At 43.3% G+C, this 144,179-nt stretch overlaps 1 protein-coding gene across 5 annotated transcripts; it reads right to left on the reverse strand.

Moving 5' to 3' along the window:
• Positions 1 to 1,172: 1,172 nt before the first annotated feature.
• Positions 1,173 to 83,622, reverse strand: Adtrp (androgen dependent TFPI regulating protein). 5 transcript variants are annotated; one of them, XM_047559612.1, is made up of 7 exons: positions 83,415 to 83,616; positions 61,419 to 61,664; positions 50,774 to 50,908; positions 48,649 to 48,750; positions 20,395 to 20,510; positions 10,234 to 10,385; positions 1,173 to 1,945 (listed from the first exon to the last, which is right to left on the reverse strand). In XM_047559612.1, the coding sequence occupies exons 2-7, from the start codon at positions 61,566 to 61,568 to the stop codon at positions 1,911 to 1,913; spliced, it is 690 nt and encodes a 229-aa protein (XP_047415568.1). In that variant the 5' UTR covers positions 61,569 to 61,664; positions 83,415 to 83,616; the 3' UTR covers positions 1,173 to 1,910. The 5 variants fall into 5 exon arrangements, with proteins under 5 accessions (XP_047415568.1, XP_047415567.1, XP_047415566.1 ...); XM_047559611.1 differs by having other exon boundaries at positions 61,419 to 61,679; XM_047559610.1 differs by having other exon boundaries at positions 83,382 to 83,616.
• Positions 83,623 to 144,179: the final 60,557 nt, after the last annotated feature.

The raw sequence follows: 144,179 nt of genomic DNA on the forward strand, positions 1-144,179 counted from the left end.
TATCGTGGTTTGGTTTCTATTAGTCTCCTTTTGTAATTACTAGGGACTTAACACAGCCCTGCACAGGCAGCACATACTGTGTATCTTTTAATGCGGATTTAATCAGTGTTCATTATAGGTGTTTCACGGCTCATATTTTCTTAAGCTACTGCTGCACCGCAGAAGCATTTGGGTGCTGGTTGTGTATGTACTCAGCAGAAAGTGGTTCTGAGATTTCTGCTGTTGGAACAGAAGTGATTGCACAGTGACCAGCCATGCTGCAACCAAGGTTTAATTTGGTCCTGGGACAGCAAAGCCACAAATAGAAATCTGCAGGCTCATCTTAGTCAAGAGCTTACTGTGAATGAGGAGTATGCGACCCAAGTCATCTCTGGGTGTGGAAAATTTGGGTGATCCCCTGCAGGCATCATGGTGGGGTATTTCCACTGTGGCAACTGCTTCTGGGGCCTGCTGAGACCAGGTGCTCAGAGCAGTTAAGAGGCAGCAGCAGGTGTGGGAAGAGGTGGTGTCCCCAGCTCTATCTGAAGAAGACCCGAGACTCCGTTTCTGTGAAAGTAGAAAAGAAGTGGGGGTTGGACAGGTGTCCTGGTGCCTGCCCTCATCTTTCCTGGGGATGTGCGCCTGCCCTGTTGGAATATTTTCCCTCTTCCCTACAGGGAACACTGTTTTCGGTGTCCATTTTTACCAATTTTCCCCTGTGTACTTTAGTCAGTCTTGTCATTTTTCTGCTCTGAACCCAGAATGTGCTGAAGACGGGCTCTTGAGGACCAAGGGACTGTGGACCTATCTTTCCAGCTCTGCACTGGCCATGTGTTGGTAGCTGGAAAGTACCATTTACTCCGCAGTCCACATCTGACCCCATGAGCCCAGAGACACACTAGAAGGCTCAATCATGGCTACCCACCAGTGGACATTGGCCATTTGTTTTCTTTTAAAAATATGTCTATAACTAAAGGCCTGGAATAAATCCACTTGGAAAATTAAATCAGGGTTCAGAAATTCTTGTTAATCACCCCAATCAGCTTTCTTAAACCACGTACTATCTCAACAAAGTACTTTGTGCCACAGGAATCTCAGAAAGCCTCATTACTGTATTACTCCCCAAGCATAAAGCACAACATTTATTTTACAAATTAATCAATATTTGAATGGAAAAGAGTTTGACAATGTCATTATGTTCACAATTTATTCTTGCCCCAAAAGTTTGTTTCCAAAAAGGACCAATTTCCCAATAGCTAATAACTTATTTTCTTATTGCCCCAACTAATTTGCTGTGTTACCAGGTAGACAGACAACTTTGGTAGCAACCTCCTCCCTACATTTCTAAATCAAGAAGAAAAAAAAAAAAAATACAGAGAGAGAAATCCATGAACATAACTACCTTACTAAAATACTTATTTTTTAGAGAAAAAGAGATTTTGGAAAATGGCCCAGAACTGGAAGTTAGGAGATCTGGGTGATAGAAGGCCTTATCTTCATTTAGATTCTTTGATGCAGGTAACTTCTCATCTGGATCCTCACCATCCTCCTTTGGAAAGTGAAGAGTTTGGATGATCCTAAGTTCCTCTCCCTTTCTCTAAGTATTCTTTAACATGAAGTTTATGTGTGATTCTTTGACCTTTGGCCATATTTTGACCCAGAAACCATCATCCTCTGTGAAGGTCAGGCAAAGTTAACAAATTCTGAGATGGGAAGCAGTTGTTCTGGGCATGTATAAACTTTCAAAGAACCAAGAATCCTCAAATTAATCTATCTTCATAACTTCTGATTAAATTTAAATATCAACCTCTGTCCCTTCTACATTCCTATGTTCTTCTATCACCTCCCCCACAGAAAGAATAATAATAATGCTGACGAGAAAAAATCTCTCATGTTTTCTTCCTCCTTGATTTTTGGAAAATGGTGTGTAATCACTTCCTCTTCATCCATGGCTGCATCATGTCACCTGTACAAACAAGAAGATAGAGATACTTCAGTCTTGGGGTTTCCCGAACAGATATTTTCATGTGGGTAGACACTTTTTCTCTAACAAGAAGTGTTCTGAAAAAATAGTCCCCAACTCCAAGGGCAGAAGTCATCTGCCGACCTCTGATGACAGAGCTACTGCTGGCAGGTAGCTCTGCATCTGAGGCACTGGTCACGGCTGCCTCTGGTGAGTGAGTGTAGGCCGCATTGCTGAGACTTCAGAGATGGAGAGGAGGAGACCATGTCCAACTAGAGAAGAAATGGAATAATGGGTGTTCACCTAATTGGGATTGTTTCTGCAGACTCTCACCAAGTCAAATTATATCAACCCAGCAGGAAAAGTAAAGACATATGGCTTCTTCTTTTTTTGTTTTTGTTTTTGTTTTTGTTTTTGTTTTTGTAAGCACAGGGTAGGGAGCTTCTTCTACTGAAATTATAGCATTCAATGTCTAGAATGACATCCATTCAGTCAAAAAGTTAGTACCTCCATATTGAATGATCATAAATCTTTGCATAAGCTTTGAAATTGATAAAAGGTTATTAGGTCACTATCTTTTCTGCCTGTTGCCAAATACTATCAATCCTACTTTGAAACGTTTCTCAACTCAGTGTCTTCCTTCATTCTAGAAATGAACCCCCCTGTAGTTTTGGTTTGGTATTACCATAGCAATCTCATCCTTCTAGTTCCAGGTCAAGTTCACCCTTCAGATTCTGCCACGTTCACTAATTCTGACCCTAACAGGAAACATTAAACATCTTCCACTTATTTTATTTTGCTGGAACCCCCTTCCTCAGAGGCTGTAATGATGGTGACATAAAGTCCTACTTGTGGCCTCTTACCCACTCTGATTTTTTAGGACCGCCATCTCCTGTCACTCAGTCTTATGACCACCCTTCTTTTCATCCCTCTCAACAAGGTTTTAAGGCCAGAACTCTCATTCATTGTTCTCTTCCTCAGCAACCCAGACTTCTCCAGTTACCCCAGCAAAATCTTAATATTGATTTAGTTTTGCAGGGTAAACGTTGTTCTCATTTATTTTTCTGCTTATTTTCATTTTGATGTGAAACCCCCACCCAATTAGATCATATCTGTGTTACATATACAACTATGATCGCAATACCTTCTCTCTTCTGCAGTGTGTACTTTGGGCCTTTAAGGAATTATTCATAAACTAAATAACAGGCCTATTCTCTCACATTCAGGAGCTTGGTCGACATGAACTTCTGAAATCTGTTCCCTCTGCAGTCATTTCAGGGTTCCGAGACCTTCTTGATCCACGCTGTTTAGTAACCCTAGCCCCTGTGGCTAACTGTAATCATAACCTTCCCACTTAAAGTCCAGGTGCCAAGGGCTGGAGATCCCTCCATTTAGGAAACACAGCCAGACATGAAGGCTTAGAAATAGAAAAGGATGAATAGAAATAGAAATAGAAATAGAAAGGATGGTGTGAAGTTCTGATGGACAAGGGAAGAAGGTGTCTCCCCCTGGGAGATCAGAGTCTCCTCCAACTAAAACGAAGCAGCAAGATGGAACACCAGGAAATTCCCGCATACCCACTGCTATGGACGGATGTGGTCTGAGTGCACCCCAGGGGCCTACTGTGATTAAAGATCTCATCCCCACTGTGGTGATGTTGGGAGGTGGTGGAATCTTCTGGAGATGGGTTCTTGTGGGAGACCTTGTTCACTGGGTCCTGCCCTCAGAAAGCAGTTCTCATGGGACTCAGAAGTAGTTGCTATAAAAGCCTTAGTTTGACCCACTCGGCACTCTCTCCTCTCCTGGTTTGGGTTGTAACCATGTGCATGCTCCTCTTCATACACCTATCATGATGTGCTACCATCTGCTTCCCTCACCAGAGGCCAAACCAATGGGGCCATCCAGCTTGGAATCTCCACAACTAGATTCTAAATAAAACTTCTCTCTTTATAAAGTTAGCTGCTTCAGGTATTTCATTACAGGAATGAAAACTGACTAATATAATCACTAATATGTTAGAAAGGCACCTTCCCAGTTTTCTGTGTTGAGCTCCAACGATAATTTTATTCTGTGGAGACTTATATGTATCAATACCTCAGAAATTGTGTTTTTATTTTTGCTTCATACAGGGGAGGTGTGAAGTGGGTTCTTAGTTTTTTGAATTCTCACAGAACTGAGCAGTTTCTAAGTTTCCAAGTCCTCTGAATTTATCCCTATGTTCCTATAGTACATGGGAACTGTTGACTTAGTAATAGATCATATATCTCAATCAAACAAAGTTCACAAAATGGATTTCAAACCCTGGGAAATAATATTATTTGTTATAACATTTCTTGATTGAACAGAATTTTTTTCCCAGTAGAAAGTCTGCTAGTTGGCAGCTAGGGAGTTAGATCCATCCCTGACTTTTTAGTTCTTTCTTTATCCTCCATCATATTGTGCCAAGGGCTAGAGAGATTTTAGGTCAAATATTTAATGTTCATTCACTGGTGTGACAAAAAAACCATTGTTTTAATCAATATTATTGTAGATATCATTATATAATTATATACTTTATAACTCTAATAGAACATAAGATAAATAAAAGCATAGTATTCTTAAAGATTTATAACTCTGAGTTTACAACTACAAAAGCTACTGCTAGACTTCGAGTTGAAAATCTGAAGAGCATTAGTGGAGTTTTGGTGGGCTGCCTTGGAGAAGCCTAACAAGATGATGCTTCAGAGGAAGGACATGGCATTAGAGGAACAGGACTTGTGCTTTGGTGAACTGAAATCACTGTGTAGAAGAACCAGGAAGAAGATGGAACTGTGTAGAAGAACCAGGAAGAAGATGGAACTGTGTAGAAGAACCAGGAAGAAGATGGAACTGTGTAGAAGAACCAGGAAGAAGATGGAACTGAGGGCTGGCTGGAGCTAAAAACCCTGGTAAGGGAGACTGAGTAACACAGAGTAGACTCCCTTTGAGCTTAGGGATATGAAGTTAAGAAGGCAAAAGGAATTATATTTTTGCTATTGACTACATATTGCTCCAGTGGGATCATACTTTAGAAGCACATGTGGAGTCATCTCATAATAAAATACTTTTTTGTTCTTCATCTTAAGGATAATATGCAAGAAAAATATAAATTTCTTCTTGTATAAAGTCAAGGAGGTAGACCAGATGGCTTCTAAGCAGCTTTCAACAAGAACAACAAAAAAAATTTTAAAACACCCAGTCTGTGGTAAATAATATTAAAGGTAAGTTTTTGTTATTTTATTGTTGCTTTGTTTTGTCTTAGGAAAGTCTTAAAATAATTCTTTTCAAGTACCATCACAAAGTCACTTGGCCAGACTGTAATTTTCAGTGTATTAGTTTATGATTGTCATTTAGGAGAAAAAGCATCATTGGTCTTGGAACCTGAACAGAGGACAGCTTGATCCCTGGCACATGGCCCTCAGGACAGTGGGAAGACAGGGCGTGGACTCTGGGTAAGCCAATGTCTCTCCAGCCGCCCCCGCATGAGAGGCACTGCCATTTTGCTCTGTAGGCACTTAGTCCTTTCCTCTGCCTGAGAGCTCATGGGTTGGTTTTCGCTTTCCGAAGGACTTGTGTCCTGGTGTCAGCATCCCTAAGGTCCTATCATCAAGAAAAATAAAAAGAAAATTAACCACTTAAGTGGCAAGAAGGACTTCGATGTCATGTCCTGATAGCCCCTTTCCTGGAGGAGAATCTGCTTGGGGCCCATTGAGATGGTCAGACGGGGTGGGCCAAACTCACAATGATCTCCCAAGACTGCTTCCCCTGTCTGTTATTATTGTTTGAAATCAATTCCATGCTCCAATAGTAGAAATGAAAACTTTCTCAGTGGGTGGGTTATCCTAATAATTCCTGCAGTGCAAATTGCATTTGCCTGGCACACAGGGCCAGACCCTTACAACTGTGGGCCCTGGGAAGACTTCTTCACACACTTGCCAAGTTTCCACTGAATTCCTGGTATCATTTCTTGTAACTGTCACTTTCGCTCTCTTCACATTTACCCACTGACATTATGAATGAGGGGGGAGGAGATGAGCAGATGTTTTGCAACTGTGACCCTGACATAATTATCTCCCTTGGGAGGCCTCCGGGGTCCTAGTTGTACAGAGATTTATCCTTGGACCAGCAATTGTATCTCTGGAACACACTTTCAGAGGGTAGATCCCCATCTGCACCCAAGGTCTACTGAATGAGGCCTTACATTTAAAAAAAAAAAAACAGATTTTCCAAGATCTTCATTTTAACCATATCCAGAGGCACATACTGGTTTGAGAAATACTGCTCTCTAACAGTGACTCTTGACTCTGACTACAAATTAAAATAACCGGGAAGCTTTAAATAACACCCCTGTTAAATCCCCATCTCCAGAGATGTGGCTGTAATTGGTCTGGAGTGGGCTTGAGAGTTAGTGTGTTTAAGACACCTTTAGTGATTTGAGGCCAAGGTTGAGAACTACCATTACGGAGATACCTGGCATATTTAACAGGTCATTTCTGATAGTTTACCTGGTATTCTTGACCACCTGATGCTGGTCTGGTGGCTCCCAGCCAGGTCACACTCTCAAAGTTTCAGAAAAGGAGATTCCAAAGAATTCTAGCCTCAATTGGCACAACCCTTTTCACTGTAAATTCTTGAATCCACACACCGTCTCTGTCCATTTGCATGTAGTTAGGTGACTATTACTTTAAATGACTTTTAGCTGGGAAACTGGTAATTGGTGCAGAAAGTGGAAGGGGAGGCTGGGAATATCCACACAGAGGAGAAAGGTGATTTTTGCTGGGGGAGATGAGATTGAGACTTTAACAGCAATGGTGACAAGCTCTTGCTAGTATGCAAGGCTCTTTATACTCAGACAGTCATCTAAGGACCCCCATGGTCTTAGAAGAAGAATGTAAGTATTATCTTCACTGTGAAAAGAGAAAACTGGAACCAGACACTTTGAGTGCTTTGACTAGACTCATGATGACACTGGACCCCCAGCAGCCTGGCCCCAGAGCTTTTCTCCTAGCCACTGCCTCCCACTGTCTCCCCAAAAGTCTCCTTTCACTTTCTACTCTCACCTAAGGAGCTCAGACTGCAGAAGGATGACAGAAGAGAATTTGGGTTTGGATTTGGATAGACTAGGTGACTATGTATATGTTGCCATAGATCCAGAACAGAAGATGTGGAGAGGGACTCACAGTAAAGGGAACCAGAGGATGGATTGTGTGGACCTAAGACAATCCAGACATCAGTAAGGACACCGGCACAGCAGGAATATACCAGGACCATCCCAGACAAAATGGGCTGTGTGGTCACCCTGCTGAAATGTCAGGCTGCCTTTGAAGAATTGAAGTGCACTCCCTTAGGCAGGTTTGTGGCGGGGTGAGGGACATACTTCAACTTTCTCTATTCCTTTTCCCTCGGTCTTCCCTTGGTCTATATTGCCTGCCCCGACCTGCATCTCTTTTTCAACAATTCTGCAAACAGAAGCCCATATCACCACCCTCCTATACGCCCTCGGCTCCTGCTACAATGCCCTCATCTACAACTAACCCTAACCCTTACCCTAACCCTAACCCGTACTCCTGGTGCAACGCCCTCATCTACAACTATTAGAAGCACTCCTTGTCTGTGTCTCCAGAACACATTTGCAAAGAGTCCCACTTCAGGTCCAGAGAGGACCCTGGGATATCCCACCAATGCTCTGACAGGTGCAGCCGGGAAGTTAGTAGAAGCGAGGATTAAGATATGGACAGGACACACTCCTAATCCTTAAGAAACCCAAGCTCCATATAAAACAAAACCCAAGGCAGTAGTTGAAAAATAAAACAAAACAAAAAATGGTAATAATGCAATGTAAGTTGATTGGGAGGCACAGGGGGAGGCGTGGAACATTTGGGAAGGAGGTCAGATCCAACCTGGGCAGAGCAGGCAAGGCTTCCTGGAAGAGGTGAGTTGAAGTGAATGAGGAGGTGTGAGCTAGGAAAGGACTGGGGGATAAGAGAAAGAAGCCCGTGGAGGTCAGAAGCAACATCAACATGGACGTGAGTAAGTGCACCAATGCTACTGGAGTCCAAATTGAGAAGAAGGTGAGAAAACACTGAGACAGGGACTGGGTCATTCTAAGGGCTTGGTCCTGCTACTGTAAGTGGGGGAGGCCTTAAAGTGTCGTGGGCAGAGGAGGACGTGGGGACTGATCTCTGTGTCACATGGATCAATAGAAAACTCTGCTTGGTTTTCAGCAATTTAAAAGCATTTGCTGCCATTGCAATTTTGAGGGGTTTAGTTTCTCTTTTGTTATTCAGTTGTTTGCAATTAATTCAGATCTGTTTGGTATTTAACACATTTATGATCCAATTCTGATGCTATATAGAACTTTTTCTCCATTCTTCTCTTCTTTTTAAATTTATTTATTTTTAAAACTTCGCAGGACTCGGGGTTGAACCCAGAGGCTCTCTATCACTGAGTTCCATCCCCAGTCCTTTTTATTTTGAAACAGAGTCTCACTAAGTTGCTAAGGCTGACCTTGAGCTTGTGATCCTCCTGCCTCAGCCTCCTGAGTCGCTGGGATTATAGGCATGCATCACTATGCCTGGCCACCCGTTATCTTCATAAGGATATGAACATATGGAAAGAGGAGAGAGAGACAAATAGTCCCTTACGATAGTCTCTGTCACTTATGTAAGCCTTTGCATTTGCACAATGTATGTGAGGGTCCCTACGTTGATGCTGGCTTATTTGCTCATTGGGGACCTAGTTGTAGCGGAAAATTGAAATATAGTACCAAAACAATGGCATATTAAGAAGAACTTTGTACTGAAAACAGTGATTTTAAGAAAAAAAAATAATAACGAAATTTTATTTTTAATTCAATGGATGTTTAAAATTCACGGTAGGGTAACAATTTAAAAATTAATCATTATTGAACTCAATATAATTGATTAAAAAGTTATTTTTCTCTAAGTAATCCCACTTTTTCCCCTGCACTTCTTAACATCTGCCAAATTTCAAATGGTTTTTTCTTTCTTTCAAATCTATAGATTTGTGGAAAGCATCTGAAAATCTTTACTCAGAACTTCAAGGAGCCCAAAACAGTCAGAATTAGTTATCAATGCATCTAAAATATCAACATATTTGATTTGGAATCTTGATTTGGGGGGCGTGATTTTTAGTATTTTATTTTTAAGAGTTTGTTTTCATATAGGATATTGGCTTGGAGATATTCTGAACCAAATTCTCCAAGAGCAGAAAACACATGACCAACCCAAAGTTGCTTGCTTATTTCTCCAGGGGCTCAGCCTGTCCTCAGAAATACACACTGTGGTATTGAGCCTTCTGAAACCACGGACATTTTGCGTACACCGGCTTACAGTTCACACTTACTAATGCAAAGGGCGGAAGATGTCATCTCTATTTGTAGAACAGAATGGCCTGTGAGCTAGTGGTATGGGTGGGGGCTGCAGGTAACTCTGCCTTCTTTATATACCAATGAGGGCAGAGTTCCTGCACATCTCCTTCGGTGGGCTGGGGGGGTGTCACATTTTGCAACCTGACTTTCTGCTACCTGTGGTTACTTTTCCAGCAAAAAGCATGTTCTGAGGTGCAATGCACAGGGGGAAAGCAGGGATGAGAATAAAATCTTTCCTTTTAAAATTATCTGAGGATTACTCTATGAAGAAACCACCTGGTTCTACCCACCTATGATTAGAAAGCGTGACTTGCTCACATGCCCCCGTTGCCCGGGACCCTATCTAAATGAGAATTCCAATGTCAAGTACAGCATGTGATTCTATTTGGTAAATGCTTTTTTAAGCTTGAGAAGCAGCCTAATAAAAGAGGGATAAAAACTCATCTGGGAATGCACTGCTGAGATTGGACAAGCTAAGAGGGTCACCTGAACTCACTTCCTTCAAAAAGGAAATCTTGACATGGCAACAGCTTTGGTCCACCTCGCTTGGGTAGTGGGGGACTCTGCTACCAATGTATTTTTTTTCATTCCTAGAAAAATAATATCTCGTTTTCTGGGTCCTGAGCTTTCTAAACAAAATTTAGCTTTCAAGTTAAATAAGGTGTTGTCTGGGGAGGAGGGGAGATAATTTGAAGGAGTTCTTGGAGAATGCCAGCTTGTCTAGGCTTTGCCTGCTTTGGTGGGACTTCTCCCAGTCCTTTGGATGAACATCCTCAAATACTACTGCCTTCTGCGTTGAACTAGTTTTTCCTTCCATTTCCAGAAAGAGTGGAGAAAGGGTAAGAAAGAAATATGTTCGTAGACAAAAGAGAAATACACTTACCCCATTTCCAGCGGTTGATCTTCTCTCCAAGGAGGTAGATGCTGACACTCAAGAAGTAGCTGGAGGAGAAGAAGGCTGCGAGACCCAGGGGGCTGAGTTTTCCAAGCATGGGGTACACCCACCTACCAGTCTCAGAGTAGATCCACAGGACCCTGCAGGAAACAAGTGACAACCATTAGGACAACAGACACAGACTAGCCATTTTCTCCCCAGCATCAGTGGAGAACTGGAGCCCAGGCAGATGAAAAGCAGCCAGGAGAAACATCTGTCCACAGATTCCCACAGCTCTTCAGAAGTGAGTCTTCTCTTGGTAAATTCACTTGATTTAATAAGACACCTTGTTTCATGGAGTGAGTGGGGTCTTTTCCTCCTAATCCATTAAAATCAAATCTTGGTGAAAGCATAAGGGAAACAAACTATTAGTCAAGGAGAGTTTGTGAATCTGTGAATAAATTATTCCTCTGCTGAGACTGACAGTTTGCTGAGACATGGGACCTCCTGAGATGGCGTCTGCTTGCTGGCTCTCACCAAAGAAGTGAAGAATTCTTTGTTTTTGTTTCTGTTTTGGTACCTAAGAGTAAGGAAGAACTTTCCATTATCTCTCCAAGTCCTTTTGGGGTAGGAAGAACAGAGATGGGGAGTCAGAGCCTTATTGCTCTGATACAGTATGCCTGGGGTTTAATTGTTGGTTCCAATTTTAGCTCAAGGATATAATTATGGATAGAGTGTTAAGTAGAAATGTATGGATTTACCGGAAGGCCCAGATCTTGCTCACATGAGGATCCACTGTAAGTCATTTCCATAAGCCAAGAGAAGGAAAAGAAATGCTAGGAGAGAAGACATGATATCTAAGTGAAGTCTAAAAATGTGGTTTGCTGGAAACGAACTGTACTGCAAGATGCCAAAGTCTGAAATAACTTAAAAATTAAATATGGGAAGATGTCGCATTAGTTACAGTTTGTAATTGGTTAAGAGTACAGAGTCTGGAACCAGGTTTCTGCCATCTATTAGCTATGTTACCTGCAGTAATTTATTCTACCTTTTTGGTGTAAAGTGGGGACCTGAACAGCACAGACCTTGTGAGACTGTTGTAAGAATTAGGGAGGTAACATGTCAACTGCATGCCCGTGTTCTGTGTAAGCTATCACAACTATTGGCAGCTGTGATCATTTGACAGGAGTCCCCAGCTTCTATCTCCACAGAGGGATGACCCCGTGGGAATCTTCTCAGCAACTTTTCTTCGAGTCTGCTGATCTCGTGTAACAATTGAGATAAGCCAGGTTCTGCTTCAGAATCAGCATTCAAATGTGGCTATCCCGGATTGTCAAAGGAGTTCAGAGAGGAAAATGAAGTTCTGAGCGCAATTAAACTTTCAGAAACTCAAGTGGGATCTCTGTCATTTCAAATTCTTTGTTTGTTCAATGTCTCATGAAAGAGACACAGGCAGACATTCAGGTCCAGGACTGGAGGGAGGCCAAGGAGGCAGTTGGGGTGTAAAACTCAATAACTCATCTTTGTGCATCAAAAAACACAATCAACAGTATGCAAAGGGTACCCATGGGGTGGGAAATAATATTTGTAAGTCATATGTCTAATAAGGGCCTATTATTCAGAATTTATAAATAAGTCATATAACTCAACAATAAAACTTAAACAGCCCAATTAAAAACAGATGGAGGACTTAATAGAATTCTGCAGAGGAGATATACAAATGGCTAACAAACCCATCCAGTGAGGCTCACCATGGCTAATAAGTGGGAAATTGCAAATCAAAACCACGACAAGATGTCACCTCACTTACCTGCATTAGGATAGTCACTATAAAAAACGCAATAGTGAGGATGTGGAGAAATTGGATCCCTCTTGCCTTGTTGGTAAGAATGTAAAATGGTGCATCTGGTATGGAATACTATATATGCATTCCTCAAAAAATTAAAATAGAATAATCATATGATCCTGCAATTTTCACCTCTAGGTATATACCCAAGGCAGGGATTCTAAGAAATATGTGTGTATTCGTTAGCAGCATTATTCACAGTGGCCAAGAGGTGGAAATGTCTCACACATTCATTGGTGGATGAATGGATAAATAAAATGTGGCCTACAGATCCACATTAAAACAAAAAAATTTCAAACACATACAACAACATGGGTGAACCTCGAAGACGTTACGCTAAGTGAAATAAGCCAAACACAAAGGACACCTGCTGTGTACTTTCATTAACGTGAAATGTAACAGTGTCAAGTGCTCAGAGTCAGAGGGTGAAATGTCGATGGCAAGGCTTTGGGGTTGTGGTACGCGGGATTCAGAGTTTAAGTTTGGGAAGAACAAAAAATACTGGATGGATGACGGTGACAGAAAGCCACTGACCTGCCCACTTCGAAGTGGCAAAAACGGTAATGTGTACTTTATTACAATTTTAGAAATTGAAGGAGGTGTTGGTCTTTGGACTCTGTAAGTGTAGGTTTGGTCCATGGTCCCTGGTCCTGGTCCTGTTTACATCGCTTTGTTTTCCCAAGCCTATTTTGATGCTCCTCCCACAGCGATGTTGACATGACTACAGAAAAAATAATTCTTGCCATTATCACAACCATAGGAATTCCAGAGGCTGGGCGCCCACGGATGCATGCAGAAGACTCTCCACAGTGCTCCACGCTTGCTGGCTGCTTCTCACAACAGGGCAGAGAACGTACCAGAGGCAGAAAATAAATATCCCCAAGTCGATCGGGCTTCAGTAAGGAGACGCGAGAACACTCCAAACAGATTGTATTCATTAGTTCATATGGTTTATTTTGTTTACCTGAAATCAAAGCTTTGGGATTCCCATGCACATTTACATAAGAGAGTCTACAAATAAGGACAACCCCCTGGAGGCCTGGAAAGTTTCTGTTTACTTCAATTTTTGTTTCCTTCAGCATAAGACTCACAGAGGTTCAAAGATGAGTGAAAGAATTGTGAGTTTTCATCGAGAAAGTGCTAGGTGTGTTGGCCGACGGTGGGAAAGTAATGGAAATAGAAATAGGGAGGAGGGAGAGGAGGCTGGCGAAGGGCCCTCAGCAGGGAGCACCAGGGAGGAGAGCCACGATGTCAGGGGGCGTCACTGGACATGAGAGGGGGGACAGAAAGAAAGGAGGGGAGCAGGGACGGGTGAGCAGGCAGGAACAGAGGGGTGGAGGCGGAAGGGAACCTCGCCCTCACAGGTCCTGTCTGTCAATGTCAGCTCTCTGCTCACTCTTGCCCCCATGTCTGATCCCATGAAACTCTATCCACAGGCTCCTCCAGTACATGTCTTTCATGACCTTGGTCCAGGGCCCTTCATCTAGCCTGTGACTCTGTCCTTTTCTCCCAGCTGGTCTTCTTGTGCCCTTCCCTTCACTTTCCACCCTTCAAGTCACCAGGAACCAGGCATTGTTCTAGAGGTGACCCTGTCCGTGACACCCCCAGCTTTCAGTAGCCCTCCATTGCATCCAGAAAATTCCAAGACTCTTCACCTGATACCTGGCTCCCCCTGCCACCATCCTGCCCAAAACCCTTCTGGGTTTTGAATGAAGCAGTTTCTGGGTCTTGACCCCCGGGATCAGCTCCACTGCAACATCTCCAGCGAGTCTGTCTCCCAGACACGCTTCTTCCTCTTTGCCAAGTTCAGTCTTACACTTCAAATCTCATCTTGAAAGTCACTTCTCTAGAAAGGTCTCCTGGAGAGCCTTACCCCAACCTCCATTCAGGGGAGTTCTTGTGCCATGTGTTCCCCTACCTTGGAACTTACCCTTGTTGCTGGTTTATTTTCCTTCCTAGTCTGAAAACTGCACGGACAGGGATGGTTTCTGCCATGCACATCAGTTTCCCAAGTACCCAGGACCAGCTGGATCTTTCTGCCTTTAAGTGATGGCTGTCCGGGTGGTTCTGGTAGGAATCATGGCTCTCTGTGAATGTTGTTCACCACAGTTATGGTAGTCAGCTCTCAGCTTCCTGAACCTCAAGACAACTGTAGCCTTTGAAACTTGGGAAATGTTCCCACCAGCCTTCCAAGTTTGGGTTTCACTTAATTAATACTTTGAAGAGGCCAATATGCTGCCCCTCCATTGTCATAGAACAATGTTTTATATCCTTCTAGAACTATCTGCCTTGGGAATCTTTGGGTGCCAGGCTGACTGGTCACAAATAATGTCATAGAGTTTCCTCATTCTAAATCTCATAGCATCAACATGGTGACAGTGGAATTCAGATCTTCTCTCTTATTAGTAAGGAAGTAGTGGCAGTCTGTGGTTAGAGATAAATAGATAAGGAAGTTCTGTGGGTTTTCGGCATATCATTCTTGAAGTCTTAACCTTCATATCACATCTTTCTCACCCAGCAGAATAAATCACATTAAAGGAGTGAAGATTCCATAATTTGTTCCCCTAAATTCATGCAAAAGTTTAATCTCCAAAGTCTTATGTTATCAAGTTTTCACCCTTGTGAGTGGAAACTTAATCTGACTGTGGTGTTTAGAGACAGGACCTTTGGGAAGTGGTTAGATTAGGCTAGGTCATTGGGGTGGAGCCCCCATGATTGAATTCTGGTGGCTTAATAAGGAGAGGAAGAGAACACAAAGACACAGAGGTATACATTTGCTCCTGCCATGAAGTAATGCAGCCAACAGGGGCCCTTGCCAAACCTGTGCATGCTGTTTAGATTTCAGCTTCCAAAACTATTAATTAAATAAACCTCTTTTCTTCACTAAATAGTTTACACCTGATATTTTATTATAGTAATGAAAAGCTGACTGATATAGAAGAGAAACTTCAAAGCAAGAATGGTAGACAGATAGTTCATCTGGATTTTGACAATATATGCAATGAGGACAGTTGTTGGAGTGGCAACCCTGGCATGGAGATGTAAAACCTTTGCCCAATCCCTCCCTGACATACCTCTCCCATTGAGAAGCTTCCTTCCCGCTTAGGGACAGTGGAGTTCTTGTCCAGTCCTGGTTTTCTACCACCTGATGATCTGATCATTCTCTGCCACCTTGGCCAGCCTCTGGGATTAAGCTACATAACACCTTGGCTGAGTTTGACTTGCACAGTATGATTTTACTTCACGTTGCTCCCATCTCGTCAGTCCAATCCACTTCAAGTGCAACTGTCAAGATTGACTATTTAAGGCATAATTCTCTGTCCAAGTCATTAATACTCTACTCTTGCCTCCACCCCACAAAAGCAAACAACAGCAACAATAAACTCTTCCTTTGTCTACGTAGATAGTCCCCGACTTGCAATGGTTCAACTTTACTTTTTTTTTTTTAGTACCAGGATAGAATCTAGGGACACTTAACCAATGAGCCACATCCGCACTCCTTTTTTTAAAAAAAATATGATTTTTTAGTTGTAGATGGACACAATGACTTTGTTATTTATTTATTGTCATGTGGTGCTGAGGCTTGAACCCAGTGCCTCACGTATGCTAAGCAAGTACTCTATACAACCCCAAAACCCCACCCCTTTTATTTATTTATTTTTTATTTAGAGATAGGGTCTTGCTAAGTTGATTAGGGTCTCACTACATTGCTGAGGTTGGCCTCAAACTTTTGATCCTCCTTCCTCAGCCTCCCCAGTCACTGGAATAGCAGGTATGCACCACTGCACCCAGCCCAACTTCACAATAATGGGAAAGCGGTAGGCACTCCATAGAAACAGTGCTTGGAATTTTGAATTTGACTCTTTTCCCAGGATTGGAGGTACAGTCTAATCCTCTCCCAATGTTGAGCAGTGAGCTCCAGCTCCCAGTCTGTCACATGACACCTGTACTCCAGAGTGACATTAAGGTAGATTCAATGAATTTTCCATTAAGGACAGTTTCAACTTACAAAAGACTTATTGGTACAAATGCCCAACATGGACTAAAGAGTGTGCACACATCTCCTCTGGTTTGTATCCACAGTCCCCAGGAGTGGGCAGTTCCAGGGCTGTTTCCTACTAGTCTCATTCACTCTCAGGTCCAGCTGAAGAGAAGTACTGACCCTTGCTTCCATGTGCTCTGTGCTCTCTTGACCTTGGAATTGAGCTCCTGTGGTTCACTTTCTCAGACTTATTGCAGCTCTGACCCTGCTAGTCCTTCCCACAGTGCTCAGCCAGATGTCCCCTCATCCTCCTCTGAGTTCCTGTGGCTCCTTGTATTTTTTAATGACATTTCATTACTTTCCAGTTTATGCTCTTATAACACGTATGCATAGCTCATTTCCACTTATTAAGTATAAACCCCATGCAGCCTGAGGCTTGGCTTATATGACTTTGCTGTTCCCAGCACGACCAGCACTGTGTTAGGGGAAATATTTGTTCAATCAAAGAAGAAATAAAAAACCAGCAGAAGGAACGTTTCTATTTTTCCTGCTCCTCACCACTGCCTCACAGAGAGCTAGGTGAGGTGTTTTGGGGTGAGAGAGCAGGAAGGAGTGAGTAGCTACCACACTTGGAGGTGACTAATGCTTTCCAAAGGAAGTGAAAGATTTGTAGTCATTACTACTTTGCAAAGCTTTATTTTCCCACTTCGGGGCCAGCCCTCCGATTTTGCAATCTGAAAAATAACAAAAAGCAAGCAGTCCATGGATGGCAGTCTCCACGGTCTCGGGGGCTATTTTTAGGTCATTGTAACATGGTTTCGGCAGTGAAATGCTTCTCCAGCTCAGTGACGGCAGTTTTTCTCTGACTCATGTTTGGTTCTCACGCTCTCTGGGCCAGAGCCCATGTCTTCACCTCGTTCCTGCCTTGCCATTTCCCCCACCTGGCCACCCAATTGGCACACCTAACTGCTGGCCCATCACACTTCCAGCGGCATCTCTGTGGGTATCCTCAGTGTGGGGGACCTGCTGGTGGCCACCTGAGGCCATGAGGCCCAGCATGATGTGAAAGGGTGGAGATGGCAGGCAAAAAAGAGTCAAAGGTCCCCTCGCCAGAGAATAGAGATCGGGAAGTTTCCACCAGTGGAACGGCATAAAATGCCCCTAAATAAACTGATTCGATTTGCTCTAGCAAAAACGAAGCTGGACGTACCAAGTGCTGATTTAGTACTTCTCAAGTGATAGCAAGGACCAAATCATGGCAGCTCCCTGCATGGGGCCACCCTGCAGGCCCCAGGGCTCCATCCCTTCCCATCACTGGCTCCTTTACTGTGACTATAGTGTCCTGTCCAAGCACAGAACCAGAGACAAAAGCATCAAGAATGATTTCTAGACTGCAGAGACTGGGGCGACTGTTCCGACTCCCACATATCCGGCACGTAGACGGTGTTTTGCACATGTTGGGAGTTGAACAGAAGCCTGGCCCTGTGAATACTCGGGTGCAGAACCGAGATTGGAAAGAGCAGACCATGGTTTAAGTTGGCTTAAGTCCCAGCTTCACTCCTCTCCCTACCTCTGCCAAATGACCTTGGCATGTTGTCTAGCCCATTGGAGCTCCTGTTTTTCAGTGTCAGGTGTATTAGTCAGTTTTACGTTGCTGTGACCAAAACACCTGACAAGAACAACTTAGAGGAGAGAAAGTTATTCTGGCTCACGGTTCCAGAGGTTGAGCCCATGATTGGCTGAGTCCATTGGTCTGGGCCCAGAGTGAGGCAGAAGATCATGGTGGCGTGTGGTAGTGGAGGAAGGGGGCTCCCCTCATGGTGACCAGGAAGCAGAGGGGAGAGAAGGGACCCCAGGGAAGACGCACCCTTCAGCCATGCCCCAGCCTGCGGTGATCACCTAGCCCATCCATTTGAACTGAGCTGGACCGTTTAAGGCACCACTCGCACATTCCAATCATTGTTCCTCTGAACATTTCTGCATTAACACAGGAGCTTTTAAGGGACACCTCGTATCCAAACCACGACACCGGGAATCTCTAAGTCACCTGCTGCCATTCACGCTCTCTGCTTTTATTTGTGGGCTGGTCAATAGCATCCTCAGTTACTAACATCAGCCCTCCTGGAATTCCACAAATGCCAACATCTTATCTACTTACTGCTCTTCAGCCCACTTTCCACTCTTCAGCCAGAATCCTCCAACTATGTTTCATATGTAAACCACAATATTTCACTTCTCTGCCTGATAGTTTAAAAGTCCAAATCCATTGATGTGATTCATGACCCAGAGGTTCCCTGTCCCCCAACTCAGCTACACCCCCTGCTCCCTGTGGCCCTACAGGGCTGCTCTTCCCTCTGCCTCAAGGTCTTTCCAGGATCTCTATGACCCATTCCTACTCTCTCTTGAGTCTCAGTTGGCACAAGTGTTCCCTTTAGAAAACACTTCCTGAACCTCCCTGTGTGCCAGGGCTGGTCGGGTCTCACCACTCCGACTTCCCACTCTCTGTTCACACTCCTCTTTCCAAGACAGCCCCTAAACACAGCAGACCACTTGTGCCTGGCCATATCCCAGGCACCTTCACACAACACCGACAAATAACTGCATGGACGTTGGAAGGGCTCACACATCCTCCCACTGCATCCTTGTCCCCAAACTCCCCATCCCCCGCACGGTAGGAACTTGTGCCCAGGTACTGACAAGCTAAGACTTGCTGGCCACTGTTTCTCATTGTTAAAGCCACTACAATAGGCTCCTTAGGCCTCCAAGAGGAAAAGAAAAACAAGTGTTGGATCCATGAGTCGATGATCAACTTTCAAGTGTTTAGGTAGAAAATGTTATTGTGCTAAAGGTGCTAACTTGAAACTCCCAAAATTACACTTGGTCAAAAAAAAAGTTGAAGTCCACAAAAAACAGAATGTCCAAACACGCTTTCCACTCGGATTCTCTTCGACACATACGCTAGAGAGAAATATCTTTATGTGCACATGCTCTTACCTCAGTCCAGGTCCCCTCTCTGTATAAGAATGTATTCCATTGCGTCAAGTCACATATGGCAACAGTAAGGCATACATCCCACCACGGTCCCATCTTTGCTATTGTGAGACATTGCTTACTGATCACACAAGGTTTTCTCTGCAGAATCTCTGAACACAATGCTGGTCTTCAGTGTAAGCCCTGTTCTCTAAAAGTGTCCTTTGTTAAATGCAAAGGCTCCAGAGGCTGAAAACAATGTAGAACACTGGAATCTTGAGGCAGATTTCTTTAGCAAGTGCTTTCATTAAGATAAAGAAACAAGAAAGACTTTGGGCACCCAGGAAGAGAGGGCCATGGAAAGTGGACAGATTCCATGAAAGGATAGGAGTGTTAGGGAGAACCAGCACCTGAGTTACGAGCACCAAGCTTATTTGCTGTAAAGCAAACTCTGCAGAAATCCATGAAGTAGGCGCTTCCTATGGAGCCCATGTTGTTTGGAATATACTCTCTCTCTTCCTCAGTCTCCTTCTCTCCCAGCTTCCATCCCTGACAGCACTGCACTGAATTAGCTCACCCCCTGGATAGGGATTGGGGGTTCTCCAGATGGCCATACGGGAACAGCTTATGGAGCCTGGAGAGGAACATTATCATCCTAATCGGTAGGTCTTGTGCTTGGTGTGGTCCTTCTCTAGGAGCAAAGCTTGCAGCTGGAGGGAAGGCTAGAGAGTGGAGAGAGCTTCCTGTCACTAGTAGAAGTCAGGTGCAGTCCCTGACTGCAGACCAGGGGCAGCGTTTTGAGTGTCAGTGTTGCCAGGGACCAAATGATGAGATCCAGGCCAGCTACTTGATTCTCCCCAGCCTCCGTGAGGCCGCTCTGTAAGACCCAGGCAATCTCCCAAGGCCCTCAAGGTGCTCCAGTGGCAGATGTGGATGCAAATAAGCCCATGATGACACAAGGCCATAGGAAGGGCCCAAACACACTCCACCTGTCAAACGTCTTTTTAGGTTGAATGTGTTTAGAGGGCTCAGATCATCAGTCTCTCAAATATTCTATTCCAAATGGAATCAAAGATCAACAATTTCTTGGGAGAGAAACATGTGTGACTTTGCAAAGACAAATTTCTTGTGAGGGGGTGAAAGGAAGTTGTGACTTGCCGCGCGCATGTGTGTGTGTGTGTGTTCACACCTGTATATGAGCATGCCAGAAATGTTGAAATCAAACAACAAGAGTTCTTCTTACCTGGAAGTTTAAACATGGTTAAACCCCCTTTCAACCAACCTAAAGGCTCTGACAGAATGGTACAACTTTGTGGAATATTCCAGAAGGTCCTGAGTAAGCTTAGGCTGACTTTCTCTGTGCAGTTCTTACCTGCTAGTGTAAGCAAGAGTCCCAGCAGCCAACAACATGATTCCTGTCTTCTTGGATGGATAGTGGTGTGGCCTGAGGATGACTTCAAGCAGCGTGAAGGGCAATATGAAGGTGTGCTGGAGGAGAAAACATGGCAGGTCATGAGGGTGCCCTGGCTGCCTCTGTACCCATGATTCTCCTGCCCCCTCCAATCTACCTGTTTGCACAGTGCAGGCTGGACTTTCCACTGCTGGTTTAGATCTCACTCCTTGGTTGCCCAAGGTCCTACAGTGTCTTCCCATGTGCTACCATATTGGTCTAAACTCCCACCTGGCTACCAAGGCTCTTCATAATGTGTCATAGACCTTAATGGTCCTTCTCACTGCCCACTGCCACCCTCTCCTAACACACACATATGCACACACACACATGCCTACTTACATACACACACATGTGTGTGCACACACATGCACATACCTACACATGAAAACAGAAGCATACACACACTCGCACATTCTTTCAAATACACAACAAACATGCTCTCTCTGTCTCTCTCTCTCTCTCTCTCTCTCTCTCTCTCACACACACATTCAACCTCCACCAGAACAAGGCCCTCATTCCCCTTTGTACTCAGCCTGCTGCTCCCAATTCCCACAGCAGTGCTCTCCAGAAGGACTGAGCTCAGTCATGTGGTGCTACATGCAGTGGGGACACAGAGGGGTAGGAATGTTCCTTGTCCCCAGAACTCGTGGATCTGCACTCCAAGTGCCAGACTGCGCGAAGCAGGACAGGATGGCAGCGGAACTGAGTGCCTCCTCTTGCTGTGTGGACCTTGTCTTCTCCCTGTTTTCTGATCCTCTGTGTTCCCCGCAGCCAGTGCAATCTCCCAGGATGCCACCTCTGACTGCTCCTCATTCTCGCTCCTCTCTCTTAGTTCTTCTGCCATCATATCCTGTGCTGAGCAGTCTGGCCCTTGGGGTGCAGATCCATAAACTCTGGGAGCAGGGAACACTTCGACCCCTGTGTCCCCATTGCACATAACACCACGTGACTGAGCTCAGTCCTGCAGAGGACAGGAGGTGCTGTGGGTGTGCATACGCCTTCCTGGGGAACCCTCCACGGCCCCCCTTCCCTGCATCACCCCTCCCTATGACCATCTGTTTTCTCACATCTTCCAAAGCCTTAAAACAAGACTTGTAAAAGTGACATAAGCCTGGGATCCACCTTAGGAATGGGGGTGCTCGTGGATGGGGAGACTGCTGGGGCGTGCCCCTTCTTGGCTTTGGAAGCCGATCTGGGGTCACTGGAGTCATCGCAATGCCCTTTCTTGATTGGAAATGTGCACGAAGCCCTTCTGGTTCACATTCTATACTTATTGCCAATTTCCAAATCATGTTAGAATTTTCTGTTTTTTAGAGTTGCAGTTATGATTTCGCCTTCATTCCTGTACCCCACTATCTGCAGCCTTGGCAGCTGCTTGCACCAAAGCCTCTGTTTTCCAGCTCCATTCCACTCCTGACCCTGAGCCCCCAGGTAGCTGGCAGTCTCTCAGCAGTTCTTAGAGCTTTGAATGTCACCGTGCTCCTACTCCACGTGTTTGGAACAACGGTCCTCAGCTCCAGGCACTCTTTACCATCAGTCCCATGAGTCTGGTGCTCAGGAGGCATTGCCAAGACATAACAGGTTCTTCCCAGTCCAGTCACGCTAGCTGGATCATCAAGAAGACCCTCTGACGACAAGAAATGTGACAAGTTTTGGTGGAAAAGGGGTGGGGTAAGATTCTAAGGGGTAGAGATTCTTAGGGGAGCCGTCCCTGGGTAGAGATTTACTGGAGTGCCCCAACCAAGGCCACAGGGTGACACGGAACAACTGGGTCCCACATTTTAGTAATGAATTCCAGTGGGACAGCATTGCCGACAAATCATGGCTGTGCTGCCTGAGGTTAGTCCCGAACACGCTGACGGTTGTACGTGCAGGTATGATGATGTCCAGGTTCACTCCCACCTTCTTTGGTTTGGTTTTAGGCTACTGCTTATCTGGGACCTCCTTCAACAAAGGAGCCCCTGAGAGGACACAGGCTTCCAAACCTAACCTTGGACTAGTTACTAGATACCTCAACCTTTAGCTTCATTATGCTGCTATGAGGACTGAGGCACATTCCTGCAAAGTGCTTAGTCCTCAGTCCTTGAGTCTCCATTGACACTTGCAGGTATTGTCACTATTATCAGTGTGACTGTCATCCTGCATCTCACTGGTTGACCCAGGCAGGGCTAGACCAATGGTCCAGGATAATGTCAGTACAGGTGCTTGGATGTCCTCTGGCCTCTGGTTTGCAAGAAGCTGACATGTGCACCACAATGTCCTCCTGGGCTGTCCTGGGAGCTCCCTCCCACAGTGGTTAAGGACACTTCAGGACTGATTTCCATGCTCCCTTTATCCAGACGCCACCTCAAAAGGCGAGAGCCAGCACTGTCTGCCCTGCACAGCCCTCTGTCTCTCTGCCTGCATTCACTCTGCTGCAGCCAGAAGGAAGCCACTTCTATTAAGAGCCATTAACAGGCCCATTATGCTGACCACTGATCTGACAGATTTTATTAACCTCACCCACAATCAGCAGCTCCCCGTTCTCGACATTAATGATCATCTGGAACAGGATTCCTGTGGAATAATGTAGTGTGTTTGTTTTAGGAGCAAATGAGTCTGTGGTGATTAATGCTTTTACAATAAACAACTTGGAAATGCATGGCTGGTCACCTCTTCAAGGAGTCTGTCCTTTGCATGTGACATTCAATTGGATTTCCAAATGAATTCTCCCTGATGCTTCTGGAAAATGTACTTCAGTGATGTCATTAAGTGGTAGGCCATAGGTGGTGGCTTCATACTAGCTGGAAGATCTTTAGAAGAACCACATTTTCTGGTGGGGGCAGGGTGGGCCTGGGAGACAGGGAAGACCACATTCTGTGAGCTTCCTAAATACCGAGCTGCTGGGCGGTGCCAAAAAGACTAAATGAACCTCCCAGAATTTCAAATGTACTGGAATTTCCACCACACATTGACATTGATTACATAACCCTTGTCAGATAGCATATAGATTCCAAAAGGGAAGGAAAAAAAATCAGTAAGAGAAAATCAAATATGCTTTCTGCTTCCAAAAAATCTAATAATTAGGCTGGGATTGACACAAATTAGAACGCTGCCAAAAATTACTGAAAACAGTGACTCACTCTGTATTTCAATTAACAGTTTCTCAGTTTCCCTTATAAACAGTGAAACTGACAAAAATTAATTATCTCAGAGGGGATAAAATATTTCCTTCCAAAGTAAACAAAGCACCAGGGGCTGAAACAATAGCACATATAAACAGAGGGATGCAGTGAAGTTATCTTTCCTGCCAATAGAGTCCTGCTTAGGGAGACTTTGCTGTAAGTACAAGTGCACTTGCAAATGCCTTGGTCAAAGGACAGTATTGTTCTTTCCCCATCCTTTATTCTGCCATTTTCCCTTCCCCTCCAAGCCTCTGTATAATTTCCTCTTCAATCTCAATATCGTGGAGACAGAACTAGAAGCATTGATTTGAGTATTAGTAAAATAATTGCTCTTGAGATTCTCTGGTGGCAAAATAGCCTTAGAGATCATTACTAAAATTCACCAGCCCATAAAACATTCTTAAAAGCTTGCATGAGTGGCAACTTGGAAAGTAATGATAGTAATTTAAGAACTTGTTTCTGCTCAGCCCCTACCAGAAGATAAGTAGCTTTTATAAACATTTCCCCACATCTGAGGCTAAACTTGGAGTGGATGCATTTGGCCTGATTCATGAGAAAAGAACAAAACTTTGTCACTGAGATCATCTGTGGAGCCACAGTCATGGAGGTTCCAAAGACTGGATCCATAAAGACGGTGGGTCACACTCCTAAGAGCACTTAAGTTCCTCCAGTGAAAGAAATTCCAGAAGCTGACACATTTTACAAATCACATGACAACATCAAAAATACGGTCTCTGCTTCCTTCCTGTTACATTTTGCCCACCAAGCTCGCTGTCATGTTGAGTTGACTGCAGTTACCTCTCAGGCCAGTCATCAAGGGTTTCCTTCAATGTCCTGCCATGATTCTGCCTCCTTCCTATGTGTCTCACTTAATACTGTCCATTTCCTTTGTGTCTCACATAATATTGTCCACTTCCTATGTTCCTCAATGTTCTTGTCCTTCCCTCTGTTCAGACATGTGGGTTCGAGAATTAGTTCCTGATGTTGGTTTTTCCCCCATGAGGTCCTTTCCTCCAAGTCTCTTAAGATAACACCTTTGGATTGTTCATGGTACAGATACTCTTAATGAAGTTTTAAACTACTGACTGTTAGGAAAAATTTAAAAATACAAAAATGCAGCACCAGATGTTAGGGGCAGTTGTGGCTCGCAGATAGCTCCCAGAAAAAACGCTCTGCAGACATGAGGTCTCAAACAAGGGACTTTATTTATGCGGTTCACTCAGGGAGAAAAGAAGGGGCGAAAGAGAAAGATGGCGCATGGCTTCTCCCAGATATTGGAATCTCAGGGCTGGGAGGAACCAATCGGAGGAGAATTCTTGCAGGCCAATAGCATGTTAGGACGTAATGGGAGAGGCAGCAAGATGGCGGCAGCGTAAGCCGGAAATTCCTATAATGTAAGAGGCGGGCATAGCGCAGATTGACAGGTGGTGGGAAGGCCGGAAATTCCAGAAACGGAAAAGGCAGGTGGAGCGCAGATTGACAAGTGGTTGGGAGGCAGGAAATTCCTGTAACTCGAAAGGTGAGCGGCTTTATACCTTACACTGACAAGATCTCATCTGGGCACACAGAAGAAATTTGGGGGCTTATAATATATTAGATGTATATTTGTCTTTAAAAACAGGAGCCCTCACAAAATCTCTGCAGGGACAAATATATCATCAAAACGTCAATTACAGTTTAAAACATAAAGAAAACAGACATGGAAATGGAGGCAATGCAAATCTTGATAGAATGTGGTTATACCCAGGCCTCTGCTGGGAGTGTCCGGTATACTTGAAAATTACATGCAGTAAACACTTGGAGTAATAGTTGCTTCTTAAATTCTGGCAAGGTCAGCCAGTCTTGCTTTTGCCACTAACATCTATTTGCAGCTAAAAGTCTCTCCCTCCCTCTGCCTCCCCCACTTCACTTTCTGCCTCTAACTCCCTACAGGACAATGACAAAAGTCTTGGACACACTTCCAGAAAAATTTTATATTCAAAAACAGAAACCATCTATATTCTCTATGTTCCTTATCTTGTTAAAGGCACAATTTCTATTCATATGAATCTCATATAGGGAAATTCTGAAATGTACACATGGGCCATAGAGCTTATATTTCTAGGGGCTTAAAAAAACAAAAAATCTTCCACCTTTACTACCTGCAGAAGTGTTTTTCAGTCTCAAGTTTTCAGATAACTGAATTTGCAAACAATTTCTTTTTTGCTTTCTAGGAACTCACTGGCTCAGCTCCACCACTGTAATTAAAGAGTCAGTGTTATAATGCCCGGGGTGGAGGGCAGAGGAGAGATAAACCACCCACAGAAAGAGCCACAGGCAGGTTTCTCTTTGATCTCCAGATCCACCCAGGTGGGCTGAGCCAGGTTGTCCAGGCTACAAACAGAAGCTAAAAACCAACAGTCTAATTTACACAGAGTCATAATGTTTACTACACTTTACTCTGAAATGCACCCAGAACAAGGTGAATGCATACGTAGACAGATGGACATGTTTACACCGAAGCAGAAAAAGTAAACTATTAATTGTGAAATCTAAGTGGTGCATAACACAGGTGCTCACTGCAGAATTCTTTCATCCTTGCTTTATGTTGTAAAATTTCATAATAAAAAAAAGTGAATAGTCTTTATTACCTGGAAAGGGATATGAACTGTCCACCGGGCCAAGGAGGAACATGTACTACTATTTATGAACTTGGACATGAATTGAACGGTTGGTTAAACTGTAATTCTACAAATCTTCTAAAGAGACTCTAGGTGATCTTTTATTTGCTACACTGTTGTTATTTGGGTTAATATATAGTTTTATCAACATCTGAAAGCATTGTTCTTTTTCAACTGGAAGGCTAGTTGGTTTTGAAAGAGTCTAGCCGGGTTTTAAAAAAAAAAAAAAGTGACTATTTGGATTTCATCCAGTTCAGGGTGAGAGTAAAGAAAGATTTGGGATCTGAGAGCCCTCCAAACAGGAATGTTTATCTGCCTCTTCCAGTCTCCTTCCTCTTTCTTCACCCCTCCAATGTATCCAAATCCCTTTATCTAATTGAGCTCTAGCAATAACACCCTGCACACCTATAATCTTTGACTTATACCTTCACCCCTCTTCATTTGCTTTCCCCCAAATGTTCCCCATAGCCTCATATTCTTTTATCTTCCGAAGTTTCAACTTCTGAGCTTTTTGTGAAGCAGTTGCACCTTTTGGTACATGACAATCAGGCCAGACTTCTAAAACAAGTTTCATGTTGCTACTCTCCTGCTCAAGAACCTTCCATGGATCCCCATTGCCTCCATCCACTAGTCATACTCCTTCCTAATCTGACTGCCTCCTGTCCACAGCATCTCCACACCCCTCCCTGACTCCTGCTCCAACTTGATCTCATCATTATCCCGTCTGTTTCCTTCCCACTTTTCCATTTTAACTTGGTTCTTTAAATTAGCCCTAAATTATGCCTTTGAGATGCCTTTCCAAAAAAATTCATACATTCACACAAGAAAATATAAAAGAAAATTATTAGGACTCAGGAGAACACTGAAACGCAATTCTACCAACCAGAAGATTTACAGGGCTGCTGTTATTGAGACTCAAGTTTAGCAATTTGTTTCCAGACAGTCAAAGTCAAAAGATGAAATGGATAAAGCTTAAAGCTCCTTTTTAAATTTCTTTTTTTTTTTATCTTAGAGAAAATAAAGTTTTTCCTGCAGTAAATAGGTCAAAAAGAAATTTATGCCATTGTCTTGCGCCTAGGGGACAATGAAGCAGCAGAGCGATTTTAACAGTGTCTCCATAACCAAAGTTGAGAGTTCTAGATTCTATCAACTAAAAGCATCCTAATAAAACCCAATCGAGAGAAGGGACCCCTGCGGGTAAGGAGATGAGGTTTTAAAATGGTGCGGCCCCCCTGATCGGGGCAGTGGATGAACTCCATAAGCAGGATCCTCCCCAGCTGTGTTTGGTTCCGGCTGTGAATTGGACGCCAGTCGAGATCCTGTTCTCTCTTTCAAGCCTGGGGTGCAGGTGTGGTCTTCTGGAGGCGACACAGAGATGCCAGTGCTTGGAGAGATTTGAAAAGCCAGGGGCAATGCTGGCACCCTTTGCTGCAAATAAGCCTCATCAAGGAACCTCCTCCCGGGACCGGGAGGCCTCTTCCCCTCCGGCCGTCTCCTGAGATGCCCCCTCTCCTGGCCCTGCCTCTGCTCCTTCGGTCTGCACTGGCCCTGTGCTTCGGGGCCTAAGGACACTCAGTTTGCTTTTGTGCACTGTCCACTGCGGGTGTTTTGTCCCCTTCTTCTCAACGAGATTACAAACTCTTCAAGGGAAAAGGCCTGTGTTTCAGGACTCCCCTCGGCTTCTGCTTCATACATGCTTTGATGTCCTTGCTGCAGAGTAGGACTGAGTCTCTGGTGTGACCCGCAGAGGGGTCTGGTTTCCTCTGCCTCCTGCTTCCTGCCTGCTTCCCCTCCCCCGCCCTCTCATTGCTCTGCCGCCCACCTGGAGATGCCACGCCCTCCTTCTCCTTCACCCTTGTGATCTGTCCCTCCCTCCCTCACCCTCTTCTCCCTGTGCAAGGCTCAGTGACCCCCAGCAGGTGACCTTCCGGCTTGGCTGTCCTGGCTGCTCATTTCCTTCAAGTCACACCAAGACATTTGCCTAATACTGACTAAAGTCTTCCAAAGGCAGAAGCACCCAAGGCCTGGGGCGGGCACCACTTTCTCTCCAGTGCCCAGCAGGTACTTAACCACAATGGTCACTTAATATTAGTGGCATTGATGTAGGAGTCCATGAAACAAAAGTAGGGCCAAAGGGGAAAGAAAGGTCCTTTGCAGAGCCCAGGCAGTCAGCTAGGACCAGATCCCGTGATCGGCCACGCGTCAGGTCGCGTCCAGGACGGCGGGGTCACAGAATCAATCTCAATTCCCGCTGGTCATTTTGCCCTTCCTTGAAGCTGAAGATGAAGCACACGCCTTACAGGGGATTCACAGGGAAGTTTCCGAGCGAATGTGACTCCTGGGAACTCCTGAGAACTCCTGGGAACAACTGAATAGAGGACTCAAAAAATGGTGTCACCACATAGAAGCAGGCAGCCCCGGGGGTACTGGCAAGGATATGCAACCGACAGAGCTGCCCTGCGTCCATCTTGGAACTCCTTGCCTGAGGCCTCCATTCCGAGGTTGGGCCAGTAGGGACAGCCCCTCCCCCACCTGTAACTTCCCCCTTTCACACAGCCTACCCTCCCTCCCTCCATGCATGCTGGCCAGCTCCTCATGGAGACAGACAGACAGATGGGCAGCTCTGAGGAAAGATGCTCCAACTTGGACGGAAAAGACTCTTCTTTCCTCCAAGAGGAAGTTTAGGGAGCACTGGGGTTTGCTCTGGCTTTGGTAGCGCCTGTATTAAGGTCCCATCCCTTCCTCTCCAAATATTTCATCACCATGTCAATGAAGAGCTCAGAAAGTGTAGGCAGCTGGTTTCCCTGGGAGATGACAGTGACTCAGGAAAGCACCCTGTGAACAGGAGCTCTGAGCTCCAGGGCAAAGTTCCAAACCCTCCACATAGCAGACCCAGGAGGGACTTGTTTCCCACCTTCTCCTTCCCACTTCCTCTCCCCGATCCATCCCCATGCTCTAAGGGGGCTCTCCTGCTGCTCTGAAAGAATGGTGGGTGTAGCCTGGTATGGTGACGCGCACTGGAAATCCCAGCTGCTCGGGAGGCTGAGGCAGGAGGATGGAGAGTTGGAAGACAGCCTCCGCAGTTTAGCAAGGCCCTAAGCAACTTAGTGAGACCCTGTCTAAATAAAATACAAAAAAGGGTTGGGGATGTGACTCAGTGGTTAAAATGCCCCTGAGTTCAATCTGGGAGGGAAGAAAGAAAGAAAGAAAAGGAAAGAAAAGAAAAGAAAAGAAAAGAAAGAAAGAAAGAAAGAAAGAAAGAAAGAAAGAAAGAAAGAAAGAAAGAAAGGAAGGAAGGAAGGAAGGAAGGAAGGAAGGAGAGAGAGAGGAAGGAAGGAGAAAGAAAGAAAGAAAGGGAGAATGCTCACTGGGGGTTACAATCAGTTGATTCAGGGTTAGTCTGTGTGTGTGTGTGTGTGTGTGTGTGTGTGTGTGTGACCTTCCCCTGTGTGGAAGGGGACATGTACACTCACTGTGGGGGTCTTGCCAATGGAGAAGGAAATGGCCGGAGTAAAATGAAAGAAAACAGGAACTTTTCCTAAGCAATGCTCTCATTCAACATGCATCCAGTATCTCAAAAGATGAGTTTTGATTCAGCAATATCTGCAGTTAAAGAGCATCTAAAGTATGGTTTTTGCAGTCAGAGAAACACTAATGAACTGAAACTTAATTTATTGTCACCCTGTGATGTCACCCTAGGACCAGGCTGGTCCTAAACAATTATGTGGTGGAGGATCTGGAACATGCTAGACAGCAGCAGGAGTAACCAAGGAAACAAGCCTTTGCTCAACTCCAAGAGCGTTTCCCCTTCCCAGGGCTCCCTGGGTCCAAAATCTCTGTCACTCAAAGTCATTTCTGCTATAGTCTCCCAAAGCCGGGTCTGATCAGTCTCATGGTATGTCACCAAATCATGTTTTGTTATTACAAAATAAACACTGATTTTTATCACTGATTAGATAACTGCATGTCATAGGGACTTTTTCAATTATGAGGCACTTTTTCTTTCCAAAAAATCCCAAAACAAAAGAACAGAAAAGCAAAAAATAAAAATAAAAAAATAAAGTGCTTTCGGTAGATATCAAAGAGAAGATACCCAGGAGAGTAGCAGATAAATGAATTTGGCACTCGGAAGAGAAATCTAGCTGGAGAGATAGGGACTTGGGAGTTGTCAGAGTGTAGTTATACCCTTTTTCTGGGAGGTTGGGGGTGTATATAAGAATCCAGGGGCCCTTAACCACAAGCCTTTTTATTTTTTATTTTGTGACATCGTCTTGCCAAGTTGCTTAGGACTCACTAAATTGCTGAGGCCGGTTACCTGGAACTTGCAATCCTCCTGCCTCAGCCTCCTGAGTTGCTGGGATTCCGTTCATAGATATACCATTTCTAAGTGGCAGAAGAGGAGATGACTCAGAGAGAGTGTAAGAGTGAGTGGAAGAATAAAGGATCTGGAAGGAGACACTGTGGAACATCAGCACTACGTCAGGGTTCCTGAACACCTGCACCATTGACACTTTAGAAAAGATCATTCCCTGTATTCCCCGTGCTGGAGGGCTGTGCTATGCATTGTAGGACATTTAGTGGCATCCTCGGCTTCTACCCACCAGATGCCAGTAGCAAGCCCCTGGCCCCTGGTTGTGCCCATCAGGACAGTCTGCAGACATTGGTGAATGTCTGTTGGAGAACACAACAGTCTTGGTTGGGTGCTCCTGATTTATAGGACAGGTGAAAGAAGAGCATTGTGGGAAGGAACTTGACAGAAGCAGTGAGAAACTGGGGAAGTAAGAGACAGAAAGAGGTTATTTCAGGAAAGATGTGGCCACCTGTGTCCCAAGTGGAAGATATAAGCATCAGACACCCTGGGCATAGAGACAAGAGGACTGTTGCAAGCTCACTCCTTGAACTCCCGGGTGGTTTGCCCTTCCTCCCAGGCGGGGTCCTGCCTTCTTTGGACCTTCCAGGTGAAACCTGCTGTCCCTAGAATTCTTAGACATGGAACCTGGAGCCTGAGACTGAGGGACGTTCGGCAGGGAGACATCTCCAGGATTGCCATCACGACCTGTTCCACAAATCACAAGGGTGCGCAGGAATCTCAGGTTTGTACTTGTAAAATCTGGGAACCTACCTACAGAACAGACTGGTGGTTCGTACAGCCCACCCGTTCGGAACCCTCCACGCACCTGAGAGCGCATGCCCGGGCCCTGACACAAACCTCCCACCACCAAGGACTTTGGTGCACTTCCTTTTCATGGTTTTCTTAGGAAAAACAAAACAAAATTTCTCCAAAGGTCACAAAATTCCTTCTCACCACAGAATTAAAAAAAAAGAAAGAAAGAAAGAAACGTGCTTTTTACGAGTTGGTACGTGTGTCTGGAGAGAGATGGCGAAAACACCCACGTTTTTCCTCCTGAGTGTGTGCCCCCGAGCGCTCTCCGGAATACCCCACTGAAGTCACCAGGCAGTTTTTGGTTTCCAAACTCAGAAGACAAAGAAAACAAGCAATGGGGTTTTCTATGTTCTTATTTTTGTTTTGTTTTGGTGTATGTGTTTTAGCTTCCAAATCTGAATTTTTCACTTGTAAAATCTGCTCCTAAAAAGGGAAGTGAAATGCTGTAACCTCCCATTTTTACCAGGCTCTTTTTTCAAAGGTCACCTCAAAAGAAAAGGGTCCTTGATCACTGCGGAACTATTAAGAGGTTAGGTTCCTTGGCCGCCACCCAAGAACCGACTGTGTCTTTACCTCTAAAGTTTCTCGTTCAAGGTTCAGAAGGGTCACTGGGATCCATCGAGGGCACCGAGAAACTGTGAGAATAAGAAGGGAAGCCTTTCCTCATTCTCTCAGGTAACCATCTTCATGCAGTACCTGGGACATCCAGGGGCTGGAGATGAAAAGGTGAGCAAATACGGTCCCTGCTCTTGCCACTGTCATGTGGATGGGACTAAGTGTATGGAAGGAATTTCAAGCTGAGTCCTGAAAAATAAGATCCACAGAAGAGCAAGTGGGAAGCATGCCAGGCAAGAAGAATGGCATATGCAAAGGTCCTGGTGTAGGGAAGAGCTATGAGGTTTGTAGGAACAGAGGAGAGCCAGGAACAGCTAGAACATAGAAGAGAGAACTTCAGTCTGAGTTTGTGGAGTTAAACCTGATAAACCAGGTTTATTAGCCCAGGTGGCTACTGGGAGTTTATGTTAAATGGAATAGGAAGATGAGAATTAGATAGTATCTTCCAAACTGCTTTGCCACTGTTTGGAGAAGGTGGAGAATGAAAGCAGAAGACCAGCCTGCGGGTGTTCCATGGTCCAAGTGCAAAGTGAATGTGGCCACCAGGGTGCTGGCAGGGGAGCTAGAAAGTGAACAAATTTGCTACCTATTTTGGAGGTGGAACGGACAAGATTACCCACTGGACTGGCTATGACGGTGGCAGACAGAGCCAGGAGATGAGGTCAATGCTGGTTTCTGTCTTGAGCAAGTGGGAGGTCATGGCTCCGTCTCCTGCGATGGAGAAGCCCAGGCGAGGCTGTCGTGAGAGCGTACCGACATGCCCAGTTCTGGACAGGTTAACTCAGAGTTGACTGTGACAGGCTTAGAGATGTGTCTGCAGCAGGTCAGGCAGACAGGTATGTAAGGAGCTCTAGGCTGGAGTCTGGGCTCACGGAGAGAATGGAGGCCACGGAGTGGGGCGCGTGGGCTTCTGGGGAACAGCACTGGCAAAGCAGGTGTGCAGGTGGCCCAGGAGAGCAGCATGGTGTAGACGGCAGGCAGAGGATGCAGGCAGAGAAGGAGGCGGGAGACACAGGAGCTCTGGATGCAGAGTTCCAGGGCGGGGAGAAGTCCCTGTGCCCAGTGCTGCAGGCCTGTCAGGGTGGCAAGGTCAGGAGCCAAAATTTGGTCAAGTGGGAAGGGTCGTGACCAGAATAAGAGGAATGGGCAGAATTAGAACAGATAACCTGTGCAGGCCTGGGTCGCCCTGGGTTCTGTTACGTTCTGAGAGGCGAATTTGTTTCTTCCCCGTGTGGCTGGAGTGGCTTTGTCTGTGCCGAAGGAAACGCCTAATTAGGCCTCCACCTCCCATCCCGTAAGAACATGGGCTGGGACAGGAACACGAGGTTCTGAGCTGAGGGTCACCTCTGCTTCCGCTGGCGGGAAGGCGTGCTGTGCTGTCCTTTATGATCTTCTGGATGCCAGAGAAGAGGATTCAGAAAAGTCATCAAGCAGCAGGCTGCCATCCTGCTTCTAGAGGGCCTCAGGGAACAAGATGGCCCCATCTAAAACGCAGGAATAGAAGGACCTGGTGTGGGGTTCCAGGCACCTCTACAGGCAGGTTCTTTGGTGCAGGCTTGGGGATGGAGGACTTGAGAATTTAGTTTCCGGTTAAATCTTTCACTGGAGAAATTCCAATTTAACAAATAGCACCCTCCCCTTGAGAAACCCAGGAGATCCTGGGTTTTGTGCACACCTTCCACGCTGATGGTAACAGCTAAGAAGTAAATCAAATAATCCCAGGGACATTAACTCCCAATCCTGAAACTTTAAAAATGCATCAGCATATAAAGAAATACAAATTTATAGTTAATTGTCACATTACCCAGCAGGGAAAGCAGGCACTTGGATCACCTCCAGTGATAATGTCATGAACAAGCGCTTTTCTTAATTGCCAGAAACCCTAAGGGCCTCTCCTTCAGGGAACAGTTGCCAGGATGAGGTGGAGGGAGCAACCCACCAAATTCATCCATCATCACAATCAGGAATACCAAAAGCAGCCTGGGAATGAACTTCAAGAACAGGGATCCTGTTCCTGATAAACAGATGAGCAAAATGGATTATTCAGTCATGACTTTCCCTCTTTCCTTTTGCCTATCCCTATAAAATGAGCACTTCAAAAACTTTGTATTCTCTCCCCAAAGGTATCCTGACCATCCATATTGTCCTTCCCCAATCCGACTGTGTTTTCGGCTGGAATAACTCCAGGAGGGTTGGTGGTCTGGTGCAGAGGTCTGCGCCTTCAGCACTTCTGGTCGTTTCCCAGGAGCCACTGCCCACATCCACTGGTTTGAATCTACCCACATCACTTCCAGTTGCCACTCCCTTCTCTACAGCAGGATAGTGAGGACCAGGGATTCAGCATCCATTCATCCTTTTTCCCCCTATTCAATTTTTTCTTCTACTGACACTGAAGTCATATACTCCACTTTTATTATGGCAAGAGTTATTTTAGAAATTAGAACACGCTTCTTTAACCTGGTGATAGATAATCAATATCCTTATCGCTAGCCTCTTCCCACCAGCAATCCAAAGGGGCCCTGGAATGTCTTCATCCCAAGTACCTCTATCCCAATTTACACTGTTTCCATCTAGTATTTTAGTTCCTTTTAGTTTTAGTTTTGGGGTTTTAATCACTACAAATTGGACGAAGTGCTTGCCAGCACATCTCCCTTTCGAAATCACTTTTCCTCCTGAAGTCGACCTTTAGAAATTCCCCTAGTGAGGGCCTGTCTTTATTGTACCCCTATTTCAGAAGATACTTCCAAGGAGTAAGTGACTGACAGCTTGAGGTTTTATTCTCAGCACCTTGAAGCAATTATTCCAACTCCTGGCTTTGTTGCGACTGAGAATTTAGCGGTCAGTCTGACAGTACCGTGGTCCTAGGAATGGTGGGGGCTTTGGTCCCAGGACTCCTCACCTACCAAAATCTACAGATGTTCAGTCCCTTATCTAAAATAGCAGTATTTGCATAGAACATATGCACATCGTATTCTTTAAATCATCTCTAGATTTCTTATCGTACCTCACATCAAGCCAATGCTATGCAAACAGTTGTTCCTAGCTGGGGTTGTGGCTCAGTGGTAGAGCGCTTGCCTAGCACGTGTGAGGCACAGAGCTCGATATAAATAAATAAAATAAAGGTTCATCAACAATAGTTGTTCCCGTATTGTTTAGGAAATACTGATAAGGGAAAATGAACAAGTTCAGTGCAGATGCAACTTCCTTTTTCAAATATTTCTAAACTGCAGTTGATTGAATCTATAGATTCAGAACCTGCAATTATCTATGGGACTGTAGTTGTAGGAAATCCACCTCATGAATCTGACTGAATTTAGTGTCTTCTTTTTGTCTCAGGTGCCTGCAGTGTCACACAAGTGGCTAAATGAGAGTGGTCTTTGTCTTCCCTTAGTTCTGTGTGGATTTTTTTCTTCTTCTTTTTTTTTTTTTTTTGTACTTCTTGAATCCAAGAATCAGTTTTCATAAATTCTGGAAAATAGTCAGTGATAGCTCTTCAAATATTGTCCTTACTTCCCTGTTTTTGTGATCTCTCCCTCTCCTCTTTTTTATCTTGGTTTTGGGGAATTTCCATTATATTCTTGTCTGTAAGCCAAGCATTTAAAAAGACTTAAAAAAATTTTTTTACTCAATATTTTATGGTCTTTCTTATAATGAAAGTTTTTTTTTTTTTCAGTCCATGACTCCACTATATGGCCAGAAATGGAAGTCATCCAGGACTTCATTTCCTTTGAAAATGGATGACTTCCTCCTCAGGTTAAAGATTATGGGCAAAATGCAAAAGGAAGCAAATTTTATGGTCAGGCATCAACAGGGTTCACTTAGAAAAACAGAATTCCATCCAGGGACTCCTAGGAGGAAGGGATTTGAGTTTTCAGCAGTCACTGGAAAATCAGAGAGCCATCTGGTAGAGGGGGTGACTTTTGGGAACTCACCAGGAAGATACCACCAACGAACATCAAGGTCTCCACGAACTGCCGCCATTGATCTCAGCTGCCCAGGGTGTGATGTGTGTGATTCCTGGATGTTTGTCCAGAAATCACTACCCAGTTCATGTCTGCAACGGCCCACATGTCTGTTTTTACCTGCCACTAGAGAATAATGGCCCCTCCTTCCCTTTCACACCTCATGAGCATGGCTGACTCTTGCCTAGAACCACAGGGAGAAAGGAATTCTAGGGGCTGTGTGTGGTTTCAGGCTGCTCCCTGCAATGTCCAGAATGGAGAAGAGGGAATGGCAACTCCAAGCGACAACAATTTAGTATGAGTCAACGTGTGTCACCGAGCGCACTGTATGTTGTGCACATAGTGCTTTGTTTTCTCCTAATAATGACATAGAAGCGCAAGGATAGGAAACATGCTTTCCCTGTTGGGAGGAATCCAAAACCCAGAGAGGTTTGCTAACTTTTCCAAAATCAGTCAGCAAGACAATGGCAAAAATGGAATCAGAAATCAAGGTCTTCTGGTACTTAAGTCCATTCTTTTCAAGAAATCAAAGATGAATTTGTAGAAACACCTGCAATTGACCATTTTTTCAACTTAGACTTAGAGCTAAGAAATTTTACTTCCACTCACGCTGACCTCAGTTTTAGAGATTTAGCTCTAACATTTATCCTTTTCAACCTTTTAGCCCAAGTAGACATTGGACACGTGTATGGACGTCTGTGAATAAAGAATTTGATCCACCTAATGATCCATTTCCTAACAGCCTGTACCTGGAGATGATGTGATTATCTGCATCAGACTCTAAAAGTCACCTTCTCAAAGCAACAACAACAAAAAGTCACTAAAACTAAGTACCATTCCCACTGGACCCACAATTCCCTATTCCAGTTGTCAAATACCATTCTCAAATATTTCTTAGGCACCATTTTTTTTTTTGCCAGGCTTACAATTTCTGTGATCACAACGATATTTTCTTGCTACTGACTCTGACACTAGGTTAGTGAAGTATTATTTTAAAATATGTCAGTGAGAGTATGCATATTAATTAAAATGTTCCCATATATAAGCCTTAAACTAGACTCCCTGTGCCAATTGGAGACAAAAGACCTTTATTAAATACTATTTGATAGGTTAAGTATTTTAATATCTCTGCCAATCATTCCTACAAAAGAATATTCATCATGGAGCATGAAATGGGTGGAAAAGGAAATCTCATCTTATGATCGTCTGCTAAGCTGGAGTCAGAGGTGCTAAGTTAAGAGCAAAAGCAGAATTTGCAAAGAAAGACCACACCCTGGCCTCCTGGTAGCCTGGGTCATTTTCATTCTGTTTTAATACCCTGGTAATTAGTTGATTCTTTGAGTGAAGGAGGGGGTGTCTCCCAACATACCTGGAGGTGCTCTCTAATGACAGGTGAGCACTTTGAGTTGTCAGTCACTGGTAAAGGACCGCGAGTTTACACACAGTACTCAGTGGAGAATCACAGAGCTAAAAGAACAGACTCCCAAATTTGAACAGGGTTTAACTGGCACTGTCTAGGCCACAAGTCTTTCTGGTCCTCATGTCCTCGCTTCTCTTTAACTTTTGCTCTGACATAAAGTCTTTGAGGACACGGATGAATCCAGCAAATACATGAAGATGGTAGAAAGGGAATAAATCGAGGTGCCTTAGCCTGCTTTCTGTTGTGATAACAGAACACTACAGACCGGGTGAATTATAAAGAACACAAACCTATTTCTTACAGTTTTAAGGACTGGGAAGTCCAAAGTTGGGGAGCCTGAATCTCATGATTTGTGTCATATCATTCCATGGCAGAAAGCGGAAGGGCATGGGGAAGAGGGACAGGGACAGGGAGGGCTGGACTCATCATTTATCAGGAACTCATACATAGTCCACTTAATTAAACTGTCATTAAATCCAATTAATCCATTTATGAAGGTGGAGGTTTTGTGACCCAGTTGCCTCTTCAAGATCCCACCTGCCAACACGGTTGCGCTGGGGATGGCTGCCGGCGTGTGAACTTTGGGCAACGTGTTCAAGCCATAGCACCGGGGAAGCGAGGCTGGTTAGTAGGTTAAAGGAGTTGGTGAGATTCCAGAAGGAGCTGGTGAACCAGGCACCTGACATGGAAACGGATTAACTCACAGGTGGGGAAGGTGATTGAAGGGAGGAGCTGAGCATTTGGATACTCAATGCGCGAAGCATCTGAGAGCTAAGAACCAAGCGACAGAGGCGTCACATGTGGGCAAGTGTGATTATAAGCTCAAGCAGACTTGGAGAAAATGTCCTGCAGAATGAGTCTCCTGGCTTAGTAAGCCAAGGACCTGGAGGCAGGAAGGAGACAGAGCTGTTTGACAGACTCAAATTCCTGAGGCCCCAGTGACAGTGAGGTAGCAGACAAGAGGCCAGGGAGCAGAGAGGAGGGGGCTGGCTGGGTGCCCGCCGGCAGCTCCCTGCTGGAGGCACGGACAGCACCCCACAGCTGTCAGAGCTTCTGCCTGTGGGTTTATTAAGCCATCAGAAGCAGGACGTGGGGTTTTCTGCACTGGCTAGCTCATCAGCAAGGAGGCCGCGCGTCCATTCGAATCTGGCACAGCCGCCTCCCCGACCCACTCGCCAGGCTGCCCCCGGACATTTCACTTCTGTCTTGAGATTAGGAGATGTTAGCTCTTTCCTACCTACTTAGATTTTTATTTTTGTCGCTTGGTATTTCAGAGAGGCTTAGGATCTTCTGTTATGAGTTTCTTCCTCTTGGTTATTCTCCAGCATAAAGTCATTCTTCCTGTTGGGGTGTCCCGCAGGTTGCCATGGAAGTGAGGACAGGCTGATTCACACAGGAGGGGACCCTCCAGCCAACCCGCAAGGGCACCGAATGATCTTGGTTACTAGAATTCCTAATGCTTCTCAAAGGACATTGATGCTTTTTTGATCTCCTAAGAACATCCTTGACCTTGCTTTAGAAATCAAGATTCACTTTTCACGGGGGTTCTCCCGTTTACGGGTGTTCTCTCCCCAGAGAATCACTGCATACAGGGATTTCAAAAGCAGACTACCCTTTGGCATATACTGGGAATTCTCTGAGTTGAGATTTAAAACCAAAAAACTAATGAAAGAACATACCCCTGTCATTCTAGTTGGGGTTCTCGGGAGAGGAAGAAAGCTAGTTGTGCAAAACCCTAAGGGGAATGGGACTCCTTTGCCAGTTCCTTCTTACACTCTCTTCTCTTCACCTTCAGATTTCCGGAGGGGGAAGATGGCTTCACTGTTGTTCCTCAAGTCACTCTGTCTCATAATCCCAGGTGAGTGTCTGATTTCACCACCGAGATTTAGGTATTCCTTTAGCTTCTGGGTGTTTCCCAGGTGAATGCAAGAGCAGAACCTCACGCCGTTGATGTTAGAAATGGAATGAAAGGGCAAGAGGGATGGCTAGAAAGTTTCCAAGCTGTGGGATGACCCCCAAGGAGCACGGTAGTGCTGAAATCTGAAATCACATTCAAGTACATATCAGGGCGTGGGGACTGCTCTTCATTCTGCAGAGGAGCCTGAGCACGCAGTCAGCCATGATGGACAAGGGTCTTCCCCAGGCTACTCACGGAAGCACCCATTCACTGGCTTAATGAGTGCTCTCCCTTCCCTAGAGTCACGCGAGAAGTTATTTCTCCACATCATTTTCTGGTCAGAAAATGGTGTCCATCTTTCTGAGGTATATCTGCTTGCTCGAGTTTGAATATGATTTTTACTCCCACTGAAACTCATGTTGAAATATGGTTGACACCGTAGCAACGTTGGGAGGTGAGGCCCTCTCGGTCCCCTTTTCTTCATGCCTACCCTTGTGCTCCCTCCAGATGATTACAACCACGTTATGTGACAGAATGAGGACCTCACCAGGTACAGCCATTCAACCTTGAACTTCCTTACCTCCAGAACCATGAGCTCAATAAACCTCTTGTCTTTATACATTTCTTAGTCCTAGGTATTCTGTGAGAGCAACAAAACTAAAACACTGGTCTAGAGCAGAAAATCACCAGAGCAGATTTTATTTTAGAAGTCAGTGGTACAACAGACTGAGATCAGAGTTGAATGACTTGGTATGACATGGTTGCTTTTGAGACTGCAACTCAAAGTTATTTTACATGTCTTAGGGTGGGGTTGGGTATCACATTCAAAATGCATTCATATGTGACCACTAGAGTAAAACTGGGCAAAGGGCACAGAGGACCTACGTTATTTCTTGTACCTACATGTTAATCCACGATTATCTCAAAATAAAAAGTCGAATTAGAAATCAGTTAAGAAATAAAGGAAAACTATGTCCATAGTAGATGATGGATATGTGTTCAGATAAAGATTAGAGAAGAAAATCTTTTTCTTTCTGGTTAGAGACTGAGCTTGCTTGAGTAAAAGATGTTAAATATATAAGTATTAGAGAAAACACAGGTTTATGATTTAGGATCTCAGTCTGGACCCAGCTCTGTCCCCAGCTCTGTCCTAACTGGTTCTGTGCTGCTGGCCAAGTTGAATAAACTACTTGACCCTCGGTTTCCTCTTCTGTAGGGTGATCAGTTTGTAGAGATGGAGACATTTTGCTCTATGATTATAGGCCTGTGTTTATGTCTCCAGGAAGCAACACAAGGGAAGAAATCAGTGCTAGCTAACTTAAACAGCAACAAACACAAACAGAGACCACTACCACCACAGAAAAGAAACAACTTGCAATACCACATTCATTAAAAAATAGAATCAAAATGGGCATTTTAAGTAGGTGCTAGAAGTAGATTTTTACTCTTTCATCCTTTTGCCTAAAATATAGGACTTAATAGAGGAAAAATAATGTAGTATGTCTTTCTAGAATCCTATTAAAAATAAATGCAGATTTGAAATCCAGAGAGCTTCTGATCTTTGTAGCTCCTCAGGTATTTGTAATCCAAACCCACCTTATGTGGTGATGTGCCTCCTATATCCCCCCATGTTTTACTCCTGAGTCTAACTACTAGTACTAGAAGGCAAGGAAAATTCCAAGTTCAAAACCTTCTGTCAATCTCCTTTGCCTAGAGAAAAGTTCTTAGCAACCATGCTCTTCAGCATCTGATCCCACATGACTCCATCCATTTATCTCCTGCATTTTCTCTCTTTAATAGCTCTGTTCTTGTCAAGCCGATTACACTGGGTTAAACAGAGTTCTCTTCACACTTCATGTTCTTCCTGGAACCCCAGAATACTACCGCGTTTGGAAATAGATGCAGATGCAATTAATTAAGATACGGTCACGAGGTTCTAGGCAAGGGCCCTGAAACCAGTTTGACTGATGTCTTTGTGAAAGAGGAGAAGAGACACAAGGGCACGTGCACACAGGGAAGGCGATACAAGGACAGAAGCACAATCAGGGCGAAAACACCATGTAATGACAGAGGCAGAGAGTGGGGTAAGTGTCCATGAGGCAAGGAAGACCAGCAATACTAGCAGCTAGAGAAGGTAATGAACCAAAGACTCCCCATGACCTCCTGAGAGAGCAAGGCCCTGACAATCCTTGAGATCAGACTTCTAGTCTTCAGAACTGTGAGAGAACACACTTCTGTTGGTTTAAGTCCCCCAGTGTCCTCGAAAAACTAATAGAGATCCACTTGCTCATGGCACCTCGGCTTGCCTGGCTGGGTCACCGCTCTGCTGGGGTTCACCATTCTTCCTCCTTAGACACCCCTCCTAGCTTTTCCATCCATCCTTTGAAATCCATCTTTAATCTCCACCTCATTCTTCCTTTTCCCAAACCATGCAGTGGAAAGTGAAGCTTTCCTCTAAAGTTATGTCCAAAGCTCATCTTGTATGTATTGGTGGCAACTTGTGGATTATTCCCGGACACTTCACTATTTTCACATTGGGAATTTTCTCTTTTATCCCCTGCGTTCCCACAGATGGTACCATCTGTGCCTAGCATATTGTGAGATTTTCATGGACCTTGGTTGCTGGATTGACTTGTTGGTCATGGAAGTGCGGAGCCATTCTGAAGTAAGAATCCATCAAGTGCACGGCCTCCAGGGTCTCTCCACGGTCTCTTCTAAAAGTGGCTTTTCAATACCCATGGGAAAACTAGGGTGGGGTGTGAGACAGCTGGTGATGGATTTTGATTTTGGTTGTGAAGAGTAACATTTGGTAACGACCCATCAGTCCCTCAGTCTGCTCGGTGGTAGTTCAAAGAACATGCTCCCCAGGTCTTGGGGCAAAGCCTTCACTCATTTAAATCATATCTGATCACCTTCTCAAAACGTTTTGATACTTGACCTCCAGAGACCAAACAGGACTGGGCTTCTGCCTGGCTCACTGGCACTTCCTTCTCAGACACCTTCCTCTAATCTGCTTCTTCCTCCTCCCAACCACTGAAGACTGGAAAATTCTAAGACTCAGTTCCTGGGATATCTCTTCTAAGCATATCTAGTCTCCATGTGATCTTATTCAATTTTCAAAAATATCTGTATGATCAAGGCAACCAACTTTATGTCACAACCCAAAAATCTCCCCTAATTTGGACCCACCTAGAACAATATGTCCAACTTCCTGTTCCACATCTCACCTTCGCTGTCTAATTAGCATCTCACACTAATGTGTCCAGGTAGGACAATGGATTTCCTCATCCATAATCCCTGCACCTCCTGGGTGTCTCTATCCATACTGTCCCTGATACACACACACGTGTACGTGTGTATGCATATACTTAAGTGTATGCCGTGTGTGTGTTGGGAGGGACAGGGAGGACCTAACTCCCTGAAAACGTGACCTCCCCATTATGCCCGGAATCAAACCCTAACTCCTGACACATCCTGTGAAGTATGTGAACCCTGGCAACAGCCAACCATCCTCCCCCGTACCCACACTGGCCATGTTCCTGTTTCTTAAGGACTCCGGCCTTTCCTCTCAGGGTCTTTGTATCTGCTGCTCCATCTCCCTGGACCTTCTTCTGCCAGAACCTTCCCTGGATGTTTCTCTCACTCTATCCACATTTCTGTTCAAGTCCAGGTTCATCATAGAGTCATCCCTTGACCACCTATGATGGGTTGGGGAACACTGGGATCTGGGCCCCGCCCTCCTTCTTCCCCTTTGCTTCCTGGACACTGTGAGGTGAGCAGCTGGGTTCTAACACACACTCCCTGCCGTGATGTTCTGCCTCGCCACAGGTCCAAAAACAAAGGAGTCATGTGACCATGGACCGGAACCTCTAAAATAGTGAGTTGTCATTAATCTTTCCTCCTTTCAGGTTGATTAGCTCAGATATTTTGCCATGATGATAGAAAGCTAACTAACACAACACCTGAGCTGCCCCGCACTGATACCTTCTTATGCATGCATGTGCACTCATACATACACACATACCACAGGTACACACACGTGCACACGTATACTCACATTCATGCACACTACCAATCTCTCTCTTTACCCTGCTTAGTTTTACCTTTATTAATTTCACTATGTGGCATAGTGCTATTCACTTACTGTTTAATGCTTAGGATTATGCCTACTGTACAAGACAGGATTATGCATATATACAAGGACAGGGTTTCTCCGGACAGTGTTGGTTACTGCTGTATCCTCAGGTCTTAGAAAATAATGTGGCACATAGTAGATACTTAGTATATACCTTTATTTAGCACTTCCTTATATTCAAGTCGAATGTGTCACCTATTAATTATCACATAAATTAGCTAGATTTTATATAAATGTTGGATTAGGTATATAATGCCTATATGTTGAATTTCTTAAGATTAGGAACCATATCTCAGATTTCTCTTACACCCTATAGAGACAAGAATGGCACTAAGTACATAATAGTGATTTTTTAAAAATTAAAAAAATTCTTGATTTTTGTCCTTTTGTTTTGGAAATCATCTGGGGCCCTTCTTTTCAAGTTTATTCTCAGTTATGTCAGGCACTCTTACCTCAAGGCTCATAAATGGAATTTTGAAGGCCCATGAGCCTCAAATAGTATACAAAATTTAATAGGCACCTGTGTTTTTCTTGGGGAAGAGTCCAAGATTCACAGAGGAGTCTCTTTCCTAAAGGTTGGTAAACACCAAGCTATCAGGAGATTTCTAGACTAGGGGTGGCCTATGCTCAGAGGTGGGGCTGGGGTGGAGGTGGGGAAGCCAGAGGGCAGGGAGGAGTTTATGATGCCTGGAGACCAAGGAAGGTCATCTGGCGCTGACGTGGCCATGGGGGAACATCTTACTCCTCAGGACTCACCGATCCCCTCAACAATTTCATATCAAGCTTACGAATGGGAGAGAAAAATCTGAAATTGGATCTGAATTCTTGGGATAGACCACACCTTGCCTGCTATGATTGAGGAAGGAGCTGGGAGATCTAGAGTTTGATCCTTGGGCATTTGGACTCTCAGCACGTCCTGGAAGAGGTTGTCCAGTCATGCCCGTATGTGGGTCACAGCCAGGCCTGGACATACCTGGCAGTAACCACAGATCCACGCCCCCACCCGGGCCAGTGTCTCGTACTAGTGTTAGCTGTTCCTTAGTTCACTTGGTGTCTGTATGCTATAGCCAATCAGATTTGACACCACTAGATGTCAAAACCCTTGTTAACTGTCATGTCCATACATAATGGTGCTTACTAATTATTTTTTTTAAGTGAATAAGTGACAATGTATCCAGCAGCTAAGTAGCTGTAGCTGGTGCTTCCTCAAATTTGAAGAGTCCAGGAAAAGCCTTCCTCTTACAATGGCTGATTGTTCTGAAGCCACTACTAATATCAATGGAACTTTTTTAGTTCTAAGACTGTTGGAAGGCGGGGTCATGGACCTTGGCTGGGAATTCTCAAGTTTGCATGATAATTACATACATCCATGCAGTCCTCGGTAGTCTGTAAAGTGCTTAGACACACGTTCTCAATAGCCATGTGCTGTTTTCAAATGTAGCAGGACTCTCTTTCCATGAGAAGGAGCTCTGGTCCCTCTCACTCATCCTTGAGAATAATTTAGGTTGATTTCCAGAGAAATAAGTACACCAGCTTCCCTCCAGTTGGGTTCTGATAGTTTTCTCAGTTACTAAGACTTCTTTTCCTGCTATTTAAATCTGTCTGCTGTGGTTCTATCTTTAGTAAGCATTTAGATAAGACCTGAAGAGTTGATGTTTTCCTGGCAAAACCTGGAGGAATACTTTGTTGTTCTTTCCCATAAAAAATGAAGACTGGGGAACTGCTTAGCAATAAAACAGTCAGGTTGATCTACATGACCTAAGGCAGCCAGGCCCAGACGGGAGCTCTTCTGTCACCAGAGCAGCTGCCCGTCTGTGGTGGATACAAATATCCCACCACTGTGACTATTTGGGCCGAAGATGTAGCAAGGACAGGGAAATGTCCAGTAGGGAGGACTGTCTGCTTAGGAGAGGCCTACTGCAATGATGAGTTCCTGAGGATTAGGAGGGTTGGGCTGGGAGGATTCCGAAGACTTGGTTAGTCAGAAGCTTCTGGAACCACACTGGATCAAAGGGCACAGAGGTATTTCTGAACTTAACAGCTACTACTTATAAAACCCAGGGCAGCATCACAAATGGTAACAGGGAAAAGATCCCAATGATAAAGGTAGAATAGCAAGATAAGGAGGACTGCCAAGTGAGAGAACTTCCAGGGCAGCATGAAGCTGGTGACAGAGGTATTAATTCTTAAATTGTGGGGAGGAAAAGGGAGCAGAACAGGGAGCAATTCCCAGAGTGGGGAAACGCCAACAGAAGCCACTAGTAACCAGACCACCAGGTGTGACTTTGGCACCCAATGGGGCAATTTGCCAGCATTGGATTCACTCCTTTGGGTGGTCATGTAAGAGTACTAGTCAAATATGGATCAAAGGGCACAGAGGTCATGTAAGGGTACTAGAGAAATATGTTAACACATGGTCCCAGTGTTAGTTGAGTTTCCATTCTATAACAAATACCTGAAATAGTCAACTTATAAAGAGAGAAGGCTCATTGGGGCTCACTTTTTTATTGTCCCTTCCATGATCAATGGACCTCATTGGTTTTACCCTGTGGTGAGGCAGGACATCATGGAGGTGAGGGCGTGGAGGAGCCAAACCTCTCACTTTGTAGCTGGGAAGTGAAAAAGAGGAAGAGGAAGGGGCCTGGGGTTCACTATGCCCTCTAAAGACCGCAATGACCTAGAGACTCTTACTAGGTCTACCACCTCCCAACAGCACCTTCCTGGGAATCATGTCTTTTACCACAGGGACCTTTGGGGGACATTCCAGACCTGAAACCTACCACCAAGAACAGCCATTTCCATATAAGTTTAGTATCTAAGAAGTTGGCAAAGAGCATTCCTTCAGGCAAAAGCCCAGGAAAGTTAAATAGTGAGGGTGGAAATGTCCAGAGTAAGGGACAGTCTGGGAGAGAGGGATGAGATGTAGCCATGAGGGCACTGGATTTGGAGCAGACACCAAAGGGAAGCAGGAAGTTTGGGGATAAGTGAATTAGGGACACCCCACCTTGGTCTTGCTGACACTGATGACTTTCCTAGAGGTGGCTCTGCTGGGATTTCACCAATGAGGTTGAGAGAGAAACAGAAGCATATCTGCCTCTGACCCAAGGCAGGCTAACTCCTCCTCTTCTCTCCTGGTCACCACTGTCCCACGTCCTGGGACTCCTGTCCCTTCTAAGGGATGTGAGTGACTCGAATGACCCAAAAGCAAAGGGCAGAGTCACCAACCCCACTCCCAGGTTGTGAAGGCACAGGACACCTAAGCATCTCCATTGTACAGGAGCTGCCTTACTCACTGGCTCATGGATATAATACATTATCCAGCTCTCTGCTTCCAAAATGATCAACAATCCATATGGCTGTTTACTTAGCAAGGTCACAAATATTGGGCATCATCAACACAACTCTTTGGAAGAAAGCCAATCAGGCATCATGGTGGGAAATGAGCTCCCAAGAGGGAAGGAGCTGGCGATCATTATAAGAAAATGACTAGGTGAGCTCACATAGCTTGGACACCATGTGTGATACATGAGTTTGGCCCCAAATAGAAGGCACACTTGAGATTCTGCCTCTTGATTATTTTTGCAAGTTCCAGCTCAGCCAATTGTTTCCAATCACTTTGCTTTCTCAGATTTTGCTTAGAAGCATACAGATGGGGATCCTGGATATTTTTTTTTTTTTACGTGAAAATTCTCACTTTGCTATATTAATTAACCAAGCAAGTGGCATCCTTTGGATTGCCTGGCAAATTGTAAAACTAGATCAAAACCACAAAGTCTGGACTTACCTGTGACCAGAGGTGACACAGAATGAATTGTCCTCAGAAAACAACCCTAGCTGTACTGTGTCTGAGCTTGATGGTCCCAGGTAAGATACTTGCCCTCTCTTAGCTAATTTTTTTTCATTTGTAAAAATCGAGATGATGCCGGTTATCAAAGAAGGTTGTTAAATGAGCTCTAGCTGAGGAACATGCTTTGTATAGTGTAATGTGCCATTATACAAAAGAAAAAAAAAGCAGGACTATTCCCCAGATAGGTGTGTCTCAGATTAATATTAATAAAGAATAGAGAAGACAAGTTGTTGTTGGTAGGAGGGGATTTCTGAGAGGTAGAGATTATTTAATATGTAGCTTTTGGTCTGGATGTCTAAATTAGATCAGAACTGGTGCATATTAATGGATAATATCTCACAGAATGAAATATTTGAGCTGCAGGTAAGATTTTTTTTCTGGAGGTGCCCAATTGGGCGGCAGTGCTAGGGGACTGAGCTGCTTTCCAGGTCATTGACATATGAGTTTGAAGACCATGCAGAGCTGAGGGGCAGAAGAACGTCTGAGTGGACGTGGACCTGGCTATGCTTCTCTCTTGAGATTTCCCTCTGATTTTTATTTTTATTTATTTGTTTCTTTGCTTGCTTTTGTTTATTGAACCCAGGGGCTCTTAACCACTGAGCCACATCCCCAGCCCTTTTTATTTTTTATTTTGATACAGGGTCTCCCTATGTTGCTTAGGGCCTTGCTAAGTTCCTGAGGCTGGCTTTGAACTTGGGATCCTCCTGAGTCCCTGAGATTATGAGCATGCGCCATGGTGCCTGGCTCCCTCCGATTTTTAAATGTCATGTGCTTCACAGAAGCTGAAACCTCCTTATCACCTCCTGACATGGAAACGTGTCATGACATGAAAACCCAAATAAAAATGTATTCAGAGAAATATGCAAAGAAGAATTCCATTGGCGATGCGGAGTCCTGAGCAAAGTGCAGCTGAGAGCCGCGGCTGAGCTGCGAGACGTTCTGCGGCTACCGCGGGGTGGGCTTTGTGTCAGGCTTGCTTTATTCCACTCCTAGCTAGGAATAGGGTCGCATGTTATGTGTGTTCAGAACTGAGCTGAGCTAGAAGGTTGCCTGTCCTCTGGGTGGCATGGCTTTTTGATGACTTCCTAGGTGACATAACAGAGAGTCTTGCCTGGCCATCTCCGCTGCTCTCAGTGGACTCTGCAACTCCAGTGGCAGTTTCTCATTTCATGACCATCAAAGTGCTCTTTAAGTAGTGACGGGGGGGAGGGAGGAGTGATTGGAGAAGCTGAGGAACATGAATAAGCACTTGGGAGGTTCAGGGTGCGGGTCCCTGACCTTCGACGTTCCTCCAGGTTCCCTCACTCACCATTGCGTGATTCATCCATACTGGAAAGATGTCATCTAGGACCTTGGGGTAAACGAGCTCTCGATCATAGAGAAAGATGGTCCAGAATACCAAAAATACAAACTGGAAATAAAACCAAAAAAAAAAAAAAAACAGCATCATTAGGTTTGTTTTTCATCAAAGTTTTCTAAGATAATCAAGGAAACAGCAAAATTCAAATAGATACCAGTCTTAAAGATAACTCATATATACATTGTAAGAATATCAAATGAAAGGAAAAAATGTTTATGGTAGAATTACTACATCCCAGTTCCCTGGGGAATGCCTCATGCACTTGTTGATTAGCATTTCAATTATTTGTTATCAAGGCAGGCAGAAAAGATACAGATAAGCTAGATGTATGGTGGCCCATGCCCATAATCCCAGCAATTTGGGAGGCTTAGACAGGAGGATCTCAATTTTGAGGCTAGCCTAAGCAACTTAGAAGGGCCCTAATTGCTTAGTGAGACTCAGTCTCAAAAAAATAAAAATGGGCTGGGATGTGGCTCAGTGGTAAAGCATCCCTGATTTAGATCCCCAGTCCCAAAAAGAAATCGAAAAGCCTAGACACATAGACCATGAGCACTTTGTTTCACCAATGACTTCTTTCTCCTCCTAGCGTGCACCTGGAGTCTTGAGAGCTGGTACCTGGAATGGCTTGATTCTTACACACTTCTTGCCCACCCCTTAAAAACTGACAAACTCTTGGATAATTCAGAAGCTAGCTAGCTAGCCGAGAGTCAGGTCACTTCCTTGCTCAGGACTTTGACTGATCTCCATCTACCGTGTTTCCTAAATGTCAGATCATCTGTCTGCTATGTTACCGTTGATGCTGAAAATGGGGTGGGGGACTATTAATCTTCTGATCTTCCCATCTTCTGAAATTTCATAGGTTTAATTTATAAGCCTTAAAAACATAGACAGACTCCACTGTTAATTTTAAAATTTTGACCTTTAGAAGACTTTCTGGGGGCGGAGCTGGTGGTGTTTGGCACAGTGAATCTGGAATGCTAGTATTTGCTCTGTTACCTGAAAACTCATTAGTGTTTGCAGAGTTTCATTTTCCTTTGGTTCTGAAGTGCAGGTGCCACAGGAAGTAGGACAATGACAGGTGATCATTTCTAACCCTAGGCCCTGCTGCTCAGCCGGCAGGCTGGATCTGTTTTCCCACCCTAGCTGATGACTGGAACAGAAGGGAGGGGTGACATTAGCAAACCAACTCACCGTCCCTTTCATGTCTGCTTTTTCCTGATGTCTGTTTGTTCAGCACAATGAATGAAGCACCTACTGTGTGTCCTACGCTAGGCTTGTCTTTCTCTCTGAGATCGTCTTTTCCATGTGCCAATTCTGAAGGTCTCAGATCTTTTATTTTTAAAATTATTTTAACTTGATGATTTTCCACTTGGAGAAGTAACCCAGGCTTATTGTACCAAGTGACATGAGATGTATAAAAGGGGAAATAGGTCACTTTCCCCCACTGGGCTCTCCATTCTAATCACCCTAATGGAAATAAAGTTGCTTCAGTTACATAATTTCCGTACTCTTGGTGCGTTGACTCCAAGAACCCCCAAGGATGCCAAATCCACAGATGCTCCAGTCTCTCATACAAAATGCATAGTATATGCATATCACCTGCACATATCCTCCAGCAGACTTTAAATCACTCTTGGTTTCTTATACCCGATATAATGTTAATAGTTGTTACAATGCATTGCTTCTAAATTTGTATTTAATTGTTGTCTTTATATTCAAATATTTTTGATCCAGGATTGGCTGAATTCATGGATGGAAAACCCACCGATAAGGAAGACTGACTGTACTTGATGGAGGAAGTTCCTTCAAATTTCCCCATTCGACAGCAATAAGGTCTAGACAGCGATAAGGACCTTGCATTAAGCTTTCACAAAGATACAAAAATTCGTGATAAATATGATGAGTACAGTTCCCCATTTCCTGATGACCCTGGACAGTGTGGTACAGCCACAGACAGAACATTTATGCAACTGCAGTGGCTCTGGTTTTCGATAATAGGTTCCCAAACAACCTGGCTGCCCAGAAGAGTCTGTCCATCTGTCTGTTATATGAGCTCCACAACCTGGTCACTTACTGTGGACACGGGAAAAGCCAAGGTGGTGAACAGCAGGTCTCTGAAGGCGGTGATGAACTTAATGTCTTTTCTTCCTTTGATTCTTTTTAGCACATCATCCAGGCAGGCGACCCCAAAGAAAAAGGCCTGCAAGAACTAAATTCATTACAACAAATGAGGGCATTTTCATTTGCTTTAATTAATACATTCTTCACTGATGTAAAACCGCATCCCTCTGGGAGCAATGTTGGTTTGGGAAGGAGGGGGCTGTTCTGCTGTTTTGGTTGAGAGCCAATTCAAGGACTGGGCTTCCAGCTCCTTGGACCCTGACCTTGCTTGCTAAAACTGATTGAGGAAATTCATTTAGGGGATAATAATGTGTACAGTATTTAGTGTAATGGGCTTGAGTTAAAATGGAAACAAAATTAAAAAGCCAGCTTAGAAGGAGAATGTAACGAGAGAGATAACTTGGCTATATGGAAGTGGGATGAACCCAACAAAGACCACAAGGACAAAGAGCCAGGTATGATGGCCACGCCTCAGGTGTCTGCCTAGGGAGAAAAACTAAGAAAAAAGCTGAAATCTCACTGGGAAAGCCAGGATTAGGGTCAAGAGCAGGGATGGAGCTCTGCGCTAGTCTGAGGAAGATACACAAGATGGCGGCTGACTTAGCCCAGGGAGTAGCCAGTGTTTCTCCTTCCACATAGAGGGGCCTGACAGGCTTACAGGGACAATCTGACCAAGGTTTAAATCCAAGGACAGAGCAAGAAAGCCCTGGGCTCTGCTGAGGCCCCTGAGGCAAGACAAAAGAGAAGTCCATTTCAAGGAAATACAGGTGGAGTGTCCCTTATCCAAAATGCTTGAGACCAGAAGTATTTTGGATGGGGGATTTTTTTCAGATTTTAGAATATAAGATATCTTGGGGATAAGACCCACGTCTACACCCAAAACTCATTTATGTTTCATATACCCCTTTGTACAAATAACCTGAAAGTAATCTTATACGGTATTTTTTAATAATTTTGTACATGAAACCAAGTTTCACACTGTCAGATTTTTCACTTGTGTCATTGCGTTGGTGCTCAAAGTGTTTTGGATTTTGGAGCACTTCAAATGTCAGGTTTTTGGATTCCGATGTTAAACCTACAATATGACATGGAAGGCAACTTTACCCAATCTCAGTGTTGCTCACAATCTCATGACTTCTAATTTAAGTCCTGGGGGGGGTCACAACTCACAGAGTTTGGGCCAGTTTTGAGTTGTGCTCAGGCCAGGATCCATCCTAATCTTTGGAAGCTCTGGTGGATACGCCAGAGGCAGTAAGGGCTCTGCTCTTTGGGAGGAGCCAGACAAGCTCTGGAACCTGGGAGCTGGGCCAGCGATTAGTCAAGTTGGCTGTGGGGACTAGTCTCTGGGGCCCAGACTCTAGGAGAGATCTCACAGAGTTGTCCTCACGCCCCTCGCTGGGCTAAGGGGCACGCAGGAGAGGATACAGAGTGAATCCCGTCCCTGTTGCCAGTGGGCCCTCAGACCTGCAGCACCACACCACCCAGGAGGTTTCTAGAAAGGTAGGACATGGCCCTACCCTGGATTGTGGGATCTGAATATCTGGAAAAGGGGTCAAGAAGTTGTTATTAACAGACTCTCCAAGACATCCTTATGTAAGCTAAAGTTTTAAAACCACTGGATCAGGCATAAATTCATTACTCAGAAATCTTACTAACTACTCAAAACTCCAGCAGCTGTCTTTAGTCCTCGCTTGTCTTGTCCCAGACATAACTAAGCTTTATATCTGCACAACCTTATAAAGTAAGTGCTATTATTAAACGCCCCACCACCATTTTACAGATGGGGAAACTGAGGCCCTGAGAGAGATGAACAAACTTGCCTAACAGCTCATGGCTTCAGAGTCCTGTGCATATAGACATGTGAACCAGTTTTCTATACATAGATCAAGTTTCTAAGAACAGTTCACATAAAGCACTGTAGGAGGTGGGAAGAGAGACAGTTATCTCCAGGCGGGGGAATTAAAAATTAAAAACAACTTTTCCAAAACACCGATGCCTGATTCCTATCCCTAGAGATTCTACTTTAGTGGGTCTGGGGTGCAGCTTAGGCTTCAGCATTTCTTCAAATCCTCCCAGGTGATTCTAAGCCTGGGTCACTGAGGGTGAGAACCACCTGCCTAGAGGAACTCTGTGCAGAAATTCATACCCAGGGTCCCCAGAGAGATGGGGCCAAGGAGATGGAGGTAGTCAAACCCTCGGGTGTGATAAGACTGCTAGAGAGAGGTGGGGTGGGAGGGGCGAAGCAGGAAGCAAAAGCGGGGAAAGTGTCCTCATCTAAGGGTCAGGAGGGGACAAGGCCAGCCAAGATGGCATAGAATGAGTGAGTGGTAGAAAACCAGGACTGGACAAGACCCTGTGGTCCCTAAGGGAAGAGGAAGCTTCCCACCGGAAGAGCATGTGTCGGGGAAGGTTGGCAACGGCTGTAACTGTTCATGCAGGGCTGTCCCCCAGGACTTGTCACCTCTGCGGGCGCTTTTCACACCACCCCTAAGGGCTGGAGAGTTTGGACATGCAGGCCCTTGCACTGGATGTCAGAGGTTGCCTCCCTGTGGCTGCTCCCGCTACCCAGGTGGCTCTCGTCTCTCCCCTGAGCAGCTTCCCAGGTAGCAGCTGCTCAGGCCGTTGCTTGTCTTAGGAGGGGCAGGCCTGGGCCCTGGGCCCCGGAGCTGAGGACTCCACTGTTCTGTCGTTCAGCACTGGCTGAGCCTCTGCCAGGCCTTCCCCTTTGGGGCAGAGGCTGCCTCCACCCAGCATGTGAAGGCCACGTGACCCGTTTCCTCCAGTCGGAGCTTAGAGTCATCACCATCAAGCTGACCCGCTCTCTTGCTTTTCCCAGTTATAAAGCGTGGAAATCGGATGAGGGAAGAGAGCACATTACTCAGCACCTCCGGGGTTCCTCTGTCAATAAAAGTTGGCTCCCCGCTGCTAACCTGCCAATCGCCTCCCCCCTCCGCCCCCAGCTCACACGACGCTTCGCTGGCATATGCCACCCTGGCACCCGAAGATGCCAGCTGCCTGTGAGGCAGGCTTGTCTCCACTGAGCTTACACGACACTGACATGACATCATCCGTATCAACCAGGAATATCTGGGGAGTCCCCACATCAGAGCTCAGGGGGAAGCAGGAGGGTGTTGCCAGGAGGAAGACGCAGGCAGGAGCCACCGACGGGGCTGGAGGGCCAGGAGCGTGAGCTCTGAGCTCTGAGGGGCAGCGTGGGGCGGGGGACATTGAGGCCAGATTTGAATCATCTCATCCAAACAGCCACGGCCTGCTCTTTCTCCAAGGACAATATCATATGATGCTTGTAAAACATGCACAGAAGGAACAACCCAGGGAGAAAGTGCTGCTTGTTATGAAGTGAGTTGAGTCCAGTGCTGAAGACCTCATGCCCCGTAGTTCCAGAGAGAACTATATTTGGAGGCAGGGTCTGCAAAGAAGTCGATAAGTTAAAAGGGGCTCACCCGGGGTGGCCCTCCTCCAACAGAACCGGACACAGAAGGACGAGTACAGAGGACACAGGGAGAAGATGCCACCTGCAAACCCAGAGAAACCACCCCTGCCCGTTTGGTCTCAGCCTTCTAGCTTCTAGAACCGGGAGAACAAAATGCAGCTGGGTCAGCCCCCTGGTCTGTGGTGGATGCTACGCCAGCCCTGTCACCACGCAATAGCATTAAGCCATGTTAGCAACCAGTGGTCTTCTTTGAAGAATCCTGCAGCAAAGTGACTGTCATTCCCATTTCTCAACTATTCTGGCTGCCCACGAAAGCGGACAGCACGTGGTCTTCTTGTTCACGCTGCTTTAAAACTTCTGTTCTCTGATTCTCTTTTCTACTGGTTCTTCCATAACTCTGCTCCCATGGAGAGCTCTGTACCTTTTTCTAAACTGTTCTAAATTTGTGAGCTGTCTTTTTTTCCTGTTGCTAACTGACGAACTTCATCACCCGTGACAGAGCTGGATTTACATTTTTCATAACTAATGCAATTTATAAAGTCGTTAAGAGGTATTTAGTTTTCACATTCCCGAGTCTTCACAGTTCCACAGAAATCTTAAAATCATGGAAACTGAACCTAAGTCATCAAATTTCTTTCCTCGCCTTAAAGCCAGAATGCTGTTAAGCCACCCCAGGAAATGAGAATTTCTTCTATTAAAAAAAAAATAATTCCAGAGAGGGAGATTCCACAAGTTCCCTGCACTCAACGTGACCACTCCTGCTGGGTGAGTCAAGGAATCCAAGCCTGGCTCAAGCTTCGGTGTCTGACTCAGCTGGGTTGGGACTTTCTTATTCCTCTCCTTCGAAATGATGCAATCCCTTCAATGAAAGAGTATTCCAGAATAAAAGAGCAAGCAGGACTAACTGTGATGAATATTTTATCTCTCAGTGGTGGGCGGGGTGGCATTTGGGGCAGGTGGAAGGGAACCCTGGCCAAGTCTATGGGTACAGACATGTAACATTCTATTTCAGTCATCATTCATATACAAGCTTCAGTAAGCAAATGAGATAAAAGGATAAGATAAAGAACTCAGGAGAAGAAAGTGTGTGCAGAGCACAATTCTGAATAATGACAAAAAATGGAGGCTAAGAATATTATGGAATTGGTTGGGGGCGCATGCATGGTCAAGGTGGTGAGGCTGATGTCAAGAGTTGGATAAGAGTAGAATGTCTGGGGATTGAGTCTCTTACAGGTGGGATTTCCTAGAAAGTGGCTCATACCAGTTAGAACCATGTTCTTGTCATGAATTCACACAACCAACATCTGTGAAGTGGCAGCTAGGAACCCAGAATTGCATTAGACCTCCTATGGGCCAGGAGTGGCTGGCTCCATGCTAAGATACGCCTACTAGGAATAAGGAAAAGAGGAGGAGGAGAGGGAAGAGGAAGATGCGAAAGGAAAGGAATCTTTTCTGTTATGGTAACTATTTTCCATCAGGATGGAGAACCTGAAATTCCGAAGTGTGTCCTCAGAACTCTTGAGAGGAGGAAGAGAGGGAGCAGGAGGGGGCAGGGCGGTTAAAGGCTGTGTGGATACATGCCACCCCATCTCCCCCTGGGGAGCCCTGGTGCTGAGCTGGCCCTGCAGAGCTGCCCCGGAGTGGGCCCAGTGAACCCCATAGTAACCACTCAGGATGCAGCAACCCCAGGAAGGGCCCAAACCTTAGTCCAGGTGACTTCCTTCCCCTGAGGGCAATTCTGGGTGAAAATCAACTGTGAGCCTTCCAAAGTCAACAATCCTCCTCCCGGCAACTGGGGAAGGAATGTCTTAGAGTTGAGGGAGTGTGAGGATCCAGGTTCCTCAACACTACACATGAGCAAACCGAGGCACAGAGAAGTTGGGTAACTAACTCACTTAAGGCCACACAGCAAGTAAGCAGACAGCCAGTGTTCTGGGTCCAGAAGCTGGACCTTCAATCACAAATCTCTATATTGTGTATAGACAGCCTGCCAAATTGCTGACTGTCATGGTTACTCAATAAATAATGGCTTCCTTACTTTGGGTACTGGTGGTGACCAGTCCTATAGTGATATCAGTCCTTATCCTTTCTTCTGAGAGCTAAACCTGAGTGGCCATGAGCATCGTTATGGGCATAAACAGGCAAGTGTGTTTCTGACTCTGTCAAGCTTAAGACTTCCATAGACGAACACGCTAACCCCATGATGGGAACCAGGGTCTCCCGGGTCCTCTCTTCCCTGGCCCCGAGGACGTCATGATCCTCATCTTGTTGTCATCCAGGAGCTTGAGGATGCTCATGTCACAGCTGCCTGGGGCTTGGACTGCTTTGCAGAGAGGGGCGGGAAAGGTCGCGTGTCTGTCGTTGAAGGGGTGGAGACAGGGAGGGAGGGAACCAGCCAGAATCTCCCCTGGAGATGCAGTTAGTTCTGTGGCGCCACCTCTAGCAATGTTTCCGAAGGAAGTTTATTTTTAAAAACAGGAACCATCAGCAGGCTCATTGAACTCTGCACACCAAGTCACTGCGGCTGAACGTTCCCCCAGCTCCCCACAGCTTGTACCCCCAGGGGCCAAGGAAAGTCCGTGAATGAAAGCGGGATGGATGGCGGGGTGGGGGTTGCGATGTCTGTGTCGGGCTCAGGCACTGGATGGTGGAAGTCAATGCAGGCAGAACAGGCACATCCACTGCTGGGTCCCCACACCCAGCTCCCGGGGCTTCCCCATTCAGCAGGACTCACTGCTCTCTGCTCCAGCTTAGAAACTGCTTCTCCCCAAGTGCCTGAGGCCATCCACCCCAGCAACCAGAGCAGGGCAGGCAGCAGCTCAACAGAGCGGTTCTCCACTGGGGGCGACGGAGCTTGCACCTGGGGAGGGAGATGCGGAGCTAGGAGGGTGGTGGGTGACCCTTGCCCGACTCCACCACACGATGAACTGAGGAAATGGATGCTCCTTGGAACCCTCTGTGCTGCGCTGTCCAGCAAACACAAGTTGGAAGCTCACTGTCCACTTCCTGCCTTCTCTCCACCTGCTCACACTGGGCTGTGACCATTCTGTCTGCTTATCACCCGTCCGCCATCCACCCCTGGTGACCACACCGTGGTTAAGTACTATTTCCATTCCTATTTGACAGATGTGGAGATGAAGGCACAAAGTTGTACCTAGACCAAGGTCACAGAGACAGTAAGTGGTGGAACTGCGATGGCGTCTCAGAGACAGGCCCCAGAGCTCACGACCCTAACCACCTCGCTACACTACCTCTCCTCCAAACACAGAACCAGCTGCCTCTTCCCTGGGGTCAGTTGCTCCCTCATTAGGCAGAGAGTCACACCTCCCCTCTCCTTCCTTTACTCTTCCTCTTTGATGGTGCTCCACCACTGCCACCAAATCTGGAGGAGCTCCTGTCTGTGTTCCCTTTGGATTCCTGGATAGTTTCCGGGAGGAATGGGGAAATGTTCAAAAGGCAGACTTGCAGTAAGATGGGCTTTGGTTCCTCAAAAGGGAAAGTGGCCACGCCTCAGCCAATGGGAAATGGTAGCTGTTTCCGAGGAAGGGTATAAACTCCCCAGTAAGCTGGTTGGATACTAACTTCACCAAGCTGAGCTAAAATAAGTGCCCAGGTGTTATGGCAAACAACAAGACTCCTATGAATGATCAATGCAATCATCGATGAACGAATCATTAGTTAACACAATAAATCAGTAAGAACACACAGTCATTAATCAGATCATGACACCTCATGTAAGAAATTTTGAGGTTCAATATTTAAACTTCAGTAACATATTTGAAATCTATCTTTAACCTCTTAACCTTCTGAAATGCACACAGCCCATCTCTGCTAGGTGGGGAATATTTAAGTCACACTTTCAAGAGCTCAGGAAGGAAATCACTACAATTAAGTCCCTCTCTGATCATGCACAAGGTCCAGAAGTAAGAGGACACACATTGTCGAAACTCAGGAAAATCCAAGGTCAATTTAAGTTACCCGGGTTTTATCATGTCTATGGTGGTGGCAAATACAGTGTAGAACATAACTTGTTAGGGTTGGCAAGAACCTAGGAGGCAACACTCCTGATTTGGAGCCAATTAGAGGAATTTAACTGGAAGGTTAAGACACACTGGGGGAGGGAAGGAATTCAAAAGTGATAGTATCCAAAAGTAAGCAGAGACTGAGAGATGCTCTAAAAAGTCAGAAAAAGGAAAACTGAATTTGGGCTGATGTTGTCCCACAAAGATTTTAAGAAAGAATGTAGGATTTCAGGTGGTCTAGGAAGGAAGCAAAGTGCTGGAGAGAAGATGGGTCTGGACAGAGAAGGGAGCATCTAGCCCATGGACTAATACGGGTTTGACGCAAGACTTCTAGCAGAAGAATTCAGCCTTCCTGGGAAGAAAGAGACCTGAAGCTTATAGCATCGGGTGAGTTACTAAACCGGGAGTCTGAGATTGGTTTCCTAAAACAGAAGGGAGCCACAGAAGTTTCTTGAGCATCAGACCACAATTTGAAAAGAGCTTATGAATAAACTAACAATAAATGGTCTCAAAAGACATCTCTCAAGAGAAGGAATACAAATGACCAACCAATATATGAAAAATTGTTCAACATCCCTAGCAATCAGGGAAATGCAAATCAAAACTATACTGAGCTTTCATCTCTCTCCAGTTAGAATGACACTCATCAAGAATACCAATAACATTGAACGCTGGTGAGGATGCTGGGGAAAGGTACACTCATACACTGTTGGTGGGACTGCAAATTAGGACAACCACTTTGGAAAGCAGTTTGGAGAGTCCGCTACAGACTAGGAATGGCACCACCATATGGCCCAGCTGTCCCACTCCTTGGTATTTATCCAAAAGAACCCAACTCAGCATACTATAGTGATACATGCATACCAATGTTTATAGCAGCGCAATTCACAATAGCTAAATTATGGAACCAGCCTAGGTACCTGCCAACAGACGAATGGATCAATAAAATGTGGCATATGTCCACAATGGAGTTTTACTCAACCGTATAGAAAAACAAAATTATGTCATTTTCTGGTAAGTGGATAGAATTGAAGAACATCATGCTAAGTGACTCGGAAAGTCGAGGGTCAAATGTTTTCTCTTATATGTGAAAGCTGGAGATTAAAAAAAAAAGAATACAAAAGGGTATCTCACAAAAACAGAAGGGAGACCAACAGAGCAGAGGAAGCAGGGGAGAAGGGAGGGAGGAAGGGGAGGAGGAAATGGGGAAGTAGAGGAATGAGACCCACCAAGGGATTCTATGCCCATGAAGAATATCCCACCATGAACCCCACTGCTGTGTATAATTATAACACCCTAATTAGAAAACAATAGTGGGAGGAGGGAAACCAGAAGAATGGAGCAGGGGACGGCGGGTGGGAGGGAGGGACCAAAGGAAGGTCCTATTGAATGAGGTTGATTGAATGATGGGCGTGTAGGATTTTGGCATAATGAATTCCACTGTTATGAATGATCACAGTGCACTAACAGAAATGGAAAAAAGGGAGATCGTGATATTAACAAACAAAACAAAATAAAAAACAGCTTTGGAAGATTCATGGAATCTGAGTGGTGGGTGGAGGGACTGAACAGGGAAGACAGTAAAGAGCTGATGTGGTCTTCCAGGTATTAAGTAGTAAGAACATGGAATGGGAGAGGCAGTCAGACTGGGGGAGAAGGGATGGACCCAGCAAAAGGTAGAAGCAAGGGGATTTGGATTGGGATTGGTCAAGGGGGCAAAAAGGGGATTAGCACTGGGATATGGTAGTATCGTTAACAAAAGTGTTTTCCCACTGGTGGGAAATGAAGGCTCTTTGGCATGTAAGTGAACTAAGAACTAAGAAGTCAGGGAGCTGGTTTGTGGGGGAAGGTGATAAATCTATGCGTAGCCATACTTATGTGAGATAGAACATCTATACTGGAATTTGGATTTGATTAGAGTGTCAATCTTGGGTACAGACTGACTCCCTTTTCTCTCTCTCTCATTGACTCTTTTTTATACAAAGTCAACAGATATACCAACATCATTTTTTAAAACCTGTTGCACTCTTACAGTCCTAAAAATCACTTTTGTTTTGTTTCCTGTTTTCTTTTTTCTTTTTTCCACAAAATTATAGGATCAAAACCAGTCACCTTGAACATTTCCAACACATGAGAGTTCTATTTAGAGCTCAATTTTTTTCTGGCTGGAATCAAGAGGTAGCAAATGACCAGGAGGGAGGAGGCAGCACCTCTAGGCCTCTTTAACTTGAACTCCGCCATTTCTACCTCACAAGAATTCCAATGTCACTTTTTCTGACCACACTTATCCTCTGTCAAGAGGATTATGATTCCAAAGGATTGGAACATTCCATCCAGTTTCTGAAATCAGATGTTTACACTGCACCCTATATTTTAGTCAAAACCCTCAAACATTAGTTTTCTTCCCCAAAAGACGTTCCCTTTTTAGCATTTAACTTCCAAAACTATTTTTTAACATATTCCCAAAATACTTTAAAAAAAAGAAAAATCTCTATTTTCTCTCATTCATTCACACTTCATTCATCAGCATGTGGTCAGCCAGGTTAGGAAGATAAGAAGGTTTTTAACTAGTTGAAAATGTGTGTTTGCTATTGGGTTGAGTGATTTGTCCTTTAAGATGGAGTTTGAGCCTATAAAAAGTTGAAGTGGGAGCTGGGCATGGCCAAATGTGTTTGCTTTTCTTAGATAAATCTGTTAGTCTGTGTGTGCTGTGAAATGGCATTATTCCTCCGACGGGAACCACACTTCCTACACAACAGACTCCACTCTGCCTTCTCTCCACAGACTTTCCCAAGCAAGGTTCAACATCCCTCCTGTATTTGTAGTCAATCCCATGAGGAAACCATGAGTTTGGTCCCCCACTGGGGTTCCAAGATGAGATTCTTTGCAAAAGAACGTGTAACAATTAACCAGTCCAAAAATATAGCTACGGAAAACTTCCAAAGTAGAATAGCAACGACAACGACAACAACAACAAAACCGTTAAGAGAAAAAGACAAAACTCACCACCAATGAAGAAGGAAAACAAAAGTGGAATTTTGTATTTAATAAAATCCAGAAGAGATCTGAGGACAAGCACTGACATTACAAGGACATTGGTGGCTGGTACGGCCGGGTCGACTTACCAGATTAAGAAGTGTCAAGTACTTCCACTGGGCACCATCCTGAAATATTTTATATTGCTTCTGGTCCTTTCCATGACGTGGGATGTAGTAATTGAGGAAGACGTACCAGTTCAAGACAAGAAAGTGGTATATGCACGTGCAAGTCTTCATCACCGCTTCCTCTGGCCAGGGCACTAGATACCTCCAGTCACTTCTTTGTAGTGTCCTTCCGTGAGTCACAGATCAACTCCTAGGCAGTCTGGAGAGCTGTAAAACACACCCCTTTGGGGTTCAGAGTTCCACCTCAGGTCAAAGCTTTGCTTCTCAGGCAATTGCCCTGATAAACTTGGGAAAAAGGATTAGTGCTGTTTTTCAGAGTCCTGTTTACATAATGATAATCTGAGGATTTGCATTTATTTTAACATAGTAGCCTTGGAGGGGGGATGAGAAGCAAGAGTTGCCCTTTGCACTATTTGACTAGAGCAATGGAGCAGCAGTGGCATGGTTAAACCACCTTATTATGAACTACCAGTAGCTTTAACTAATAAAACACTCTCCTGGCCCAACTAACTCTCTTTTCATTTGGGAAGAACAGGAAGCTGCAATATAATATCTCTTTGAAAGAAGCGGGTTAATAAACCAGGAGGTGGAGCCTGGGTATGTTGAGGGCAAGAATCAAGGTAAGGAAGAAAGGAAAGAGTGTTGTAATCTTGCTCCTGAGATTGCCAACCTTTGATTATCCAGAGAACCCTCAAGGGTTTCTCTTGTTTTGGTTTTCTGTTGTTTGGTTTTGTTTCAGTTTAGTGTCTTTAACCTAGATAACTAAGAGTCCCCAGGCACTCCTTGCACGTGAGCGTTCCTGTGCCAAGAGGCAAGAAGCCTGGGAAGGGATCTGTGGCCTTGGACCCCACATACCTGAGGGTAAACAGTGCTGGGGAAGGCAAGGGTCTCTGTACTGCCTTGGAGGGGACGAGACATGGTTGGACTGGGCAGAGCACAGCAGGGGCCCTGCCTCAGCCTCAATAGGGGAGAACAGAGGGACCACTGGAAGTGCCAAGCCTTGTGACATCACCAGCTTGTCTCCCTGGGCAACCGACTAAGAGGGTTGAGCAAATTCCTCAGAGAAAAGCTCCCAATGCAGTTATGTAAGTCGGCTGTTGGTGCTATTGCTGATTTCACCAGGGCTCACAAGAACCAGGAGAAGGAACTGCAGGGGGAACCTGGACAGCAAAACAGAAACAGAACCAAGCCTGGACTCTAATCAGTGGACTTCGCAGATCAGGAACCATAGACGGGAGGAAAGCAAACCTGAGCCAGCACCTGAGGGTCTGCATGTAACCACGTCCTAGTCTGTTGGGGCTACTGCAACAGAACACCACAAACTGGGTGGCTGATAAACAGCAGAAATTTATTTCTCACAGATCTAGAGGCTGGAAGACCAAGACAGAGATGCTGGCAGACAGTGTCTGCTGGGGGCCACATTCTGGTTCACAGATGGCCATCTTCTCACTGTGTCCTTGCATGAAGGAATGGGCAGATGAACTCCCTTGGTCCTCTTATCAGGTCAAGAATTCCATTTATGAAAGCTATGCTCTTGTGACCCAATCATTTCCCTCCACCCTCCACATCCTAGTACCATTGCTTTGGGGGTTGGGATTTCCACACATGAATTTCATATTCTAATAGCAAATCATTCCCCAAAGACAGAGTGATTCAGGTTTTGGGTGACATATTGCTCTGTACAAAATTCTGTGACCTGACCTAAAATTAGTAAAATAATAATGGCAGCTAATACTTTTATAGCACTTAACTATTTGCCAGACATCATTCCAAGGCCTTGCATGTTAACTCATTTAACTCTTTAAACTCCTCTATGAGGTTAGTACTGCCTTTGTATTCCTTGGCAGATGAGGAAACAAAGACCCAGACTGCTAAAAGGATGTGTCCAACAACGAGCTGTGTCTGTACTGTAATCAGTGAACCTGGAACGAAGAAACAAGGTCTGCTCTGCATGCCCCCAAGTCCCCTTTCCAATACTCTCGCCCTCTCTGCTGAGTCTCTTTTACTCCTTTATCTTTCCATCAGAAAATTCTCTCAAAAAAAGGATCAGAAATGTTTTGAAACTTGGTGCATATATGAGCTATCATGCTAGGTCTCCACAGGCATTTCTATTTTAGATATTGTTGTAGCTTTGGAGATTTTGCCCCTTTATACAAAAATCTCAAGAATAATTCTGCAGTTGGGTAAAGATTGAAGCCAAGATTGGAAGGGGTGGGGGGTGGATGAAGACCCACATCTCTGAAATGGGTGTGTCAAAACCTAGAGACTGGCCTTTATACTGCCAAGAAGGTTTTCCTCGTTCTTGTCTCAATGCCCACAGAGGAGAACTCTCATAAATATTGATGTGATCATTTATTTTGATTTGCAAGATATTCAGTGTTTGACATTAGCATCCAATTAATTGTTAGCATTTTAATAAATGGTAACCTAATACATACATATGAGGATTCAATATAAGAACTGAACTATGTAACTTTTAAACTCAACATCTGCATTTTCTTATAAGACTTTCCATAAAAGTGTTGCCAAATGGAGACTCTGGTCAGGTGCTGTGGTGCATGCCTGTAATCCTAGCAGCTAAGGAGACTGAGGCAGGAGGATCTCAAGTTTGAAGCCAGCCTCCACAACTTAGCAAGCTCCTAAGCAATCTAGCAAGACTCTGTCTCTAAATAAAGTTTTAAAAGAAGGGGCTGGGGATGTGGCTCAGTGGTTAAGCACCCCTGAGTTTAATTCCTAGTACAAAAAAAAAAAAAAAAAAAGGAGACTTTGGATTGTGAACACATTCACAACATAATTTGTACCCTTGGGTGAACAACCAGGTATATTTTTATGGAGCAGTTTGGCAGTCTGTCCCCTACCATGAAATCAGGTAGAGCTTTGGAGAAAAATTAATATCACCAATTAGCTACACAATATCATGAACTAATACATCTTAAGTGTGCTCCTTGCCTGTCTTTCTCCTTTCTTCAAGAATGTGGAAGGCTGATGTTGAGAAATGGAGAGAATTATTCACTATCTTAAATTAAAAGACAAATATAGCAGAAATTTAATAGTTTTACACTGGAAATATTAAAAATATAACCATAAGCATGTTTCATACTTTGATTTGCATAATACACATTTAACTTGACTAGTAAAAGTGATATTCTTAACAATTCTCTACCCTCTAGGGGACTGACGCACACTTGCTTAATTTCCCAAGTATTTATTGAGCAATTACTATTTGCAGGAGACTGGCTAGATGGTGGGGCATTCCTGAGGACTAAGAGAGACGAGACCCTTGTGGGGTGCGGTGGCGCACACTTGTAATCCCAGCTGCTCGGGAGGCTGAGGCAGGAGGATGGTGAGTTCAAAGTCAGTCTCAGCAAAAGCAATGTGCTAAGCAACTCAGTGAGACCCTGTCTCTAAATAAAATACAAAATAGGGCTGGGGATGTGGCTCAGTGGTTGAGTGCCCCTGAGTTCAATCCCTGGTACCCGCTCCCCCCAAAGAGAGAGAGAGAGAGAGAGAGAGAGAGAGAGAGAGAGAGAGAGAGAGAGAGAGATATGCAATCCCTGACCTCATAGAGTTGGTATTCTAGCAGGGGAGACAGATGCTAAGCAAGAACAAAGCCAGGTGTTAATTCGTAATTATGGAAACTTCTGCAAAGGGCAAACACAGGGGGATCATTGGAAGGAACAACCGATTCAGAGGTGGGTGGTTGGGGTGCAGGAAGGCAGCTCTCAGGAAGCCACGCTCAGTGCTGGCTCTCTCAACCCAGCCAACATGCTCTGACTGGTCTTCATGCCTCCTCAGTGACTCCTCTTTGCCAGGAACTCTGCGCTGGTGCTTCCCAGAGAACTGGTTCCTCACCGTTCTTCTCAAGGTGCACATTCACCCTAGTGATTTTATCCACGATCATAGTTTCAACCACCACCAACTCTAGTCCTCTAGATCAGGTCTTCTCTCCCTAGTCCTTCCAAGTTCAAATATATCTTCAACTCCCTGCCATTGAACATCCTCTGAATGAGGCAGACACACCTCAAACTCTAGGTGTCTAAAAAGGACAAATTTCCTTTCCCCACTCCTGGCCTTCTTGTCTGTTTCTCTGTCTTGGGTAATGGCTCCATCATCTCCCTGAGAGGCTGCCCCATCTTCTCTCTCTCCTTTATTCCCCAAGTCCAAATTCTGCCAGTTCAGGCTCAGAGAAGTCCCCTTCTTCCCATCCTTTCGAAAACTTCCGTGGTTCAAGTCTTCATCTCTTGCCAGTACCATGGCAACTGTCTCCTAATTGGTTTTCCTGAGTCTAGTTTTATCCCTTGGATCTTGCTTCACAAGGTTGGGGGATGTAATTCTTTCTGAAATGCTACATTTGTCCTTGGCTTATGTCCCTTTACCACATCAGCATCACCAACAGGATAATATCTGAGTTTGGGAATTTTAATACCCTCCTGCACCTGGCTGGGGTACTTTCTCCAGCCTCATCTTCTGTCTCACAATTGATGTTCCTTCTCGAAGGCCACACTGGCACAGCCTCCCACCCAAGCCTGGCCAGGTCACACCCAGGGCCTTTTCTCCTACTGTCTCCTCTTCCTGAGGGCCTCTCTTAACGAGTTTTTAACCGGTTATCTCAGAATCATCCTCCAAAATGCAGCCCAGCAGTTTCCTTCTCCAGTAACCCTTCCTGAACCTCTCCTCAACCAGGCCATGTTTCATAAACCCCCTTAATGCCTATGAATCTCTGCAAATTGCATGATGATTAGAAGGTCATCTTCTTTTTTTTTAAAGATGCCATTATCTCTTAAGATTCAGAGATGCTGTTTTTGAATTCCCAGAGCTTAGCAGAGTGCTGGGCACAGAGTAAACCCTTCTTAAATCTGTTGAATAAGAAAATAAATAACCTAATTTAAAAATGTGCATAGGACCTGAACAGATATTTCTCAAAAAACAAGAACAGAAATCAGAAAACAAAGACATAATGGACAACAGGTGTAAGAAAAGATGTTCCACACTATTAATCATCAGGAAGGGCAAGTTAAAACCACACGGAGCCATCACTTTATACCTGTCAAATGACTATTATCAAAAAGATCAACGAAAGTGAATATTGGTGAGGATGTGGAGAAAGGGGAACCCTAATACACTCTTGCACTGCTGGTGGGAATGTAAATTGGTACAGTCATGGCAGTAAAAAGTAGGGAGGTTCCTCAAAAAGTTAAAAATGGAACTACTATATGATCCAGAAATCCCGCTACTGGGTATGTACCCAAAGGAAACAAAATCAGAACGTGAAAGATACCTCCTCACTTTTAAGGTCATCGTACCATTATTCACAAGAGCATGACATGGAATCATCCTAAGTGTCAAACGATGGATCAATGGATGGAGAAAATGTGGTATATATGGGACAAATACTGGAACACTATTATTCAGCCTACAAAAGGAAAGGGATCCTGCCATTTGCAACTACATGGGTGAACCTGGAGGACATTGTGTTACATGAAATAAACCAGAGGTGGAAAGACTGATCTCACACCTGGAATCCAAGAAAGCCAATGTATAGAGGCAGAGAGTAGAAAGGTGGTTAGTGAGGGCGGGCAGTGAGGACAGGGGAAAGGATGTGACATTTCAGCGCAGAGGAATAAGTTCGAGAGATCTCTTCTACATCATAGGGACGTATAGTTAATAACAGTGTATTGTGTGCTTGCAAATTACATGAGTAGCCAGGCGTAGTGGTGCACGCCTGTAATTCCAGTGACTCAGGAGGGTGAGGCAGGAGGATCACAAGTTCAAGGCCAGCCTCGGCAACTTAGTAAGACCCTGTCTCACAAGAAAAAAAAGGGGGCAGGGCTGAGGATGTAGCTCAGTGGTGGAGCATCTTGGGTTCAATCCCCAGTACTGCAAAAAAAAGAAAAAGAAAAAAAAAATGCTGAGAGTAGATTTTAAGTGTTCTCACTCCAAAAAAGAAAAAAAAAAAAAAATTAAGAGTGTGAAGTAATGCATATGCTAGTTATCTTCATTTAGCCATTAGACAACATATGCACATTTCAAAACATCCTATTGTACACCAGAGATGTTCACAATTTTTATCAATTCAAAAATAAATAATTAAAATGAAAATATCTGTTGAATAAATGAATACATGAATGCTGGGCATACCTGTCTACTGAGCCCTGATGACAAGATGACTGTCTTATTCATTAAAAAACTATTAAGTTCAGAGTGTCCAGCAGGTGGATTCAAGGCAGGAAGCAGAATCCTAGGAGGAGTTAAGTCACAGGTAGCCTACGCCCTGGAAGAACTCACAGTCAAATGGTGAGACAGGTATAAAAACAAAAAATTATAGCATGATGTGATAAGTACTATAATAGAGGTATGCATAAACTACTAATGGAATCTAAATTATCCTGCACATTATTCTGTCATTTTAAATATGCAGAAGATGGAGCTACAGATAAATGCATTGCATAGACCAGGGGAGACTCCAGATTCCAGGCAGGAGAAGATAAAGCTTAAAGTCATCTCACAGAATACAGGAGTCACGGCACCAGCACAGATAAACATCTTGCCTGGTAGAGATAAAACCCACTTCCAGACCAGCCACCAAGGGACAGATACACAGTGCAGAGAGGGACCCTGGGCTCGAGTCTGAGCCTGGACATGTGGTACCACCTAAAGTCAGGCAGCCATCAGCCTCACTGGGGGTCAGTATGGTTTGGATATTAAATATCCCCCAAAGGCCAGTGTCGAAGGCTTGGTTACCAACCTGTGGGGCTACTGGGAAGTAGGAGATGGGGCCTCATGTAATAAAGTTAGGTCACTGGGGGCAGCGATGCACTTGAGGGGCATATAGGAACCCTGACCCCTTCCTCTTTCTGGCTCCTGGCCTCATGTCTTCTCACTCTCGTGTACTGTGCAGCCACAGGCCAAAGCAATATGGCCTAGTGACCGTGGACTTAAACCTCTGTAAGTGTCTGCCAAAATAAACCTTTCCTCCTTTAAATTAATTTGCTCAGGTATTTTGTCACAGTGACAGGAAACTGGCTAACATAGCGGTGAATTTCCTTATCTGTAATGGGGCTCAAGGAATCTAGAGGGGTGATCATTTTGCCGCCCAAAGGTGCAACATGAACTGAGCTAAGGAACTATTGAACTAGGGCTTCTGAAGAAATTGGAGGGAAGCCCTAAGCCCACACAGATACCCTGCCACACCCATGTATACCACAGAGCCGGCCACAGTGGAAGGTTCTGGAAGGTGATGATCACACATAAACAAGTGTATGCTGAAAAGGAAATGGGGATGTCTAGGCACAGAGTCCTTGAGATTATGGTGAACAGGTCTGAGGGAGTGTAGTTTCATTCTGACACAAGGGAGAGACTCCCCAGCTACTGTACTAAGCAAACAACTACCAATGAATTCCAATAATTTTAAGCTTCAAGACCAGATAAGCCGGCAGGACCAGTCCTTATCCACTCACCCTCTCAGCCTACAGAGACCTTCTGAAATGGTCCATTCCTCCATGGCCTCAGGAGCTCACTTAACTCGGTCTCTCTTTGGGGAAACAGTTTCACCATTAAATTCTCAGATGAGGGGACTGTCTGTCTTTGCAGGACCACTAGCCGATGCAGCCAAGAGGACTCTGAGTTCCTCAGCACAACACATGGTGTCTGGAAACTACAGATGTGAGTCAGAATTTGATGTTTGCTTGAATCGATTCTGCCACTGTGGTATTCTCGGGTATGCCCAGGGGGTCTCTTGGGCCTCCTGATTATTCTCTCCCAGCTCCGTTTGTATTTCCCTAAAAGCACCCGCTGTCTCAGAATTCATACCACATTCACTGCCTTCTGAAGCACCTCTCCCCAGGAAAAGGAGGTGATTCTGGAAACAGAAGTGTGTATGGGGCCCAGCTGAAGTCAAGGTGGAGGGAGACCAGGATCTTCCATCCCTGGGAGCCCTGATCCCCGCGCCGGATGAGGCGGTGGGTCTTTTGGGTTATTTGTGTCACATTCGAGAGCACTTGTTTTTCTCAGAGGCCACTGTGACTTCCCCGCTTTTCAAAAACTAGAACTTTCAGGAAAGGGCCCCGTCTGAAGTCTGCTTGGTGAGAACATGTGTGGGTTTCCAACCACCAAACGAAGCCAATGCCGAAGGGCAACAGGACTTGTTTTTTGAGTTGTTTTTTATTTTAGTATTTTTTATGAGTCTATAATAACCCTCTTCAACCACCACTTTGCCCATGCATTAGGAAAACTGATTCCCATCTGCCTTCCTCTTTGATCTCCAACTTTACTTTTACAGAGGAACGCAGTGTGTGGTCATCTTCCTAGACTCACTCGGGGAGAGAGAGCTCTCTGTCAGTAAGTTTTCAAGCTGCCTTTTGAGTTAAAAGGCAAAAGAACTCTTCCTGTTTACAAGCATGATATTGACTCACATTATTGAAAGAGTTTAGATTAAAGGAAAAAAACAAAGCTGGAGGTCTGTTAGTTCAACCTCTTCATCTTCCAGATGAGAAAATTAAAGTTCAGAGAGGTTGAGGGACTTGCCCCAAGTCACACAGCTATTACTGCAGGGGCAAGGACCAGAATGTAGATCTCGTAACAACTAGGTCAGTGTGCTTTCATGTTGTTGTTGTTGTTTTTTAATTATACTTTTTTTTTCTTTTATCCAAGTTCTAGGATTTTCAAGTGAATTTCTCTTGTGTGAATTAGTTTGTAAGTCACTTGATTATGTGAGATCTGATGAAGTTGTTAAAGAGAAACTGTCTGCCCAGAAAAACCATTTTTAGACTGTCAGATTTCACATTTTCTACATCTCTGGTAATCAGAAATGTGTAATTTTTCTCATAATGTAACTCAGGTATTTCAAAATAGACTTCTACATCCTGAATTAATCATTAAAATTCCAAAAATATTCGATATTGGCCAATCAGCACTTTCCAGTTTCAAGGCTTTGAAACTCTGGTGAGAAATTCATCATAAGGACAGAGTCAATTAAGCTCTGTTTTCTTTTAGCAGTCTATATAGAAAAACATGACTCTTGTGTAGTCATATACGTGAATGGCACTTTGTTGATTTTCAACCTAATGCTTCTATTATTTGTTGAAGAATTTGTTGAAGTCTCTAAAAATAATAACTATGGATTAGTTATCTCTCCTTTCAGCTCTATTAGTTTTTGCTTTATGTATTTTAAGACTCTGTTGTTTGGTTCATACACCTTTAGGATTGCTATGTCTTCCTGGTGGATTAACCATTTTAGGTATGTAATGTGCCTCTTTGTTGCTAGTAAGCTTCTTTGTTCAAATAAAGTATACTTCATGTTACATAATAAAACTATTCTTTTTTAAAATTAAGGCTTACAAAATATACATGATATTTCTCCACATAATTATTGCAGATTTTATAGCAATTTTTTTTGTTTGCAAAAAAGAGGTACTACCATTATATGAAGCATTTTTAAAAAATTGTATCAGTACTACTTACAAATCATTTATTATTAAATCTCTTTGGTGTAAGATTAGGAAGCATGGAAACACTTGTGAATATACATTAATGCAGTGGCTACGATTATGCTGTAAAACATGGTATTTTTCACTACTTTTACTGTCAATCTGTTTTGCTTAAATTAAAATGAGTTTCCTGTATACAGCATATAGTTGGAACATGTTCCATGGGTTGTATACAGTGGTCCAATATCTGCCTTACAATTGGTATACTTAGATCATTTATATTTAAGGTAGCTGTTGATAGGTTAGGACTCTTCCTCTGAATTACTTGTTTTACTGTGTTTCCTGTTTCTGATATCTCTGGTCTCACCTTCCTTCGTGCGACGTGAACACTTTTTAGAATTCCTTCCTGAGTTATTCATAGTGTCTCTGTATCTCTTGTACAGTTTTCCTAGTGGACGCTCCGGGTGTAACAACATATACGCGACCTATCGCATTCCCCAGATGCTGAAGTCTGTCCGCTTCCAGGGGTGTGGACTCCTCGCTTCTACTCCCTTTCAAACTTCACAGCCTGGACTCTCAGCTGGTGCTCTTATTTTTGTACTTGTTATTAAGTATCATGCATGAAACTCGTGAGAAGAGCGAGTCGATCACTGTTCCATATTTCTGTCCCTTGCATAGTTCCTCTGTCTCTCCTAAGGCTTTAGATCTTTTATCGTCTTCCAGGCTGAGTGACTTCCTTTCACTCTTCTTTAAGGGTAGGTCTGCTAGTTCCCTTCACCTGGGAGTGTCGTTATTTACCTTTGACTTCTGAAGAAAAGCTTCGTAAGATAGAGGGTTCGTCCTGGGCTCTCCTAGCCCTGGCTGTGGGCTGCACCATCCTTTCGGCCCCTGGAGTCTCAGGGGTGAAGTGTACAGCTATTTCCATTTGTGCTTCCCAAGGTTAAGGTGTCTTTTGGGAGGCTGCTTTCAGAAGTTCGTTTTTAGTTTTCGGAAGTTCAGTGATGGTGTGCTGAGCCATATTTGAAAATATTTCAGTTTCTTAAATCTGTAGGTTTATGCCTTTCACCAAATCTGGGGAGTTTTCTTCCATGATGATTTTTTTCAAATGCTCTTTCAACAGCATTCTTCCTCTGTTCTCCTGTGGGACTCCCAGGATGTGACTTTTTTTCCTCTTTTTTTGGTTTCTCACCAGTCCCCTCTTTTTGTTTTTGTTTTGTTTTTGGCCTAGTTTTTTCTGATTTTTAGACTGGCAAATGCCATCCATGTACATGGAAGTTCTTTGATTCTGTGCTCTGTGTTTCCATTCTGCTATGTGAAGTTGTTATTTCTGTTATTATGATTTTCTCAGTTCTATAATCCCCCTTGGGTCTTTTTTATAACTTCTATTTCTTTACTGATATTTTCTATTTTTCAGTTATTTCAAGAGATTCATAATTGGTCATTGAGCTTTGTTTTCATAACTGCCTTAAAGTCTTCACTGGATAAATCTAGCATTCGATTCATCTATGTTATGTTAATTGATGGCCCTTTTTGTTGTTGTCATTCAAGATGTTATTTTTAGCTGGGCAAGGTGGCTCATGCCTGAAATCCTAGCAACTCAGCAGGTTGAGACAGGAGGATCACAAGCTCAAGGCCAACCTTAGCAACTAAGGGAGACCCTGTCTCAAAATAAAAAAGGCTGGGGTATGACTCAGTGGTAGAGTACCCCTGGGTTAAATCTCTAGTATCTAATGATAATAATAATAATAATAATAATAATAATAATAATAATGTGATATTTCCTCATTCTTGACATGATAGCTGTTTTTTAATTATATTTTGGACATATTGGCTATTGTCTTAGGAGACTCAATGTTACATTTGAATCTTGTAATTTAGCAGTTAGTCACCCTGCACAGGGATCTTGATCTGACTTTTATAGGCCAAGGGTCTGATGATAATTAAATTTTCTGAGCCTGTTAACAATACTATTTTGACTGACTTGACTTATTGGTGCCACAGGGCCCCCTAGTATAACAACCAACACTGTCTCCGACATTACCAAAAATTCCTCTGGGGAGAAAATCACTCCTAGTTGTGATCCACAAGGCTGAGGGGTGCACTTTGGGATCTTCTCCATGTTTTCAGGCTTTAGCCCCTTCCCTGGGGAGAGGAAAAGACTTTCTTTGCCTTCTCCTCCATCTGCCCACTCTTGCACTCGATGACGATGCTGATAAGTGGATCCTATCATAGGGCAGGATTGGATTTCCCGCATAATCCAACTCAGATTAATCCAGCCCTTAATGAACAAGTGGCCTTTATTAAGGAATTGCAGCTATCGGATTTCAAAGTGAAATCTTTCTAGAATCAAATACATACACTTACATTCAGAGGTAAGATAGGCTTGCCAAAGATCATTATCAGATACATCCTTTATCGCTTGTTAGTTGGTTTTCTTATTTCTACATTGCTGAAATGACATCACGTGACCTTTCGAAAGTTTTTGCTTTTCTGCTTGGAAACATGGGGTAGTGTTTCATAAAAACAAGGAACAGGTTGTGGGGCTTGTAAAAATCCCCTTATCTTGAAAAACAAAAACAAAAAGGTTTAAAAAAAAAAAAAAAGACCTACCTGATGGTTCACTGCAGAGTTGTTTTGGTTGATCATTTACTGCCTGTGAATAAAAATGCTGTCCTGAACCTGCGTGGAAGAGAAGGAAGCCTTACGGGTCACTGTTCACAGGAAGGTCTCACCTGTTGGCCCCTTTGGCTTTTCTGCTCCCCATGCAGTCACTATTCTTGCACGTTAATTATTCATCTGGAACAGCTTCACGTCCCTTGGTTGGTCGGGGCTTGTGTATGCTCACTGAGTGTCTTCCATCAGTCTCCTCCAGAGTGCTAATGGTGTTTTTGGCTACTAAAACTGATCTCAATTTGTTTTATGGGTACCCCAAATGCATGACATAAAAGAATAACAGCCCCTCTTTCTTATCTTTGCTAAAGTAGAGTTCTTTGAACATGGTCTGCTGGGGATCAGGATGCTGTGCAGATTGTGAGCTGCCGGCACAGAAGTACCACTGGTTATCAACTGGTGAGAGCAGCCGGGTCCTGGCCCTCAGCTCCAGCCCCCAGTCCCTTGTCCACCGTGTCTTGAAAGATATCACAGCTTTTTCCATGACATTCTGCCGTTTCCTTCCTCTCTCTCCACCTTCTAAGACTCAGAAGGAGCCATGTTAAAAGGACTTGGAAGAAGCCTATGTCCAGAGGAGATGAAGTGTAACTACTGGACTTCAAGACTGTTCTCCAGTACCAAGGCCTTCTCACCGACGAACTTACTTGAATTGCTGGGGAGCTGATGTTTTTTCTGTTTTGAGAGGCTCAGCTCTCTTTTTTCTGTTTTGAGAGGCTCAGCTCTCAGCAGCACTGTGTCAACCCTCCAATTACCAAAGTCACCCTCCCTACTTTTGTGGCAAGGGATAAATAAATAAATAAATAAATTTGTATAAATGTATTTAAATAAATAAATCTGTTTTTCCCTAGTCTTTGGCTTTTTAGTGGAGTTAGCATGAGCATCTGGCTGTTATTTCAAAGCCAGCATTGGCTGCAGAGCTAAGAGAGAAGATTTTGGATCTAGAAGCCAGGGATACAGTTTCCACCTGGGTGCTGAGGCTCTGTCCTCTACAGTCCCCGACATCCTCTTTGGAACGCTAAGAGGGAAAGGAGGACAGAGGAGGTGTTTGCAAGGGCTCTCAATTGCCTTCTGTTATTTAAATGAGGCTGCTACCTGCAGTTCAAATTTGGCTTCTGAAAAAGTATGGACTCCAAAATGAAGTGAGGGAAAATGTTTCCACCAAGTGGCCCTCAGGGTGAGGTCCGACATCAGAGCTTCCTGCTGCCCATCCTGGGTGAGTTCTTCCCACTGTGTGGCCAGCGGTGAGTGAGTGAAACTTGGTGTCTCAGTCTCCTCCGCTGTGAAATGGGAACGACAAGAGCACACACCTCAGAGCACGCTGGGCAGACGGAGAGAGGCAGGGGCTGAGGTGGTGAGCACCCAAGGTGCACTAGGTTTTACGACAGGAAGTACTTGGAGAACATTTCTCTGTACAGCCTCCAACTGGTCTGAGCACCCACGTGGCCCACAACTAGTACCTCATTTCTAGGAAGTGTTTGTGAGAGCAACTTCTGCCGTATGTCTTTGGAGAAGAGCCTGGTGGAGGGTCCAGATCTATCAGTAGCCTTTCTCTTGCTAGGAACCTGAATGCTTTCCAGAAGACCTTGGGTGGGAACAATTTCTAAACATATTTCGCAGTTGTCTGAAGACCAACATTAGCTTTCAAACTGAAGACAAATCTTTACTCTCATTCTGGGGCTTTCCATTGAGACGATAATGACCCAGAATTTCCCACTAGCCCCTACTAAGTTTCTTAGGAATTGAAAAGGGCAAGTGAAATTGACCTTAAGTATCACCAACTTTCTGAGAGAGAGAGAGAGAGAGAAAGAATGTCTCCTTGGGGTGGGAATAAATTCATGCAAGTAAGGGACGAGGTCAAGAACAGACAACACTCAATGTTAAGCTGATGCCCCTGTTTTAGCCAAGATGAAGACTACATGATAATTTGAAGTATCTTCTGGTTAATAGAAAAAAATCATCTATTTTTCAAATCTTTAAGCCTCGGAAAACTGATTTTGAATGCACAGCCCCGATATTGTCTGCTTAGAAGAAGTTTCTTCTCCAGAAATCTGGTGGTAGGAAAGACTGTTAATCAATGGAGGAGGGAAACGTGCGTGAACTACATAGCCCCGGGGAAGCCTGCTGTATCTTGGGGAGCACTTTCTGTTTGAGGAGGGAAATGGCTCTCGTAGCCTCAACCATCACAGAAAGGGGAAAAAAAGAGGTGCTGTGGAAGCTGCTTGGTACTCCAGTTTCTCTTCCCCTGCACTCCCATCTGTGGCTCGGTAGAGGGACAATGGGCAGCTGGGGGTGGCACTTTCTAGTCCCACAGAGGAGAGGATTGCTGGGCCTGCCCCCAGAACCCCTGAGAGGGTGCTGTGTGGGCTCCATCCGTGAGCTCCTGCTGAACAAACCAGAGCAGAACATTCCAGCTTCCCACCCAGGATGAGGGGCATGGACAGAATGTTCATGTCTCCTCCCCGTCATCCATATGTTGAAATTCCATTCCCCAGTGTGATGGTGTTTGGAGATGGGACTTTGGGAGGTGATTAGGACAGGAAAGCAGAGTCCTCGTGATGGGATTAGCACCCTTGGAAGAAGAGACACTTGAGAGCTTGCTGCTTCTTTCTCCACCACAGGAGGATATCAGTAGGAAGAAAGGCTGTGCCAGGAGGAACCAGTTAGACTGGCCCCTCGACCTCTGACTGCCCAGCCCCCAGGCCCGAGAAACAAATGTCTGTTGTTCAAGCTCCATGATGTATAGTATTTTTGTTAAAGTCATCTGAATGACTAAGACAAGGAGCATACCAGCTCCCAGTTTCCTCTGTATCCTGAGAGAGAAAGAGGCTTTGTGGGTGACATAGGAAGAACAGATGGTGGACCCATTTGGCTTGGTGAAACCAAGTGAAGATCAGAACTAAAGGCTCCTTCATCTACCTGAGAAAAGGAATGGAATAAGGAAAGAAAGGGAATTTACCCCTTGAAGAAATAAACCTGTCATTATTAGCTATTGGCCATTTAAATTCATTGTAATATATGATTTCATTAATTTGTTAAATACATCATCCTTACAAATAAAAATAAATGCTAACATAGATTAAGCATACCAATGGCCCAAGCAGGTACTTTGTACAAAATCTCTCATTGTTTTCTTCTTTACATTATCCTAAAGCAAGAATTATTGTGCCATCTGACAATTGTGAAAGTCACATGTAAGAACAGGAATGGTTAAATAACTTTGCCCAAGGACACGCAATGAATAAATGACAGAACTTGGACTTAAAGCCATTGTTATCTCACTCAAAAACCCATTATCCTATGAGGACTCTCTGCACTACCTTTGCAACTGTTCAAAAAACCTAACTTACCCTGAAATAAAAGACTTATTTAAAAAAATTCATGACCTACATTGCTCTACTATGTTCTCTTTCCAAATAACACATCAGAGGGTTTTCCTTTGTTGAAATGCTAACTTTCTTAGAACTCTTGAAAAACAGAATGTCTTATTTTCATATCCATATTCCTTCCAGCATCTACATTCCCCAAGTGTTGTCCTTGTACTTTTCCATGTAAAGCATCTAAAATGGAGCTGGTCACTTGGGACGCTCCTAATAAGTGTTGGCTGTCATCATTACCATCATCATCGTCACCATCACCACCACTACCAACCCCTCTACCTTGACAAGTCCTCATTCCTTCAATCTGTACTTGACATATCAGTAAACATGTGTGGACCCCACCAGGCAGTGAGCAGGACCTGGAGTAGGTGTTCAATAGCCTTTTCTGAAATGAATACATCCCTGTGCTCACAATTCAATTTTTTTAGCAATGAATCTTCAACAGTCATTTTGTCTCTGTTTCTGTTTTTAATTTGCCTTTGCCCTGGGGGAAGAGGAACGTTGCCAGAGCGTTGTCCCCTCCATGACTCTTGACCACTGTGTAGCTTCCATCCAGCCAATGCTTGGGGTCGGGATGCAAAGGACTTCAAGTCCCGTTCCAAGCGTGGTACTCCTCAGGAATATCCTCCCTTCGCTCTATCTCGCTTAGATCCAGCTATCCTCTCTGCTGTGCTGAACATCAAGGGAAAAGCTGTCAGTGGGAACAGAATTAATGTGACCTTTATGCTCTACGGACACAATTTTAAAGGGGCCAAATGGTCTTCTCTTGCTGCTTTGTTCAATGTTCCTTATGCCTGTGCACTTTTCCACTAAATGCCAACAAGTGTTTATAAATTCCTGGGCTCTCAGAAGATGGAGGGCACAGACCCAGAAACTTGATGCCAATTCTGCAAAGCCAACCTTGTCCCTGCAGCTTTGCTGACCCATCGCACTCTGTGTGTTCACTGAGGTGGTGGCCTCGTCACATGAGCTTATTCAGCATTTGATGAGGGCACTGTTTTAAAGGACACTAGCTCTAGAAATGGCAGGAAGTACCCTCTAAGCTCAGCAGTATCTGCCAGATTTTTCTGCCATGATGGGGGTTTCTGTTTCTGTGTTGTCTGGTATGGAAGTTACTAGGCACATGCAGTCAGTGAGCCCTAGGAATGTGCTAGGGCATGAGGAACTGGATTTTCAATTTTATTAATTTTATTCTTTTTAAATTGATTTGGATTTAATTAGCACCATGTGGTGGGTGGCTACCGTCTGGGGCAGTGGAGCAACTTGAGGTGATAAGTCATCTCAGTTTACCCAGGACTGAGAGGTTTCTTGGTCTTCAGGGCTAAACCTAAACAGTTTCAGACAAACGGGGACAGCTGGTCACACTAAAGTGGATCCCTTTCTAAAATATTTTGGATTTTTGGAAATGACAATTAGACATGAGGCAGTTGTGGTATAGACTAAAAGGAAGAGAAGGGCAGAGACGGCTAAAGAACCAAACTTTCTTTCTCCAGTAAAACACAGGAAGTGTGAATTGATGAGACAGGGGTTTGATCCTTATGACTGAATCAGTCTATGTAAAGCCCCAGTAAAAATCTGAAAAGCACTCACAGGAACTGCCCTCAGTCCACTTCCAGAGCCCAGCAGTAACTGACGTGAATCCCCCTGGAGAACAAAAGGCTACAGACAGTTCACTGCAGTCCAAGTGCCTTGAATTCCTGATCCCGGCTGAAAATGTGGGTAAGAGCCACCAGAGATGTATCGGATATCATCTTCCCAGTGAAAGCATCTGTGTTCCCACATCTCATCTACCTGCCAAACCAGAGCCTGAAACACGCCACTAGAATAGATCCCTTTGAGCTCAGAGTGGTCCTCCATCAGAACACAAACATCTTCTAAGGCAGTCCTAGCCAACTACGTATCAGTACCATACTGTAATTTTTTAGTGCTCAAATTGACCTCAAATATCAAGATCCTGAAGAAATGAAATAAAACAATAGTCTCAAAACCACTTGTGAATACACATCCTCATCATTAATACTTTTGAGTCATGTTCCCTGATGGGCATGCTTGCTGGTAATTATGGTAAAACCATAGATTAATAAAGCATATTTTTGTATTTTAAAGAAGAATCCTGCCATTACTTTTTATTTTGTATTATTTACACTTTTATTTTGTTTTATTTACACATCTCTGGAACATTGGACCTACATGAGCACCTATGTTAAGTTATAAGACAAGTCTCCCTTATCAGAAACGCTGGGGACCAGAAGTGCTTTGGATTCCAGATTTCTCCAATTTTGGAATATCTGCATAGATTTTAATGGTTGAGCATTTCTAACCTGAAAATCTGATATCTGAAACTTTTTGAGCATCTTGTCAGTGCTCAAAATTTCCGATTTTGGAGCATTTCCAATTTCAGAATTTCAAATTACAGATGTAATTATGAATATATACAGACACAGTTGCTGAGATAAATATGAGATTGAAATCGAGCCCTTCAGGCTAGTTTTGGTTTTTGTTGTTCTTGTTGTCTTGCTTTGTTTTTGTATATTTTTTAAGGAACGCTTTTATTTAGAATGTTTCTGGCCAAACGTCATTGTGCCTAAGAATTACTTGGGAATCTTGTTTAGAAAACAGAATTCTCCATCCCGCCCTGTGAGATTCTGCTTTAATTTGTCTGAGGAAGGGTCAAGAATCAGCATTTGCAATCAGACTCCTCCCTCAACCCCATGCAGGCTGTCCAGGATCAGGCTGTGTTGGCACCCCCAAAACTATGGAAAGAGTAGAAATGGTTGATCATCAAAGCAACCTTGACCCTGAGTAATACCATCCAGGCTTTATGACCCAGTAACCACTGCTCAGTAAATAGGATCTTCGTCTTGGAGCTGATAGGAACCAATAGAGCAAGGGGGAGGAGGGCGTGGTGTGGGCGTGGCGTGGGCGTGGCCTGAGCGTGGCGTGGTGTGGGCGTTGTGCAGGTGTGTGCAAATGCACCACCATGCTTCCAGGTACGAAACTAAACACTTAGTATTGGTCTTCCTTTTCTCTATTGAAGAGGGAGCTTGTTTTGAGTATGCCTATTTTTAATAAACTAAAGACTTTGTAAAGTACACCTGGTAAATCTTATATCTTCAAAGAATTGTTTCTAAATTCGGGTCTCATTAATAGACGTGTCATTTTTTTTTTTTTTCCCTCCTCAAAGAAGAATTGTTTCAATTGCACTTCTTGGTTCATGGTGTTCACAGTGAAACCTAGGTCAAGTGTGAATCTTGATCCTTGGACAAACTTATTACTGGACACCCAAAGAAGAATTCAAGTACTCTGTGATATCCAACTGAGGGTACATTTTGCTACTTTGAAAAGACGAGTTACATAATTTGCAGGGAGAAGCTTGGACAATTTATTTCCTAGAAGGCTTTTAAGGTCCAGTAAATATACTCTACGTAGGTGCTCCTACACAGGACATCCTCAACATACTCAATTCTGCCTGTACCCTGGTGTGAAAACAGGGTGCTAAAGGTAAGACTCTAGATAGAAATAAAAGAACAAATCAGCACAGATTCTTCATATAAAGTTCCAGTGCAGTTTTTTAAACTTTTACCATTCTCATTTCTTGTGAGAAATGATTTTAAAAGAATGATCTTGAAAAGTCAATAAACATAATTGGTCAGATAATTTAATTTCTTTCTCTTTGCTAATAGGAAATTCACTTGGCAAAGTACAGCAAGCATGTGGGAGCCAGGCATGGTGGTGCACATCTTTAATGCCAAATACTAGAGAGGCTGAGGCAGGAGGATCACAAGGTCAAGACCAGCCTCAGCAACTTAATGAGGCTAGATCTCAAAATAAAATCAAAAGGGCTGGGGGTGTGGCTCAGTAGTAGACAGTTTGGATTCCATCCCCAGGACTGCCAAAAATAAATAAATAAATAAAAGGAAAAGAAAAGAAAAGCAAATATGTTTGTACTAAGCACATTCTGCTTGTCTAACATATTGTGTACAATTGTGCACTGTGATCACTTTGAAATGCTCCCTACAGACTGTGTCATGAAAGACCATGGTAGCGAGTTTCAGGCAGACCCATATGATGTGAGAAAGGTGGATCTCCTGTCACTCCATTTCAAGTAATTAAAGTTTGGATCTTTAGCGTCCTCCCAAAAGCTTATGTGTTAGACAATGCAGGAATGTTCAGAGGTGAGATGATCAGATTACAAGAGCTGTAACCCCATCAGTGGATTAATCCACTTGATAGATTAATAAGTTGCATGAACTACTGGGTGGTAACTGTAGGCAGGCAGGGTGTGACTGGTGGAAATAGGTCACTGGGGGAATCTTTGGACTTTATCTTGTCTCCCGCCCCAGCAGCTTTCTTCCACTCCACCCTTTCACCCATGATGTTCTGCCTCATCTCAGGCCCAGAACAATGGAGTCAGCAGACAATGGACTGAACCTCTGAAACCATGAGCCCCAAATAAACTTTTCCTCCTCTGAGCTGCTCTTCTCAGGTATTTTGGTCACAGTCACAAAAAATTGACTGACACAATCCTCAAGTGTAAATGTGTTATCATTTACTCATTGAAATCTCGTTAGTCTTCAGAAGCAGTATCTTGGAGATTATTTTAATAAAATCATGGGATTTCTGACCAGGGATCCCTGAGATTTTCTACTTTGGTTCCACAGGAAGATCTAGCAGGAAGGATGTGCCTACAAAGTTACATGATACAGTGTCCCCTCCTGTTGCTCTTGGGGCGCCCCTATCTCTGTTGCCTCCTTGCTTCTGAGGCTATCATACACCATGGTCACAACCCATCCCTCCTCTCTCCTGTGTCCTCTGTATGGTGTTCAGTGTTTGCCAGGAATCTCTCAGCTAATTTACTCCCCTGCTGGTGGGACATCTAAAGAACTGTGATGGGTATAGCAGATACATATCAGGCTTGGCCGAACGGCATGATAGAGTAGTCGGTGATTTCCCTGTTAGTTCGGAGTGTATGAGGGGACGCCCTTCTCTCCCTTCATCCCCACCTACCACTCCCAGCTGGTTCCCACAACTCTAAAAGACTAGGTACTACAACATGTAAAAATATCTGAGATGCTGAGAAGCCCTGCAGACAGGGCTGGGCTGAAATCTGTAAGTTTTCTTCTTTCTCAGGGGATAGGAAAGACTTCTCCTGACTATAAAGACAAGGATAAAGTAGAGTTAGCCTCCTGGGCTTTGAAAGGGAGAAAGATGGGGGACAGAGGCATTTTCTGAATGACGAGGCATTCGCCTTGCCAGGGGTGACTCATCATGGGTTCACATGGCACGGCTTATCTGGAGAGGTGGGCGTGGCCCACTGAAATCATGCACTGAGGCTGCAGGTGGCAGGGCACACCTGGGCTTGCTTTGATCTGAGTCTTATCTGGAGGACCTGTGGTCTAGGTTTTCCAGAGTCACTCAGCAGCCGCACCTGCCAGGCCTGGTGTATTTTACCAGGGGCCTTCTGACAGCATGAGCCCCATATTGACTGGCTAATCTACTAGTGACTTCTATGGCTGAAAGTTCAGAAAAGTGTAGGCTTGATTAAAGGAGGAGAAGCAGTGCCAGGCAAGTCACTAGGAGGGTTCGGAGACACGTCTGCTGTCACCTCCCCCTCTCCCTCCCTTCCTACCATCCCCGGAGATGGAGCCCAGGGCCTCAGGCATGCAAGATAAGAGCTCTACTACTGAACTTTATCCCCAGCCTGGTTCTGCAGCTTCTGCCTGCAGGTTGTGTGGCCCCATCTGCCATGCTCAGTGCCTAAAGTAGCCAGAAAGTACCACCTGCCCCAGGAGCTTTTGCAGAAATACCCACAGGCAGTTGGAAAATCTTCAGGATCAAAACAGGAAAAAAATAAATTGCCCTGCATAGTATTTAAATTCAGAGGCAGGCAACAGGAAGGGAAGATAATTTGGCACTTGGCATTTGGATTCCAACTCATATGGTGGGCAGGAGGCTCCCAGCAACCCTCTTCATCCTTGACCAAAGCAGTTAATGGTATTAAACGTTTTCGTGTGATTTCACACTCAGCTATATTTGAGTAGACATGTGGCAACCATTTATTGGCACACGGGAGAAACGTTCGGAACAACCAAGTGGCAGTTCTGAGAAGCTACCGGAATCCACCTCCCTGGCGCACACCTCCAAGCCCTCACCCTCTGGGTACCGTTTCTCCGCACACTGATGATCCTCACGTGCTGACCTCTGCATGCCTGCATGGGATGCACCCGGGCCGCCCGCATCTCCTTCCGAGGAAGATGCAGAACTGGAGCCCAAGCTTGACTTCCGGTGGACCAGGGGATTTCCAGGCCCAGATCACCACTTCACTAAGACAACTCCAGCTGGGCGATCAGAAGCACTCTGTGGCAGTGGAGGGCCACATGGTCCCCTCCCAGGGCCACTCAAGCCACCTCTGCATCCAAGCCAGTCGTTGGGTAGGGAGGAGGGACACTCACCTGCCAGCTATTTCCCGAAAGGCTTGGCCTCACCTTATAGGACTTCCTTGGAATGGCTGTCTCCCAGAGTAGCGTCATCAGGACTGAGGATGACAGACAGCTCTTAGCAGGTCTCCCTCGGGGGTTGGTGAAAACTCATTTTGCTTATGAAAGAGCAAGAAAGCTGGCTGGGGGTGGGAGAGCCTCTCAGGCTGGCTGGCTGCTGGGAAGGCCGACCAAGGTGAGCAGGCACATACCTGAGTGGTGCGTAAGGCAGCAGTGGCTGTCGGGAACCCGGGCGAGGTCGCTGGCAAGAGCCACATTTTTTTTTTTTTCTGGTGAGTGGGAGTTCAGAGGCCCCTCCCTCCACTATTGGCACCATCTCCCTGGAGAAGGCGTGTGCGGGATTGGGAAATGGAGGAAGGGCGTCCCAGGGTGTAAGTACGTGTGAGCGCCTGTGTGGGCGTGGGCGTGTGCAAACGCAGTAGCAGTTTTCCCTCTGTGACCTCAGAACTGGTTTTCCTTTCATGACACTTGGATTTTACAAGAGGTTACAAGAGCTGTGGGGTTTTCTCCCATGAAGTGGCATGAGTTAGCTGTGCTTTTCACAGCGCCTTGTGGAAAGATGCTGGAATCCTCTTTTATTCCCAAACAAAATCTTATCCCAGAGTCCCAAATTATAGAAGACATCGAAGCAGAGCTGCTCCGGTTGGAGTGTGTGCTGCCCCCCAATCCAAGCCCCCTTCTGAGCCTTCTCTCCGTGGCCGGCAAAGTTCAGAGGCACCCATGTGGGCTTGGCTCTCCAGAACAAAACTGAACAGACCTGTGGGTGAGTCCAAAGAGGTCTGTCTTTCAAGTCAGACAGGCCTGGATTTGGACCCTGTGAGCAGCGAGGCTTCTAACAGTTCATTAACATATTTGGACCTCAGTTTCCTAATTTCTAAGATGGAAGTCATGTTGGGAGTCATGTCACAGGGCAGCCAGGACAGGAGGGAAGACAGAAGGCATGTGGCACCAAGTCTGGCACATAGGGTCCTGATGCAACTCACTGTTGTTGGTGACTTCCCGGAAGCTTTGGGCATGAGCTGCCTTTCAGAGACCAGAAGAGAAAGGAGATTTCTGCATGCTCAGAACTCCACAGCTGTTATTATTCTATTTTCCCAGCAGCATCTGAGTGCCTTATCATCTTCTCTCTAAAAACAGGACAATCAAGACATAATAAGACAACCCACAGAAATGGAGAGAATCTTTGTAAATCTTATTCTGATGAGGGTCTAGTATCCAGAATATATAAAGAACTCCTACAACTCAACAGCAAAAACACAAAATGGGTAAAGAACTTGAAAAAGTCAGTTCTCCAAGAAGATACACAAATAGCCAACAATCACACAAAAAGTTGCTCAGCATCCTTAGATGAGAAATGCAAATCAAATACACAATAATACACCACTTCAAATCCACTAGAAATAATAATACAGAAAAGAGCAGGTGTTGGGGAGTAGGTAGAAAATGGTCACTTTTGTGGAAACGAGTTTGGCCATTCATTAATGAGTTGAACAGAATTATCATATGACCCTGCAATTTCAGTCCTAGGACATGCCCCCAAAGAATTTAAAACAGGCATTCAAACACAAACTGGTTCATAAATGTTCCTAAAAGCTCTTTTCACAAAATCCAAAAGGCAGAAACAACCCAAATGTCCCCTGAATGGTGAATTAATAAACAAAAATAGGGGCTGGAGTGTAGCTCAGTAGTAGATCCCTTAAGGGCCTAGGCTGGATTCCCCAGTACCAGGGGGAAAAGGTATAATGGGATTTGCAGACAATGGAATATTATTCAGTCATAAAAAAGAAAAGGTGGCAACACGTGTTACAATATCAACCTCGAAAGCATTTCTGAGTGAAGGTAGCCAGACACATTCGTATTATTCCGTTTACATGGACTGTCTGGGAGGGGCAAATTCATAGACGCAGAAGGCAGATTGATATTTCCAGAGGCTGTAGGGAGGTGGGAATGGGGAGGGACTACGAGTTTCGTTTTAGAGTGATGAAGATGTTCTGGAACTAGATGGTGGTGATGGTCGTGTGGATGCACTCAGCGCCCTGACTGGAACACTTTAACACAATTAAAATGTTTTATATTATGTGTATTTTATCATGATTTTTTTTAAAGAAGACAAGTATCTTTCTAGCTAAAATATAGCTAAAAGTGGTTTTGAAGGATTGGTTTCTTCTTTGGTCTTCTTGTCTGGACCAGCAAGACACAGCCCTGAAGTTCCTGGGCATGTGTGCTCAGGAAGTCTCTCTCTTGTTTCAGGGGCTCACTTCCCCCCGTGAAGCTCAAGAAGACTGGACTCAAGAATATGAGTGGCCACCCTTCCCTCAAAGGAAGAGTTACAGGGGGACCTTTCCCCGAGCCCAGTCAAGAGCCTGCGGACCCCACCAAGCGCCACTGCTCACTGGGGAGGCCTGGATCCGCTCAGCTTCGGGGATCTACTGGACGCCAGGCTCAGCTGGCCACGTTTTCCCGTTACGCTCTTTCCTCTGTCTTCTCTCAGAGGCGGGCATGTCAGGAACTGTGGTCTTTGGGATTCTGAGTGCAACCCCGTCGTTGGGCAGGGTTTGGGATCCCTGGGCTGCGTTTGCCCAGCCACCTACGCCCCCGTCCTTGCTGTTACTTCCACCGGGGCAAGCCTCGCACCCCTTTGTCCAGCTTCCTGGGACATCCTAACACTCTGGATCCTCACTCCTTTCCGTCGCATCTCTTTGCGGAACAGTCACTCTTTTGCATTCCACACTACAAAGCTAAACTGAGGGTGGAGCGGACAGATGCCCTTCAGCCATGTAAAGGACACCCCTCGGGGACGGAAGCACCTGCCCAGTCCCCCGGACGACCTTACCTCACCTCGCCGTCACGCTGACACGCTGGTCCCGCTCTAAGCAAGCTCTGCTCTGGCAGGGAGGGTCGACTTGGTTTTGTATTTCTGTCTTCAGCTACTTCCTGCTTCATCGTTCGAGGGCATGAATTGAATTCGGCACTCCATCTTCACAGATCAGACGTCCAATGTGGGGCAGAATGGGAGCGAGGCCTTGGAGAGGGACACGGTGCCCCCAGGACCAGCAGGGAGAAGAAGCCACCCTGTGAGGCGCGCCGATCATGACCTCCCCAGACGCGCTCAGACACGCACAGACTCCGCGACCACAGAGCCCTCTGCTTGGCCTGGAGGGAGCCACAGAGCTGCCTGCGACAAAATACCCAGTCATTTCTTTCCTTCTCACCTCCATCCAGCAGGACGGTGTGTCGGCACCATGCAGAGTTCCTGCTACCCACTCAGGAAAAGAGAGCCACTCATTCTGATTAACTGTCAGAACTAATTTTAAGCCATGTTATTATATGTTAAGGAGGAAAAAGGAAATCCAAGAAACTGCACTTAAGGGCAGCGCCTAATCAGGTTTTTTCCCCTTCATCTGTTTAGTACAAAAGCTGCCTGGAATTACTGGTGTGAACCACTTTATACCCTTCTTCAAGTGTTAATTAAATGTGATATTTTAAAAAACACACTCCTCTCTTCAGGTAGAACCAACTGAGCCCTTTGTAAATTGCCTGCTGCCCGTTGGTTTCCCCTCCCAGCTCCTCACATAGCCTCTGCCTCCTGGTTCCCTGGGGGGGCTGCAACTCCAACAGCAATAAGTACAGAGTAATTATTTCTGCCAGAAATGTTCCCCTAAAAGGGGTTCGCTTTATTTTGGTGTGTGCATGTGGATGCCTGAAAGAAAGGCATATTATAACATCCGTCCCTTTTGTTTTCGCTTTTTAATACCTACTGGTTCTCCAGGATGTCATTGGCAAACATAACATCACTCGCTTTTGTTCCCCTTATAAATATTTTCCACTCAAAATCCGCTTCTTACTTCCAACTGCTGAGTGTCTCGCTATGGAAGGCAACTGTTGTAAAGTCGCAGACTGAATGAATTCAGCCTGGGTGGTTTGGATTTAGGAAATATTTACTAAGCTTTTCGTCTGAAACTCCTCTGAGAGTTTGGACTCTCCTGAGTCCCTGAAGGCAGCTCAGATGGTAGATCTGTGGTGTCAGGTAGAAGTTGCGGGGACTTGGGTAATGCCATTAATCTGTCTGTCATGTCTCTTGCAATCATGGAAGGTGATACCTTTGACAAATCATTGCTGAGAGCCTACTGTGTGCTGACCAGGCAAGTTCTGACCACCAAGTTGACCATTCAATCCATGTAGCGTGCATATGGCTGTGTTTTCCTGCAAGAGAGCAGCTGAGCACTCTGTAGTGCCATCTAGAGATTTCACTGGACTGAAAGTAGTAATGTGATTTGTCTGTTGGCATAAAAGAATCCCCCCTTCCATGTTCACAGGGATGTGTCCCAAGACCCCCGTGAATGCCTGAAATCCCAGATCATACCAAACCCCATACTGTTTTTTCTTGTACATATATACTTCAGCTTTCTGTTTTAAGGAAGCACTTCATAACTTCTCTTTAAGCATATAAAAAATGCCAGATTTCTGAACGCAGCCACCTCCATCTTGGGACACCACTGCCACCATCGCCATCTGAAGATGTGGCTGCCTCCATCTTGGGACACCGGCCAGGGCCTGGAGGTCCACTGTCAAGGTCCCTGCCAGTTTGGTTGCACCTCAGGTCTTCCCACTGGGTGTGCTGATGGCCACCATCTTGCTGCAGAGGCAGAAGAGAGCCAGGTTCTCTCCAGCCCCACGAGTCCTGAGGCACATGGGGATGGATGGGCTGGTACAGCAGGTTGGAGGGCTGGAGGAGGGAATGAGGGCATCATGCTCTTGGTTTGCCCAGACAGCCTGTCCGGAACCCACCAGGTTTCCAGGGCCTACTCGAGTTGGCAACAGCCTGGTTCCTGACTCCCTCCCCAATCTGGCATCCACAGATCCCCTGGTCCCACTAGGTCTGGTATCAGCCCAGCACCCAACAGGGCTCTCCAGTTCCCCAACTCCTCCCTGGCCACCAACCCAGCCCAATGCTCACAGCCATGTGGCCAGCCCACAGATCTCAGTGTCTATCCTGATCTGCCTGATACAGAACTGCTCTCCACAACAGGCACACAGCTCCCTGCACTCAGACCTTGGGACTGCCTGGGAGAGAAGTGACTGACATCCTGATAGGAGGAGCTATTTGGTTTAAGAATGTATATCGTTTGCATTGGGTGATGTTAGTGTTGCTCTCCCACTTAAAGATGGGGTGCTGGAAACCTTTAGAAACACTGTAAGTCCACAGGATAGAAACTGCACTGCCTCAGATCCACACGCTAGATGGGTAGACACATGGCCATCATGAAACAACAAGGGAACAAAGCTCCCCAAACAAACCAAGATGCTCCAAGAATAGAATCCACAGACGCCACAGTAGAAGAAATGTCAGAGAAGGAGTTCAGAATGTACATAGTTAAACTGGTGTAAGATGGTGTAAGGAATGATATCAGTGATGAATTTCAGGAGGTGAAAGATCACTTCAATAAAGAGAGATTATGAAAAGAAATCAAGCAGAAATCCTCGAAATGAAGGAATCAATATACCAAGTTAAAATTCATCAACGGACTAGACTACTTGAAGACAGAACCTCACGCAAAGACAAAATATAAAATCTTGAAACTACAGAGAAGATGGTAAGAAACCATGAACAGAATGTCCAAGAATTATGGGATAGCATGAAAAGACCAAATTTAAGATTTATTTGGATAGAGGAACGTGAGATACAAAGCAAAGGAGTACACACTCTTTTCAATGACATAATATCATTAAGTTTCCCAAACCTAAAGAATGAAATAGAAAAATAAATACATTACAGGACACCAAATGTACAAAATTATAACAAACCCACAACAAGGTACATGATAATGAAAATGACTAGCATACAGAATAATTTTTAAGAATTTTAAAGGCCACAAGAGAAAATTATCAGATTATATATAGGGGGAAACCAACTCTGACATTAGCAGATTTCTCAACCCAGACCCTCAAAGCTAGGAAGACCTGGAACATCATATACCAAGTTCTGAAAGAAAATGGATGCCAACCAAGAATCTTTTATCCAGCAAAATTAAGCTTCAGATTTGAAGATGAAATAAAAACCTTTCATGATAAACAACAGCTAAAAGAATTCACAACTAGAAAGGCTGCACTGCAAACTATTCCATGAGGAGGAAATGGGGAAAAAAAGTAAAAACCAGCAAAGGGAGGAACTACACTAAAGGAATAGTCAAACAAAGGAGAAACCAAGTCAAATTAAAAACTAGAAATAAGCCAAAATGAACATGGATACGAATCATATCTCAATAATAACCCTGAATGTTAATGGCCTAAAATCATCAATCAAAAGACACAGACTGGCAGACTGAATTAAAAACAAGGCCCAACAATATGCTGTCTCCAAGAGACTTACTTCATAGGCAAAGACATTCACAGACTGAAGGTGAAAGGATGGGAAAAAACATCACTCATGTGGATCACATAAACAGGCAGGGGCTTCCATCCTCATATCAGATAAAGTGGACTTCAAGCCAAAGTTAGTCAGAAGGGACAAAGAAGGACAATTCATATGACCTAAAGGAAGTAAACATCAGCAAGATATAACAATCGTAAATATTTATGCCCCAAACTACAGAGCATCTATGTATATCAAACAAACCAGTCTCAATTTCAAGAATCAAATAGACCACAACCAGATAATACTGAGTGACTTTAACATGCCCATCTCACTACTGGATAAATCTTCCAAACAAAAACTAAACAAAGAAACTATAGAACTAAAAAATACCATTAGTAGTTTGGACTTAAAAGACATATATAGAATATTTCATCCATCAATGAGCAAGTACACTTTCTTCTCAGCAGCACATGGATCCTTCTCTAAAATAGACAATATTTTATGCCACCAAGCAAGTTTCAGCAAATACAAAAAAAAAAAAAAAAAAATAGAGATACTACCCTGCATTCTATCAGATCAAAATGGAATGAAAGTAGAAATCAATGATAAAATAAAAAATAGAAGCTACTCCAACATCTGGAGTATAAATAATATGCTATTGAGTGACAAATGGATAGCAGAAGAAATCAGGCATGAAATGAAAAAAATACTTAGAGGTAAATGAGAACACTGATACAACACATCAAAATCTCTGGGACCCTATGAAGGCAGTGCTAAGAGGAAAGTTCATTGCACTGAGCTCATTCATTAAAAGAATAGAAAATCACCAAATAAATAACCTAACATTATATCTTAAAGCCCTAGAAAAAGAACAAATTAGCACCAAAAGCAGTAGAAGATGAGAAATAATTAAAATCAGAGCTGAAAGCAATGAAATTGAAACAAAAGAAACAATTGAAAAATTTGACAAAACAAAAAGTTGGTTCTTTGAAAAAAAAAAATAAAATTGATAAACCCTTAGCCACAGTAACAAAGAGAAGGAGAGAGAAAAATCAAATTACCACAATTCATGATAAAAAAAAGGAAGTATCATGATGGACACTACTGAAATACAGAAGATGATTAGAAACTATTTGAAAATGTATACTCCAATAAAATAAAAAATCTCAAAGACATCAACAAATTTCTAGAGACATACGACCTGCCCAAATGAATCAGGAGGACATACACAATTTAAACATATCAATTTCAAGCAATGGAATAGAAGATGCCATCAAAAGCTGACCAACCAAGAAAAGCCCAGGATTAGACGAATTCTCAGCTGAGTTCTACAAGACCTTCAAAGAAGGATTAGCACCAATATGCCTCAAATTATTTGATGAAACAGAAAAGGAGGGAACCTTCCAAGCTCATTCTAAGAGGCTAGTATCACCCTTATACCAAAACCTGACAAAGACACATCAAGGAAAAAAACTTCAGGCCAATATCTCTGATGAACATAGGTGCAAAAATTCTCAATAAAATTCTGGCAAATTGCATAAAAAATATTAAAGAGATGGTGCACCATGATCAAGTGGGGTTCATCCTGGGGATGCAAGGTTGTTTCAACATTTGGAAATCAATAAACAATTCATTACATCAATAGACTTAAAGACAGCAATCATATGATGATTTCAATAGGTGCAGAAAAAGCATTTGACAAAATACAGCAAGCATCCTTTCATGTTCAAAACATTAGAAAAACTAGGGATGGTAGGAACATACCTCAACATTGCAAAGCGATCAATGCTAAGCCCATGGTCAACATCATTCTAAATGGAGGAAAATTGAAAGCATTCCCTCTAAGACCTGGAATAAGACAGGGATGCCTTCTATTACCACTTCTATTCAACATTGTCCTTGAAACTCTAACCAGAGCAATTAGACAGACAAAATAAATTAAAGGGATTCAAATAGGAAATGAAGAACTCAGACTATCACTATTTGCCAATGACATGATTCTATATTTAGAAGATCCAAAAATTCCACCACAAAACTTCTAGAATAAATGAATTCAGCAAAGTAGCAGGATAAAAAGTCAACACCAATAAATCTAATGTATTTCTACTCATAAGTGATGAATTCTCTGAAAGAGAAGTTAAGAAAACCACCCCATTCAGAATAGCCTCAAAAAAAAAATAAAATACCTGGGAATCAATCTAACAACAGAGGTGAAAGAATGAAACCTACAGAACACTAAAGAAAAACTGAAGAAGAACTTAGAAGATGGAAAGATCTTTCATCTCTTGGATAGGCAGAATTAATATTAAAAATTAATATAAAATTATATTAATAAAATTAATATTATATATAAATATAAAAATTAATATTAAAATATTAAAAATAAGAGACTCAGAATACCCAAAGCAATCCTTAGCAAGAAGAGTGAAGCAGGAGACATCATAACCAGAAGTTAAACTATACTATAGAACCATAGTAATAAAAATACCATGGTATTGGCACCAAAATAAACAGGTAGATCAATGGTACAGAGTAGAAGACACAGAGACAAACCCGCATGAATACAGTTATCTCATACTAGACAAAGGCACCAAAACCATTCATTGGAGAAAGATAGCCTCTTCAACAAATGGTGCTGGGAAAACTGGAAATCCATATGTATCAAAATGAATTTAAATTCCTATCTCCACCCTGCACAAAACTCAATTCAAAGTGGACTAAAGATGTAGGCACTAGAGACACTGTGCCTAATAGAAGAAAAAGTAGGTCCAAATCCCCATGATGTCAGCTTAGGAACTGTCTTCCTTAACAAGACTCCTAAAGCTCAACAAATAAAAGCAAGAATCAATAAATGGAATGGATTCAAACTAAAAAGTTTTTTCTCAGCAAAGAAAACAATCAATAATGTGAAGAGAGAGCCTGTAGAGTGGGAGAAAATCTTTACCACACACACTTCAGATAGAGCACTAATCTCCAGAATTTATAAAGAACTCAAAAATCTTAACACCAAAAAAACAAATAACCCAATCAATAAATAGGCTAAAGAACTGAACAGATACTTCACAGAAGAAGCTATCCAATTGGTCAACAAATATATGAAAAAAATGTTCAACATCTCTAGTAATTAGAGAAATGCAATTCAAAATAACCCTAAGACTTCATCTCACTCTAATTAGAATGGCTATTATCAAGAATACAAGCAACAGTAAGTGTTGACGAGGCTGTGGGGGAAAAGGTACACTCATATATTGCTGGTGGGATTGCAAAATGGTACAGCCACTCTAGAAAGCAGTATGGAGATTCCTCAGAAAACTAAGAATGGACCCACCATTTGACCCAGCTATCCCACTCCTTGGTTTATTCCCAAAGGACTTAAAATCTACATACTACAGTGACGCAGCCACATCAATGTTTATAGCCCTCAATTCACAATAGCTAAGCTATGGAACCAACCTAGGTCCCTTCAAAAGATGAATGGTATGTACACGCAGTGGACTATTACTGAGCCTTAAAGAAGAATGAAATTATGGTATTTGCAGGTAAATGGATGGAGTTGGAGAATATCATGCTAAGTGAAATAAACCCACCCCAAAAAACCAAAGGCCAAATTATTTCTCTGATATCTGGATGTGAATTATCACAATAGGAAAGGGGGCTAGGGAAAAATACAGGTACTTTGCATTAGGCAGAGGAGAGTGGGGGAGGGGAGGGGACATGGGGGTAGAATAGTAGACTGAATTGGACATTATTACCCTATGTACATACATGATTACACAACAGGTGTGATTCTACATCATGTACAACCAGAAGAATGGGAACTTATACTCCATTTATGTATGATGTGTCAAAAATGCATTCTACTGTCATCTGTAACTAATTAAAACAAAATTTTTAAAAAGTACAAGAGCACAGAGAGGTAGGACAGAACTGGGCAGCTAACCCAGGTGATGGGTAATGACGGCTTGGCAGCATTGCTTTAGGGAAGATAGAGAGCAGTGACCAGACTGAATCTGTCTAGAAGGCTGAGCCAGAAGGGATTACTGACAGATTACAAGGTAGCACCAAAATTTTTGTCTTGAAAAGTTTGTATCTGCTTTCTGTAGAAAAGGACCCAATTTTTCTTTCTGTTTCATAGTTCCAAATACAGCTTTGGATGAATTAAAAAAAAAAAAAATTGCCAGTACCACACTCTTGCATCTTGGAGGCCATTACTAAGGAAAATACGAATTCCTTGAACATAAACACAGCAATACTGTCACAGTGGACCTGATAACTGAGATGGTTAAGTGCCTAATGGGCAGGTAGGGGTACAGTGTGGTACAGCTTTGTCCAAAAGCTGGACAAAGGAGAAATTTATGTCCCAGGTGGGACATGGTGGGACGCTATGACATCAAATCTTGTTGCAATTGAAAACTCATGAACCATCTGTCTCTGAAATTCTCCAGTTACTATTTTCAAACCATAGCTGACACAGGTAACTGAAGTCTTAGAAAGCGAGATTATGGATGGGGGAGTGACTACCACAGTGTTAATTTTCTTCATTTCAAAATATTTTACTTATATATGCAAATATCTCCTGTTTTATTTTTTATTTCTTCCTTTTAGGTATACAGGAGAATGTATTTTGATGTATCATACACACATGGAGTCTAACTGTCCATTCTTGTGATTGTGCAGACTGTGGACTTACACTGTTTGGGTATTCGTATATGAACATGGGAAAGTGATGTCCAATTCATTCTACTGTCTTTCCTACATCTCCCTTCCTCCCCCTATTCCCCACTGTCCAATCTGGTGAACCTCTACTCCTCCCTCCCCACTATTGTGAGTAAGCATCTGCATATCAGAGAGAACCTTCGACGTTCGCTTTTTTGGAATTGGATTATTTCACTTAGCATGATTGTCTTCAGTTCCATCCATTTACTGGCCAATGCCATAATTTCATTCTTCTTTATGGATGAGTAATATCCCATTGTGTATATGTACCACTATGTAAATGTCTTCTGATGAGCATTCTTCTGAGACACGGAAATGTTGAAAGTCTCCAGATCGCTGGAAATGGCTCACTTGTAACGTAGACTTGGGGTCATCTTGAGATTTGGTCCCTTGAATGGCACCCCTTACAAAAGCTTCCCTCTTGGATTGAATGGTCAGTCACCATTGGAGGTCCCAACTTGCGCACATTTGAAAAGGGTTATGTTTGTATCAATAGAGAAGATTTGGACTAGAAGTTACTCATGAAATACCTAGAGATTCACAATGCGGAGTCCAGGTGGCAAGATGAGTTCTGAGTGGTGAAGTGAGGCACACTGGATTTGGGTAGATCCAACGACCAAGTTGGATAGAATCAAGACAGACTGTGGTTCAAGGTACACAGAAAAAGGTGAAATGATACACCTGGGACTCAAACTTGTGCACAATAGACCTGATTAAACATCGACAGTGTCAGAAAGATTCTGTTAAAAATGCTCACACACTTATCTTCTCATAGTAGAGAGTTAGATACCCTGAATGACACCTGCAAGTTGCAGCGTGGCAAACTGCACAGAAAAGAATCACATCTGTGTACTAGGTCACGTTTCAGTTCCATACAGGGTACTCCAATAGAAGACAGAATCTTGGTCCCCAAGATTCATTTTGTCATGAAGAGTCTATATTTCTGAGTCTCACTGGCCAAAGAAAACAAAACAAGTTAACCATGGGGACCACAATGTATCTTTAACCAAAGTTATCACCTATGCACCTTTGACCTGTGGCTCTTAACCAACCACCCAGAGGTTACTAGAAATCAGTGAGTTTTCCTGGAGCAGAAACGTTGGCTTCATGGAATTCCTCACTCCAGAGATAACTGGTGGCAGGGCTGTGGGCACATTTCAGATAACTGGATTCCCCCAATTTCTGAAATCATGCCAATTGGTTTTCTGACTACGTGTATGCAAATTTGGAAGGATGGACTATGAAAAGAATCCAGACACATTTTTATATAAATAAGGACACCATAAAGACAGGCCCTGAAGAGCCTATATGGTCCTCACTTGTGGAAGATGTTCAGAGAGCAAAGGAATGGGGCAGAACCGGCTCCCACCCCCATTCCCCTGGGGGGTTTTAGAGCTCTTTCTACCCTTACCTTTCCCTAACTGACACACCTGCAGTTTTCTTAGAAATCAAAACCAGCTTTTGTTTAAGGGGGAAAAAAATCAATATTGCTTACCTATGAATATCTCCTATAGTACTGAGCTAAATGGGCTTTCTCCAAAGCCACGTCAGCTAGGACTTTCACATAAACAGAAGTGATGAGCCCGTTTCCCCCAGAGACCTTCCAAAAGCTCCGCATGAATCCCATGGTCCTCTTGCCCACAAGATATATTTGACAGAGGTTGAAATTTTGTTTCACTAGACTTGGAAAAGTTGGGGGAATTTAAATCTTGGGATAAGTGAAGACAAAGAGTACAAACCAAGAGTGAACTTGCCTTGATGTTCTCTCCAGGGACATTTCCGTCCCATTAGGTCACTCCGTATTTCAGACCTCAGTTGAATTTTCCCTTGTGGGGCAAGGTAATATTATAAAGCACCACTTATCACACTTCAGTGCACACTGAAGTCAGATGAGGTAGTTTTGAGGAGTGCCCAAGGTTCTGCATTTCTAACCAACCCCAAAGTAATGCCAATGGCGCACAGAGCCCACTTCCATAACAAGACACGGTGAATTTACTGCATTGTAGATGAGCCACAGATGGAACTTGGGTTCAATCCAAGTTCTTCTAACGTTTTGCAAGTTACTGACTCTCACTGAGATTCTGATTTTTCATCTATAAAATGACAGAGAGTATTGGTTTTGCCCCAAAGTATTGTTTTCATAGTTCAGTGAGACCCACCAGTAAAGCACTGCGTAGCTCCACATTGCTTGGTGATTTGGAGGTTTTCAGGGTGGGCAGAGGGAAACCAAAGTGCTTGTTTGGATTCTCCACCCAATGCCCATTGGGCAGCTGGTCTCCTTCGGGCTATTCACAGCAGAACTGAGAAGAGAAGTAGGGAGGGCAGCTGCTTAGTGATTGACAACCCTCATCAGGTTCCTTGGCTCTAAGAGGAGGGGTAAGCAAAGGTTAAAACTGATGAGGGTCCATTTGAGACCTCAAGTCCCTGAGGAATGCAACACGAGCTATGTCCCCTCTTTAATTCTGAAGGAAAGTTAAGGACACACATTTCTCTTCTGAATTTCTTATGAAAAAGAAAGAATGGAAAGTAAAAAAGGCTGCTATCTCTGAGATATTACAATCAATGAATTTATGAGACAGATGGAGCCATTCTCTCCTAAGATTAAAATTGATCACTCCTGGAAAAGGGCTTTGAGATCTAAGACACTATTATTGTGGCACCTCTTTGTTGAAAAGGACCTCCTAGGCCTCACGCTGATCGTGCTGAATTGGTAAAAGTCCTTTAATTCATTCAAATGAAAGCAACTTGTCTGAGTCTTGGCTGGTTTTGCTGGGTTAGAGCTGGCGTGAGTGCTGTGGAGAAATTACTGGGGTAAAGGTCAAACAAAAAACACAGTCCCTTGAATAATCACTAGACTTCCAACCCAAATCCATGTCGCGCCTCTCAGGATGCTCTGTGAGATTCTGCCACTCCTTTTTTTAACTTTGATTTTCCGCCAGAAATGGATGCAGATGCATCAGCCACCTCATAAGGAAAACCTGTTCTCACAAGTTTTATCGCACAACTTGGCAGAGAAAAAAGCTTGGGTAGAGGCTGAGAACTTTCACATATATCCAGAAAGCTCGGGAATGCTGCCATTTTGACTTACCGCCCACCACCGACAAGAAACTTGGGCAAACTCTGTGAGCCAGGAGCTAAGATTCCTTTCCTAATCAGAAAAGGGGAAAACTCTGCAGCATCCAAGTTTCTCTTTGGAGGAAATGTCGGAGACTGTTACAAAGCCAGGCCATTTAGAACTTCGCAGAATAACGAGGGAGCCCAGAGACCAGTCGCCCAGGCTTTCCACCCTCAGACCCGCTCTGCTCCTCCTCTCCCCCCAACCTCCACTGGTCACCCAGGACAAGTTCTCTCCCAAAACTGAACCCCAGGAAAATGCCAAATTGGGGCAAGGAGAGATGAAAGTACAGAAAGGGACCAGGAAGAGCAATGATTTTTGTTGGGTCATTCCATGTGTTTGGGAGTCCACAAGAAATGTGATCAGGGCTCCTTCCAAATAGTAAACACTGAGGAGGTTGGAATGTGAAGCTGGGAATCTACTAGAACATCTTCACCTTGCTCACATGTTAATCATTTCCCTAGGAGCGGGAGCTTCTTGAGGATGTTTGGGACTCGTTTTTAAGCCACTTGAAGCTTGGAAACAATGGTCTCTCTTTTACTATTTTCATGGGGTTCAGAGACTTCAAACCAGGCATTCTAGAATGCACCTACCTTCCACAGATGGAGACAAATTAGTTGAAAACACATAGGGACCTCTCACACACAATACAAAGTTTATTTGGCAAGTGTGGATGACATAGGTATTCTTTACCTCAGCATCTTCGTGGGTTACTGTATGCAGATTCCCTCCTGGGTTTGAAATGGCCTCATGTTCACTGTGTGTACCAAAACCTCATGCTCAGTCACTTTTCACAATCAGGGTTCTGGAATATATAAGTCAAGGTGCCTCTGCTGGAACCCATCAGGTAGATAGGTACCACATACTGGGACTGGAAGGGAGATATGGCTCCGGTAGGTATGACTCTCTCTGACTGGTCAAACGAGCTTGTGAAAAATTATAAGGGGAGAGGAAAACCAACAATGCACCATATCTCAGTCAGATCTTCCCATTTTCCAAAGGGAAATCACTGTACTTTCTCACCCTTGGTTGATTTCAAGTGAAGTATACCTAACAAAAAATACACAGATGAATGCAATGTGATTCATGAGTCCGATCACTTAACCAAATAAACCATGGCATGTGGTTAGAGTAGAGTGAATGGTTGTGGTTTGGACCTTAAACATGCCCTGAAGGCCCACATGCTAAAGACCTGGTCACCAGTCTGTGGCACTGTGGGAGGTGGTGGAAACTTTAGGAGGTGGGAATTCAGCTGCTTGAATTCAGCCCCCTCCTGCCTCTCTCTCCTGCTTTCCTGGTTGCCATGAAATGAGCAGCCTCCCTTGCCTTACACTCTCTCCTGCCATGGAGTGCTGACCACCACAGGCCCAAAGCAGCAGAGCTAAGTGATCATGGGATAATACCTCCAAAACTGTGAGCCAGAAAACCCTTTTCTCCTTATGAGTTGTTTATCTCAGGTACTGTGTCACAGTTAAAGGAGTCTGACTAACAGAACCGTGCACTTCTGTTACCGTAGTCATCATCCCTGTCATTGTTTCTGTAACGGAAACCTTCAAAATCTAGTAGGTAAAGGCCACTTGACTATTTGTGGTAGAAGGCATAACATATACAGAGCATATTATTGGCATAGATAGATTTCTATAAGAACTCAGAGGAAAAAAATAGAATTCCTGAGAATAATAATTGAAGGCATATAATAATAAGGAAGCTCAATATCTTCCTCCCTTCAGTATTGTGTTTGAGAAGGCCATCAAGTAAGATTTTTGTAAGGAAGTATGTTAAATTGCTCTTCAGCCCAAGCATTTCAAGTGTTCCTGATTTCCTTGGTAATACATTGTATCTCTATGCACATTAATTGATTTTAATCTATTTATACCTTTAGTCAAATGATCATGAAATAAGGTGTTCTCCAAGTCATTGTTTGCCAAGTGGTAGAATTACAGGACTTAGTGGGTAATTTGGTAGTCTCTTTATTTTTATCCTCATGATTTTATAAACTTTGGTATGTCTTATCAACCTTTCTGTAGTCTGAATGAAGAATTCTAATATGTCATTTTTTTTCCTAAAAAACTCATCTACTTTGCTCTTTGAGCTGTCTTCTGGCAGTTCTCTACAACTCTTACTTCTCATTTTTAAGGTAACACAACAGAACAGTACACAGAATTCCTAGTGTAGCGGTATCTTGGTTAGGCTCAAGAATGTAACAATGCTTCAATGCTTCAATCTTTTCTTTTCCTTTTTTTATTTATTATTTTAATTTTTTACAGACTACATTTTGATTCATTGTACACAAATGGGGTACATCATTTTGTTTCTATGGTTGTGCATGATGTAGATTCATACCATTCGTGTAATCATGCATGTACCTAGGGTAATGATGTCCGTCTCACTCCACCATTTTTCATACCTGCCTCTCATTTCCCTCTACATAATCTAAAGTTCCTCCATTCTTCTCTCACCCCCACCCCACCACCCTCATTATATATCATCATCCACTTACTAGGAAAAACATTCGACCTTTGGTTTTTTGGGCTTGGCTTATTTCACTTCGCATGATATTCTCCAATTCCATCCATTTATCTGCAAATGTGAAAATCATCCTCATGTTAGTATGAGCTAGGGGAGCAACTTCAGGTCATTCCCTGAAACTGGGGAACTGTTTGTGTCATTGCCTTTAGAGAATTTTCTGTTACAAAAAAGAAATAATGCAGCCAGGCATGAGGTTCATGCCTATAATCCCAGTGGTTGGGGAGGCTGAGGCAGGAGGATCCCAAGTTCAAGGCCAACCTCAGCAACTTAGCAAGGTCGTAAGCAATTTAGTGAGACCCTGTCTCAAAATAAAACATAAAAAGGGCTTTGGTTGTGGCTCCGTGGTTGAGCAGCCCTGGATTCAATCCCCAGTAACCAAAAAAAAAAAAGAAGGGAAGAAAAAGAAATAATGTTTGCTTGATGGTGTCTTCTTACATGGTTTCCCAAAAAGAAATTGACACATTAGAATTAATCTCTCATAGACATTTTTACTCTTCATGCATGAACTATAAGAAATTATTTATGAAACATCACTTATTTACTCAGGTTTGTGCTGGTCACTCTAAAAGTTACCAAAGAGAGCATATGGTAGATTCCTTGTCCATGAGAGGGTTTAAATCTACTTGAAACAATATATATATATATATATATATATATATATATATTCTGCAATAAGCTTCAGGCCAAAGGAGCTTTTAGGATTTCAGAGAGGAGAGAAATTAATGCTGTCCAGAGTAGTTAGGTTAGGCATGTGTTTGGGGACTGAGGAATATTCTTTTGGTCTACATTGTAGAGTAGAAATAGCCTCTTATCATAGGACCAAGTACCTAAGAACCTTTAGAAATAAAAATCACAAGTGGTTCCTTGTCTAATGAGGAACATCCTGTGTGTGCTCACATGTTTTCAAAGGAGGCAGCTATAAAGGATGGAGCTTGGTGAATGCTTTCATACGCTCCACGTTCTTCTTGAACAGAACTGCATGATCAGTCACCTCTCCCTGAGAAAAACATCTGAGTTTTCTTCTCAGGGAAGATGAAAGTTTGCTGTCATCCTCATACTTGCCACAAAAGAGAGGGGAATATTTCTCAGCTAAAAGAGAGCAGGTCTGGTTATATTCTTAATGGTATTCGTCTTTAAAAAATCATATCTGTCCCCTTTTGAAAACAGGCCTTGATGTAACGGCATGGGGGTAATTCACAGTGCAAGCACCCATTTCACCTAATGATCAACTGTGTTTTCTCTTTTCACAAATAAGCCTGAACTATGAAGCAAATTAGAGAAACGCCCAGATCCAAGGGTGAATGCAGATCCAAGGGCCACCATCTTGGATTTAAATATCTCAGTCTTTCTACAGTTTGACCTGGACCTGTGGGAACTCCCCTGGTCACAGACAACAATCCCAGGTTACTGCCACCTGTGGGAAATGTTTGTGACTGGGAAGATGTGACCTGTACACCATTTATAGAAAGATTCTCCTTCATCTGTGGTGGCAGACACTGGTCCATGCAACTATGTGTAAACAGCATAAACACCCAATGAAGAAGCCTGGATCAAAGTGTTCTGGGTGGGCAGAAGTCTCATTAGCACCCACTGCCTAGGCTCATTCTTTCAACCACCATTTGTTGAGCACCTATGACCTATGACCTCTGGGGCACCTCTCTAGGAACCACCCATGCAAAAATGAGTAGAGTCTTGCCTCTGAACTGTAAGTCTAGGGAGACCCAGACATGAAAATACATGATCAGAATGCAATATGGGGTCCCTGCTAGGAAAGTAAAAATCAAGGTGCTATTGACCTTACAAGGCAGCACGACCCCACATGAGGTATGACAGTCATGACAATGTTTAAACCATGTGCCTTGAAAGATAACATGGAATTGAGATGGAGAGTTGGAGGAGGTCATAGAAGGTATAAAGAATTGAAAATGGTCCCATATTGATGGAGGTTATTAATTTGGGTTGGGGAGCAAATTGCTGATGTTCCCATATTGATGGAGGATAGGGCATTGGGGTTGGGTTGACTGAAGCAAACTCTCAAAGAGAACTTAGAGGTGATGCCAAACTCTAGAATCAAGTGGAGGATCTTTTGAGGGTTATCATTGGAAGAATAATGTGATGAATGAGGTCTCTGTTTTAGACACTTTACTCTGTGGCAAAGGATTAGTGGAAAGTGAGATTTAAGCAGGAAGAAAGGTGTTAGGCTTTACCAGTAGATCTAATGAGTGCATGAGGGAGACACAGTGCTCCTGGTTTAAGGGGATAATCCCATCAGCAAGGGGTGCTTCCCAGCTGATTCTTATTATCATGTAGTTCTCACATTTAGCCAATTCACTATTCCAATGTTTGTTCATTGTGTTAGTTCCAATGTTGCTGTGAACAAAATACCTGATAAGAACAACTTAGAGGAGGAAAAGTTTATTTTCCTTAGGTTTCAGAAACTCAAACTGTGGTCAGCCAAGTTCATTACTCTGGACCCAAGGTAAGGCAGAACATCATGGTGGAAGTGTGTGGTGGAGGGGCATTACTTACTTCATGGTTGCCAGGAAGCCAAGGCAGGGGGAGAGGTGGAACGGGTCACAGGATAGAAGAACATTCCAGTGACCCACCTTCTCCATCCACACTCCACCAAACTAGTTACCGCCTGCTCAGTCCATTCAAACTAGCATGGACTTATTAGGTTATAACTCTCACAATCCAATCATTTTACCTCTGAATATTCCTGCTTTAACACAGGAGCTTTTGGAATACCTCCCATCCAAACTATACCACTCATCAAATCTTCATGGAGCAATTATTACATGCTAGATACTGGTGATATAAAACTGGCATAGTTCTAGCCTCTTGGAGTTCAGATTCTAGGGGACTAATGACAATTAAATCGTTGGTTATAACTGGGTTTAATCTGATAGAACCCAAGTTAAATATGATGCCTAAAATTCCACAGTTTCAGATATGCTAAGTTAATACTCTTCAAATCTCCTCTGACTTATGTAACTTCTGGTCCTTCACCTATTTTTCACAATGGCAGGATTCCTTCTGGGTATTAAATAAGTTATTTGTTGATTGGAAGAATACATAGAGGAATGAGTGCCAAAATGATATTTCAGTTCCTTCCAGTTGCTTGTGCCTTGGACCTTCTCTGATTGTAGGACTCCATCTCTGTGTCTACCTCACAGGGAGACACAGTCTAATAGAGTGGAAAGAGTCTGGACTCAGGAATCTCAAAAACCTTCCATGCCAACAACTGTACCTTGTTTGTTGAGGGAAGTTGTGTCAGTACATTAACCTCTCTGCGTCTCAATTTTCTTATCTTTAAAACAGGATGGCAAAATCTATCTTGCCAGGATGAAATACAAAGGTTTAAAGGATTTAAGAGTAAGGATTGTATATTTTATATATTTCCATGCCAGACATGAATGGGCACAGTTAAGAGTGAGTGTTATGACTTCACTGGGTCCCCTGTCACCTTCCTGCCTGTAGAAAGTATGAAGAACTTCAAAGTAAATTCATGGTGATGTCACTTTTCTACACAAAACCTCAAGTGTCTCCCTGTTGCCTTCTTTTTAGTACAGCATTTTAGGTCTTTAATGCTTTAATGCCTCTGTGTCTAGCATGTGGTAATTGCACAACAAAGATTTGATGAGTGGTACAATTTGGATACGAGGGGGCCCCCAAAGCTCCCGTATTAATGCAGGAATGTTCAGAAGTGACATGATTGGAATGTGATCGTTTGGGTCTTGAGTGCCCCCCATGTGTTAAAGTCTTGGTTCCCAGGGAGGTGCTGTTGGGAGATTGTGGAACCTTTGGAAGGTGGGACTTTATGGGAGGTCCTTATGTCATTGGTGGTGTGCCCTTGAAACGGACCATGGAACCACAGCCCTTTCTACTTCTCTTTTGCATCTAGTCCATAGGTGAGCAGTTTTGTTCCCCACATACTCTGCCAAGATGTGCTGCCTCAACAGAGGCCCAATCAATGTCGCCAACAGATCATGGACTAGCACCTCCAAAACTTTGAGCCACAGTGAATCTTTTCTCATTATCATGACAGAAAGCTGTCGCTGCCTTCCTAGATATAGTCCTGTGTATCCTCATTTCCCTCTCCTCTCCTATGCCGATCACCTTTGGCACCTTGGCATATGCCTTCTCCCAGAGTCTCCTCTAAAGGAGAGAAGTCAGGGATCACATTTCCCTAAATCCCTTGCTCCAGGTTAGAATTTGCCAACGTAAGCCATTATGCAGGATTTGGAAGGGAGATGGGAAGGACATTATTTAGTGGAGACAGTTGTGGTTGGCAATGGCAATTGCTTCCCATGGTCACAGATTCATTCTCTACCAGGAGCAAGGCGGCAGCTGTGTTTCACAGGGAGAAGACTTCCTTGCAGAAGAGGGCATAGCTATCCATCCAAGTCCTAAAGGTCTGCTGAGCGATTATCTTCTCAAGGCATTTGGAGACCCATATGGCATTGCAGACACTTCATCCACCATCCTATGTGATAAATCAAAGTTGTAGAGCAGCTCAGAGTGTCTGGACCTGCTGCAGATCCCTCATATGCTCTCAGCCCTTTGCAAAACTGCCTAGCTCAAGATACCTTGGCACATAGATCACCACAGCACACCTGCCCACCACATCTACTGTCTAAAGAGCACAAACGTGCCTCAGCTGTTGTGCCTTTTACTGGAAGGAAGTGTAAGATGCCACAGATTCGGCTTCATCTCCTGCCAGGCACAGTGGTGCAAGCCTGCAATCCCAGTGGCTCCATAGGCTGAGGCAGGAGGATTGGGAGTTCAAAGCCAGCCTCAGCAACTTATCGAGGCCCTAAGCAACTCAATGAGACCCTGTCTCTAAATAAAATACTCAGAAAGATAGGTATTTTTTGTTATGAGTGTCTAAAACAGAATTATTTGTCTTAGTGCTGTCAGGGAAGGATTTCTTGGGCAAGCATGGCTTGACCTGAAATCTTGAAGAGGGAATTAACCAGGCCAAGAAGGCATGCAATAAATTTTTAGCCAAAGGGGACAGTTAGATGGGACCTAACACATGGGTGGTCAATAAGATGAATGTACAGTAAATACAGGACTTCCAGGTATACCCATTACATTTACTAAACAGTTAAGTTCCAGTTAGACACTCTGTGGCATTGAGCATTGAGATCCCTGTATAATCTTTTTTTTTTTTTGTAAACAAATGGGATACATGTTGTTTCTCTGTTTGTACATGGAGTAAAGGCATACCATTTGTGTAATCATAAATTTTATGTAATATTAGAGTTTATAATGTGATCATCTGGTAAATGTTTGTATCCCTTGCTTTAATTTAAGAAAATTTGAATAGGGGTTATATCAATTTTTATTTAATATGTTGTCTGCAGAGGCTTGAACCATATCTAGCTCGGGAAAGATATTTGATAATTATCTGTTGAATGAACAAATGAATTAATTGTTTTGGGGCACATGTTTTTCAAAGGATGAAACTTAAGCCCAAGAATAGTCAGTTTCAGTCCGATTCTCTTTCCATTAGCACTATATGCTATAATTGGGTTCTATTTATAGACTGAAATCTATCTTTATGGCCCTATGAACTATAAATATGATGTGCCATTGAACTCATTTGCATATGAAGTAAAACTATATGACCCCCCCCCCCAAAAAAAATACTCAGAAAAGGAGCTGAGGCTGTGGCCCAAAGGTTGAGTGCCCCTGAGTTCAATCCTCACTACCAAAAAATAAAAGAAATTTACTTCATCTCAAAGGGAATACATCAATATTCTCCAGAGCACTGGGCCCCTAGAGAACCTTTCACAAAAGGTTTGTCCTCTATTTTATCATGAGAGGAGTGTATTCCAGGTACAGGCTGCTTCTTCAGCCTGGTTCCAGGAATAAGAAGACATGGGGTAACACCAACCACAGCTGCAGACAACCAGCAGATCTGTGGGCAAAACATAAATTACTGTGATTCTAAGCATCTGAGATGTGGTTTCTGTTTTCGTAGCAAAAACTAGCAAATACACCTTCGTATGCCTTTCTCTCAGCCAGCTGTAGCTTGTGACCTTGCATGTGCCTGTTCTTCCTCATTGTCACTTCCAGATTGGCAAATTAAAGGGCTCCATCCTCTTGCAGCAAGGTTTGGTGTTGTGTTCGGGGATGAGGGCTTTCCTAATGACTAGCTGGGAAGCCTTTTTCCCACGTTTAACCTCCAAAGCACTTTAATTACATCTGTTTTCTTGGTTGTGAGTTCGTCTCTTGCACTTTATGATTTTCCTTCATGCCTACTGTAGTTATTTTGGTTAATCTTCCACCATCTAGAATGGTGAGCCTATGCCAAACATGGCAATGTCAACTTCTTATCAATGATAGTTTTAGCAATGGTCCTAGAAAATCAAGAAAAACGAAAAGAGAAAACACTAGATTTCTAGGAAAAAGTTTCATACTTAAAAAAAAAAAAAAAAAAACAGGATAACAGGATAGTCCTCCCCTCTCCCACATTCTTTCTTTCTCTGTGTTGCTCAGAGGGTAAGGATTAAATAAACTGGGGGGACAACTGAGCTGGAATAAGTACAGAGGTCTGTCTGTGTCCTATTCTGTACATCCTGGGGCTCTGGGTCTATGTCAGCTGCAGACATTTCTACAGCACCCAGGTGGGTTTTCCCAAGAGAGACACTCAAATAACTTATTCCCTGCTTAATTAAAAAGAATGCTCTTCAAAGTTATTATTCAAATTTGGGATGTAAGATCTTTGAGTAAAATGTAAGATGATGATCAATATTGGAGCCTGGAAAGTTAGTGGACAAACTTCTCAAACCCTCATGGATACTTGTCCAAAAGCGAGTGAACAAATAAACAAAACTTTTAAGGGAATAAGAACCACTGCAAAGGAAAAAGAAAGAACTTTCTGGAACCAAAATTGAATAATCCTGTTTTTTTAAAGTCCTTGTAAATGAGGTTAAAGATTACATAGATTTTCGTCTGTACAGGAAGTCAAGGTTTAATTCTGCCGTAAGATTCCAGTGAGTGTGGCCAAACCGAGTAAGGACGGAAACTAGAATTATTGACCGAAGGCTACACTTAAAAAAAAAATTAATTTAGTATGAAATGAAATCGACAGATGTTTATGGTATTTATACAGTATGCACATTTAGTAGTTTCATATCAAGGCTTTGAGGAATACAGTATTGTATTTCATGACCACATTTTAAAACAGTCGTTTTCCTCTTGCTTTAGAGGACTGCTGCAAAAGTCCGATGAGTATCTCCGAGCTGGGTTTTCATCATTTCTGAATTGAACAAAAAGGTAGGTGACATTTCTTTGGGGCCTTTTTAGGACTGAGCTTAAGATCTTGAAGCTTCAAAATGGGAAACAGCCTTTTGGGGTGGTTTTAACTTCTCTGAATTGTTGAACTTCCTAGCATCGAGTATTTACAACTTCCAGTAAAGGAATACCTTAAGAAAGCAGTGAGGTTCTGCAGAGTTTCTGTTTTGTCTGAGAAGTAGTAAAAGATGTCGGTGAGTACTTCACAGAGAGAAGCTGTTGAGGTTTCAAGCATCATAAGAAAAAGAACCACTACAAAATTAATGATATGGTTATGAATTCCTGGCCTGCACTCTGACAAAGAAGAAAACAATCAGCTTTCCCTTGATTTGAGATCCACTTTTTTCCCTCACTGTAAAACCTAAATGCACTGGTATTACTGAGAATAACAGAAGCAGGAGGAATATGATTACTGGTGAATTTAAAATAGAAGTTCTCTGTTAGTAATTAATACACTAGGAGACAGGAAAATTTGTCCTATCGCTATTATTATGTTTTCTTCTGCAATACCGAAGAAATCACTTTGTTCAAATGAAATGGAATGTCCAATACGACAGGCCATGAAGAATCAATAGTCAGTGGCAAAAATACAGTTATTCTCTCATGGACACACAATAAATGACTCTCTGGTATTGACGTGCTCAGCAGTGCAATGTCCAGATAGCTGTTCGAGTTGGTACAGGATTAGAAAACTTCATGTGGCATTTCTATCTTTGGTATTGATTCCCAAGGAAATGTAAAAGGAAAATCATGATTCTATGACTCAGTTTACTATTTCTGAAAATGAAGACATTGAGTTGTACTGTTCAGCCATGAAAAGGAGTGAAATGCTCTTTTGTGGCAACGTGAATGGAAGTGGAGGTCATTGTGCTGAAGGAAGCCAGAGGCGAAGGACAGATGGCCACGTGTTCTCATTCGTTGGTGGAGACTAGAAAGTTGGTCTCATGGAAGAATGGAATGGAATGGCAGCTGCTGGAGGCTGGGAGAGGCGGGGTTGGGGCGATGGACGGAAGTGGGGTAGGGGTACTGAAATGCAGTGGAATGAGAGGAACTAATTCTGACTTTCCATGGCACAGCAGGTGACTTAGTTACATTGATCTGTGACGTATTTCAAAATAACTAAAAGAGTACCAAGGTTCCCAATGTGCGGAAATGATTGACACTGAGGACACGGGGTGCTTATTGTCTTGATGTGATCATTTCAAATTGTGCACGTGTTGAATTGTTGTCCTGTACCCCATAAAATGTCTCAAATAAAAGAAGAAGAAATTGAACACACAATCATATAAGTCTTAGCCTACAGGGTTGAGAAAAGGAGGCCAGTTGTTCTTCTTTGCCTATGTCCTTTCTTAGAAAATCATTAGCTGTTGACCAACCCAGCACTCATTTTGCAAAACATATGTTCTCAGTATGTAGTTGTTGAATCACATTTTCATAAAAACATAAGTGTGCATTTATGGATGGCAGTGTTCCTTCAACAAATCCATTGAGAACAGTGGCTTTGTGCTTGACTTGTAGGGATAGATGCTAAAATCTAAGGAGCAACTTCTACATGGAAATAGGGTCAGAACCTGTAAGAGGAGGAGTCCAACTGCTGCTTCATGGCTAGTAAATAATGAGATTATTGGGAAGCACAACAGAGAGAGTGTTCTTTGCCTTTTCCCTTTATTTTGTCTTGTCCATTAAAAGATATCAAGCCAGATGTGGTGGTGCACACTTGCAATCCCAGCATCTTGGGAGGCCGAGGAAGGAGGATTGCAAGTTCAAAGCCAGCCTCAGCAACTTAGGGAGATCCTAAAGCAACTTAGCAAGATCTCTGTTCCAAAATATAAAACTGGCTGGGGATATGGCTCAGCAGTCAAGCATCCTTGAGTTCAATCCCTGGTATAGGAGGGAGAGAGAGAGAGAGAGAGACAGAGAGAGATATTTAATAATCATTATATGACAGACTGATAATATTATAACATTCACAACAAAAGGTCAACCCCTCTTACCAAGTCACTGCAAGTGGCCTGGATTATAGTTTGTTGCCCTTGGTTGACCCATTTAACTAAGTAATACTATGTATAGTCAGGAATTGAATAGAGACTCAAAAACACAATTCTTCAGATTTCCTCTAGTACTTTTATTTCAATTTAATCATTTTTACAAAACAATTTCATTGAGTAAGAAGTTACGGACGCGGGATGCGAGGTGGCTGTGACAACGTGACTCAGATCTTGGCTGCCGTGGCATCAGCTCTGCTACTGCACTTTGAATCCACCTCCGTGGTGGGGCCGAGGGTGGGCTCCAGAAGGCAGCCCTCATCCCAGAGCCCAGGGCCCTGTGCCCCTGGGGCACACCAGGCCATGTCCCAGAGTGGAGGGACATGACCAAGGCCCTTTCCTGGTGGGTGGGGCCTCCTCCGATGAGCACCTGTGGCTCACTCGCTCCCGGTGGACTTTGCTAATACTCTGCGGCCGGGGCAGCCCAGGCTGCCCCCCAGCATCCGTCCCTCCTTCCCTCGTTCCCCTCATGATCCGGATGACTGACTTCATCCCGGCATCTCCTAAGACTAACATGGGTGAGGAAAGAGAACCGGCCACGCATCTCTCCCTGGGAAGTGAGTGCTGAAATGTCCTTAATTCTCAACGAGACTTTTCCCAAAAGGGTTCTACCCTCTGCAGCCTGCAGGGCTGCTGCCTGGTCCTTTTCCCTTGGGACAGCAGTGGGAAAACCTTTCAGTCTCTTATTTTTTATTTCCACTTAGAGCATTTTCTTTGATTGGCAGATTGTTTCTCTAGATGTGTCTATGTTATTGATTACGTTTTTGAGACAGGTAAACCTTGGAAAAGTTACTTAAACCAAGTGATTTTTAGTTATACACACACACACACACACACACACACACACATAATATGTATAAAATAACACCTGCTTTTTAGGCTCATTCATTATTTATTCAGGAAATACATACTGAATGCCTGGTAAGTTCTAAGCAATAAGCAGTGAAGAAAAAAAAATGTATAAAGCATGAAACTCACAAGTTGGCATATATTAGTTGCTCAATAAATTATGACATTATTGATTACTATCTTTATTTCTGTTCATATGACAATTATAATTCTTCCTTTTGTTCTGAGGGAGGTTTAGCCCTTGTGAGGTGGTTTTTGTTATTTTTCAAATTTAATCTTTATAATCTTGAAAGTCATCTCTTTCTCCCCACATTCAACTCTTGAGCGTTAGCTCCACATCCTGCCTCCATTTACTCTTCCCCCCATTTCCTTCCTTGACATTCTCCATCCCAGATTCCGACCTTCCTCAACCGTGGAAACAACTTCCTCATAGATCACCTTTGACTCCTGGTGACTTGTGCTGATTGCTGGAGCTGCTGTAACAAATACCACAGCTGTGTGGCTGGAACAGCAGAAATTTCTTTTCCCCTGGTTCTGAAGGCTAAAGTCCAAGACCAAGCCACAGGCAGGGCTGGTTCCTGCTGGCTTGAACATGGCCTTCTCCCTGGGCCTCCAGTAGTCTTCCCTCGGTGTGACTCTCCACTTGTAAGGACACCAGTCAGACTGGATTAGGGAACCCCGCTCTGAATTCATTCCATCTGTATTACCCTATGAAAGGCCCCAGTTCCAGACACAGCAGGGATCAAAGCTTTCAGTGTGCACATTTTGGAAGAGATGATTCTGTCTATACCAACCTACATAATCGTTCCCTTTGCTTACTTTATTTGCCCTTACAGGATAATTCAAGTGTTCAGTCTACATCTTTAAAAAAAAAAAAATTGTTCTTTTTAGATATACATGACAGTGGAGTGTATTTTAATATAATTATGCATGCATGGAGTATATCTTATCCTAATTAGGATCCCATTGTTGTGGTTGTACACAGTGTGGAATCTCACTGGTCGTGTATTCATAAATGAACATAGGAGAGTTATGTCCGATTCTTTCTATTCCCATCCCCCCTCCCTTCCCTTCATTCCCCTTTGTCTAATCCTGTGAGCTTCTATTCTCTCTCCCCTTGTTGTATGTTAGCATCTGCATATCAGAGAGAACATTTGACCTGTGTTTTTTGGGGAATGGTTTATTCTACTTAGCATAATAGTCTCCAGATCCATCCATTTACCAGAAAATGCCAGAATTTCATTCTTCTTTAAAGCTGAATAATATTCCATTGTGTATATATACCTCATTTCCTTTCTCCATTCATCTGTTGAAGGACACCTAGGTTGGTTCCACAGTTTAGGTATTGTGAGTGGAGCTGCTATAAACTTTGATGTGGCTGTGTCATTTTAGTATGCTGATTTTAAGTCCTTTGGGTATAAACTGAGGAGTGGGATAGCTGGGTCAAATGGTGGTTCCATTCCAAGATTTCTGAGGAATCTCCACACTGCTTTCCATAATGGTTGCACCAATTTGTATTTCCCACCAGCAATGTATGACACTTCCCATCTTGAAACCCTCTCTTCTTTGGGTTACTGCAAACCCCCTGGTCCCCCACCACTTTCTTGGGTCCCCTTTTCAAGTTTATCTTTCACTAACAATTAAATATTGATTTTCCTCAAGATTTTGACCTTGACTCCTTCTTCTTCACTTTCTTCCTAGATGATCTGGTTCATCCCTGTGCTTCAGTCCATTAATACAGAGAAAACTCAAGGATTTTTTCTGTAGACCAGAACTACTTGCTTGATTTCTCTATGTATTTACCCCTGTCTGGACTATAATAGATATTGAGAAAAAGAGTGATATTTTTTCTCCTGTTCAGTTAGTTGTTGTATTGAAATATATATATATACCCTGCAAAAATCACCTCTCCTTCCATTCATAGGAGGGAATTTCCAGGGTAATCTTGGTTGAACTTGTGTGACCCTTGACAGAACTGACCTGTGTGTTCAGCTGCTCTTGACATCAAGGTGGTGGGGGAAGAGGGGAAATTCCAAGATGCAGAGTGCATGAAAATAGTTTGAAAAGTTGGCTGATAAGCATCTACATCACAGCCATTCTGTGACTCTGTCCTGTTGTGATTAGGGACTCTGATGCAATTGTCACACACTTTGGATGGGGTTGAGGGGGACTTTTCAGTTTGAGCAGAGTGGTTCCATTCCTTAGACTATGGTGAACCATTTCAAGATATTACGGTTCTCAAGATCTTAGATGTAATTATGTAGTTCTTAAGATGATACATTACTAATTATTACTAATTAGAAATGGACGGATCCAATCACTCACAAAGAATCCATGCTTTGAGTGTAAGCACTAGGTCTCAAGCAAGCTCAGACATGGGAGAAAGACACGGAAAATGGAAAGGTCCCAAAGAAAAGCCCCTTCATGTCACCAGTACCATGGCTGAGCCAGAGCCAGCCCCATCTGTCACAATCAGAACCACCTCATGTGCATGGCGGACAAAAGCCTTAGCTTGCCCACCTCAGGACAGACCCTGCCCAAGCTCACCCTGGGGCAGCCTAACTTCCTTTGAAATGTGGGTTTGCAGTTCTGGTCCATCAAGACCATTTTACCAGGAACTATTTAATTCCATGCCTTCTGTTTGTCCTGAAGCAAATTAGCTTAAGTGATCATCGTATCAATTGGATTTTCCTCAAGAGCATCTAATTTATCAAATGTCACAAAAATGAACATACCCATATTTACATATTTATATTCTTTCAAGTATTCTAACTCAGAATATTTCCAGTGGGTTGGCTGTTCCTTGGACTTTGTTTGTTTGTTTGTTTCTTGTAGACTAGCAAGTTTAATTTTCTTAAGAAAGAAAAAACACACAAAACTTAAAAAATCTCCCTCTCCAAATGGGTGTGGTGGCACACACCTATAATCCCAGCCACTCAGGAGGCTGAGGCAGGAGGATCGCATGTTCAAGGCCAGCCTCAGCAACTTCATGAGACGCTGTCTCAAAAGGAAAAATAAAAAGACCGGGGGGCGGGTGTAACTCAGTGGTAAAGGGTCCCTGGGTTCAATCCCTAGTCCTGGGGTGAAAGCATCCCCCCTCCCTGTGTCAGGAGAGTGAAGACTTCCAAGCCAGAGGAAATGAGAGGGGCATAAAAATCAACTTCTGATTGCATCTGAACTCATCCAGATGGCAAAGGGAAAAGAAAAAAAAAGTGACAATTTTGACCTTAGAAAGTAGAATCCTGGTAGGAAGAGTCAACTTGAGCTCCACTCCAGGGTCTTCCCTGATGGTTAAATAAATGTTAAGTTACTTTGTCAATATTTTTAAATGGCTGGTCTTGGAGTGGGAGTGGTAAGGAAAGGAAGAGGAAGAAGGTGGACTACTCAAATGGAGCCACCAGCTAAAGATGGTCTGTGGCCAGTTTTTACAGCTGGATTTTTCTAAACTCCTTGAAGAGCTGGGCGAGGGACGGGTTTATGACGTTGCCATGGCAGTGCCACAGCTCCTTGACAAAATATTGTGACATGGAAGCAGACGGAGCGTGGGAGATGGACATGGCCGGCAGGGCACCTACCAAAGACCCTCACTAAACATTTCTGCAAAGGACGCCTCACCGCACTGTGGCTGGACTTCCTTAGTGTGGATGAAAGGTGAAGAGATAATCCAGCGTCATCGCCGGGATAAAGCTCGTGACACCCGCAGCTATTCGATCTTTGCCTAAGGATCTTTGCCTATAATCAATGAGAACACAGAATTAGTCCAGCGGGGGAAGGAAGATGTGCACAGTTCCTTTAAATCCATTTGATATGACAGCGTTTGATTACTGAATTTTCCTACCTGTTTCTCTGAGACTCTTTCTGTCAATCCAGGAGTTTCCTCCTGAATCGTCAAAAGTGACTGCCAAGTGCATAAGAAGCATTCTCTAGTTTTCAAACTGAGAAACAATTTGATTGAAATCAGTTTAAAACAGTTGACTTTCGCTTGCTAGTGTGTGGTGCTGTATTTGCCCCTTAACACTACTTGGGCATTTGGGTTTTTTCTCTCATTCATGGGTGGGGGGAGCCATTGAAGTGGCACATCTTCCTTCCCACAGAATCCAGAGCAAGCGTCGGTTGCAGTAGAATGGGCTCTGTAAGTAAGGGACTCTGGGTCAGGTGTATGGAGCATGCCCATCACTCATTCAGCTGTTCAGCAAATATCTCCCGAACATCTGCCACGGGCCAGACGCTGTCCAAGATGTTTCCCCAGTGATCTGTGGGACAGAGGATCTCTGTCTTCCTAAAGCCCAATGCGTTGGTACATAAAGCAAAGGCCTGTCTACAGAGCAAATCTCTCAGGGAGGAAGAAAGTCACCTTAATCTAAAAACCAGAAAATGATTAAATCATCATTCACCTCTGTGACAAACCCAGGCTAACTGATCTGTCAGAGATAACCAGTCATGTCAGCGTGGACAGACATACAGAATAAGTCTGATTTCCACTCTGAGGTTTCATCAACAAACAGGCTCTCAGAGTATTTTTCACGTGAATTCTTACTGTATACTTTTGTATAATTTTTAGGCTCATTTGACTTTTTTCTTTTTCATTTTCTGGGATCTGTGCTAGTAGAGTAAAACTTCACATTCACACTTAAAAAAAGTAAGTATTCAGTCTGGCTTGAGTGGTGTGAATGAGCAACTATCTCCTACTCACCACTAATATGGGTGGGGAGAAAGAGAAAAATCAGCTAATTTTAGCAAAGTTGCAGAATAGTAAACTCACTGAGGGTCCTGAGTCATGTGGAGATGAAAGAATTCCTCAGATGAGTAAGACCGTGTAGCATCTGTCTTTCTGTGCCAGGCTTCTTACAATTAGCACAATGTTCTCAAGGTTCATCCACGTTGCCACAAATTATAGGATATCATTCTTTTTTGTTTTTATTTTTTTCAGTAGTGGATATTGAATCCAGGAGTTCTGTACCACTGAGCTCCATGCCCAGCCCTTTTTATTTTATTTTGAGACAGGGTCTTGCTAAATGGCTCAGGCTGGCCTCCAGTTTGTGACCCTCCTACCTCAGCCTCCAGAGTAACTGGGATTATCGGTGTGCACCACGGTACCTGGCTTCTATAAGATACTCATTTTAAGGCTGAGTAGTATTCCCTCATGTATATAACACATTTCCTCTACTCATTCATCCACTGATGCATATTTAGGTTAATTCCATGGCTTGGCAATAGTGTTGCAGAAGGGTAGGGAGAGGGAGAAAGATTGGTCAAGAGCTCCGAAGCTTCAATGAGATAAGAAGGATAAATTCAGGTGCTCTGTTGCAAGTTGGGTGACTAGAGTTAGCAATATTTTATCCTATATTTCAAAAGAGCTAGAAGAGAGGATTTTGAATGTTCTTACAACAAAGAAATGATAAATGAGGTGATAGATATGCTAACTACTCAGATTTGATCATTCCACAATGTCTATCTGTATGAGAGCACGCTGTATCTCACATATATTTAGAACTATTATGTCAATTAAAATAGAAATCACACTGAAAAAAAAAAAAAGATGAAGAGAAAATGTGAGCCTTTGTGTAAGTATGTTCCTGGAGGTGCAGACCATGGAGCCAAGCCAAAGTGCACCCCAGCATCAGCAAACTATCCCGGCAAAAGGCACTGGCCATGCGAACCGCACCGAAACCTGCAGGTCTTCAAGAATCTGCACTCAGCAGCAGCAGCTGAAGGGAATGGTCTAAGATTGAGCAGGACGCTGGGCAAATGCTGCAGCCTTCTCTAGCTGCCCTGCCAGGGCTGACCTTGGAAGTTAAGATCAGGGAACTGAGAAGGAATGTCAGCAGTTGTGGAAACGGACCCTGCCGTTTCTTTTAGCCCTCTCCAATGGCTCACACAATTCACCCAGGTAAAATCTGTGCATCGAATGCAATTCCACAGAAGGCATCGCTTTGGCTGCTAAGGACACAGTCCTGGCCAAGAAAGACCTGTCCTGTGTCATCACTGGACTACATCACTGGACTACAGTGGTGTAGCAATGTGAGTTGGTGACCTAGCTATTTAAACTGGCTTTCAAATTGAATGGAGTTGAGTGAATCTTTCTGAGTACCCACTAGAGATCTCTCTCCCCAGGAAAGCACCCTGAAGCCAAGCTGGCAATGATGTTTACATTCTACCTCCTTTAATTGCTCAAAGCTAAACCCTCCTTGGAGCCTTCCCACTCTGCAAGTGACTAGTGCATGACCCAGTAATATCAGCATCTGTGTCTGGAACATGCACTGGAAGAACAAGTCCAGATGATACGGTGCTCGTAATCCAATGACATGTTCTCATGGGCTTCTAGCTTGGTTGCCCCATAAATGTTCAAACAATATTGACACTCATTACTCTTATGGACACGTGGATTTTTCTCCTCCACTCAAGGAATAGATGCATTTAATTTAAACACTTTTAAAGCAAACAACATCAAAACTTCTGCCTAAAAACAGTGACTGTCATTGTCAAATACTACTTAAGACCAACTTTGAAAATTCCTTGGTTGCTTCTAGAAAGGACGGACATAGGAACTAGTTGAGAAGTATTCTTCTGCTGAGGTGTGAGCCATCAATGTACAGTGAACCTGTTTCATTGGCCCTTAGGGAACCTGGCAATTATCAGAAAATCCCCCAGTTTTCCCCGTTAACAGTAAAAATATTTCCATGAACATAACTCTTCTTATCGAATCAAGAAGAATGGTTATTTGAATGTTCGTAGTATCTTTTAAAGCCATAGATGCTTACTCAGCATAAAAGAAGAGCGATTTAAGCAAAGCCTGACCCTAAAACTCAAAGCCTTTAAATCCATGGAAGATAACAAGGGTGAGATTTAACTCGTATTTCCTGCTGGGATAAGTTAAGCAAGTCAGAGTTCCCACCAAGGTCTGCTATGTTGATAATGACTCAGATCTTGTGAGCTAAATATCTCGTGATCCCTTCAATAGATATTCAGTACCTTCTAAGGACGAAACTCTGCAGTAGGATTTTTTTTTAATGTCTTTTCTTTTTTTTTTATTGTAAACAAATGGGATACATGTTGTTTCTCTGTTTGTACATGGAGTAAAGGCATACCATTTGTGTAATCATAAATTTACGTAGGGTGATGTTGGTTGATTCATTCTGTTATTTTTTTCCTCCTCCCCCCACCCTTCCCACCCCTTTTTTCCCCTCTATACAGTCCTTCCTTCCTCCATTCTTGCCCCCCTCCTTAACCCTAACCCTAAACCTAACCCTAACCTTAATGCTAACCCCACCCACCCCCCATTATATGTCATCATCCGCTAATCAGCGAGATCATTCATCCTTTGGTTTTTTGAGATTGGCTTATCTCACTTAGCATGATATTCTCCAATTTCATCCATTTGCCTGCAAATGCCATAATTTTATCATTCTTTATGGCGGAGTAATATTCCATTGTATATCTATGCCACAGTTTCTTTATCCATTCATCAACTGAAGGACATCTAGGTTGGTTCCACAGTCTGGCTATGGTGAATTGAGCAGCTATGAACATTGATGTGGCTGCATCTCTGTAGTATGCTGATTTTAAGTCCTTTGGGTATAGGCCAAGGAGTGGGATAGCTGGGTCAAATGGTGGTTCCATTCCAAGCTTTCTGAGGAATCTCCATATGCAGTAGGATTTTTTTTAAATGATATGATTCCCATTTCAGATTTGATCTACAGTGATTAAACTATATTCTCAGAAGTGGGGTGGAAGCAGTGCTTGAGCTTATATGCATATGTATTTCTGTCTGAGGTTTGGTCATCTGAGCTGCAGATGTTCATAATGGGGAAAAAAGTGCCCATCAAAGCCAACTGAATTGTTGTACACCATCATATCAACATTTATGTCCAATTTTTTTTACATACTGCATTTTGATTCACTGTACACAAATGGGGTACAATTTTTCGTTTCTGTGGTTGTATAGGAGGTAGATTCACACCATTTGTGTAATCATACATGTTCATAGGATAGTGATGTCTGTCTCATTCCACCATCTTTCCTAACCCGCCCCTTCCCCCTCTCATTTTCCGACTACATAATCCAAAGTTCAAAATTTTTGACATATCAAAAATTCCTTTAGCAACAGGAATTTTCCAGTCTTAATCAAGAGATAAACAAAAGATATTGGAGTCAATATTTGAAAGAATTTTTTTTTTTTTTTGGCTGTTTAAAGAACTATTAAAGCAGAAGTTCAAATTCCCCTTGGATCTGAGGGTTTGTTGGCTTTTGTTGTTGCCAATGCCAGTCGTAAGGTTGAGGTCATTTATGTGATGGTTTTGAATAAGCTGAAGTTGAAGTTCCTCTAACTCTGGGCAGGTGAGCCTCCCACAAACAGCCAGAGCACAGAAAACATGCACACACGTTTACATCCAGCTACACAAGGACACCACACACTTCTCAGGTTGTTTCTTCCACTTTTTTTTTTTTTGGTGCTGGGGATCGAACCCAAGGCCTTGTGCTTACAAGGCAAGCACTCTACCGACTGAGCTATCTCCCCAACCCAGGTTGTTTCTTCCAAATTGCCTGATAGGGAGGCCCTGCTAGGGAAGGTGGATGATGAACTTTTCCTGGCCTCAGGAAAGCCATTGCCTGAGAGTGGAGTCCTGTGACGAAGGCCAAGAGCCAGGTTCAATCAGGAAGGAGCCCATGTAGCCACAGTGGGTCAGGGAGACCGCAAGGAGGTTGTGAACTCTGTCCCAGAGTCACATGCCAAGATTGGGATTTTGAGCTTCAAATGAATGATGGTGGGGAATTGTGAAATGAGAGTCATGAAATGTGGGTGGGTTTCCTTATTTGAGTGAGTTGATGTAACAGCCTGAGAAGGTAACCCGGATTATTCTTGTGCTGTTGGCGCTCCAACTGTGGAAAGTCCTTCAGAGTCAACAGCCAGCTTGCAAGTGGAGAAGGACTCAGGAGAGGAAAATGTCCTTGAGCATGCCTGTCATTTTCTATGGCTCTGGAAGGAATGGTCACCTGAGACACCTACAAAGTCAAAGTCACTTAGAAAGATGTGACAAGAAGGGCTGAGTGTTAGAACACGCATGTGCGGGTTATTTACAGCACAGTCCCAGCTGCTCCCAGAATCCCCCTTCTTAAAATAAGCAACAGGTGTGTGACCTGGCCTCGGAAAACACTGGGTCAGAGCATGTGGAGGACTCGTGACCTCTGTCTCTCTCTTCTTATTTAGAGGGTTCCACATTTTTTTTTCTTGAAGGCCACTTGGCTTTTGGAATTCAGATATCACATCACTAGTGTGGTATGTTTTCACGTAGGTATCTAGTAAATAAATGTCTACATATTGATTGGGTTAAAAACTCCTGGAAGAACGTGTGTGTGTGTGTGTGTGTGTGTGTGTGTGTGTGTGTGTTTACTCAGAGACAAAGGGTTTGAAGCTGTTTCATTTGGATCAATACTATCATCCCTTTGTCTCGTTCTTCTTCTTAGGTATTGACTTTTCCCCTGCAAGGTATGTGCCCAAAGTACTTTCTTCTTTGTCTTTTTAGGAGAATGCAAAACATAGCTCTCTCCTCTCTCAGAGGGGAATGAGGAAAACAAGGATTTGGGAAAATAAAATCACTCTAATTAGAATCTTGTCCTTTGGATTTGTGAACCGAGAGGTGGAACAGCTTTATTTCTGCCCGCTGGTGGTCTGCCTGCTCACTGGTAAGACGGGAAAGCTGGTGCTGGAGCTCGGGGGCGCTGGGCAGGCCACCTTGACCTCCGGTTTCCAGCATGCCCTCCTAAGAGCAGGGCAACATTAAAGGTTTGGCTCAGGCCCAAATCCACTAAAGGCATTACCAACTTGGCACAGAGGCCCGCCTCTGACTTTGATGGCTCTGCCGATGGCTCCAGCATTTGTTCCACAGCGATGACATTCAAATCCTAGGAGATGCATGAAAACACAAAAATAATGCATGGTGAGAAAATAAGTCCCCTAACTGGTTATTCCACAATCTTGCTTAGTGTCAAACCCGGATGCATGTGGTTAGAAACAAGGACGATGTTAGGCCATGAAGAGAACAGACAATAGAGACGATGGGGTTTCCAGAAGCTAAGAACAGAGGCCTCCCAGCAAGGGAAGCACGCACAAAGTGAGCCCCAAGTGATCTGAAGCTCTGGGGCTCGGCTGAAGGAATGAGGGAAGCCTCTTTCTCCTCCCGAGGTGAGGGAGCAGGAGAGACTCCCTGGGTCTCTGTGCACTATGTGTAGACCACAGGCAAAAGGTGAAAATCCGGGGTGGGTAGCAAGGAGAGGGAGAGTGAACCTGCAAATCAAAGAGCAGAATACTGGTCTTGGCCTGCGTCCAACCAGCTGTGGGTTCTGGCCAAATATTTTATCCTATCTGAGTCTCAGCTCCCCTGTCTGTGAAGTCCATGGTTTGTATCAAATGACTTCTAAAGTGCCTTTCATTTTTTATTGTTATGTGCCTGAAAGAAGTTGTCATTTTGATTTGGTTCCATGAGGATTTTTTTTTTGTGGTGCTGAGGCTGGAACCCAGGACCTTCGAGCCTGCTAGGCAAGTGCTCTACCACTGAGCTATATCCCCAGCACTGAGGTCCTGTTTTGTCGTTGTTGTTTATTTCGTTTTTGTTTCTTTTTTGTGGCACTGGAGATTGAACCCAGGGGTGCTCAACCACTGAGCCACATCCCTAGTCCTTGTTATTTTATCTTTTGAGACAGGGTCTTGCTAAGTTGCTGAGGCTGGCCTTGAACTTATGATCCTCCTGCCTCGGCCTCCTGAGTTGCTCAGATTATTGATGCGCATGCACCACCAAGGTTGGCAAGGATGTCCTGTCTTTTAAAACTCGACAACAAGGAAGGTATGCATGACAAAGTGAGCTTCTCTGATTTAGAATTATTCTTTTCTCTAATATTTTCACATTTACCCCCTGTAGTGTAAACAAGCCCCAGTGAAGTGAATAAAATTCATTCTCTTATGACAGAATTGAGCAACTCTCCCTCCCTAGTTTTAGTAAAAAAAAAAAAGACAACATTCTTTCTTTCCCCCACTCAAGCTGACCAGAGTCCCTATTTCTATTCCTCTAATTATCAATTGCTAATCTCATCATCTTTGTCACACAAGAGGATTTAAAGCTTGGTTTGCAGAACTATAGATTGTCCAGTGGTCCACCAGCTGTCCACTCACATCAAGGAGTCTGAAAACCTTGATTTTGTCAAAACTTGTGAAACTACCTGTTTCTCCCCTGAACTATCCTTCTGTCTCCTTTCCACGTACCTAGATAATAACCATGTGTGCTGGGGTAAAGCAGAGTTGAGGCTCACTACATTCCATGTAATTGATGGGTGCCTTCTTCTTTGGAGGGGGGTGCTTGGTAACATGAGTGAGGTTCGCTAAATGAGCCATATGCAGTGGACCTCGGGATTCCGATCCTGAGATGATAGGGATATTGATGAGGACACCTGGTCAGTTAAGCAGCCCAGCTCAGTTATCAGCTGGTTCTCTCCTGCCTGTAGGCTAGTGATGCAGCACATGGCTGTCATTTATCTGACCAAGACCTTTGCAACAGAATCCCCAAATAGGCATGGATGTAGCCATGATCACTGCAAAGAAATAGTTTCACTAGAAAATAAGCAGGCAATAATGTTTACCTTTAGGAAATACCCAGGGAGAACTGCATTAGGCCTGAAATATAATTTAGGGTTAATTTAGGTATTAGAAAAACACCTTGATATAAAAGATTAAAATAGATAAAGACCACAGAAGTTATCTCGAGTGCTTTTTTCTTTTCTTCTCTTTTCTTTTCTCCTTCCCCAAGAAGGAAAGGAAAGTTTCAGCAAAGCTGAGAGAATTCCTCCAAGAAACATAGTTGAGGGCTGTGGAGATAGCTCAGTCAGTAGAGGGCTTGCCTTGCAAGCACAAGGCCCTGGGTTCGATCCCCCCCCCAAAAAAAAAACAAACATAGCTGGTTAAAAGTAGAAGTGAGGCCCAATCTGGGACATGGGACTCCAATTCAATCTCTTTCCTTCTTTTTCAGGTTCTTCCACACAGAACAGGCCCTCCCTGTAGGTGGAAGACTTCACTCTTTCCAGTGGGTGGCATCAAAACCTACACAGCAGAAGCATCTCCTGACAGCCTGTCCCAAGACCTTTTTTCTCTCTGGAAGCTTCCCACAGCCTCCCAGCTGCCTGTCCACCCCTCGTCCCCTCGATGGCCATTCCCTGTGTGGATATCTATTCCCAGGCGGTGCTCAGAGGCTTCTTTTCTTGCTCTCAGTTGCACGTCCAGTTTGAGCACATTACTGGCCAGAGTCAAGGCTCAATAAATATTTGTTGAATCAATGATCAGAAGATTGAAGGACACAGTCATGAGAGCAGGAGCCAAGGTGTCCGCCATTTACACCCCTCCCGTGGGCAAAGTAATCGTCCCAAGATAAAATGCAAGAAGACCCGGAAGAGAATGACTGAGAAAATATTATCACAGCATCTCAGACGGCTCTGCAGAGTATGAGATAAGAACGCTGGAAAGGGAGACAGGAGTGAGACAGTCAGGGTGGGGCGGGAGCAGGGGACACTGCTCTGTCTGGGTTTTCTGGAACAAAGTAGAGAACAGTGGTTCTCCTGAGAGAAAGTGGCACCCAAAGTAACATATGTCGTTACCTCTCATTGTGCCTAAGTCTTACCAGTTGTCTTCTTCACCCCCCACCCAAAATGTGTCTCTTCATTACTGAATCACACAAATGTAAAAGCACTATGATTATGTTTCCTTTCTAACAGCATATCAATTACTATTTTCCAGAGAATATCATGGCTTTTACCTTATTTAATTTCTTTATACCTGGAGGTAGATGATATCATCTCCATCACCATTTAGGAAAATGAAATGGAGAGTTACTCTTCAGCCCTAAAACCTTAGGCTCTGACCACTAGGGAAAACTGTGCTTTTCTTGCATTTGTTAAGAATAATGCTAAAATTTTTTACAATACCATATTTATAGTAGGCTGGGAGCAGTGGTGCGTGCCTCAGGAGGCTGAGACAGGAGGGCAACAAGTTTGAGGCCAGCCTCAGCAAATTAGCAAGACCCTAAGCAACTTAGTGAGACCCTGTCTCTAAATAAAAAATAAAAAGGGCTGGGGGTGTGGCACAGTGGTAAAGCACCTCTGGGTTCCATCCCCAGTACCAAAACAAAACAAATAAATATTTTAATCTATTCTAGACAGATATTTTTATGGAAATGGTCTCCATTTTGTTAATAATTTTAATTACTTTATTAATGAGGGCAAAGACCATAACAATCCTGCAAGCCTTTCTTGCGATCTAAAATGTCCCTGCATTATACATAACTCTCATTTTTTACCAAAAATGGCCCCCCTGGATTCCCCCTGAGGATGAAAAGAAGAGAAAAAGAGAGAGCCACACATACATTCTTCAAAGGATTCCACGATGACGATGTCACCCCTCCCAATGCTACACAGTTTATTTCTACTCAAAACGAAACATCATATCTTTACCAAGGAGATAAATAGTGAGTTTTATTAGAATAAGAACATTACCCTTCTGCAAGTTTTTCTTTCTTACTCTTTGTTTGCACTGACCTAGATTATTTTTGACAGATGTGTACAACTGCCATCATTTTATAGAAACAAACCATCATTTTTAAATGCTAAGTCCCGGGAAGACTATCACTGTGAACTCTCTCCTTTCCCTCAAATCATGCAATAGATGAGAGACTTTATAGAAGGTTAGAAGACAGACCTGGCTGAAAACAGCTTTCTCTCAAAGATTTTTTTTTTTCCATGATCGGAATCAGAACCTAACGTGTTAAGGAACAGCTCTGAATCTAATTTCCTTTCCTTTGTTCTTAATTTTCATTTCCCCCCAAACTGCACTTGAGTTTCCAACATGCTCTCTTTCCTATTTAATGCCAATAATTTGCACTTCTGTAATCCCGTTCATCTAGGGAAGCTTGTTCTGATGAACTTCAGAGAGGGGCTCTAACGTTGGAATCCTTTGATACCCTTCTTTTCAGAAGGTGCAGCAAGGAAAGGCTGTAACAGAAACACCCTCTGTGGAGTGGCCTTAGGTGGCTCTCCCTGGTGGCTGGACTCCGGGGTACGGAGGTGATCTCCTGGGTGCGAGGAGGAGGATGCACTTGTGCAAGAGTCATGACATCTTGTGAGCCTGAAATGGGACAATCCCCTTCAAGAATAAAAAGAACAACCTCTTCAACAAATGGAAAGCCACGCATAACAAAATAAGATTAAGCCTCTATCTCTCACCCTGCACCAAACTCGACTCAAAGTGGACCATAGACTTAGGCACTAGAACAGAGACCCCACACCTACTAGAAAAAAGTGGGCCCGAATCTTCACCATGTCGGCCCAGGATCTGACTTCCACAGCAAGACCCCTAAAGTGCAAGAAGTAAAATCAAGAATCAATAAATAGGATGGACTCAAACTAAAATCTTCTTCTCAGCAAAAGAAACAATCAATAATGTGACGAGAGAGCCTACAGAATGGGAGAAAATCTTTATCACATGCACCTCAGGTAAAGCATCAATCTCTAGGATATATAAAAACTCAAAAAATTAACACCAAAAAATGAAATAATCCAATCACTAAATGGACTAAAGAACTGAACAGACACTTCACAGAAGAAGAAATACAACCGATCAACAAATATATGAAAAAAATCTCCAGCAATTAGAGAAATGCAAATCAGAACTACTCTAAGATTTCATCTCACTCCAATTAGAATGGCAATTATCAAGAATGCAAGCAACAATAAGTGTTAGTGAGGATGTGGAGAAAAAGGTACACACCTACATTGCCGGTGGAACTGCAAATTGGTGCAACCACTCTGGAAAGCAGTGTGGACATTCCTCAGAAAACTTGGAATGGAACCACCATTTGACCCAGCTATCCCACTCCTCAGTTTATACCCAAAGGACTTAAATTCAGCATACTACAGTGACACAGCCACATCAATGTTTATAGCAGCTCAATTCACAATAGCTAAACTATGGAACCAAGTTAGGTGTCCTTCAACAGATGAATGGATAAAGAAAATGAGGTATATATACACAATGGAATATTACTCAGCTTTAAAGAAACATGAAATTCTGGCATTTGCTGATTAATGGATGGACTTGGAGAATATCATTCTAAGAAATAAACCACTTCCAAAAAACCAAAGGCCAAATGTTTTCTCTGATATGTGGATGCTAATTCACAATAAGGGGGGTGGGTGGGCTAGTAAAGAATAAAGTTACTTTAGATTAGGTAGAAGGGGTGAAGGGAGGGGAAGGGGTGTGGGGGTAGGAAGGACAGCAGAGTACAACAGACCTCATTACCTCATGTACATGCATGACTGCTTGACTGGCGTGATCCTTCAACATGTACCATCAGAAAAATGAGGAATTTTACTCCATTTATGTATGATTTATCAAAATGCATAAATGCATTCTACTGTCATGTGCAACTAATTAGAACAAACTAAAAAATTGAAAAGATGGGGGGCTGGGGTTGTGGCTCAGTGGCAGAACACTTGCCTGGCATGTGGGAGGTTCTGAGTTCTATCCTCAACACCACATATAAATAAATAAATAAAATAAAAGATCCATTGACAACTAAAAATTATTTTTAAAAAAATTAAAAAGAAAAGTAAGAATAAGCCACCCTAGCCCTTTGCCCTACTTCAAGAGCTCTGGCCCAAACAGTCTGCCAGTCTGGGAGGTGAAATCAGTTATCACGTTTATTCAGGGCACCTCTGATTGGGAGTGGGTGAGAACTGGTGTCCTAGTCAAGGTCACCAGACTTGAGAGCTGTCTGCTACTTTATGGGTAGGTGATCGTTATCAAGTACCTTACAGAAATGTTAGACACTGAGATAATCTAATCTGATTATTTCTTTTGGAAAACTTAAGGTGAGCGAAAAAAAAAAAAAAAAAAAAAAAGAGTCACTTGAGCTCAAGTTTGTTTCTTGAGGGACCCTGAGATATTTTCTTGGTAGAACTAGAAGGTCTAAACCCAAGTCCATGATGAGAGGGAGAATGATCCTTCTACCTCACATTTCCATGAATACTTAAAATCAATTTTCATTTCACAGGCTTGTGTGTGATCTGTGGGCTCATTGTCCTCACAGCCTCAAAGAACTTGACTGGCAGGACCAGTTCTACTGAAGTAGCACCCAGGCTGGCAATCCTGTCACAGATTCAGATTCTGTGGATACAGACCTGGGACAGCCTCCTGCCAAACCCAGAGTGGCCCAGGGTGCTTCATAGATTAAAGCAAATTTAAGAAAAAAAATTACCAATATGGCTATTGTCGGTTATTTCCTTTCCTAAAATGCTAGGAAGAGGGAGGAGAATGAGTACTATGAATATTTGACTTTTCCTTCAACATAAATACATATGTTCACTTTAAAAAGAAACTGCGTTGTGTCACAAACCTTCATCAACAGGACTGGAGACTTCTGGCTCCGTTCCCAGGTCTGTGACTATGTTCGTCAAAGAAATTTTGGTGAGGCCACAAGCCACCAGCTGAATGAGAAATAAGTTTTGAGGATCTCTGCTTCCCCTTTTACTCCTACTTTCATATCACTGATCTTAATACCAAATCACATAGCAGAACATCTCCATTTGACACCGGGGGTGAGGGTGGAGGAGAGGAGTGAGGTGTTACTTTCCTCCCTCCCCCAAACTCCTCATCCTAGAGAGCCAAGCTCATCTTATCTCAGCTGTGCCAAGGAAGTGAAATTCAAAGAAATCAAAGGCAGTGGCCAAGGTCTGTTCTGCAGAGAGCATTTTGCTGTTAGCTTCAGTGTTTCCTGGTCCCACAAGAATAGGCCAATGTCTCAGAAGGAAAATGTTTCAAAACAGGACACAGTAACATGCTTTTGAAAAGAAAAGGCTTCTTTAGCTCACAGTTCTGGATTCAGACCTAGGCTGGGCAGCCCCATTGGTTTGGCCTCTGATGAAGGAGGAACATGACCGGCTGGAGCACCAGAGTGAGAGGTCACATCTCACATCAGGAAGAGAGACTGGAGTCCCATTTCAAGGGCATAACCACCATGGGACCTCGTGGCCCCACCTCTGAAAGTTCCATGGCACCCCCAATACTGCCATTCCGGGGGACCAAGCCTTTACATTACACCAAGCCATAGTCAACTGCTCCACACTCACGTGCTCCATCTACACTTGTTTCTGGACCCTCCAGGGGCCCTGATGGCAGATCTTCTCCAATGGCCTCCCCAGCAGGTAGCTTTCCCCTTGGAGTTAGTTGCAACATTATCTTCAGGAAGTTGCTCTGGCATCTTCTAAATGGAGTTCTTTCTCACTAGGAACAGTTCCTGGAAGCCACCTTGTAGTCTGATTCATGGCGGCAGAACTCATTCTGCAACCAGACAGGCCAGAGTGTGGTGCATGGATCATCTCATGAGCCAACCCACCAGTTCATGGCTCCATGGCTGCTGTGCAGAGTCTTGCCAGGTCTACCTGTCACCTCACACAGGAACGCACCCCTCTGTTGCAGCTCTTTTCCTTTATTTTATTTTTCTTATTTTGAAACATGGTTGATGCTTCTTCCAGGAAGCATTTGTGTGGGGCAACTTTCTAGAATTCACTAGAACACAAGGGGTAGATTCCAGTTTAAAGATGAGCGAAACACCACCTTGGGCTTGGTGTGCTGCCCCCTTTTTGAAGTTGACTGCTGAGCTAGAGGGACAGTGCAAAAGGATCAGTGACACAGCACGGGATCGTAGCTCCAGAATGCCGCCATGAGTTTCCACAGAGATCTGTCTAGTGGTCAGTGTAGCCCCCGAGGAGCATAGGAGCATTTGGATAATGCTAAGTCTACGGAGCTGTGGACTCTGTAGGCTAAAGGATGCTGCTGAAGCTATATTAGTACCCAAGGGTGGACTGTGACTTTATAAGGGCATCTTCACAGCCTCACACACCCATGGGCTTCCATGCTAGTTTCCTGGTGCGTCACTGGGTCCTGAAGTACTGGGAGTAGAATGCTATACATTCTTTACTTTAATCCCAGTTCTGACTTCCTACCAAAGAAAAAAGCATACCGTGGGTCTGTCTAAAAGTGAGAAGACATATGTTCTAGACCTGGCTATGTTCCTAACTAGCCAGGTGTGCAATATCATGTAAGTTACATCATCTCCCAGGACTTTGGTTTTCTTATCCATAAAGTGAGCATTAGGTAGAAAGACCCTGCAGTCCCTTCTAGTCCTGAAATTCTACAAGTGTGATCCTCTGTCTCCCTCCAACACATAAGTGGAAGGATTATATTCTACAGACTTCTTGCCAAATGTAGGAAGTGGATAATGTGCTTTTGAAATAAACCATAAAGTTGGAACTAAAGCAAGGAATGTAAATGAGTGATGATAGAGTCTAAGCCTTAGGACACTGCCTCTAAATCTCCTTCAGCAAAAATAGCAGGGCCCCTGGGAAACTCTAGACAGACGGTGGATCATTTCACATCCTAGATGGTAAGGCAGGAGGTAATCCAGGTCTTTTTTCACATTTACAGAAATTTCCTGGTGAAATGAACTTGATGAGAACCTGGGAACCTTAGGAGCTTATATATATGGTACTATGGATTGAAACCGGGGCACTTGCCCACTTCCCCGGTACTTTTTATATTTTATTTTGAGACAAGGTCTCACTAAGTTGCTTAGGGCCTTGCTAAGTTGCTGAGGCTGACTTTGAACCTGCAATCCGCCTGCCTCAGCCTTCTGAGTCAATGGGATCGTAGGTGTGCACCACCATACCCAGTGGAGATAATAAATTCTTAATCCAGTGAGGAAGTAGCATGTGGTCAAGTGAAAGAGAGATATCACTAAGTCAAAGGAAAATACCAAAGCATTTCAACACCCCAGAACAGTTTAGGAGTTTAGGGAGATATTCTAATATTTTCACTAGATTGTATCATCACACACTATATATAAAATAATAAGAAAGAGAGAAAGAAACATAAGGAAACAGCTGTGGTTACCTAGGAAATCTCGAAAGGATTCAATTTTAATAAAATATGTATAAGCCCAGGAATAGTAACATACAGCCAATAACTTACTCTCTTCCACAGTAGATGTGTAATTATCTATCCAATTAATCGAACCAGAAACAAAGGAGAGCAACTCTAGAATCCTATGTCTCACTCCCATTCCACTCTGTCAATTGCCACAATTCCTTTGCTAAATGCATCTCATTGTCTTCTCTGCTGTCACTGCCTGAGTTCAGTTCTTTACCACGTGTCTCTCAGTTTACTGACTGCAGCACTAAACACCTAACTTCCTCGCTTACAGACACCGTCTTCCAAACTCTTTCTAGAAAAATCTACTCAACCCACAAATTGGATTGTCACTTTCCTACTTGAAATTAGACATTTCATCTCCACTATGTACAGAGTTTCAAACTCCAAAGTGTGGCATAACAAGGAAACTTTGGACTTTACATCTAGGCATGTACATTTATGAATGGCTAAAACAAATTTAGAAATGCCCACCGGCACCAACCCCATGTATCTACCTCCACATCTTACATCAGGCTTCACTTGATCTCTGAGCCTTCTTGGACATCCACTCTGAACAAAGTGCCCCTCTGGGTGCTCACAGCACCCAAACCATACTTCCAAAGCCTCACCTTTGGTTTTGCTACAAATGAGAGTTGAATTTTTTTGTCTTTTTAACTTGACCATAAACTTTGCAATGGGACCATGAAAGTCAGGCAATCTCTAAGTAGGAGAGGCACAAAAAGACAAATACAGCTTGATCCTTGTCACAAACCACAAGACACATGTAGAATCTGAAAAAGTTGAACTCGAAGAAGTAGAAGGTAGAATGAGGGCATGTTAGTTAAAGGGCATGAAATTTCTGTTAAGCAGAGGAAATAAATGCATGATTACCAAGACATCTATTGTACGCCATGGTGACTATAATTAATAGCCAGGAATCACCATCTTGAAAGTTGCTTAAGAGAGTAGATTTGAAGTGTTCTTACCATAAAAAAATTGATAAGCCTGTGAATTAGCTCGATTCAGCCATTAAACAATGTTTTCATATTTCAGAACATCAAGTTGCACATGATGAATATACACATTTTTTTAATTATTTTTTTATAAAGTTAGATAATCTCTAACACACACCAAAGTGGGGGCATAGGTGTTCTAGACCCCACACATTCTCCTCCACACACCCCTATCCAAAGCCCTTTAAGACTCCCACTGACTGACTCCCACTCACACCACACACTCATTCACAGATACACTCAGACTGAAGTCTTGCTCATCTTTACCTCACGTTCTTAGCATTGCATAAAGCATAATAGGTGTTTAATAAATACTTGTCGAATGGAGGAATGAATTTATGTCTGAACTAAGCATACAGCTGCCTGATGAGTAATAAGCAGGTCTGCTGGCCTCAGGGAGTAACATCCCAGGAATTGGAAAGAGAACTTACTGGAGTCATCTGAACCCATTGCTGATGTTCTCTGAGAAATAATTGTAGAGTACTAAAAAAAAAAAAAAAAAAATACCAGTAATTCAGAGGAGATTGGAATCTTGTTTTTTAATATAGACCAGTTAGATCAATGTCAGTCTCTGAAATAACTATAAGGAAGGAATATTTTGTGAAGATTTAGGAAAAGGTCATTATTTGGACTGGAGTTACATAAATCACACTTCTTGTGGAGTTACATAAATCAGACTTCTGATCCACTAGTCTGGTGGATCAGAAGAGTGAGATAGACACCATTCACTGTGTTTGACACTGCTCCATTCTAAGTGAGGTGGACACATAACAGCAAAAGTAAGAGGATGGTATCACTGGACCAGCATTCTTGGTGACAGTCTTTGGGAAATGCAAGTAGGTTCCTAGTGGCCTGCCCTAGAGTTTTATCCTCAGCCCTGTCCTATTCAATAGTCCATCCAACACTTGAAAAAGATAAAGAAAGCACATTGACTAGAGTCAGAGATGACACCTGTGTCATATAAACACCTCAAAAACCACATAAGGCTCCTGAGAGAACTTTGTACTAGGGGAAGACAGCATCAATGTTGTTAGATGAAATTTGACAAGAATGAAATAACAGTATTTGTATCTTTTTCCAAAAGAGCATCTGTGTGTAGGCTCCCATCCAATCTGAGTTAACAGTGAGATCTAAGATCATAAAGGAAGTAAAGAAGAAAGTGAAAAAAGGCTCATTCTCTTGTCTGCACATTGGTGGATCCCACTTGGAATATTACTAAGGTTGGCATCACACTTTCATCTTGGGGCAGAGGAGAGCAAGTAGAATATTTAGGGCTTTTGCAACCACATCTGCTGAGGAACAGTGGAAGGATCTGAGATGAGCAGCCTGTAGAAAGGAGGCTCAAGGGCCAAGACTCATCTTACTTATCAGAAGAATTGTTACATGGACTTGAGATCTTACTTGGTCTGCATGACTGTGGGTAGAACCAGTGGGTAGAATTTGCATGGAGACAGACACATTCCATTATAGGAAAGGACTTCATGATACTCACAGCAGGGACTGAAAAGTCACTTAAAGATGGCTTGTTAATGTGATATTTTGCTGGGAGATTTGCCTGAATGAACTTCTATGATGCCTTCTAACTTACAGTTTTAAAATATGCCAGGCAACTATACATAGTAGATTGCAAAAATGACCTCGACATTCTCTGTTGCATCTCCTTATGCATAGTCCTCTGTAATGTGACTTGGAAGAATACCCTGTCAGGAGTTTGTTTCTCAACCCCTTGAATCTGGGCTTGGTCATATGACCTCCTTCAATTAATGGTATATCAGCAAAGGTGACCCAAAGAGAGGCTTTCAAAAGTGCTTGCATGCTAGGGCTTTCTAGATTGCTGCTCCTGGGAATCCTGAAGTTGCCTTGAGCCTAAATTAACTTGTTGAAGACCATTGACCCTGTCAATTTCTCACCACAGATGGCAACCAGCACCCATAGCCAAACATGAGAGTTAGGCATCCTAGACCAAACAACCCCCAAACAACCTACCTGCTGACCCTAGATAGATGAGTGAGTCCAGGTAGGACTATTCGGCTAAGGCCAATTCAAACTCAGAATCATTAGTTTATCAATGATTGCTATTTTAAGCCACTACATTTTAGGATGATTAATAACACAGCAAAACCCAGTGTATGTCTAGTGTTTTATAGTGCAGTCAGGTAAATATGGTTGACAATAATTAATTGCATATTTTAAAATAACTAGTATAGAGGATTTTTAATGCTCCCCACACAAAAAGAGGATGTTTAAGGTGATGAATACATTAATTGCTCTGATCATTACACATTTTATATATATATATATATATATATATATATATATATATATATATATCACACTGTGTCCCATAAATATATAGAATTATTATGCATCAATCAAATTTTTTAAAATTTTGAAACTGCCTAACTAAAATGCTTACTAGATAATCTGAAGGCAGATTTTTCCTTAAAAATAGAAATGAATGAAAAAAAAAAAGAAGTAAATCTTAGATAAAGAAATTATCTTGTCCTAGATACTTCCATTTGTGTTTTTCAGAAACTGTTTTCAAGAGGGAATCTGAAAAAATAACAGAATGAATCAAACAACATTACCCTATGTAAATTTATGATTATACAAATGGTATGCCTTTACGCCATGTACAAACAGAGAAACAACATGTATCCCATTTGTTTACAATAAAAAAAAAGTCAAAAAAAAAAAAAAAAAGAGGGAATCTGAGCATTCCTCTTTTCGTAGTTGGAATCTAATCTTATCCTAGTAGTTTAGGAAGCCAATGTGGGAGGTTGAGACAGAGTAGAAACCATGGAAAATACAGCTGAGAGAATTCTCTTGACCCAAAGATTTATTAAAAAATCATTTATGGACACCAATACTGATTACATGGTTGATCATTTGAATGGCAGCATGAATGAAATCAATTGCTAAAGACAAAAGCAAACAATATGGCGCCACACCTCTGGGGTTCCTCGCAGAAATGTTTCCCACTCACAGCAGAGGCAGACTGAAACTTTTGATTCCCGGGACTCTGAGTGTGTTATTTTTCCTGGTATTAATAACTTCACTTTGCAGAGCACATTTTGGTTTAAAAACATTTTAACATCCGTTCTTTCAGGTATTTATAGTTAGGATTTCACACTTGGAATATTAGAGGTATGTACAGCAGATGCCTCTTAGCTGGGGTGTGCAGACTGTCAAGTTCTTCCTTCTACTTTGCTGCAGGAGAGCGGGAGTTGGAAGGAGGAGTGGAGGAAGCAGGGTTAAGATCTAGGAAGACCCCGCCCACCCCCAGCACCTCCTGTTGGGTGATGGTGCAGCTCCCCTGGCCCACTGCCTGCGGGAGAGTTTCAAGAGTTCTCACTCAGCTCTGGGTTGAAAGGCCAGCCTCCAACCGTGCACCACATGGTTTTCTCTATTTGGTGCTCTTCAGTACCACAACATCGCAAGGGAATGTTATTTATTTATTTGTTTCTTCATTTCCTTACTTCATTATTTTAAGGAACATTTCAGGCCCGATTTGAAACTACTGCCTCTCTAACGAAAGAAGCAATGTAACCTTTGTTGCTTCTTCAAGTTTCCCTTTGAGTCTTCTCGTTTTTGAGCTAGAAGAAAGGACAGGATGCCCTTTCTCTGACAGGTGAGGCTGGGCAGAGGCCTGAAAATGGCTTCTTTGGATTTTGTCAAAGCTCCGGGTTCCTGGCAGGTCCCACCCCTAACCCTCTCATTTTATACTGACCTTCTTCCTTTCTTCGCTCCTTATCTTCTCTGTCCTGCTCATACATAGGGACTTTCAGCATCTTCTCTACTCCGTTGGGGAAAATAGGTACACCTCTTTTTATTGACTGTCCCTCCTCTAAACAGAAGTCCTCTGCACATTCAGAAATGCTGGCCAAAGAAGAGATTCGGAGTCGTGAATCCAGAGTTGGTGGAATTTTTCCACCTTAAGATTCGGACCCATGTTCCTTCCGAAAAGCTTCACGTTTTCCCCTGCGTAAACCTGCAGGCCCTTAAATGACAACCAGATGGTTAATGAATGAACTGACTGGCTGACTGAGCAAATGACATTGCAGAATTATTATTGAAATACTAAAAAAAAAAAAAGGAGAAAAATTTCACCTACACCTCCTCATCCCCTAACTCAAACAGGATTCGTTTTCCATGGGGTTCTGGAATAGTGGTTTCTCGGGACTAGATTTTGTTAGAGAGATCAAATACCTATGTGTGTATACTTGTGTGCATATAGAAATATTTGCATACGTGTGTTATACATACATATACAGCAAGCACCCAGTCCATGGGTTCTGAAGCATATATTCAGCCAACAACAGATAGAAAGTATTTGACAACATTCTATCTATCTGTACAATAATAATAGCCTCCTTTTATTATTCCCTAAACAATTCAGTAAAACAACTATTGCATTAGATCTTGCAAGTTATCTTGTACTAAATGATGTGCATAGTTGTATGAAAGTTATCCAATTTTCTCTGAAGGACATGTATTGGGGCATCTGCAGATGATTGTACACACATACTTACCTATATATGAATGAAGTCTGATACTTTTGAAGAACTTAGCATAGGATACACTTCGAACTCAGCAATAAGCTATTTTCACTTAACGATTCCTTTTCTTTCATTAGAGAAATGTTACCTCTCCCCACTCCACCCCCACCTCCTCAATCCTGCCCCCCTGTTTCAAAAGGATAGGTCAGGTCAGCATTAGAGTAACGGAAAATTCCTTTTATAGGCAACTTAGGCAACATTCCATGGTCAACGCAGCAAACGGAAGTCAGAAACATCAGTATTAGGCAAGACTCAAAACATTCAAATACTTTTCTGGAAATTGTTCTCCTTCAGCCTCCTCGGCTGACTAATTCCTTCATTTACCTTCCAAACATTTGGCACAAGATTATCTTTCAGGGCACAAGATATGACCATTACGCAAATTTATCCAAGCAAAAATGTGCAGCAAAAGTGGTTTAACGTATTCTGAGACTTGGTGTCTCTTTTTAAAGGCAGCCGCTCCTCTGAGCAAAAAATAGAATCTAGGGAGCGCCAGCAAAGCAACCTGCTGACTGAGCCATCTTCACGGGTGGTTGTTCTATTTTCAAAGTAAGAGTATATTTTTCGATCATGTTTAGACACTCTGTAGCTTTAAGGCATGCACAGAGATTAATTGTTGTGTTTGTGACCATTAGTAACACAGGCTCAGATAAATAATCTGCTCAGAGAATTATTCCTAGTGCCACACACAGAATTTTATTTTGTGTACTTCAGTATTGCCTGATGGTCTTGAGGGCTCACTGTATTTATACAAAGATTCTTTGCTTCTTTCCAAAGCCCAGAATGTTTATGTTTAACACATCAGCTTCAAAGACTTCGGTGTGAAAAGTAAAATGTATTTCAGAAAACCTTTTGTGCATATTCCAGTTATTTACTTTTTTTTTTTTTCCTAGCAAATTTGTGTATCAGTGGTTTCCAATCGGTTCTCAATTGTGCTCCCCAGGGGACATTTGGCAATGTCTGAAGATATGCGTGGTTATCACAACTAGGATCCAGTGTACAGAGAGGCCAGGGGTGCTTTGAAACCTCTTCAAGGTGCAGGACAAACCCCTACAGCAAAGACTTACCTGGCCCAAAGGGTCAGTCCAGCCAAGGCTGAAAGACCCTGCTTATAGAGCATTTTGGTTTGGAATCACAACACTATAGCTTTATTCCATCCAGGAGGAAATGTTGCCCAGAATACCCCAGAACAGTTACCAGCGGCCTCAGGAACGAGAGTCCTTTGGCCCTGAAGGTATGTGTCCTCCATTACTGAGCTCAAAGTTGGGAGCCAGACTCCAGCTCACAGGACGGATGGCTTAAATAGCTCAGTATGTCACAGGGAATGTGGTGCTTTCCTTGTTAGTCATGGCAACTGTCCCTACTGCCCATGAAGAAAGGAGGCATGGAAATATGCCCTCGGCTGATAGGATGGGAAAAGAATTTGATATCTTTAAAAAATATTTATTGTTTACTCTACCACTGATTCGCAGCATGACCTCAGGGAACTCCCTGGCTTAAAAACATTGTGACTCATATATTCTTGATGATCTGTGACATATTGAGAGCACATGGTCTTGCCTCTATCAGTTTATTATTTTAATTTGTCAAAAAGATCAAGATATGCATATCCATATTTTTTCTATATAAATTTCAGTCTACCTTTCCCCTCTACCAACAGGGAATGTTTGATTAAAGTCTGATGAACCCCAAATTCTACTACTGCTTGCTCTAACAGATCCTATCTGCACCACTTCCAGGTCCTCTTTGCCCCATAAAAAAAGTGATTTGCTTGAGGTGTAGCTGAGGAAAGACCCACAGGGATGTAACTATTCAAGCATTTCTTTATTCTTTCTTTTATAGTATGTAGGACTCACAAATATGAACACATTAACTTACTATTCATCATTACTATCATGAATGCCCCAAAATTTAAGGCTACAACTGCCCAACTTTCCAAAGCAAAATTAAAATGGTTTACATTTTGCAGCAAGCAGTCTTAATTATGGCCTTGGGTATATTTTTGCTACTACAGGCATAACTCAATGGAGAGACTGAGGAGTGATCTGGGCAGATTGTTTTAGCTCTCTGAATGTTATTTATAAATTGTCCATAATGTAGATTTTAAAAGAATTAATTGATAGAGGTGTTACAGATTGAAAAATATCAGAAGTCTTCATATTAAAGATATCTACTCAGGGCTACGAAGATGCGTAGGAGAAAAACCAAGATGACAATGACAAACAAAACCCACCCCTGCATCCATACTGATAAATGCCAAAATTCCAAAGGGGGCAAAGAAAACCCTAAAAACCTGTCAAGAGCAGGAGGGTAATTATCCACACCCCAAGGGAAGAAAATTAAATTGCTATCAGACTTTCCATAAGCAACAGGAGATACCATTGGACAAGATGGCAAAGCCTTCAAAGTTCTGAAGGTAAATGAACGTAGCTTTTGAATATTATACCAAACCAAATGATCTGTGAAGCACAGGGTCAGATGGAAGCATTTCCTGATACACAATAACACAAACAGGTCCCCACTCCTGCATGCCACACACAAACATTCCCTGAGGGACTCGCTCCAGAAATAAAGGGATTTTCAAAAGAGAATAACAGGAGTCTTAAGAAAAAGTTACAATAGAGTGTGAAAAAAAAAATGGATGAACAAACTGGAAGCAAAAGAATCAAACAGACATTAACTGGACATTTCTCCCAGAACAGCAGTGGTTAGCCCTGATCATGGTATTCTTTCATGGATTCCTTTATGAATAAGATTGATAAAATCTTAATAGCTACATATTCATTTAGAATAATATCTAAGGACAAAGCTTATAAGAGTTCGTTGGAGCTTGCTAATTGAATTGAAATGTTAAAAACGTTAGTAATAAAAGATAATATGACTAATCCAAATTGGGAAATAGAAAGGGAGAGAGAGGAGATATTGTACTTAAGTAAAATTCTTAATTTTCTATAATAGATGGCAAGAGACAATGTCTAAAAATAGATAAATTAAAAGTATAGAACTACACAGCTTGGTACAAATGCCCCTTATGGCTCTTAATGTTTAACATTTTCCTAAGGCATCCGACAATGAGATTTGATAAAACAAATAAATTAGAAGTATAAAATTGGAAGTGAGGTGGAAAAAGATTACAATTTGTAGATGATATACTTACATAATTGTAAAGCTATAGCAAATCCTCTGAAAAGCTATTGCGGGCAGTAAATTAGTATATATTCTTGATAGAGTAGAACACATCAGAAATTGAAAGTCTTAATAAAGTGTTAAAAATGACAGCATTTGCACACATCACAGGCTATAAGTTACCAGGAAGAAACAGACTGGAAACATGTCCAATCTTTCTGAGGAAAACTTTAAATAAATCACTCCTGAGAGAACACAAATAAAATCAAACCAATGGAAAGAAAACATGGAGGAGAAGTGGACTCCTCCCAAGTTATTTTATTTATGCCATGTGTTCCAAATAAAAATAGTAGCTAGCCAGAAAAACTCTGATAGCAGTTATTATTCATTTTAGAATTTAAAATCCACTATCAAATCCCAATAGTGAATACAGCGTGGTACTATGATATGAATACAGACCAATCTAGGAAGATAACAGAGAGCCCGGCAGACTCCAGATCACATCCTGAAGCAGCAGGTAACAGAGATGGTCTGTCAATGGTGGGATAAGACAGGGCTTTCTCATTTTTGTTTTCATCTTTAATTTTTTTCATTATAGGTACTCATAATTGTAAATATTTAAGGGGTGCAGTGTGAGTTCGATTATTTTGTATCCATGGTGCAATGATCAAATCAGGTTACTTGGCATCTCTGTCTCCTTACATTTCCATTGTTTCTTTGGGGTGGGTACATTTAAAATCCTCTCTTTCTGCTATCTTGAGACATATAACAAATGCATTGAGAGGACTTTTAACAAATGTCTTGGGGACGACCAAGCAGTCAGCTGAAGTGAGCTGAAGGAGGATCCCTCTTTCTTCCTGTATTCTATAAACGCTCCAAAGCTATCTAGGAAAGAGATGATTTTTTTTTTTTTTTAAGAAAGTCACTTAGATACTAACAGAAAACAGCGATAACATCTTTCCCAGCCTTGGAACTCAGAATCCTTTTCTAATGTTGACTCAAAAATCCAGACACATAAAAAAGATTGATCATTTCAACTATGTAAAACCAGTGGTTTTTTTTTTGTGTGTGTGTGTGTTCATGACAAAATATCATAAGCAAAGTCACAAGACAGATGACCAACTGGGGAAAATATTTCTAACTCATTTCACAGAAAAACAGCTAACATCCAACAGCATAAGAAGTTCCTAGAGGCTGTTAAAAATGGCCAGTAATCTGGGCAATGAGAGTAAAAGAAAGTTCCAAGAAAATCAAAATAGACAACTTTTAGACAGATAAAAAAAAAATCCTTTGCCTCACTTGTAGTAAGAGAAACTCAAATTAAAACTATACTGTGATATAAGGTTTTATCTAGCAAATGAACAAAACCCTGAAATCCATGATGAACACATGATAGGACAGAAACTCATACATTAGCAGTGAGAAATACAAATTTTCCCAGCCCCTACAGAGAGCAAATTAGTAATACTTACCAACATTAAAAATATACTTACTCTTTGACTGAGTAATCCAATTTGAGAAATTTTTCATACATATACATCTCACATACACCTTTACATAATTAGATATGAAGAGTTTTTTTTATTGTGACATTTATGTTACAGCAAAAGATTAAAACAATGTCCCTCAGTAAAGGACTGGTTAAATAAGTTGCAGCACAGCTACCAACTGGAGTACTACACAGCTGTCTAAAAAGAAAGATAGAAAAAAAGAATGAGAAAGCTATTTTCTCTGTACTGATACAGATATACATTTAGAAAATATTATAATGTCTCAATCCAATATGCTATTTTGGCATAAGAACAGGGAAATAAGTACATATTTTTGTTTGTGCTCTATCTGCATGAAGAATTGTTGTAAGCATAAAGAAACTAGCAAAAGTGACTGCCTTTGCATAAGAAGCTATCTAACAAAAATAAGAAACAAATAAAAGTAAATATCTGTATTCCTCAAAAAATTAAATATAGCCAGGCAAGTTGGTGCATACCTGTAATTCAGCAACTTGACAGGCTGGGGCAGGAGGATCACAAGTTCAAGGTCAGCCTGAGCATCTTAGCAAGGCCCCAAGCAACTTAGCAAGATCTTCTCTCAAAATTAAAGATAAAAAGGGCTGGGGATGTACTTCAATGGTAAAACATCCCTGAATTCAATTCCTGGGACAATATTTTAAGTAAATATAGAATTATCATAGATCCAGCAAGTCCATTTCTAGGTCTATTCACAAGAGAATTGAAAGAAAGAACCAAACAGATACTTGGTGCACCAATATTCATGACATTATTGACAGCAGTTAAAATGTCAATAAGGTGTATCAACAGATGGATAAACAAACTGTGCTGTATTTACACGATGGAATATTATGCAGTCTTTAAAAAGAAAGGGAATGCTGAGACATACCCCAGGATGAATGTGCCTGGAAGACATTGTACCAAACAAATCAACAACACAAAAAGGTCACTATTTGATTCCACCTATGAAAGAAACCCAGAGTGGTCACATTCAGAGACTGAAAGTAGAATAGAGGCAATCAGAGGCTCTAAGAGAAGGGAGAGCGGGAGGTCATTGTCTAATGGGTATAGGACTTCCGGAGGAGGCTGGTGGTGGTGGTCACCCAACACCATGAATGGACTCAATGCTGCTGAGCTGGACACTTCAAATGGTTAAAATCATATGTTTTATGTTATGTATTTTTATCACAATAAAAGGACTAGCTACCGATGGGAGTGACACTATCAACGGGTTCTTCTGGAACTATGTAAACACGTGACCTAATTGCCTGACAAGATCAACAATAATTCTGAAGAAAGTTCTGGTCCTTCCTCCCGCACCTTTACTTCAATTTATACATCTTCTATGTACACATATTACTTTATTTTGTTCCAATATTTTACGAGCAACTCCACTGATACTAGGTTGACTAGCTGAGCTCCCACACACCCGAACCCTGAGCAGCGACAGTTCAGAGAAAGGTAAATATTATATCCATCCATTCATTAGAGACTCGCAGGGCTGGCCTCTAAGGAGGCTTCGTGGTTCTCATCCCCGAGGAGCTGGCCCACCACGCCTGCCCCAGGTCCAGGGTCACTTGGGGGAATGACTCTGCTCAGGGGTGACGGGCTCCTTGTCTTGAACAAACCAGCCCTTCCCTTCACCTGGCTCTCGTCCCTTGTGGGCAAGAGCTGAGGCGCAGAGGGGCTAGCAGGAAGAACAGCTTCCAGCTTCACTCTCCCCCTGACAGTCTGCCTGAAGCCTCCACCTGAGCAAGTCCCCTGAGACCAGGACGCCCGCACTGTGAGCTCATTCCAGAGATCAACAGCTCCCTGGCCAGGAAGCTCCTGCTTATGTTGAGCAGAGACTTATCTCTTGATCATTTCCACTCATTGGTCCTGTGTTATCATCTAGCACCAGAAAAGGTAAATATAATTCCTTATTTGTGTGATATAACTTCAGAAATTTTAAAACCACCAGCAGTCTGTCTCTTCCCTGGGCCCTGAGGGTTCTCTGTGGAAGTGCGTCCTTTTAATGACCAGAACTCCAGTACCTTCTGGATCCCTTAAGTTCTCCTCTCTCTAGATCCACAGGATTCCACGGTCCATTTCCAAGCATGTGCTCCTGGTTCTATTCCTGTCTCCAATGACCTCTTCTGCACTCTTGTCCCATCCCTCTTGAGAAATCAGCAGAAACGTAAGCCTGAACGAAGTCCATCCATAGGAAAGATGGAGTGGTAGGGGACCTTTAACATGGCTCCCAGTGGTCCTCAGGCCCTTGGTCACTAAGTCCAGCCAACTTCAAAGGGAATTACTCCCTTCCCTGTGGATTTGGGCTCAGTGAATGGATGCCTCTAATGAACAGAAAAAGGCAAAGATGATGGTGGGTCACTTCCAATGTCACTGATGGAGGACTGTGACTTCCACCCTATGGACGTTCTCTCTTGGGCTCTTCTTCTTTGTTCTACTAAACCTGGTTCTCCTATGAGCCCCTGTGCCAAGAACAGAGGGCATCTCCAGCCAACAGCTGGGGAGAAACAGTCCTTCCGACCCTACAGTGGCAACCTTGGAAGAAAATCTACCTCTGGTCAAGTCCAGAGAGGACTATGGCCCAGCCAGAGTCACTGCATAATGGACCCAAGGCTGCAGACCTACCTAAGCCCTAAGCCCTGACCCACAGAAACTGGGTTGGAAAAATGTTTAAGTCACTAAATCTGAGGGTAGTTTTATATTCAGCAGTAGATAACTAATGTCGCTGGGCATGAGAACAAACAGCAAGGAGGACTCAGTCATGACCCACCTGCGCCAAGCCATTCCTAAGCATAGCCGGTCAGAACAATGATAATTCACATCCTGTCTTCTTCCTTCACAGCTAGAAATGAAGCTCTCCTGACTCTTTCATTAGGTTTGGATTTTCCTGTCACTTGGAAATTAGCCTCACGAAACTTACTCCAAGTACTATGGTTACTATTGACGACCTCCATGTCATTGACTTAAATAGAGACAGGAATTTTAATTATTGGTGTTGCTTTGCTTTCTTCCCAGGTAACAGAGACCTGATTAACAATCGCGAGCTTCTTTTAAATGAGTTGACATTGCTTTGGTATCGTTATGAAAATTAAGTGAGAATTCAGGTCATTTTGTTAAATAGTATACCACAAAGTAAAGGAAGCTATTTAAAGAGAATGATCATGTTCTACATAATGATAGTGCTGCTTTTGAAGACCAGGGATTCCCATCATTCACACGATGGTGGATCCTTTTCTACAGCTTTCTCAGTAACTGAGTTTTCTGTCTGTTTTTAACTATCTCCAGGAAATAGTAACTCAGTTCTTCATTAGATTCACCCTGTTCCTCTCTTAAGACAAAACAGTGTGAGGCCTAACGAGCTGTCTGTGGATGTGTTTCACTTTATAAAGACCACGATGGAAGGTAGACCAATACCACCCAGTCTCTTACAAGTGATTTTCTGTTTCTCAAATAATTTTTTTTGTTTTTAATTGTGATAAATTACATAACATAAAATCGACTACCTGAATCTTTTTCTACGGGTACAGCTCAGCAGTGTTAAGGATATTCTCCTTGCTGTGTGCACAGCACCTCCAGAACTTTTCCATTTTGCAATACTGACACTTTATACCAATGAACACCCCCCTGCCCCCTTGTCCCTCCAGCTATTGTCCTCTTTCTGTTCCATGGATGAGACCACTTTAGAGGCCTCACGTAAATGGAAACTTCCGGCGACTGCATTTTGGTAACTGGCTTACCTCCCTGAGCACACAACCTAGAGGTTCATCTGTGACATGCCCCACCAGACAGGCATTCTTCCTTGGAGGCCAGATAATGTCCCCTGTGATGTGGACACCACACTTTGTTCATCCACCCATCGGGCAGTTATCCCTGGCTTGCTCCTGCTTCGTGGCCACCAAATAATGCTACTAGGAACCCAGGTGTGAAAATATCTCCTCCAGATCCTCCTCTCCATTCTTTTGTATAGATACACCTGAAAATGGGATTGCTAGGTCACATGGTAATTCCGTTTTCTTATGACATTAAATAATTAATGAAGAACAAGTGTATATTCACATTTATCATTTTGAAAAACAGGTGAATGTTTTTATGATTTTTGAAATAGGACTTGGGTAGTTCTAGTTTTAATTTTTAAAGGAATCTCCAGAGTTTCCCACAGCAGCTGTGCCATTTTACATTCCCACTGATCATGTGCGGCGTTCTACCTTCTCACATCCTTGCTAGCAGTTGTTATTCTCTCTTTGTTTAATAATAGCCGTCTGGATGGGTATGAGACCATATCTCGTTGTGGTTTTGATTGGCATTTCTCTAATGACTAATGAGGTTGAACATCTTTTACATCCTTCTTGATCATTTGTAGGTCTTCCTTGGCAAAATAGCTGTTCAAATCCTTGGCTGATTTTCTAATCTGGTTAGTTTCTTGTTTTATTTTCCTCTTGTTATTGAGTTGCAGGTGCTCTTTACATATTCCTTTACCAGTTTTATGATCTGAAAACATTTTCTCTATTCCATAGGTTGCCTTTTTATTTTGTTGATTGTTTCCTTTGGTGCACAAAACACTTCTTGGACATGACCCAAGAGCATAGGTAACAAAACAGACCAAATGGGACTAGTGATAACT

The sequence above is a fragment of the Sciurus carolinensis genome, chromosome 7 (genome assembly GCF_902686445.1).
Source record: "Sciurus carolinensis chromosome 7, mSciCar1.2, whole genome shotgun sequence".
NCBI classification, from domain to species: domain Eukaryota; kingdom Metazoa; phylum Chordata; class Mammalia; order Rodentia; family Sciuridae; genus Sciurus; species Sciurus carolinensis.

Bases quoted from the DNA above. Each gene is read 5' to 3' on its own strand.
- Adtrp (XM_047559612.1), bottom strand. From the start codon at position 61,568: ATGAAGACTTGCACGTGCATATACCACTTTCTTGTCTTGAACTGGTAC. The intron at 50,909-61,418 runs GTAAGTCGACCC...TAATGAATTTAG, and splicing joins ACTTGACACTTCTTAATCTG to TTCTTGCAGGCCTTTTTCTT. The intron at 48,751-50,773 runs GTAAGTGACCAG...TTTTATTTCCAG, and splicing joins TGGCTTTTCCCGTGTCCACA to TTTGTATTTTTGGTATTCTG.